Genomic DNA, 140502 nt, shown 5'->3' with positions numbered 1-140502 from the left:
AAAAATCAAAAACAAAGAGGATATATGCGTTGAAGGAATTCCTTATGTGATAAAAGTGTGAAAATTCCTACATATGCACATTTTTGCAAGAGACAAAAAAGATTAACTAACTCCTTCCAAATACTTCTAAAATTAAATGACAATGTTCATGATGAAAAAAATACTATAGATGTGATGGAGGGACAGTGTTGTATCTACAGAGAATGAGAGCTGGACAGCAGATGGAGAGAGAGGTGGAGGCTGAGGGCAATGAAAATCATGTGAAGAGCAGTGACAACAGTCATGGGCCCACAATCACCCCCCCTCCCCCTCTTACACCTTTCATAGTGACTGCTGTCAGACACAGACAGTGTCCGGAGGGTTCTGTCCAACTGCAGCCGAGTTCAGACTGACAGACTGACAGAATGGTCCGGCAGCAGGATGATGACGATGGAGCGCGGTGGTGAAATGGTACCGGAGGTTTCAAATGCATCACAGCTGTCTGCCCAAAGACTTCACAGGAAATAGTCGGCTACTGGCTTCTTAGAGGGAATGCCCCTGGTCTCTTGTGGCGCTGCTTCAAATATGATGAACTCGCGCTGTAGATGCTCGTCCAGCTCCAAGATGGCTGCCACGTTACCACATCTGTGCAGAGAAGAGACAAAACAAGACATTTAAGGATTGAAGTGGCTGTGTCTTCTCACCACCATGTCATGACAACAGGACGTCAGTGACAACACAATCTCAACAATGACTGAACATGCCACACTACTTTCATGAGTGCAATATAATATGAGTGCAGGTGCATTTTGACGCAACACCACATTTTCTAATGTAATAATTCCCATGTAATTGTCCATTGAACCCCAAGTCACATTATCAAATATGTAATTTTTACAGCTATATTGTTCTTGCCAATAAAGATGTTATTTTTACGGATTCAACTGAAAATTCGGCGGCTTTTATCACCGAAACAAAACCACGGAATAATGTGCAGACGCATGCAAAAACTGCGGCCAGCACACGCCTGTCTATTCCCGCTTTGAGTCCATGCAAGATCAGTTTGGAACACCAATAAAGATGTGAGGACACGGTGGAACAGCACCAATGAAATGCTGGAAAGTCTCTTTGCGCAAAAGCAGATTATGAACTCCCCGCGACATTCACTTCACACCAGAGAACATTCTCTCATCTTTGAGCAGCAAACTAAAGAGATCAGCTCATCTGATGCATCTGTTATTCCCTTAATTTCAGCACTAAAGCATCTTCTACACAAAGACGTTGAGACGGAGCACAGAGTGAAAACAAAAAGAGTCTGTAAACACGTTTTTACTAAGATCTACTCGGATCCCCTGCACTTCACCGCGACTGTACTTGATCTTTCTCATATTACCCATTAGCCCTTTCCCATTTCAATCTTAATTTCTTTTTTTAACTTGTGTGCTCTTTTCTGGGAAGTTTGATATGCAACAACTGTAACAAAACAATTTCCTTCGGGATAATAAAAGTATTCTGATGATTCTGATTATTATTTGGATGTGGGGATAAAGCTGTGCGTCGAGAAATGATACTCAAATTTTCAAAAACCCCAAAACACCCCTGTGCACCGTCCAGGCCAAGTGACACATCTTTGCTTTGTCAACCAAGCCAGTGTGTATAAACACCATCACACACTGGACTCCAACAGGAGCTGTTTTGAGTCACATCTACCTGTAGCAGTAGTTGGGTGCCGACCACACGGTGAGCACCGTTTCGTTAAAGTGCCACTTGTAGCCCTCCATGACAAGCTGGTGCGCTCGGCAGATCATGTGGATGTCGTTGGCGGCGTTAAACTGGGCCACGACGTCGCTTCCAAACAGATACCCGGCACCTCTGGGACTCACACCCCACCCTGTGGTGTCTGAGAGCAGAGAGGAGAACGTCAGTCAGGGGAAGCTTTGATTTGATCTTCAGGATCAGATGGTAAATGACATCATCCAGGTTTTGCATCAAACTACAACTCCACCACTGCTGCCAGTCTGACCCTCATTTATATAATGTTTTTGTTTTTTTCAACAAACAGTTTGTAGTTTTCCAGTTTACCTTCAGGGTCCGACCACAAGAGGTCACACATGGGTCCATCGTGAGGAACCTCCTGTTTCCTGTCAATGGTCCTGATCTGGTCCAGAGTCTGGATGGAGGGAGACAAGCCACCATGCACACAGAAGATCTGAGGACAGAGAGAGGGACGTGTCAAATCATCATAATGTCTAACACATGTTATGGTTCAGTATCAATGTCTCTACTTTTATATCAAAGGAATAGTAATGAAATTAAGTTTAAACACAATGAATTGAAGAAATTATTATTCATATAAAAACTTCATATGATTTTACTTTAAGGAAAGACAGATGGATTCATTTAAAGACCATTTGTCATATACAAAGGTAGATTCAAGCTGCTGTGCAGAAACATGTAAGAAATCATGACAAAGGTTAAGATTTCTTTGACCGTTACATCAGTATAAGTTAGTTTAAATTATTAAAACAACTTAATAAAAACAATTTCAGCTCTTATTTTCATTAAATACCTGTCCAAGTTCACCTTTCTTACTTTGCTCTCATCAGTTTATTCTTCGTTCCCTTGTCTCTCCCTGGAGTGTGTGTGTCCCTCACTCACTGACCATTCCAATCACACTTCTGAACTCACTGATTTAATTGGCTGAGTGGCGTCGCATGATGATTTACAGTGCATGCAACAGGTCTGCATTTCCTTGACGTCTGGGTACCGCGAAGGCTAGAAAGGCTGTGCCGATTAACATACAAGAGCTCTGTCAAAACATGGCAGTCATCAGTGATTTATGGAAACCAGTCCACATAGGACAGAGTCTAGGTCCAGATCTGGACGGCAGTCAGCCCATCAGTGACCTCTGCTCTAGCATGTTTTAAAGCATCGACATTGAAGAAAACTACATGCATGTCAGTGAATTTGGTGCATCCACCTCCGTTTTCAAAAAAGGTCACGAGTGGCACCGGAAAAGCAGCTCACCTTGCCGTCAATAATAGCAGACAGGGACAGGTAGTCGAAGATCTCAGTGCAGTATCGCCACACTGTGACTGAGCCGTACTTGCGGAGGCACTCGTCGTAGAAGCCGTAGACCTGGGTGATTTGCCGGGACTCGTGGTTTCCCCGGATCAAGGTTATCCTGTCTGGATAACGCACCTGAGGCACAAAACACAAGCAAAAGGTTGAGAAAGAGTTGTAAATCCCCTTAAAAACAAAAACACCCCTGACAGCAGCTTTGTGAAGTCAAGAATAAAGCCTATTCTGGCAGCACACGTTGTCCTGTGTCAAGAGTTCACAGTTATAGTTCACACTTGACTGTTCTCCAAACCACTTACTATAATCGCACTTCTTTCATTTACACTGGTGCAGACACGGTAATTGTACCTTAAGAGCTAAGAGAAGCAGGAAAGTCTCAACACTGTAGAATCCTCTGTCCACGAAGTCACCCATGAAGAGATAATTTGTCTCTGGGACATCACCACCAACCTGTAAAGTGTAAAATTATCAAACAACTATATTAACAGTCTGTATATAAGCACAGTTATAAATACCATCACCACCATTGCTTTTAAGGGGGACTGGACGTGTATCCAGCTTGACCAAAAGCTGATGAAACCTCTACAAATGACATCAAAACTTAAGAAAAAGAAAAAATACACCTAGACAAAGGAGACATACAGCACACAGTGACATAATGATATGCCAGTCACCGAAACTATCATGGGTTGTGTTTGGGTTGTTTGTTTTTGCACTAATGGCTGCTAAATGAATAAAACACTTTTAGGCATCAAGCATGACAATGTGTCATTAGAATATAACAAGGGAAAAAAACAGATACTTACTCTAAAAAGCTCTTTCAAGTCATAGAACTGACCATGTATATCTCCACACACCTACAAAGACAATTCAAGGAAACACAGTTAACATTTATGCAGCTTCAAATTTAGAGCTCACAAATTCAGAAGAAAGTGTGACTTACTGTAACAGGAGAGTCTACTCTCTGGACATTACTTTCTTCCACCAGAATCTCTCTGAAAATATGAACAGATATTCAAATTGAATTTAATGTCATTTGTTTTTATTTTGCTCATCTTCTGTTGATAATTGCCTTGTGTTGTGGAGCAGTGCCCTCTAGTGGACCATCTCTTAAACAAGTTTTGTTTGTTTGTTTTTAGACTTCAAATTTTAAGTCCAGTTTTGGTGATACCATTTCTATATATGAAATATTATACTGATGTTTTTTGTGTATAGAAATAAAGAAAAAATATATTGTTTACAATACATCAGAATGAGCACTTTACAGGTAGCTTCCCCTGCATGTTACAGATACTCAGCTGCTTAATCATATACAGTGTACATTTAAAATGTCTGCGCCGTCTTTTGCATTTCTGTGCAGCTCCGTGAAACTTAAGATGGTGAAGTTCCAAACACCAGTTTGACTGACATCAGTCTGCCATCTAATGACTGATTAACTAATTCCAATCCACTCCACTTTATTTATAACCCACTTTAAAAAACAACAGCTGAAACAAAGTGCTGTACAACAGATTACTCAACTATTGTGACAAACGTTTAGTTACAATTAGAGATAGTTAAATACCTCTTTAAGTCCGACACCACTCGTAGCCTTGAGTATCTACCAATATCAGACCATTACAATCCTTTATTACTTCACAAAATTCCATTAATCTATTGTGCTATATTTTTGTTTAATCTTAACATGAGTCCACATAGCTCAAATAATCACTGCATCTCTCACGCACATTCCAGTCATAAGACACTGTACATCTCTCTTCACAGCCTCTGCTTAATTAACTATTTCTATGATATTTGGGATTTTATGTGTAACAGATTATACCTTTTTTCAATAAATAATATCCAATTCAGTGATTTAAATCAATACCAACACTGAATGTTGTATCATCTGTATCAAGTTACAACAGAAACAAGTTTGCGGATGTTTGTGTCTTGAATGTGAATATTTCCCATTTTCTGTATGGCTGTGACACACTGATTGATATTTTTCACCAAACAGCTTATTGATTGCTCATGAACATAATCAACCGCTTATTTGGTGATAAAACGTGTATAATTTGAGTGTGAATGGTGGGGAATTCAGACTAATTACCTGGCTTTGGCACACAGTGCTTTGACTTCATTCTCCTTGATGAGCTCGCAGCGTCTGAGCTGCTCTATCTGTCGGTCCAGGTCACTGATGTCCCCCATTGTCACACACATAGGGAGAGCTGCTTTCACACAGTGCTTACACTCTCACACAGTCCGGGGTCACCAAAAGAACTAACTCTGCCGACTGTCGTAGTCGCAGATGTGCAGGGATCTTTAGCTGTTATGTGTCAGACACTTTCTTGAGCGATGTTCAGAAAGACCAACTGTGAAAGAAAAACAGGTAGCGTTTTACTACACGTTTGCTTTCCTGCATAAACCTGCGCATAATAAATTGGTTATTGACATAACACGTGGGACCCATAGCGCAATAACAAACGACCACGACGCTGTTTGTGAATTTACACAGAAAACCATTAAAAGTGGCGTTATTCGTCAAAGAATGTGGGGCCTATGGGCGTAGATTAACAGTAAGCTAACCATTAGCACGTTAGCTTACATCACCGCTAACGACGTCAGCGAACTACTCATTGTTGAGAACTTAGCCGACCCTTTTGTTAGAGAATATTCCCTGAATATAAAAGTTAGTGTTTGTCAAATGCACAACTGCGAACTAAAACGCACAATACAAGCGCCAAAAACGAAGAAGAATATTTAGGTCACGGTGTGAAACGCTGTGTGTTAGCGAGCTAACTAACTTCAACAGACGGCGTAGCGCTACTCGGCTAATTTCTCGAGCGAGCACGCTAATGCTAGCGAGGTACATCAACCGTGATTCTAACGTCGACGAAACAAAGGCGAGAGTCTTTACCGTCAATAGAGTGAACGGTGATGTTTGAGAAGAAGCGCACACCAGTACGTTTCATTCCGCGGATTGCGTGCTTTTTCGCCGCCTGCCGGCTCCTCTTACCCCGGTCTTTGCCGGTTCACTCGCTCCAGCAGTGCTCGTGAACGCCGCCGACTCGACTGGGACTTCCGGTGTAAGGAGGCGCGCGCAGTGCACGGGAAACACGGGAAGAACGAGATTAAAGGCAAATGTAGATTAAAGGTCAAGTGAAGAATTAACTTCAATTACAACATACAACAATTATACACTCGAATCACTGAAGAAATAAGTTAACAATACCTAATATTTATACTTTATAGTTAATCATTACTTATGACAGGGCATGGAGTAAAATATATTTAAGAGAGAAGTAGCGTGTTGTAACTTTTAATCATCATATATCCATTACTGTATATATTATAATCATTTTTGTCATATTCAAGCAAAAACTGCCATTTCCAAATTTATGTTGCCACATTTTCAGTGAGCAGTCTGAAGAAAGAGGTGTATGAGATTAAAATGCATATATATTTTATGTGCAGTGGCACAATCATCATATATATATATATATATATATATATATATATATATATATATATACATATATATATATAACAAGTTTCAGTTGTTAGAGCTCCAATGAAACTGTATATTATATTTATAGCCATATCTATTCTGCAGGCAGATAACATGTTGGATTTAAGTGACTCACTAAACAACATGATCAAAAATGATGATTCATGGCATTGTAACACCTCATTTTCTATTTACATTTTTTATTTTATAATACAATTAAATGTTTTCCTCGCTTTCTGCTGATGTTTTTAGAAAAATCAATAATGCAGCAGTAAACTTCAAAACATTTTAATTACGTTACAAATACATACACCAATATAATCAAAAAACAGAATTATAATTCAACAGCAGCAGCATTAGATGAACGTCTGTAGGTAAGAGGGTCAACAGGAATGTTCGACATGTGTTAAACTCGCATTACTTTGAGGAAGCAGCAACAACAAACATTAGAAAAAGTGCACAACAAAGGCAACACGCTCCAAAACTCGTTAACTTCTGTTTAAAACATATTCTCACTCAGTTCATTTAGTTTAATAAATCAAACTCGGGACATTTCCAGACTGTTACAGTGTGTATGAGCAAACAGTAGAAAGTCACAGTAAAAGCCATTTTTGTTTTATTAGAACCAGTGACTGTAGTACAACAAGGCAACAAAGGTAAGTGAACCTGATTAAAACTTGTATCCATTTAAAGCAGGTCTGTCCTTGTTATTTCAAATGTTTTCAAGCTGAAAATAAAAGACAGCTTTGAACCGTGGGGCCCTTTTGTGTCTCAGATTGTAGGACACAGAATCAACATGATATAAAACAGAGATGAAACATCTCCCACAATCAATATAACGTCAGTTCTGGAAGTCAGCTGTAACACTTTTAACGTGCCATTTAAAAAAAAAAGGTCAGTTCTTGTTCTATACGTTGGTGTTTGGTCAGTTCACATTTCATTTGAACTGAGGTTCTCCAAACTATCAAACAAGACACATATACTGCATTCCAGTGACGGGCCACTGCATTTGCCGTGCCCCGTCATTTACAGGCGTCATCTGTGAAACTCATTGTCAAAATTAAATGGAATGTAAAATTGGCAAGATTTTTGGGGTAGAAGCTTTTTAATGGTTTACATTACAAATTTGACCAATTGTGTTTGAGTAAACTCTTAATGTAAAATACTGTGTTAGCAACATTCACTGGTGAAGTCACAGCTGAATATCCCTCACCTCAGCCTTCAGTTAGCATAGAAATGATTATTAAATATTTAGTTTGTCCATTGTGGGCCTCTGTAGAGCTGACACAGCTCCTGACATAAGCACATTTGTCCAAATATTCTCCTTACAATCCCTCTGCGATTGACCCTAGCGATTCATATGTTACCAGAAAATCATTTTGGAGATTGCTTTGTCACAGAACCACGGGAACAGAGATTAGTGCATAACTAATATTGGTCAGCAGTGACTCACAGTGGCAGCACAGAGAGGAAGGAAGATACGGACTCATTTTTGTCTAAACTTCACTTGGAAATGTTCCTTATCTTGCTAACATGTTGGATTTATATTCAGTGATGCATTATTGAAGCAGAATGAACAAACAAACTGCTGCCCCATGATTTATTACATTTAAAAAGACATCTCAATTTGATGTATGTACTGTATATGCATTAATTATCATCTGCATCATATCCCTCTGAATCAAATTAAGTGGTTCAAAGAATTGCACTCTTAGGAAAAAAAGCTTTAAATAACTGAAACATTTCTCTCATTAAACCTAAACTCCCCAAACCGTACATAAGCTTTAAAGAACTCTTGTATGGAACCCACCCACATCTCACTTCTTCTTCCTGGTGGTCAGCATGTGGGCGGGGTCACAGGGAGCAGAAGTATCTGTGGACAGGGAACGCAGCGAGTCCAGCCAGAGCTATGCCCAGACTGTCTCCTACGCTGGCAGCAGCCATGGCAAACTCCCTGTGTCTGTCTTCACTCTGTGGGACAACAGACGAGACGTGAGTGAGGACAAACACACAAACACACACACACACACACACTGAGAAGCAAAACAAGTACAACTCTGCTTATATGTACACACAAATCCTTTTTGACTCCATGAGTCAAGTAAACCTGCAACTTCTGTTGCTAAAACACTGCGAGGGACCCTTGTAAATTTACGAGATTAAAGTCATAAATTTACGACTTTATTCTTGTAAATTTATGACTTTAATCTTGTTACTTTACGACTTTAATCTCTTTAATTTACGACTTTAATTTACCAGCGTAGCCGTTATGCTTCCGACTTCTGTCCATCAGTCGTGATGTGAAATGCGTGAGAGCGTCGTATGACCGTGTATGAACACATTAGCCACGGAGACCACAAATAATAAACCGTGTGACTGAGCGTTGAGCCCACCTCTTTGCTGATGAAGTAGAAGGTGTTGACGTACGCGGCTCCTCCCAGAAGACCCTCATAGAGGACAATAACAAACACCAGCCAGGCACTGGGCAGGAACAGGTAACGCACTGCAAACAGCAGCAGCACCGCATTCACCACCTGTGGAGGTCAGAGAGCAGCGAAGCAGGGGAAGAAACACAGGAATCAGCTTCATACAAATCTCTTTCATACAAGACAGAAAAAAACAGCCGAGTCAGCAGTCACAGTGGCAGTGTGACACCTTATCACTTTCAGCTGTTTGACAAATCATCGTCAATAAACAATCTGGGTCATGGAGATGTGGCTATTTTAAGCTGATTTGCAATGCTGTTCTCATCACTATTATGTATAACCAGGAGCAAAACAATGCACAGGCACTCATTCACATATTTATAATCTTTATATCTGTGTTTACGTTGATATTTTTATATGGTGCAGTGCAATGCACACTGTATGAACGTAGTCCGTCCCCTCCTCAGCTAACTCTGACGTGCTTTTTCACACTCAACTCAAAGTATTTTCTTTATGCTTTTCAGGACCCATACATTGAGTTAAAATTGACACAGATCAGTACGATTCTTTTTCTCTCCACAAATACAGAAAGACTCACACAGGGACACTGCCTGCACACACGTCTGCACAATCATGACGTTGACTATAGATGTGTTTGCTCCCAGTTGAGTGTGACCCAGACCGAGAGTGAAGCTGGTTATATTAATATTTACTGGTGAATAAAGTTGTGAATAAGACGGTTAATGGCCATTTTCTATGGCTTAGTTAAGAATGGAACAGAAGGTCCAGGTCGTATCACCGAGGACAGCTGTAAATAATGGGTCTGAATGAGGCCTGATCCAGGTTTAGAGAGAGGGTAAAATGATGCTGAACACTCTGATAAATACTCTCCTGGTCTTTTAACCGACAGCTTGGTGATAGTGATATATGTTTGGTTCCACAGAGACAAAATAGAGACCGATAAGAGATTCAGCAGAATGAAGAAGGCATGAGAAACATTACAGTTTAAAAGCACACTGTCCATCTCTCACCTGTAACAACGACAGGGTCCACAGTTTCCTGATCTTCACGCAGCACAGTGAGGACCGAGACACCAGAACACCTACCTGGTACAGTGTCTGGTACCTGAACACACACACACACACACACACACACACACACACACACACACACACACACACATCATATTATGTGATGTCACGCAGTCAGAATAACACTACAGTGATGTTCACTTACCAGCGATACTGCTCTGCATGGGACAGGAAAAAGTTTGGGAAATACAGGAGTTCCATCTGGAGAAGGAAATATTATATAAATGAACGAGAAAAAAGCCGTAAATGTACGTCTCATAAATTAACAACTTTATTCTTGTAAATTTATGACTTTAATCATGTAAACTGCACCATATAAAAACTCATAAATTAACAATATTGAAGTCGTAAAATTTACAAGAAAAAAGTAAATTTACGACTTTATTCTTGTTAATTTATGACTTTATTCTTGTAAATTTATGACTTTATTCTTGTAAATTTATGACTTTATTCTTGTAAATTTACGACTTTATTCTGGAAGTCTGAAATTTTTTTTTCTCAATGTGGCCCTAATCCTCGTCGCAGTCGTAGTAACTCAAAGAACACCAGAAAATATTCATATTTAAGAAGCTGACAACTCACCAAGCCCTGGTTGATGAAGTACTCAGCAAAGTAGACCAATCCCAAAGGAAGCACAAACTTCAGCAAGCCCTGTTCAGCAAGAGGAATAACGTTGAAAGCACTCATTGATTGTGACGACACACAGTGACGAGACTGAGAGCTGCACTTACTCTGATAACGTGCAGTTTCTCTGTGAAGGTGAGAGGCCCAGTGTTCATGTCCTCTGTCACTTTGAGAGGGAAGACAACACAGTCTGTGTGGATATATTCAACAGCAACACTTCAGTCACACACACACACACACACACACAATGTGTGAAGCCACGGCAGAGGAAATGAGCCAACGTCTTTAAAGTACAAGACACAAACGTGTGGCAGGGACACAGCAATTTAACGTTTACTACACCAGGGCTCTTTGGAGCTTTTTCCAACACTTCAACTAAATTGTAATTCTGTCTAGAGCTGAAACCGATTATTAATCGATGACTAAATTACCGTAATTTAGGGGGTGGAGTGGCTCAGTGGTTAAGACCCTGCCTTGTGTACCAAAGACATCATGATCGATTCCACCCCTGGCTAATTGTACTTGATTCCTTTGTAAGTCGCTTTGGATAAAAGCGTCTGCTAAATGACATGTAATGTAATGTAATGTAATAATTGATTAATCGGTTAAAAGCTTTTTTCATGATTAAAACAAGATTTCTGATTGTTTAAGCTTCTTAAATGTGAACATTTTCTTTGTTTCTTTGCTCTGAACAAAAAAGAAATCATTAAAAGTGAATCATTTTGGTTTGTGGATAAAACAAGGCATTTGATGAGAAAATCATTATTTACAGGTTTTAACGATTAATTTATGTGAATTGTCCATACGACTTTATTCACATAAATGTACGACTTTATTCTTGTTAATTTGCGACTTTTTTTGTAATGCAAGTTGGTGACTTGTACCTGGGATTGATTTATCCTCCTCCTGTAACTCGTCCATCAGCCGCCGTCTATCCTCCGAGGTCACAGCCAGATACCCCGGCTCCCTGCTTTTCCACTGAGGGAATGATGGCGGAGGAACCATGAGGAAGAAATAGCTGGAGGTGGATTGTGAGACAAAGAATTAACAACCAAAAGTGGCAAAACCTCTGGATTGTTTATCTACTCATCTGGATTCAGGATTATGAAGTCATTTAAGGTGTGGTAAAAAAAATCAGTCCAGATTAAGGCTACGCTTTCATTTCATTTTCTGAATCCAACATCAGAAGTAATCTGTGTCCATACTAATACAACTACAAACATACAAACTCCACTGCAGTTATTTGCTTGGTTTCAGAGAGTTTTACTCACAAGAAACAGAGTACAGATATTTATTCGACGTGACCAACGAGGTGAAACTGAACGTTAGCGGGACAGAGTTTTTCGTTCGCAGATAACAACCAAACAGGAAGTAAATGTGGGGGAAACTGCTTTATTGTTTGCAAAGGTCAGCGTTTTTTGAAAATGCAGTCCCAGAGTTTTCAAACTAAAACAAGCACATGCGGAGCAGAATTTACAAATCCATTTTTTTATCTTTGTGCTTCCACTCCACTTCCACTTACTTTATCAACATAGCAACTGGGACCACCAGCATGATGAGCAGCGCAATCTGGGGCGTGAGGCCGACCTGGGTGAGGCCCGAGTAGAGGAAGGCTCCAGCGACACCAGCACCTCCAGTGCCCGAGCCCCAGCCTCCCAGTACGTCCCTGATACAGACACAAAACCAGTCAAAGTTATGCGATGAGATACTGAGTCACAAACTACTGAACATGTGCAATAACAACCCCACACTTCCTCACTCTATTTCAGTCTTGTATAAAGTACTTGAAAGCGATTTTATTTTTACTTGGTGTGGGACTGTCAGCGGCTGATGTGTTTTTTAAGTCCACTTGGCACTTGAGCGGCTAACAGCTGAGCGGCTAACAGCTGGTGTCGCTAAAAACAACTTAACAGGGATCACGTCACCGACTCACCTGTTATTTTGTAGTAACGAGTAACAAAGATGGTTAAGGGAAATGTATCGGAGAAAAAGTACACTTTTTATTTAGGAAATGTTGTGGAGTAAAAGTAAAAGTTGTCAGAAATATAAATAACAGTAAGTAAAGTACAGATATGTACTGTATTCTACTTAAGTACAGTAACAAAGTATTTGCACTTTGTTACATTACAACACTGCTCTATTTATAATGTCATGTATGGTGTATTTTTTGTGTCACATGACCCTCAGATTAATGTGCAATACTCTTAACTGTGCAATACCTGCAATTCCACTTGCCCTTTACCCTTTTTTAGTACTTAAAACTGTGTACATATCCAACCTCTCTGTATAATGTTTTATATTTTATACCTCTTGTACTTTTTCTTATTATAATAATATTGTTTTACTTTTTTTCTTCTATTCTTTCCCTTTAAATGTTGAATCAGAGAACTGGACTGTAAGTTTATGCACAAATGGCAAATAAAAAACCTTGAACCTTGAAGGTGCTTTGACAACTGGACAGAATAAAAATAAGGACGACAGGTGGTATGTATTATTAAAAATTTCCTTTTTTTCTGGCAGAAATAGGCTGCCATGACGATGCAATGTCGAAATGAAATGGAAAAACAGCGCTTTGTGATGCAGAGATATGGGCGAAACATTGATTCCCCAGCTGCTACTTACAGAAAAACATCATTTAGGCACAGCTGCAAGTGTATTTAAGTGTGGTTAAGTAAGTGTTTACCTCGAGAAGAAAACGGTGAGAGAGAGGAAGGAGAGTTCTCCCAGTCCACAGCTGACACTGGCAAAAATCACACCTGAAAACACAGACAGGAAATCAGAGAGATACTCACGAAGTACAGAACACTTGAATCATTAATCATTAGAGTTCAGGGGCAGTGATTTAAACCTGTGCTCTCCTTAATGACAAACCACCATGTGTAAGTGATGCTGAGGCTCGAAACTGCTCCAGTGCAGGTTTGTACGTTTAACATTGTATAATCTGCGTCCATAGTTACGCCCTGCAACACTGGGCAACACTGGACTGTATGTACTGGTGAAAACAGGACCATTTTCTCCTCTACAGTTGTTCCTAGTGGATCTTACTGACATGGTCATGGTCACTGAGACCAGCAGGGTCTGTGTGCCACAGCATTTGAGATATGATGAAAATACTTCCTGTAGATGTGGAGATGTTTACAACTCTGTCATCTAACGAGCAGAGATGGACGTCAGGATGAAGACGCTTCGTTTCCAACATGATAAACTACAATCACCACCCTGCAGTTGTATGCCTCAACTCACCAAAAAGCCACAAACAGGATTTGTGTAGCCGCAGACACAGAAAACGTTAAGAAATGATTGATTCGCTGATTCCTGATATTGACACAAATGCAAAAAAAAAGAAAGAAAAGTGTTCTGTGAGGTCGCAGAAACTTTGACCTTTGACCACCAAAATCAGTTCATCGATCAGTCCAACATTCTGGAAACATAACGCCTCCAATCACAGGCAGAAGTACACTCGGTCCTATGACTGCATCATGCTTCCTAACTAATCTGATTACCATCCTTCTCTTTAGCTCTGTTCATACATCGACCATTAAGAGGTCACTTCAACCACAGCAGCAGCCTTTGTGAGGAAAGGACAGGAAATGACAGTGAGGCTTCAGAGCTAAAGCTAAAGTGCATCAATCGTCTTAATTCTTAAAGGGATAATTCAGGTTTTTATTTGAAGTGTGGTTGTATGAGGCAGTGCAGTCGGCACAACCGGGGTAACGAACCTGCAGCCTTCTTGTTGCAAAGGCAAGAGCGCTAACCACTACACAACCGTGTAGCCCTCAGACTAACATGTTTACCAGTCCAATTTTAGTCTAGGCTAGCACGCTAAGTCCGTTTTTGCAATCACGTAAACGTAGCGCAGTGTGCCGGTCGTGAACACCGACAATGTCTCAGCACCTCACACACCAATGACACCATGATGGCTTTACCTAGGATGCTCATCCAAACACCCGTCGATAACGACACCAGGAGGAAGCTTGCCGTTGCCATGACGACACAGAACAACACGCGGAAACTGAAATTGAAAAACAGACATTAGGAATTAGTATGAAATATTAAATCATTGTGTTTTTATATGGCATCATTAATAAGTTACTGTCTAAGTATTTACAATGAATCATTGTGCGTATAACACACAGTACAACCATTCCCTGTGCACCCCTAGATTCATTAACGTCAGTTTTTTATCACATTTAACTGTACGTCAATTTTACTCCTGCATTTGTGAAGACATTTAAAAATACTGATGTTGGTGCACAGTGTGACACAAACAAAATACAAAATTAACATTTTATTTTTCCTCTCAAATGTTTTTCTTTGCTCTCGCTTAGAGCGACAGTATGAACTTTTCCATATCGTGCCAATATTTCTGTATATTCTGTCTCCAAAAAACTTTTCCAACTTAATAATTGAGTTAGTTTAGTTGAACTAATCCAGCAGCATTTCATTAGAACCCGTGTTTTTAACCATACACAATGAAACAAGACTTTCATAGACTAAGTCATGTGGAAGGTGGATGGATTTTACCTGCAGTGTATTGACAAAAAAATGACTCAGTTTAGTGAAAACAAATATGCAGCCATTAATATTTGCTTTACTACTTTTATCAGTGTGGTGTGAAGGCGTAATGATCGTGATCTTACCCATAAGGCAGTTTGTGGATTACAAAAGGAGCAAAGAGTTTGAGGACGAGCGTTGGGAGGATGTCGGCCAGCAGCACAGCCTGACGAGAAACACGTCAGAACTGTTACTCACAACTCAAACAGAAGTTGATGACTTTTCAGGGCCGAGTCATACTTGTGCAGACATGCCCGAGGTTCCATTCACACAGCGTTTTAATGAGGGTCCTCATAAGGCTAATATTACACACATGTACTCTATCACATATTCTGTTTAAGTAATTCTGTCTAGGAAATCGCCCTCGTTTGTGTTTCCTTGTTTTGGTTTTGTGCTTACCAACAGAATCCCCTCATATAACCTCAAGAAAATGACCATAACTGTCTTCTTCGCTGTGTCTTGGCCAAAGTAAAAGTTTATCACTAACTGGACTGAAAAGTGCAGTCAGTGAGCATGTATGGTCTACAGGGATTTGTCTGCACAGGGGCCATGTGGAACAACGCAGAAGTGGGTGGATGTCTGCACACACACTCAAGAAAAAGTATGACCTCAACACATGACGAGATAAACACTGAGCTGAAACTTTCTTTCCTTCGTTCAGCTAGTTCATGTAGAAACTGGCATAAATGGTAAAAAGTATATATTTTTATAATAATGCATTTAGTTATATCTATCACATTATTAAATATCAATTTCATTGAACATTAAATCATACATAAGCTTGTTCAGTGCTTTAACTACCCTTAACTCCACATTGTTATTTATTTATATATACTGTATATATAAGATATATATATATATATATATATACATATATACACACATATATATATATATCTAAACTCATTTAATTTTAGGCTCTATTTTCTGTCTTTTTTGTTACATATATACAGTTTACTGTATATTCAATTTGCCTCATAAATATGTTCTATATCTATATATTTCTATTATTCCATGTCAACAAACATTTTTTGAAATGCTGTGAAATGTCATCATGAAGATTGCTGTTGAGATATCATGACAATACATTTTAAGCTCTCCCCCAAAACTGTTCCCCTCTTTACCAGACTAGAAATTAATTGACCCCCAGGTCAATGAGAATTCTGAAGTATTGAGAGAACTGGAAAAAAGGCTGATCCAGTACTAGTGCCTGAACTTTGTTCATTGTATACTTTACTTTTTCTTATAAGTATTAAAACAGAGTGAGAATTATAAATAAAGGAATCCAGGCACATTTTTATTTTTAGTGTCCAGCGTTCAAACTACGCCATGAGAAACGTTTAATCCCCCTGATCCCCCAAGATCAGACCAACTGAGATTATTTAGTGTGTTGTGTGATGAATTGCCATTTATTTACCGCAGTGGAGACAGGGTTGCAGTCATAGCGGCTGCTGTTGCTACTGTTTCCGCCTTGCAAATGAAGGTCCAGTGTTGCTGATGTCTAGAATTAAGACAAAAATTAGTGGGCGAAAAGTGGATCGTTTGCTTTACAGCGGTATAACCATACAGACTTAGTATCTTAACAATCTGAGGAACACAAATGTGCCTTCTTACAGATGCCGTGGCGTTTTCGGACTCCTGTTTTTTGAGAATGTCGTGGGCAGCGCTCAACATGACCACATAGGCAAAGTTGTTGCACAATCCCAGGATCCTGAAGAGATAATCAGGGGAAGAAAAAAGTGCAGACTCAAATGCATCAATAACCCACTACTATTCAACAGGCTGAAGAAAGGACAAAATCTGCAGATCTGAATCTGCTGCTACATTTGTTTTTCAACCATACACTCAGACCCAACACTGCAGATGTTTAACACACAGAAGAGCATTCAACAGAAAAGCTAATTCCATTGTAGTTTTTCTGACTGCACCAGTTATTTTTTCTTTTCCAACAAACATACAATGACATGCAAGTGAAAAAAGTTTCTATACATCGTTACATTAATCACCAATTATTTTGGTGAATTCGGTCTATAAATAACAAGTTCTGTGATTTCAGCTTCTTAAATATGAATCAGCTCTGGTTTCTTTGCTCCCCTGACAGTAAACTGAGATCTTTCTGAATACACTGACGTTACAGTTTGGGAAATAAAGTCAACTGCAGCCAATGCCTGAATTTGAAACATGCCAAAATGTGGACTGAGAGCTAAGTGAGGGAGAGGAGGTGGGTAAAAGGGTTAGGGGATATAATGATTTTATGTATAATTCATTACATTACATGTCATTTAGCAGACGCTTCTATCCAAAGCACCTTACAATGGAATTGAGTACAATCAGCCAGGGGTGGAGTTGAACTTGCAACTATGATGTCTTTCGCACACAGGACACCGGTCTTAACCACTGAGCCACTCCACCCCAATTCCAATGAATTACACTAAACTGTAAATAACATTACTAGTTACCCACATACACAGGTGTCAGGCTTCAGTTAAACTTAAAGATCAACCTTTCTAACTATCTACCTTCTATTTGATGGACAAAAATAAATGAATAAATAATGATTATTTTCATAATGGATTAAACCTTTATTTATTCATTTATTTTTTTTATCATTTATCATTTTTTATTCATTTATTTTTTTTATCTTCTGATGATCACGTGTTTTATGCTAGGAACAGCACTACATAACTGAAGTTATCATTGACAGTTTGGATGTTTTTCTGATACATCATTTTTCACTATTATTTGACAAAATTGTTTCCCAGCATTCAAAATGACGCCGTCCTCAAAAGCTTTGGTCGTTCCGCAAACAAGAACATATGAAGTAGCTCAAATCACATACAAGACCTTTACATTTAAAGAGCTCTATTTTAATGTACTTTCAAGTTCCAGGTCCTAACTTTTCAGCCTTCAGTTTCAGACGCTGTGAACACTCACCAGAATCCAGACCAGTTGCGCCATTGTGTGCAACGACCTGTGGACAACAGATAAATAAACAGCACCTTAATGCAGTCGCCCAACATAGTTAGTAATGTGGTCTTTATTCATTTTAATTTAGACATAAATGGAAATCACCGTCAGGGCGCTGAGCAGGATCTGCGTTGACGCTGCCTCTCTGCTCCATGTTTGTATCCGTCCTCGGGCGGAGCGAAATCAAACCGTTTACCCGGGTTAACAGTTAGCACGAACCCGTACATAAAAACAGAAACATGGTTCTCTGGATGCTAAGAGGCTGTATGACGTTCATCAAAGGAAGCAGAAGTTGCGCTTTCAATGGTTCTCGAATGTTGACAACAGTTCGACGTCACTGTCACCCAGCGTATTCAAATCATTTCCGGGTTGCGCGGGCCACGGAGCATGCGCAGTAGTGCTACTCCGCGCCGCCCGCGCTCTCTGCTTTCTCGGCGCGTCCACGAACAGCGACTTTCTCCAGCGACTTTGTTTACAAAGTCACAAAAACTCCAATGTTTTACCATTTTCTTTTCCCCCATATGAAGCACCGTCAGAAACAGTTCGCATTTCAATCTGCTGAGGAATTTCATTTCTGTGGCACCACATTTTGTCTCTCAGCTTCCTTTAAAAACAACAAATAAAAGAATCAAAAATCAAAGCCTTAAATTTTTTTCTCTTTTAGTTAAAAAAAGCACTCAATATTTCTGCCACAAACTTTTCTGGCTGTAAGATGAAAAAAAGATTTTTTTTTTACAGGCAGATCGTGGAGTCGTCACTGAACACCAGGTGGTGCGTTCATGTCTGAATAGGCAGTGGTATTTCTCATTTAAAAAGGCACATTAATGCATTACAGGCTAAGATAAAAAATAAATAGTTTCTCACCACATTTGTGACCCAGTCTCTTCCATCAGTCTAACAGTTACCGAGTCTTTCAACTTTGGTGGCTCAGTAACAACTTTGGCCAAAATAAAGTTCAAAACTTATCCACTTACAATCTTTGTCTTAAAAATAATAAAAATGATAATAAAATGACAGAATTAGTGAAGTCATTTGTTTTCACGAGGACTTTCCAAATATAATAATCACCCTGGAAATTCAAATTAAATAAAAACATGTGTTTTCTTTATGTTTCTGAGCTGAGCTGCTGAGCAACATCTGCATTTCACTGTCAGTCAGTGAGGTCATTTAGCAGCTGTGTGTGTGTGTCTAACACTGGCTAACTCTACATGCACACACTGACCAGTCCTTTTCTACCCGAGAGCAACACAAATGCGTTCCCAGCATGTGTTTCATCACAAGCAAAATAAAATACAGCCCCCTCTACTGATGTTTAATGTGACGAACATTTGAACCAAATAATCTTAACCGGGTTAATCCGACCTCTGCTGCTTTGACAGCTCAGGACAGGATTATGAGGAGGGTTCTTTGTGCGTGTAGAAACAGTCATAGTCCAGATCATAGCAGCAGTGAAGCCTCTGACTGCTCCTGCAGCTCTGGCTGTGGCGAGATGCTGCTGCTCTTCTCCGTCTCTGTCGCCGAGACCTCCTTCCCGTTTTCCTCGTCAGCTTTCCGTTTCTCTGCCTTGGTCTTGAACCTCAGTCCATGACCTGTCAATCACAGGGAATCATAGTTAGTTTATTAGGAGAAATTGAATTTACTAAGTAAGTGTATAATCACTTTGAAATAATCGCTTGGTCTTCCTACTGTATATGTGTAATCATGTATGTACTGACTTGGACAGTCTGCCACCTCCTTGAAGGCCTTTTTCTTGCAGCAGCCTCGACACAAGTTGAAGACACACTTATTTCCCTGGAGAGGAAAATTAATTATAAACATTATCAACAACAACAAAACCCCAACAACCGTCTTTTCACAGGTCAAAATACACAATGAATCACAGCATTTCATTCACAGAACAAGACTTCAAAGGAAATCCTTTCCATTTAAATCCAAATTTAATAACAAACCATTATCTCAAACATCATCATCGACTGTGCCACTCACTCAAAACACAGACAGTAAACGTCTTACCTTTGGGTTCCAACACTGTTCACATTTGATGTACTTGGCTTGTGGAGAGAAAGAAGAGAGTCACGGTCAGACGTTTTGTTGTAGTTGAGGGAGAAGGAAGTTTTGACTGAGACTCACGTTTCTGCTCGGGACAGAAGTTCTTGTTGGGGTTGCGGGATCTTTTCTTCTGCTTGTTTTTGGAGAGCGTGTCCGTGGATCCATCAGAGTCCTCCAGTGCCCTCTTCTGACACACGGCCTTCTTCACCTCTGAACTCCGGCCGTTACCATTGGCAACTGGCTCCTTTGGCCTGTAGAGTGCAGTCAGTCATCATTCCTGTCACTATAGACTCTTTCATGCTGAAATGTGTGGGTACACCTGGGTTTGTGAAGCCTTGTGAACCCACACAAAAATTAAAAAATACCTTTCCTATTGTCACTAATGTGGTGGTGTTTATTTTTCTCAACCCAATAATTGAGCATCACACGTGTGTGTGAACGCTGCCAAATGTTCCAGGACTGTAAAAGGTAAGATTTGTTACAAACATTTATGGCTAACAGCTAAGCTAATGGTCGGAAGATGAACGTTGCGTGGGAAATTACGCCACAGTTTGCATCTCTGCCAAAAATGAATAAGACAAAGAAGAAGGGTTCCCACTAATGCTGACAAAACATGAACGTATTGGAGGATAGCACTTGGTAACGACATGAAGGTAAAGCAGTGACTCACACTGGTCTGACGTACGGCTGGCAGATCCAGTGAGGGAGGGGCAGGCCGCTGCCCTCCTTCTCTTCCACATCCTTTCCTTTGGCGATCTCCTCCTACACAAACACAAGTTGACTGTTTTCTCTGAGGTTTCTCCAAGTTTTAGCAAATGCAAATGCTTTTTATTTCACCGTATAATATTATCATGGTTACCTGGCAACGCAGTCTCAGTTTGTTGCTGACATCGGCCAAACCTTGCAGGTTCTTCACCTTGGCCAACTCCTCCCTCAGGTCCTGGTGTATCTGAAGCCTACACACACACACACACACACATCAGGTATACATTATGAAAGATGATAGGCAAGACATTGTAGCAAATCTATGTTACATTATAAAATATGCAACTTGACATCTCTCTCTCACTCTGTCTCCTCTCCTATTGTTTTTTTTTTCCCTTTGGCTCAACAGTTGTTTCAAATGTGCGTCATAAATAAACATGACTCTTACTCTCTTCAGCTGTACAACACAAACAACCACAGGACACTAGAGAGCCAGAGGGTTGTTTGATTCGACGTGACTCTGACCAGGTGTACACAGTGATGGAAGACGTGGTGCTATTCTCTCTGTGAAGTAATGCAAGGGGCAGTAACTAGCTAATGTTAACTAGGTAATATGCCATGCTGTGTGCCTTGGTGGCAAGCCTATAGTCAGTATCTCAAGTAATGCCTCCTCTGGCAGCTAATCTCCACCCATGCATCAACAGAATGCCACCAGACTGATTAAGAGTTGGGCTGGTCAGTAAAATCCAAGTACGAACAAAGACACACACACACACACACACACAGACACACACAGACACACACAGACACACACAGACACACACAGACGGGGGCAGACAGACATACGTGTGGTGCCAGAGCTTGAAGAGGTGGGCTCGTACATAGGACAGAGTGCAGGGAGGATACTGCTTCACCAGCTCCAGGTACTCCTCAGCCATCTCCCACACTGGGGGGCTGCAACCGTCGAACAGTGCGGGGTTGTGAAGATTCCCCTCTAAAATGTTGCCAAAAAAGACACAGTATTATAATCTACAAATATAGCATTCATTAAAAATATGCCACAAACAAAAACCCTGCAACACACCTGCACTCATAACACCCTGAACGCCTGTCTCCTGAATGCATCGCTCCACATCACTCAGGTGCTGAATGTTGCCGTTAGCAAACACTGGAATATTAAGAGACTTCCTGGAAGAAAAAGCACATCAAATTGCACCAGGAGGACAGAGATGACGTCCAGCACTGTGAGAAAATATGAAAAATATGGAATGATGTGGCATAGAATGAATGAGTTGAAACTATAGGAAACATCTACAAACATTGGGAGTAAATACAAAGTGGTGGTAGCTCACTGCACTGCCTTGATGTGCTCCCAGCTGGCGATACCAGTCATCGCCCCTTTCTGATCTTTGGTTCTGCCGTGCACTGTCAGCAGCTGGGAACGAAAAGGGTCAAACTTTCCACATTTTCCTGAAACTGCATTTATAGCAAACTTTTCACTGAGAATAGATGCACTGATGTCCCTGGCTGTGCAATATATTTTAAAATTATTTAATGGTATTTGATGGTGCATTTTTAGATCTTTTTTTATGTTTTATACCCATCTTCTTTTATTCATTTATTTATTGCTGTGTTTGATGTGATTGCTTTGTGTGGAAAATACTTGAATTATTTTTATTATCTATAAATAAACACTCAGAAAAAACACAGAATAAAACCATATGAAAGGTATTTCTTTTTATCATTACCATGCCTAATAAATAGAGTTAAAGAATAAAAAGCAAAGGTTTACACAACAAAACTCAAAACAGGTGATGCAGTATCATCATAAACAAATACCATTGTAAGGTGTGTGGGGGGGGTGAATCATAAGAGAAAATGGGTAGAAAAGAGTGTTAAAGGAGGTGATTTTTACCTGACATCCAGCTTTCTCCAGCATCTGGGCATAGGACACCGTCTTGTCAATCTCCTTGAACACACGGATCTTGCATGTGATGGGCACTGAGAGCTTTTCGTTGGCTAACTTGACTACAAAACAAAAGCAGCAGTTTAAGACGGGACAACAGAATAGAATAATACATCAACAGAGAGAAAACTGCAGTGTGAGGACAACAGTTATGAATTTGAGGGTCTTTGATTAAATTTCCGTCATATTTACTTAACCTAAACATCAGAGGACTTACCCATTTTCTCCAGCAGCTCCCATTCATCTTGTAAGAAGACGCCATAGTGTCCTTGTAAACAAGCATCAGACCTGGTTAGTTCTCTGACATATACAAAGCTGCTGACAGCTCTTTCTTTCCTGATACAGAGTTAAACGTTTGATTGCTTTCTGTTACGAGTGTTTTTACCTCTCTTGGCTATCATCTGAGGACAGCCTAGGTTGAGGTCGATGGCGTCACAGTAGTCCTGCGCCAGCAGCGCCGCCTTGAGGAACACCTCTGGATCATTGGCACAAAACTGACACACAGCAAAAGGGGAACACTGGTTTACACCCAACGTTACACGAGGGAAAGAATAATACATGAGCAACAGGGCTGCAACAATTGCGTAGAATTCCTGAATGAAATGTTGATACTTTATTAATTAGTTTCATTTTTCTAAATGTGACTTTTTTTTCTGGTTTCTTTGCTCGTCATTAACAAAAAACTGAACATCTTTGGTGAGTGAAAGAAACATTTGAGGTTTGTGGAACATGTCACTGACTGATATTGTACACTATTGCATTGGTAAAACAACCATTCAAAACAATTATTGACAGATTCATTGATCTGCAGCCGCAGTGTAAATGATCAAATTCCATGGGATTATTCTAAATGAAAAATATGCTGGACTATACTTGTAAACAATGAAATAGAACACACCTGGGCAACACAACACACCTGTCAGTCACATGTTCCAATACTTTTGCTCACATGAAAAATGGGTGGGTTCAAACAAAAGGTACTATCTTCTATGTTATGTATCAGATGTAAATACCTGGAAGTAAAAGCTGAAATGTTCATCTTATGTCTCATACTCAGCTTTTCCCGTCAGACCCAAATGTTATCAGTCTATGGCAAAAATAAAGGAATTGGCCTCACTGTTCCAATAATATAGGAGGGCACTGTATAATGTGTATAGAGGACAAACTCTTTGGCTTACACCCACGTTCACAAACTGTGAAACATCTTGCCAGTGGTGGTGTAGAGTCTCACCTGCGTGATGAGAGGTCTGTCCTCCTCACAAACCTCATTGTAGAGGTTCTCCCTCCTGTAGTTGGCATCACGGACAAACACCTGAGCATGCAGCATGGGAGTGTAACAGAGCTGAGCACCATGTCGGCGGCTTAGCAGGCGCCAGGCCAGCTCACTCTGGTCCACCATGGGTGCAACCACGAACCGGGCCTCTTTCAGCGTCTTCCTCCAGAACTCAAAGCCCTGGAGCTTTGCCATCACTGCACAAGAAACCACAAGATTAATGGTTATACAAAAAATATGGTTTCCAGCAAGACAACACAAGAAAAGATGGACAGATTAAGGGAAAGAGTGCCATCATTTTTCTAATTTTGTTTTTTAAAATCCAACCGAATTACAAGACATGACCTGAAAGGAGATCTAGAGCAGCAAGGAATATTATGAGGATTTGAAAATGTGTTTGTCGTTTATTCTCTCATTCATAGTTCACCCACTACAAACCACACTGAGCTCATTCTACAGGCATCGCTCAGCTTTTTACTCAGTGCTCACTGTCATGAATCATATGTGCAAATATAAGACCTTTTCCCTCCAGTTTTTTTATATGACTGACATTTTAGTAGTATCATCAGGACAGGAGACAACATTTAGTAAAATATAGTTTCATGAATAAAGTATTATATAATCCTGTGCGTGCATATGTTTGTGTAGTTTGTGTATAGTTTATATGTCCATCTAATAATCAATCATATAATCATTTTTCAGAAGACCATCAAAAATTTCAGTTATTTTAGCAGTCGTCACAAAACACATCACAATTTCTTGTTTTTCCAATTAGTTCTCTGAGAATGAAGAAAATCTGGGTCATGATAGTTTTGTATATGATGTGACTCAGGCCTGAGAGCAAACTAAAATATTCCTTTATACTTATAAAACAAGTCAATGACATAGCATAAGAGGAACTTAGCACAATGTTGTATTTGTGTAAAGGGGCTTTGTGTGAATGTTCTTAATTAGAGGTTATATCATCACATCTCAACCAGTGTGTTAGTCTCAAGCCAGCATTGATGCATGAACTCAACCAAAATGTCTGAAGTGACTACTGGTTTATATGTTGTCATGTAAGTAAATGTTACTGTATTGGGAGCAAAATACCAAAATATAGCAACGTCAAAAATGTAATTAGGCAAAACATTTCGTGAGTCTAGTGTGTTTGGAACGTTAAACGTTTGCACGTTTCTTCTTTTCTGCCGCAGTACATGTTAGCATTTACCCGGTGTGTTGCATCTCGGCTGTGCTGTTAGCCAGCCAGCTAGCTAGCTAGCTAGCAAACACATCAAAGCACGTGATGGAGCACCGCAGCACAACTGTAACGAGTTTGACAGAAAATGTGTCACATGTTCGCTCCTCTGACGACAGTGTCCGCGCAGCTCATGCACGAACTGCTGTTACTGCCCAGAAATGCACAAATAAACTCGTAGTTTCACCTGTAGTCACAGTGTGAGATGTGGAGAGAACCGCGCGCGGAGTCCTGTCGCGATGCCGTTGAGCGCAGTCTCGGTAAATCTGAAACACATTAAGCCCACGAGGAAACTCACGTGGATTTAGAGTCCAGCACGCAGTGTGTACAGTTTACACGCAGAACTGCCGGTGCGCCAGATTCTCTACTCGGAAAATTACCCATAATCCATAGCTATAGTCTTCTTTCTCCTCTGTATACATTTGCGGTAGACTACACTAAGCTAAGGCGTATTGCTGCCCCCCACAGGCCACTTGTGGAATGCCTTTTAACTAAAAATCTTTATGGCAGAGCTTCATAATCTACAAATATACGTCTAGATTTATACATGATCGTAAATCTAGAATATAATTGAAGTTTAATTTTTAACATTTAATTCGAAAATATTTGACCTCATAAGTGCTGAACAATTCGGGTAAAATATCTAATTGCAATTTTGCCTGACATATATCACAATTTGATTTAATTTTTAAGCTTCAATTCAACATTTACTATATTCTAGCTTTAGAATAAGATGAAGTGTAACCACATGGGATTCTGCCAAAAAAAAAATTTAATTAACCAATGCAACGATGAGATATGCATTGTTGTTTTTATGTATTGCATTCATTTTAAACAAATAAACAAACTGTCCTTTCATATGGTTTTATTCAAACATACACATATTAAGTACAGACAATAAAAAGCCTTTAAGCAACATGAATTTGGAGATACTTTATACTGGCCGCGCCTAATAATCTGTAAATAACAGTTTATGTGAGACACAGTCACATGTTCATGGCAACAAAGCAACATTTCAACCAGCGCTGCCTTGTGTTATTGAACTGCAGTGGAACAGATAACAGCGTCCTCTCCCTCTATACCATAATGAAACCATGGCCACATAAGGCAGTGATTGTTACGACCACGTCACACCAGCATTAAATGACAATATCTGACAATTGTATCACAGTGAACTGCTGAGGTGAATGTTTTGGTTTTGCTGAACTCTGGGACATGAGCATGTGCTGTTTTGCTGAGCTCAGCGTTCACAGCAGATTACTGACAATGTCGGATCATCCAGTTTAATTAAAAGCAGGCAGCAGACAGGATCACATGTTGAGTTTAATCCTTAGGTTATTAAAAATCAGAGCAAGACATGAGCAAACGAAGTGGATGAACCCCCCACACACACACACACACACACACACACATTTTAACATTTTTAAGAACTCTTGATATCTTCAGATATCTTTAGATATATAAATAGTTTTGAACTTAGTTCAAAACTAGTTTTCAACCATTTCCTTTTTACAGTGTATAAACATACAGTATTTAAATGCTCTGAGTGATAAAATACAATATATCTCCTTTATGACTTTGTTTCTTCTTTCATGTAACCTTGATAAACTCATTATTATTATTTTTATTATTATTATTGTTATTATTATTATGAGTACAAGGGCCTTTCTGCATGGAGTTTGCATGTTCTCCCCGTGTGTGCGTGGGTTCTCTCCGGGTTCTCCGGCTTCCTCCCACAGTCCAAAAACATGCAATGTGGGGAATAGGTAAATTGGACACACTAAATTGACCATAGGAGTGAGTGTGAGAGTGAATGGTTGTTTGTCTCTAGTTGTGTGTGGCCCTGCGATGGACTGGCGAACTGTCCAGGGTGTACCCCGCCTATCGCCCGATGTAGCTGAGATTGGCACAGCACCCCCCGCAACCCTCTGGTGGAGGATAAAGCGGTTAGATGATGACTGACTGACTTTTGTACTTTCTTTGTAAGAACAATGCGTAATGTAATACTATTATTGCACCAAATATAGCTCAAAGCTAATTTCTCCTTGAAACCAAGAAAACAGGATATTGGTCACCTTTATTTGCCATTGGCTACATCAAAATTCACCTATTGAATTGTAACATTAACTACAGTATATACACAAGACTATGAAGCACCACAATATAAAACATACATTCTTGTTTATGTGGCAGTGATGCTGTTGGAATATACTTTTTTAAAAACCTTGTCTGCTCACAGGCATGTTTCAGGACTGGTGACAACATCACCATTCTGTTGTGACTCTTTCAGGAAGTTTTCTACTTTCTGTGAGTTCACTGTAACACTGTCTGGCCTGACCTCACCTACTTTCTCTTCCTGCTTTTCCCTTTTCATCTCCTTCTCCTTCTCCCCTCTCGCTCGTTTCTCCTCCTGGTCGCTGGGTTCTGCAGCTTTGCCCGACGCCTCTGTCTCGGCGTCGCTCGTCATCGTGCCATCCTCGAGGCCGTCCACCAGCACTGAAGACTTCTTTGAGATACAGATGAAGTTGCAAGTGGCCAGAACCACGGCTGAGATGACAACCTCGGTTCCCGCCAGCAGGAAGACAAACATGTAGTTGCCGGTGGCGTCGAGAAGCCGACCTGAGACGGAAGAAAGAGACAGAAACAGAATCCAAGAAAAAATGGTTATAATAGAGGCTGTAAATGCTAATTTAAAGAGACGCTGAGAGGATTATATTATATTTTCTGCTACAGCCATGCAAAGGTTATGTACTGAAACTTTTCTCTGATGCATTCATGAAAAAAGCCCCAGTAACCAGGTACAATCCCTAATGGCAAAGCAAAAATTGAGCCAAGCCAAGCCGTGCTAGAACTGTACAATGTAATGTTGTAGTTGTGACGCGAACTAACCTGCACAAGGCGGCCCCACCAGCACAGCTATGGCCTCCATGAGCAGGACCAGGCCGATGGCACTGGAGAACTTCTTTGTCCCAACTATTTCCATGAGAACTTCAAACTGCAGCGCTCCTACCATCCCATAGGAGATGCCAAAGAAGATTGCGTATACCACCAGGGATGCGTAGTCCTTGGCCTGGGACAAATTAAATCGTGATGGAACCCACAGGATTTTAAACAAACATTTTCTTTCCTGTTCATTAGGAGCAAGATTTCACAAACCTGAGACCCGATCAGGTCAGTGACTCCATTGAAGATCATAGCAAAGCTGAAAAGGTACACGCAGCGAGGCCGAACCCATTTCAGTCCGGCAATCACACCACACGTAGGCCGGGCAAAAATGTCAACAAAGCCCAGGATCGTGAGCAGCAGAGCTGACTTGGTGTCCTCGTTCCCCAGCTCCTTAGCGTAGCTCACAAAAAACACTGGAGGCACAAACAGCCCCAGCACCATGATGGACGCTGCGACAGTGTAGATGACAAAACCCCGGTCTTTGAAGACGGAGAAGTCCAGCAGTTTGGCCTTGGGCTTCTTCTTCTCCTCTGCTCCCTCTTCCTTCTTCTGTTCCACATCATTGGCCTGATGGGTTTTGGGGGCGACTAGCGGCTTCATCAAGGCCCCACATACACAGCAGTTTAGTAAAATGCCACCCAAGATGAGGAAGCCCCCCCTCCATCCATAATGGTACTGGAGGACCTGACCCAGTGGAGATAAGCAGCAAAGTGCCACAGGACTTCCTGCTGCTGACAGCCCATTAGCCAATGGACGCTTCTCACTGAAGTAGCGATTGAGCATAATCAGCGATGGCTGAAAGTTCAGGGCTAACCCAAGACCTGCATCAGAGAAACATTTGTTTTACATTGCTTTACATTTACATTTAATCCTATACCACCAATGCTTCAAAATGTGAAATAATGTATCATGCTCTAGCTGCTGTAGAAACATGATGGCACAAGATGGCGTTTTCTGTAAAGCAACACTGAAATGTTAGCTAATGCTAGGCTACTGGTTTCTGTAAAGCAACACTGAGATGTTCGCTAACACTAGGCTACTGTTTTCTGTAAAGCAACACTGAGATGTTAGCTAATGCTAGGCCACTGGTTTCTGTAAAGCAACACTGAGATGTTAGCTAACACTAGGCAACTGTTTTCTGTAAAGCAACACTGAGATGTTAGCTAATGCTAGGCTACTGGTTTCTGTAAAGCAACACTGAGATGTTAGCTAACACTAAGCTACTGTTTTCTGTAAAGCAACACTGAGATGTTAGCTAACACTAGGCTACTGGTTTCTGTAAAGCAACACTGAGATGTTAGCTAACACTAGGCTACTGTTTTGTAAAGCAACACTGAGATGTTAGCTAACACTAGGCTACTGGTTTCTGTAAAAGCAACACTGAGATGTTAGCTAACACTAGGCTACTGTTTTGTAAAGCAACACTGAGATGTTAGCTAACACTAGGCTACTATTTTCTGTAAAGAAACACTGAGATGTTAGCTAACACTAGGCTACTGTTTTTTGTAAAGCAACACTGAGATGGTAGCTAACACTAGGCTACTGGTTTCTGTAAAGCAACACTGAGATGTTAGCTAATGCTAGGCTACTGGTTTCTGTAAAGCAACACTGAGATGTTAGCTAATGCTAGGCTACTGTTTTTTAGTCAAAATTAGACATAAAATAACAAAGAACAGCTAGAATAAAACATAAAATGATCAGGTAAGATTGTGAATAGCCACACAGTTGGTGCAGATTTAGCGCTGTTGCCGACCAGGGGTCACAATCCGTGTTTGTCTCTGTGTGGCCCTGTGATGGACTGTGCACTCTTTCTATCACAATATAGTGAACAGTGTGAAACGTTTTAACACACAATGCTTGGTCATTCATTAGAACACCTGTGGAGTGTTGATCTTGTCACATGAGATGCAGCCTTGTGAGCGATGCTGTGATTTCACATGAGGATAAGTCAGAAGTACTCTGACAGTCTGACCTGTAATAACCCCAGTCGAGAGGTAGATGTGGATGATGCTGGTGGAGAAGGAGGCAAGGATCATTCCCAGAGAGGCAAAGAGGCCTCCCACCATCATCACTGGACGACAGCCGAAACGGTTCACCAGCACGCTGCACACAGGACCTGGTCAGGGTGCAATGACCTGGGTCAGCTGTGTGTGTGTGTGTGTGTCTTTGTGACGGGATAAAGTGTTTCTCTATGGAGCTATTTAAAGGGAAACTTCAGGTGTGTACAAGGTTTTTAGCCACTTAACAAAAGAAAAATCTCCCACACCAAAGTCCATAGAGAAAATGAGTGATTTTAGCTCGTGGGGAGACGGGAGCTGCTGGTCCTCTGCTGCCTCGTGTGGTCACTTTGTGTCACTGATGTAAATCAGAAGGGAGGATGTCAAATACGGAAGTCACAAAGTAACACATTTGAACTTAGTGATGGAGGCAGCAGTGGATCAACCACTCCTGTGTGCTGTGATGTAAAATCACTGATTTTCTCTATGGGGTTTGGTTTGGGAGAGTGAGTGATTTACAAACTTCACTTTCCTGTCTAACAGTGAGATAAAGACACGTAACATATTCTTAAGATATGGTAGACTTACAATGATGTAGATTTTATTGCTGAGTCTTTGGTTAAGTGGCTAAAATGCTCTAGAAGTTAAATTGAAATTAGAAAGGTAAAGTAAAAGAAATGAGCACAGAAGTATATGTGTTATACATATCGATCCATCCTTCCTCTTCACTGCTTCTGTTATTTATAATAGTTTAATACAAAGTTTTGGAATACTGTGATGTACCTGTGCCGTAGAGCATGGCCAGCAGTATGGAGGAGATCCAGGCCGTGTCGCTGTATCCCACCCCAAAATCCCGGATCAGGTCTTTGAAAAAGACACTGACTGCTTTTGGGAAAGCGTATGAGAAACCTGTGATGACAAAACAGCCGGCCAGCACCGCCCAGCCCCACCCGCCATCTGGTGCCTTCACCGCTCCTGCATCCAAGTCCAACGCCACGCCTCCCATGATGCCTCAGGAGACAGATAGAGAAGCTGGGGGAAGAGAAAAAGAAAATGACAACAGTTGTTTTTAGTTTCCCTCTAAATGCATCTAATTGAGTTAATGATTCAGTTTAGTCCAAAGAATATCCTTTAAGAGTGCAGAGTGCTTTAAATCAGGTATCATATGTCAGCACAGGATCTCACGTCACGGCTTTCCTGACCAAGATAATTGCGATGCATGAGTGTCTCTAAACCACATTGAAATGACTTTATCTTTTTTAAATAAACAATTGCCTCGTGGATAAAATACAAATGTTTTAGTGAACATTTCAATGTTAAGCCAAGCCTTCATTACCTTTAAGAAAAAAAAAACGCACTGGGGGGAATATTTTGAGAAAAAAAGTTGCAGATTCATGAGATTATAAGTGGCAAATCCACGGTACGTAATCTTTTTTTTTTCATACTTTTTTCATACATTTCGTGCTGGGTCAACATACATGGATGACGAGTCAGTGGAGAGAACCTCAGCCAAACACAGTTCTTTTATCCTGTTTAACAACAAGATTTATAAGTGCACGGAGGAGGAGGAGGAGCCGACCTAAAGAAGACGTGTGAGGTCAATACACGGATCCAGGAGACGCTGAGAAGCAGAGTGAGGCGTGTGAGTGTATTCTCAACAACTGCTAAACAAGGTTTATCTACTGCTTTATCCTCCACGGGGGGATAAAGCAGTATTTACACCCATTCAAACTTTCATACAACAACTCATTTCTCATCTTTCAGACACATTCACACGCTGCCTGCACACAGACAGGAGCAACGTGGTCACTTACCCCGGGACACCAGGAATCAAACCCACAACTTTTAACAGTGCTGATGAAAAACAGTGGAAAAGGACCTTCATAACTGAAGTGGCCTCATTAATAATCTGAAGAGAGAAGGAATCCTGTGGCGCCGAGCAATCATTTCTTGACACTTGACAGTTTTTTGGCATTTCTAAAGACACACTGGACCAGTGTGTGTGTGTGTGTGTGACCTGATAGCTGCTAATCCACAATCTCTCCAAACCCCAGTGAGACACTTGTGTGTAACAGCGGCCACAGATTCATAGGCATGAGCTTCAATAACGTGCTGACGAAGGCTCTGAGTGACCTCTACCATGTCTCTACAGTTCAGCGTATGAAGAGTGTAACGCTGCTCGGTGCTGGACGACACAGAAGATTCTTCTGCTGAACATAGAAACACACGAGTTAACGCTGGAGACAAACCTGCATGACCTTGACCTTCAAAACCGTCATTAAAATGTGGACCACATTCTGAAGGCTGGGGGTTTGGGTCCTTTCTGGTCAAAGTGGGAGGAGGGAGAGACTAACTGGAGGAAAACAAGGGGAAGACCATCCATCCATTAGAAACAGAAACACCCTTGTTCCAACCGGGGATCAAACCCGGGTCCTCTTGCTGCAAAGGCAAGAGTGCTACCCACTACACAACCGTGTGGCCGGGGAAAGACAAGAAGTACGCGATAAAAGAGCTGCAGACGTTTTCAGAGCCCAGAAAGACCCCATTCCCCCCGTGTGTGAGTGCACATCACATGATGATGATGCTATGAAAGCGTCTCGAGTCATCATCATCATCATCATCAGCCTGCTGCAGTTCGTCTGCTTTCTTCTCTTCTTTAAACAAACACACAAAAGTCTCTTAAGCTGATGAACAAACTTTTGTTTTCTTGCAGATTTGTGGCAGCAGGCGTGTGTCACATGTTTCATTTTCAATAATAATAAGAGGAGGAGTCACATTTTGTGAGATGAAACTATTGGATTCATCTTAGTGACGGAACCACAGCAAAATCTACACTGATGACGAGGTTTGGATAACGCAGACGTTTGTGAGAAAAGAAAAGTGATCCATAAATATTGATGTTTCTTTCAATAAATGTTATACTTGACACTTTGTTACAATTATGTCACCAACAGAAACATTTTCAGAACCTCTGGGTTAAGACAAAGGTCTCAAACTCTCTCACTCTTTGTGAGTGTGCGTTGTGTAACTGTGTGATTGCATGAACCACTTCACGGCTGAAGCCTCACAGTCTCTGAGTCCAGTCTGTATTTACCGGCCTGACGAGAACAACACGTGTGATTTACTGACGCACTGCTCTGTTACTCTGTCACTGGTGCTGCCAAGTCTCTGGAGACAAATGTGGCGTTTACAGGCAACACTGCAAAATGTAGTAATTTACGTTATGGGGACTTGCTTTTTGTCCCCACAAGGAAGAAAAGTCCCCATAATGTGACTGTGTAAACAGGTTTAGGTCCCCACAACATTAGTAATACCTGGACACACACACACACACACTTTTTATTTTTGGTTCATTCTTAACTTTGTTTGGACGATGAAGAAAATGCTTTAGGTTGATCCATCATTAACGATCTGTGTGGTGATGGTGCTCCAGTAACTCCTCGAGCCTAACATGAGAAGGACAAAGATGGGGACGGGGGTCCAGGGTCTGAACACACTGAAGGACTCTGGCTCCTTCAGCTCCGTCCAGTGCACTGAATGTGAGGTGCTGCAGCTTACGAGCCGTGCACAAATACATCAATCACTAGATGGTCGACCTACAACACAAGTCACAGTGGACGAGGTGGTTGCCTTGGCGACATGCTCTGTGCTGCCACTACCAGATTACCAGTTTAACAAGCTCTTCAAAGCTGTGGCAAGGTGTTCCTCTCCTGCGTACGATCAGCTGTCAAACCCCAGGATATTTACAGTATATATGTGTATGCAAGACTTGGGGTTGAGGACATCGCTTGAGTGCAGAGGTCGTGGTAGACCGAGGAAAACCTGGACGGAGTGAGTCAAGAGGGACATCAAAGTGTGCGTCCTCACCAGCGCGTGGAAACGCCCGTGGCAGGGACCTGCAGCTGTGTCATCTAATACCGGACACTACAGTAGTCTTCCAGTGTAGAAACAAACTCCCTTTGAAGAAGCCTCGAGAATCAGGACTTGAAAGAGAGTTCAGAGACGTCCCCTGCACCTGTTTGACACCAGCTGTCAATCACTCCGACACGTCTCACATCTATAAGATCATTTAAAAACGTGACATCATTTCCTCACGACGAAGACTCCCACAAAAGTGAAAAAGTTCACTCATGTCACGTGACTGATTATCTGATTATATTATAAAAGCTACGCAAATATTGACACTTCATTGACTGTTTTATTGTCCAACAACAGGAGTGGAGATGATGCTTCACTCTGTCTGTTTAATCTGCTCCTTAAACGCATTTCTTTTCTTCAACTGCACATTTTAATCCAATGGATTTTGAGTTTTTTGAGTTTTTTGGGCGTGTGCTCGCACCTGTCGTCCGTCTTATAAACCAATATGTGTATGCAGCTGATTCTGTGGAAATGAGAGCAGTGTTGTGAGGATAAATATGTTAAAAACAAAAGTCCATTACACCTGAGTTCACTTCTGTCACGCAGGTGCAATCCAGGACCATTATTCACTCCACTTTAAGGACAATTTGTTACAAATGGTTCTGGTTCTGGTTCTGCAGTTGGCACCAAGCTTAATTTGGGACGAGGACCGTCCTGTGTCTTGACAGACAGCCATTTGGATCCTCCGGCTCAGGGCTGGTGACATTTTTCTGGGTCTACCGCTTGACTTTTTTGTTTGCTCAGGATCTTTGAAGAAGTTTAAAATGACTGTCTAACTGCGAGAGGCCTTCATGATGCAGCTCAACAATCCGACCGCGTTCAAAGATTTTTGCATTTTGACAGTGCACAACTGGTCTTTTGATCAGGAGTGCATATACATGTACATATATTTACACACACACACATCAACTATTAAAGTAACTCTGTATGTATAACAAAAACTTTCTCCCTGCTTCACTTCACTCACTCTCACACACACACACACACACACGCACACACCTGCATGTGAAGTCGTTGTATAGAGCCTCTTACCGGATGATGAGGATGAAGATGATGATGATTGTGGTCCTGCTTCTTCAGCAGTGGAGCAGCTCTTCTCCCCACATGTCAGCCAGCAGCAGCTCATCACAGCAGAGAGGAGGAGGACGAGGACGAGGAGAGGCTTTTACATGCTCCTGGGTCCTAGTGCCTCATCATCCCTGTCCAGACTGTGCACAAATGTGCGGAAACACAGACAGACACAGACAGATAGACAGACAGAGACACAGAGCGATTAAAAACTAAAAACACTTGACAAAGTCTGTAAATAGTCTCTGAACAACTTCATTAGGTCAATAAGTATTGGAGATTGTTGTTGGGACGAAACCTTTTATCTCCATTTTTTAACTTTTTTCCCCAACATATTTCAACAGTTTTCATGAATTTACTTCATCGTGCTACAGGGGCCGGTGAACCACCGATAGGACCCGAAAGACAGCGAACTACTGTATGCCTGCATGGGCGGGGCAAAGCCAGAGGAAAACTGGTGGGGACAAAATTGTTGATCAGAAATAGTGCTGGGGAAAGGTCAGGCAAAGGTCAGGCAAAAAAAATAAAATAAAAAATCTGGCATAAGAAAAAAAAAAGTCAGGCAAAAAAAAAAAAAAAGTCAGGCAAAAAAAAAGAAAAAAAAAAAAAAAAGTCAGGCAAAAAAAAAAAAATCCAGCATAAGACAAAAAAAATAAATAAATCCGGCATAAGAAAAAAAAGTCAGGCGAAAAAAACAACTGCATCTGTCCCGTTCCAGCTATTTAATTTTGAATGAATGCAGCCACTCAAAGTTTGTATGGTTTATCCTCCTGAACACGTCCCACATCCACTCAAGAAAAGACACAACAAATACAAGTACTTATTAATTTATTTACACAATCTTAAAATACACAAATACAGTGGTATTACAAGTGAGGAGCAAAAGTCATAAAGTGGGAGTGGAAAGAAAGATTTCCCAATGATCCACAGTGAAGAGATGCTTTGAGGGACATGAAGCACCGTCTCCACTGCACAGGTAAAACAAATGTCACAGGTGGCGACAGAGAGAAGGAATAACTGAGTAATGCAGACCGACAAAGTAAACGACGAGCCCGTGAAATTTAACAAAGCCATCATCAGTGAGACAAATAAGTTAATCAATCAATCATTATCATTATCATTGTTTTGTTGTTTTTCAAGCCCACGGGTGAAAGTACATTTAAGAAACAGGAGTGAAGTATTATTAGCAGACGACCAGACCCATCGTACACCGTCGACATCAACATCGTCCCAAACTGCACAGGTGCTCGTTTGGCCATGGCAGACAGAGCGGGCACATCCTATACACAACAACAGAACATACATGTACAAAATAGCACTACAACCCATTTCCCCCTCAGCTACACTTTTTTATTATTATTATTATTATTTCTACCAGATCAAGAAAGTTCTACATAAAAATCTGCAGGATTGGTTGGTCGTGTTGGTCGACTGCTCACGTCACGTATCCTCCAGACGAGAAAGTCACCGAGTCGGCCGTGAACCTCCTTTGTTAAGACGACAGTCGGCCACACTCTTCACAGAACCTCCTTTAAACAGACGTCAAATCTTACCGACCCACTTTCAGTTTAATTCTACTGGTTACATCAAGCTAATACTAAAGTCCTCTGTCGCTCTCATAATTAGGGTTCTTACTATTCCAGCTGTGAAAATCCTCAATAAAACCTGAAAAGAGTTGAATTTCCTTTCAGAGCACAGTTACAGGGGAACTGTGCTTGTTTTTGTTATTGTAACCGCGAGGGTTCACCAATGATGTTCTGAAGCTCAGTCTGAGGGAATCTTTCTATAAAATTCTCAGATTGTCCTCTTTTAGTCTGCGATGACAGATCAAACGAACAACGGTCAAAATCGAGGAGAGCCAACGCTTGTACAGTTTGAGCTCCACAAACACGAGATGCTACATATTCCATAACGCAGGTTTTTAAGAGAAAGCAGCTCCAGAGAACGAGAAGACGACTTTTCATAGAACCGTGAAAGACGGCGCCTTCAGTTGTATTTGTTTTCAAGGACGCGTGACCTCAGCCTGACCTTTCTGAAGCTCCTGTAGTTCAGCTGTCGCATGAACTCACTTAGATCAGCGTGAGGTGAGAAGCATTGAACTCTCCGAGGATCACTCGGCTGTGTCTGAAAATAATCATGCAGATGATTCTAATGTGTACTACTTTTGTAAAGCTGGAAGCGGGTATCGTTACATTGGAAAAGACTATATATATGTATTTGTATACGCGTGTGTGTGTGTGTACACTCACCCCAAGCCCCACCCCTGAGCTCGCACAACCCTACGACAGAACCACACAAACACACACGAAAACCACGTCACTATGCACTAAAAACAACATGTCATCCGCTCAGCGTGGACAGATCCATGACACCGTTCCATTCACAGCTTTGTCGAGCAGCGGCGCGCTGTCGTCACGACCTGAGGAACATAAAAGGAAACGTGCTGCAATGGGACATCCTGCTTCACGACGCACCTGAGGACGACAAGCGCACTCGCACTCTGCCGTCAGCTGGGGGAAAACGCACATTAACGGGAGCTTTTGCCCCTTCTTAAAAACTGCCTTTAAAATGTAATCCTCAAACACCTAAGAAGACAAAAAAAAGAAAAGGAAAATGTTGACTTGTGATATTTAAAAGTGTCTTTCAGGACAAATGGAGCGTAGGCACTGTGCTTTAACACTGCCACGATGGATCATGCACCTTCTTTTTTAAAAAAATGTCCCACAATCAATTTTCAGTTAAGTAAGAGACTCGTTCTCCTTTTTCAAAACCTCGGAAAGTCTGACCAGTGGAGCGGGTGTGAGAGGAAGTTTAATCATAGAAGAATAAAAATGAGTAAAAACCTAAATTAAAAAACATAAACAAACATGACGCCAAATAAAAACGGATCCATGGCTTCAACAACAGCGAGGGCGAGGAGAGCGGAGAGTTCCCACAACTTCCACGGCGGCAGAAGAAGAAGGAGGAGAAAAAGAAGAAGAAGAAGTAGGGAGACAATGGCTGCGACTTTGCCAAGGTGGTTAAGGCAACCAGACTGACTCCACCCGCCCGTCTCTCTCCATCACACACACAAACACACCTGTGGTGGTGGTGGTGTTGTGACTGTCTAAACAAGAGTGCAGCCAGACTCTTGTGCATTGGTTGGTAGTCTTCTGCATCATTCAAGAGTCCAGTGTACATGTGAGTGTGTGTGTGTGTCTATGAAAGTGTGTGTCTGTGTGTGTGTGTGTGTGGCATGTTGAGGCCTCCATGGTGCAGTGGTGGGTGGGAGGACTTCACCGTGGAGCTGCAGACTGGAGGCCGCTGGGCGTGACTCGGGACAGAGCCTGAGGAGGAAACCATCAAACGCGTCAATACAAACCAAAACTCACCAGCATTTCTTTATGAGTGTTGTGTGAGATATTATCTATTCATACGTGTGTTCTGTGCACTTAAATTGACGTTTTTGTAAATCTACTTTGGTTTAGGAGAGTGAGCAGTTTATGGATGTGACCTATTGCTGCTAACACTTTTTATTTATAGAACATTTTCCTGGAAGTAGGACTGCAAAGTAAAACAAGTTCCCATCGCTTCTTAATGTGTGTATTTTCTGGTTTCTTTGCTCCATAGAACAAAATAAACAATTATTAACTGAATATTTTTGGTTTGTTAACAAAACATTACATTTTGAAATCATCGTTTCAACACTAATCGACATTTTATCTTCACTCGTTTACCAAACAACGACTCAATGAATCCAGAAAGTGATTGACAAAAAAACTTTAACATGTTGCAAATCTGAAAAGCTGTTTAATAAACATCTGCTTAAAGGCATTTAAACAACATATTTTCACTTTTACTGCAAATGAATATCGGCTCCAAATATCAGTTATCGGTCTCCATGACTACTAATAATCAATATCGGCCCTGAAAAAAACACTATCTCTAATTGACAGATCAATTGCTTATGAAAATAATCATTAGCAGCAGCAGCACTAACTGGAAGTAAGACTCTGAAGTCAACTTTGATTATTTAAAATGTCACATTGTCACATGACCTCTAACAATCACATGCCCTGTTTGGAAGCCTCGGGATTTGTGATTCCAGTACGTTACACCTGGGAAATCCTGCAACCAGGTCAACCACTCATATGTGCTGTACTTCTGTATTTGCTGTACATCTCATTTGCACTAGATTGACATTTCCTACACACAAAAACTTTCATCATTCATGTGATAATCCTGCTTGTTAATACATGCAAACCATGTGAATGATCACATCGAGGACCAGAGAGTGAGTGTCGGGCGCTTCAATCTAAAGTCACACACATTTCCCACTTCAATGATTCATGAGACAAATGAAAAAATATCCAACCAGAAACAGATGATTGTACAATTGTCTTGACATAAAGACTTTTGTACAGTTGCTGTTCTGCTGTTGACCTCTTGGGGGAGCTGTCAGTCAACAAGAACACTGTGTGCCTCCCTTACAGCAAAACATTTGAAGTGATCTCCCTAAAGAAACTTTTTAAGAGCCAAGTGCTGCTGGGAGCTTCCTTTTATTCATCTGTCAAAAATCCACAATTGTCGGAAGGAAGGAGAGGCATTTAAACTCATCGAGCTCAGCAGAACTGCCGTCATGTGGCCGCTTCCTGTCACAGGCTCACGTCAGATTGTAAAATGGTGGCACAAAGAGGAACAAACAAGTGAAAAGTCAAGTGCTTCATCCTGAAACGCTGTTCTTTCTTTTTGGCAGATGTGTATTTAAAGCTAATTCCTGCTAACACAACAGTGTGGCTTCATCAGTCAGACTCCTTGTCCATCGTGTGTGTGTTTGTTTGTGTGTTTGTTTGTTTGTTTGTTTGTTTGTGTGTGTGTGTTACCTGGGAGGTGGACATGCGGGATGTGTCCTGGCGCCCCGTCAGGTCTGAGGACGAGATGTTGACAGGTGCTCCACGATGAAGACGCATGCTCACTTTTCGCTCTTTCTCTAAACCTGAAAGACAAAAATGGAACAAAAAGGTCTCAAAACTCAAAACAGGTCGGTGGGAGGAGGATTTGTGTGTGTCAAGTGAAAACATTGATCTTCAAATACAGCTAATAACATGAATAGTTAAAATGTGATGCCACTGGTGACGGCTGCTACACGGTTACAAGGTTAGGTCGCTTTATTTTGGCCAATGTAACGACCTTCTCCAGACAACAGGACAAAAGGTTTGGAACCAGTGAAGAAAATGATCTTTGAGACGTGGTCACAGAACAAGACTTGAAAAACCACAGTTTTTCCACTGCAGATACATTTAAGCGCGGTTTTTGTTGATTTCTGTTACACAGTGGTGTCCTGACCTGTATGTGACGTGGGGTTCAGTGGGGAGGGTGCTGTGACGTCCTGAGTGGCCCTGGCTCTTCCTGAGGCTGATGCCATGCCTCTGGCTCCAGGATTCCTACTGTGCCTCATCCTCTCTTCCCGCTCCTGGCGTTCCCGCTCGGCGTCCTCTGCGGCTCTGTTGGCTCCCTGACGAAACACCAGAGACGTTAGAGAAAACATCTGCGACGCCAGACGTGACACAGACCCTGCTCATAATTGATATTTTCCTTATTTAGGCACAAACTAACATAAGCAGGACAACATGAAACAGGAAAGCGTTCTCGCCTTAAAAAACTTATTTTCACTTAAAAATACAAGAACAATGCATGTGATGGTAAATCAATGAATCGTGTTGTACGATGTCTGAAGACTAAAGACTCTGTCGGATTAAGATTGGTAAACTTAAATAGCCTTGCATCTCATTTAGACTTCGATGTTGATACAGTTTCTGTCACAGACCCATGTGATCACGTCGAGCTCAAGAGTTCAGAATTCAGAATTTTTTTGTTGTATGTATGAAAACAAAGTCAGAAACACGATGGGAGAGCGCGGCGCCTGATGAGTTTACTGAGGAAAGTGCAGTGGGAAGACAACTCGAATGTCTACAGCTGACTTGAGTATATGATCTCTACTGCGTCTGAAAACCAGCCGAGTGTCGACCTAAAAGCAAAACTCATCCACACACTGACTTCACGTGACAACATCCTCAAAGTCGGGAGCACAACTTACAAACTTGAGCATGTTCCAGTCAAAGACGTAGTCATAGGAGAAGCCCTGTCTGTGGAAGAGGTTCCTGAAGAGCTGGCGGAGATACGAGTAGTCGGGTTTGTCGTCGAAGCGCAGAGAGCGACAGAAGTTCAAGTAGGTGGCAAACTCGGCTGTGGAGAGGAAGAGGACGACAATGAGGACGAGAACGACAGAGCAGTGACGGCAGAGATTCGAATAAAAGAGTCCGTACATGGGTAGCCTTTGCAGAGGACCTCGATGGGCGTGGACATTTTCTTCTCACTGATGCGTTCGTACTTCTGCCTCTTGGTGGCTGCTTTGAGGCCTTGCCAGGGCAGAGAGCCCAGGTTGAAGTACATGAGGACGTAACCCAGCGACTCCAAGTCGTCCCGTCTGGACTGTTCTGTAGACAGATTAAGAGAGACGGCGTCACGTCATGGTGTCATGTGACCCGAGTGATTTATCCAACTCACGACTGTCTCACCAATGCCCAGGTGTGTGTTTATGGAGGCGTAGCGGGCCGTGCCGGTCAGGTTCTTGTTCTCTCGGTACGGGATGTGCTGGTGTGTGCGGGCGTCGCGGTACTTCTTGGCCAGGCCAAAGTCGATGATGTAAACCAGGTTGCCTTTCTTACCCAGACCCATGAGGAAGTTGTCGGGCTTCACGTCTCTGTGGATGAAGTTCTTGGAGTGGATGTATTCAATGCGGCTGATCTAGAAGGGAGAGGGAGAGATGACAGGATGAACTCAGGGGTTTACATTAGGAAAACTAAAAATATACACTCATTTAATTAAACAGATCATTTTCAGAATCTTATTCCGTGTCTTGCACACTCTGTGCAGTAAAGCTACAGCTGTGATTTAAACTTAGCATGAAGTTAAACCGTTACTGGTCCAGAGTGTAAGAGAGTATCGACATCTTATGGTGAGACTGCAGAGTGCAACTCCTACACTAACTCCTCCCTCTTCTAAACATGCATGGGGTGATTCTTCGTTTGCACAGTAAGCTTCTGTTTCAAAACAGGAAATTCACGCTCTGGCTGTTTTGTCAATTTGGGGCTGCTGTAGGACGGCAGCCTTTACATGAAAGTACATATGTGTAGTATATTCTATGTGTGCCGATAAACCCTCCACACACTGGACCTTTTACTTCAGAAAGATGGGATTTGTAAAGTTTTGCTAAAGGAGGTTTGAGTCTCACTATTACGATTGAACAACTCCTCCACAGTTTTGTCTTCACCTTTCTGATGCTCCAAATTCTTTAAACGGAGAAGTTTAATTTAACAGTATATCAGAGAGTTGCTGATGCTGTGACTCCCAGGTTATAAAACTGTGTCCCATCATGCATCATGTTCAAGGACATGAAAATAAGTCGATGTAAAGTGAAGACGGTCATGTTTACAGCCTTCACATCCCTCTCCTCCCTCTCTAACTCTCACCATCTGGTCAGCGAGCAGCAGGACTGTTTTGAGGCTGAACTTCCGTGAGCAGAAGTTGAACAGATCCTCCAGACTGGGCCCCAGCAGCTCCATCACCATCACGTTATAGTCACCCTCAGCTCCACACCACTTTATTGTTGGAATACCCACTGGAAGACAGAAGAAAATAAAGGAAATGTTTATATTGTACTGTGACATTTTTAAGCGGACCAAAAGACCAGGTGACACGTTTTTTTTTTTTTTACATCTGAGATCATTCGTTTATCTAAATAACAATTTACTTTATTTCTAGTAAATTGTTATTTATTGTTATCTATGAAAATACAGCATGTGTCTTTATATCCCAGGCGTTTGTGTACATAAACCATGTAAGACGCCGTTTTTAGAGCAGTTGTTACACTAATGAGTCACAATGTTTACGGTAAAAACAGCAGGAACAACACATTTCTTCTCAGTGTGATTCACTGGCTGACGACAGTGACTCCTCACAGACTACAACTATGTCTACCCACAATGCTGTGCCTGAAGCGAAGCACTGCAGCAGCCAAACCCATGAGATGAACTAATTAAGTTTAAGTGGATATGTCCAATGTCCATTTTGTGCAAATTAATATTAAATTTAGTGACTATTGGAACAGAAACACAATTATTTTGATTATAATATACATTTTTAAATCAATTTCAAAAGCACCAGGGAAAAAACAACATGACAAGAGCCATGTTTCTGACAAAGCTGTGACAGAAAACTCATTGTTATGAGAAGATTAGGGAAGTGACACTTTATTAGTTCTGATGGCAAACATTGAAACCGCTTGAACAATTAACAACAATTAATTGTTATTTAACTATTAATATATTAATTGGCTGAACAATTAATCGAAATCGCAATACAGTGTACTGCAATTTTCAAATGTTAAAGTCAAAATATAATTTTAGATGAATTACAGTCCGGATCTTTACACATCTTATTCTACACACTGAAGAGATCATATTTGTTTCTAACAGATCTGCACAAATATCACACAGTAATCATTTTAAATAAGTTTTTCAAATGAAAATGAGAATAATGATGTAAAAATGACAATTCCCTCTGATATCGTGAATCCTGTCAGAATAATTTATTAACAATCGTTGTTCATGCCATGCCACAGGACAGGCACTGAGGTCGAGGTCAGCTGGTTCAGTAGTAGCTGGTAATTAGCTGACGTTGGCCAAGAGGAGGAGGCCACATGGCCACATGTCCTTCTACAGGCAGACAGCCACAAAATGCTGCTGCTCAGCACCTCACACTTCACCAGCTATTTATATGCATACAAACTCAAATACATCCATCTGTCTGGGTCCACCCCCACACCCCAATAGGCCCTGCTGCACTGGTACAAAAATACAGGTAGGTGTAAGTGTGTGTGTGTGTGTGCGCGCACACATGTTCATACAAAGACAAAGCACCTCTTCAATAGCACACTCAACCAAGTAGACGGTCTCACGTTGTGTGACAATTTGTGGACAGACCTTTCACTGCTCCTCCCTCTTGAATGAGTCAAGTGTTAAAACGACAAGGTTCTGAAGATGTGGAGGAGCCAGTATGCACACAACAACAACAACAACAAGCGTGTCAAAGGACTGTCATGGGACACAGAATGTAGGCCAAACTCTCAGCGCGTGCTCCAGCATCAATGTCAATCCATTACTTTCCAATTTACACTCGTGCAGATATGCAACAGTGTATCCAAATGTGCGCGTGACTGTGAGTGAGGCTGACGCAGTGTCTGTCATTGCTAACGTTGTAGCCAAAGTCGCTAGTGTTTAGGCTTTGTAGTAGTGGTGACCCAGCAAAGCTTAACTAAGGTACACGGGAAATACACTTCTCCATCAAATACACACACACCACAACCATCATCTGCCTCAACTGCCACCTCTCTCCAAGCTCGTGTCCTGAACAGAGTGATTACTCGGGCTAAACAATTTAGGGATATTATGCATTTGTACTTTCTCTGACAGATATTGTGATTTGATTTAGGGCTGCAACAACTTTGGTTAATCGATAATTCATCTATTACTAAATTTATCTCCAACTATTTTGACAGTCCATGAAAAAGTGAGTGTTTTCTTTAAGGAAAACAAAACAAAAAACACGTAGAAAATATTCACATTTAAGAAGCCGACAAAGGATAGAATTAAAATTCTGGTTTGTGGATAAAACAAGACATTTGACATAATTTTTCAACATTTTTCACTAAATGATTCATCAGGAAATAATCAACAATTGAATTCATTAAAATAATGAGTTGCAGTTGTATTTTTAAGTCAAGCTTTTGCTGCATTATTGATTTAAAATATTTCTTAATTGTATTAATAATCAAACACCTTTGTTGGCAGCAGCTTAATCATTTCAAATTCTTTACTCTGAAATTCTACAACCGCTTGGAGGCAATGTGACAATTTTAACAGGCTTGAACATGCTCAGTGTACGTGAACAGTTATGTAATATGTGTTTTCATTGTAGGCAGTATGGATAAAGATCGTTCCTGATCTGGAGATAGAATAGCTTTAAAAACAAATCATTGTGACTGGATGATAAATCAAGACCTGGCATGTGAATGACAGACACAGAAGACAAATTCTGCTCATCAACCAAGCACAGTCAAAATTAAGTTGTTTTTTTGGAGGGTAGGAAAAAGCCGAACATAACAATGTTATAGATAGAATAGAATATCAGTTCTATCTATAACAGAAATCAACATGGCAAGGTGTGTGTGTGTGTGTATATGATCAATTACAGTATACAGTACCTCCACCCTGCATCATCTTGTAGATTTTGCTCTCTATGTGGAGCTGTGGGTGTTTGGTCTTCACACATTCCAGTTTGATGGCGACCTCCTCTCCAACTGAGATATCAGTGCCTAGAAAGAGAGATAAGACAGACAGATGTTAGCTGAAAGCTAAACACACAGCACGGTAACATGACCCTCAAAATGTTTACAACAGCATTAACTCATCAACTGTATCACTTGGATGTGATGTTCCGGATATTCCCCATGTATGCACACACAAATGCAACATTATTGATTAATAACCTTGCTGCTAGCTGCCCGTCTGTGACGCCTTGCTCTGGCTGAGCTAACAGCTAAGCTAACGAATGCTTTGCTTAGCTTTTTTTCTCCATTTGCAACATCATTGCCTGATTGGCCAAGAGGACACAGCGCCCTCTCCTGGAAAAAGCCATTCATACTTAAGACAGTCAGGTGCACTTCTAGACTATACATCTAATGGGTTTTTAATGATTGAGTTTGAACTCCCCACAGTTAAGTCTAAAGAGGTATCCAAATGTTGGATAAAAAGCAAAATATTCTGGAGCAGAACAACCCGACAGTAACGCTGGCTGCACAGTATCTTCTTAATTTCTTGACAAATAAAAATGTTCTGAGTCAACAGTTTGTAAAATGCTGAAGCTACAAAACACAAATCACTCAGGTGATGATTTCAGTGGAATTGGGTTCCCAAGAAAATATAGGGGAGCCAAAATGGAAGGTGTGCACTGCACGTACCCTGCTCTTCTTACATGTATCAACTTGCATGTACAGCCCAAATTCCGCACAGCTATCATTACATTTTCATCTCACTGCAACAGAGAGGTGGATTTAGGGGGGAATGAGACCAGTCTGTGCTGGTGGCTCTGTGTGATCTAACAAATCTGTGCTTCAGCTGGTTCCGTCCTAAATATGGTCATGGGGTTCAGTTCCCTCCACATAAACACAGCAACTGAACACCAGCTTATGTAATCCTGTTTTCAAGCACATGCACACAAGCACGCACTCGTACGAGCAGTTTCGCAGCAGCAGCACCAACGGAGCATCATTGATTTCTCGGTATGAGGTCATCGTGGCTGGCTGAGCTGCACTCACTGGGGTGGGGCACACAATCAGGGACACGACTCACTGTTTCAACATCTGCCCTCAAACTCTAACCCTTTAAGCGCTCCAGCAGAAATGGCACGCCACAGCCTTTATTGGGATTTTTGTTAACAGTGATGTCATTGTTCCATGCTCCAGAACTATAAAATATGTATAAAACACATTTTTACTCCATGTAACAAAAACTCAGAGCCTTCATCTCAAGGTTGAATGTTATGGAGTGGAAGCCTTAGCTTTCTGGAGAGAGAATACATTCTGTAATCTATCATGGCTTTGATTTTGGACTGACTTTAGACTGTTCTGTTTGTAGGAGGGATGGGGATGAAGAATCCATTATCCATTTGGTAATAAAATGTAGATGAATGAACGTGACATTAAAAAGACACATTATGGTCACATGGTGGAGCTTTGCTTTGAGTCTTGGTCTGAGTGCTACAAGATGTATAGAGTCATTTAAGGTTTACATTTTTATTTACTTAAGATCTTGTGTTGTAGAGCCAGGAGGAGGATTCTCCCAAAGCTCACGTTTGCATTAAATCACAGTAAGATGTTCCCACAATAGTGGTGCTTCAGAACAGCAGTTATCAGGTTCAAGATATTTCACCCTGGTTTTTATGTTTAAGTCAGTCCACACTAAGTTTTTTTGTTTACTTTCAAAATACACCACACAAGAAAGACACTCTGTGATAGACACGTGGATGTCAACATACAATTAATTTAATACCAATAACAAAATAAGTAAAGGAATAATGAGTTTGAATCAACTGATTCAACTAATCTAATAAAAAAGTCAGTTTGGACTACAGTTTTAACAGTCATATAACAAATCGTCAGCATCACACACCAACACAAATCAAGGTTTTTGTAAATGTGTTTAAATATACACACTTTTATATTGTGTTGGGCAGCCTTTACCTTGATTACAGCACGTATTTGCTGTGGCATCATTTCAATAAGCTTATGTAATGTCCCATGATTTATTTAAATCCACAGTTCAATTCTTTGCCAAGATGTTGTATTAATAATGTTGGATAGCTGTGTTCAATTGTGTTTTTGTGTCTGGACTGTGTGGTGGACAATCCATGTGCTAAAATAACTCCTGACACAGTCACATTTGATTTTCCCTGAAAAAAACTGGCCATTCAGGATATTTAGGTAGTCCGCTGACCTTATTCTTCGGCTGAACCTGGAATTGACCAACTCAATCAACCACAAAATATAACACTGCCCCCACAGGCTTGTACAGTAAGCACCAAGGCAAATATTAGAGTGGTGCTTTTTTGGCCGGACAGTGTATACAAGTACGCCACTAAATAACACCACAAAAATAACAAGTGGTTTTAGTTACAAGTGTGAAAGACACAGTCGATTACCAATTTAAGTCTGCAAAGACTAATATTTCATTTTGTTGTCAACTGTCTTGCAACAAAGGACTGGGATTTGTCAGGACAGGTGTTTGTTATCAAGAGAATGTAGCCCCAAACTTTATGCACATGCTGTGTGTTACAATGTGTACATTTGTGTTTTCATCTGGTGCTGCTGGCTCGACATGTTCAGACACATCCCTGCACACAGGTTCACAAAGGCAACACAGGCACAACTAGAAAGTGCCAACTCTGAACTATGCATACACTGTACTATAAGCAATTTAATTCATTGCTAACCAGCCAACATCACACTGAAGGCCCTCTTCGCTCAACTTTGATATGATAACACACACTGAAATGACACAGCTCTAACTAACTAAGACATCACAGAAATTCACATGACAGGAGCAGGCTACCTGATAAGACAGACGTGAGGCAAGTTAGACTAAGCAGAGAACAGAATGCTAACAATTATTCCCCTTCCAAATACTACAGCAGCAGCAGGCTGGGAGAGGTGTGAGCGAGCACATGCAAAGTTTAGGTGTCGGAACTGAACTGTAGGACCAAAGTTTCAGGGAACAAACCGCGCTAAAAATCAGCTGACCGAGATGACAACACCCCAACCTTTTCACACGATCAAACCAGGAAACCAAGAAGCTCCACAAGTGGAATAAATGTGTCATCAGTTTGAGAACTGAGTCACCACCAGCATTAGTCTGAGCAGGTTTTAAGCGTGTTGCTATTGGAACAGCCCTAAAACAACTTCACTGTTAGCTTTACGAATAGAAGTGGACCCATCCCTTTTAGCATGCACAGCAGTTTGCTGTGCATGCTAAACTACGAGTATTATTAATACACACTACGAGTATTAGGATTCATCAAATATCATACAATAAAATAATGGCAGTTACAATTAGATGTTCAGTCTCTGTGTTGCCGGTGCAAAAAGGTTCTTTCAATTTTGATGTAAACCTGTGGCAAACACTGAGCCACGTTATGACTGTTTATTCACCCGAGCCTTCAGTGTTTACACAGCCACAGTGCAATTATAGTCATCTGACTGACATTAAGGACACATGAGGAAGAAGCAACTGACAAAATAACTTCAAAGAGTATCACAAGAAAGTCGTTTTTGAAGGAATATAGCCCTACTGATTATAGCTGAGGCAAAGCTTGGCACTTGAGTTTAGTCCTGACACTGGATGCAGTCAGTCTTTACTTCACTGTACCCCGTGAGGGAGGTGGAGCCTGATTTGAGACACAGCTGAAGGAATACTACCAGATTATGTCCTAGTACAAAATGTCCTGAAACACCATATATACATGTTTACATTCTCACAGCTCTAATGGAAGCAGATTGAATGAGTTCATCTGTGAACATTATATGTTGTTTTCGTTATCTTTGGTTAACTAATCAAAAGAAAAAGCTGTAGGCTGCATTTCTCTTTCCTTAATTAGGCTGTGGTAGCCTGCCATCGTCTATTTTGTCCTTTCACCGTTTCATAATTCTTTTTTTTACACTTTATAGTTATTTTGTAAAATTTGGTGCAGTTTTTAATGACGTCACCGTGCTCTCTACTAAACTGGTGTGGGCATTTCCCCCTTTTTTGATAATTCATTAACCCAACATCTCATCAAGAAAGGTTTGAAATCAATGATACTGTATCTTCCTATTCAACTGTAAATGACACATAACAAATAAGTTGCTTGTTGTGTGATCAAACGCATTCACAGGAACATGTTAGAAACATTTTAACACTTGGTAAGTCAATAAATTTCACCCGATGTTCATAAGTCTCCAAGTGTCCAAATTAAATCCAATTTCTCCAAGCCAGACTAACAAACCCAGATGATGCGATTGGAAGTCGAGCTACTACTACATTTACACCTTCAGTCAGAGAGTCTGACTCGAGCTGGCCTGGATGCCCTGCACATATGCCAAAGTCCCCAGCAAATACCCAAAATATAACAAATAAGCTAATACACATAAAAATAAGATAATCACATCTTTAAAAAATTGGATATTTTTCTGTGAATAGATTGTAGGGAGACCCTGCATGGCTAGATGTATGCTAGAGAGCCAATACTAACAAGCTGAAAGAGAGCATTTCAACACCACTAGTAGAGCAGAGGTGGACTCAATTCATTCAGTAATACCCCACTAGTAGAAAATCTGTTCAACAGCATAATCACGTTACAAGTGTAGTTCCACTCGACTGTGGAGGGAAACACGACGACTCTTTCAACAGACAACTCAGTGATATGAATTTGAATTACACAAGTCCTGCGAACAACCCAGTTGAGGAAGTTCTAACATTGACAAGCATTGACATCTGGATTTAGGTGGCTTAGTTTCAACATCGAGCAAATGAGCCCATCAGCCACCAACTCCGACCAGATGAAGCAACAGACGAAAACCTTGTGGAGGCACATCATGACTCACTCACTTGACAAAACCGCATACGAACACTTGAGTGTTGGTCATGACAGTTGCGTCAAAACCCCAGATAGATTATTAGCTATTCTACCAGTTCTAGTGGACCCAGTGACAGCAGATGGACAGAGCACAGAGGATTCAGTCCAAGGACTGACCTCATCTCTTCCTGCTGCCAGTAACAGACAGCCTCCCATACTAATATAAGCTGAACCCACCACACACACACACACACACACACACTGTCAGCATTACTAAAACATGCTGTGCTCACATGCAGTGTGGGAGTATTAATACAAGGATTAGGGGTGAAACAGAATTGTAAATGATATCGGTCAAACTTTCATTTTCTCTTAACATTTTATTAACTCTGTCTTATTTGAGACTGTCCTTGATTTAAATATCCTTTGTACATTAAATGCATAGAACACAGTACACCAACAGCACTGTAATCAGACTTCAGAGCCCTGTGCAACAGGGTGGGTCAGGCACTTGAATAAAAAAAAAAACCCTCTGGCTTGTTAACAGTGTTACGTAACATTGGTCCCTGACTGATCAGCGGGGAGAGGACTCAGAGTAACGACAAAAACAAAAAGAGATTATGAAAGCAGCAAGCATCTGTCGTCATGAGGAAGAAAGACAGGATACAAGCCAAGCATTAATCAACTTTCCCTCTCCTGTTGTGGTGTTTAAAGGGATCAGAACAACATAATACTATGCAAAACTGCTTACATAGACACATGTAAGCTGTTACGCACTGTGGCAGGAGCTATGGCGGTGCAGGGCTTATTCAAGGAAATTATCTAGTTACAGTATCTACTTCTAAATTACTTTTATCTATCTGATTAACAACACAGAAACTCACTATCAGTGTAACCCCAGCTCTGTTTAGAGCAAAATATACTGCATGTTCAAAGTCTGGTCTTGATCAGACGACATCAGGAACCAAACTTGTTAACTGACCAAAAGTATTTTAAACACTTCCTCTCGTGTTTCAGGGAACTGAAGTCTGACCAAATCACTGAACAGACTGACAGCTTAATCTACAACTGAGGGTAAAACAAGACCTTTCTGTATAAACTGCTGTGTAACAACTATTGTAATTAAAGATCATTTTCTTGATTAGCATACACAATAATGTCAGAAACCTCAAAATGATGACACTCTCAAACATCTATCTTAGTCAACAAACCTAAAATATTGAGTATACTGCCATTGCAGCAAACAAAACAAAACAAACCAGGTGGCTTTTACTTAGTTTCAAGATAGCTTAGTAGTCAATCATCGGATTAAATTGTGGCAGTGCTCTTTGTGTGTTCAGCTCTTTACTGTCAATGCTTCACACTTATCCACAACATTCTCAAAAACATGACATAAACTTCAATCCTCCTGACTTATCCAAGCTTTTACTTGTCTCCAGTACGACTTGAATGTTATAAAATTCAATCCGCTTACCCCAGTAACTTGCAAGTGTCTTCATTGCTGACATGTCAGGGTTTCTTGTGGTGGTGATCAACCTCATATCCGCACCATCATATAAACATTGGGTGCTTTAGATTGCTTTGCTAAACAGAACATTGACCATGAGGGAAGATCTCTTAATATATGCAGTACATCTTGCATTAAATGCAATTATTCTGGATCATTTTATCTTTAGGTAATCGTTTTTATTATACATTCTGACACAGCTCAGCATACAATACACCACATTTATAATGTGTTTGAGTCCCAACAGCCTGAGAAGAGTATTGTTCTCTACAAGTTGATTAGAGGCCAGTGATGAAGTGATCAGTCCTCCAACAGCATCTCATGAATTAACAATGTCTCCTCTATTGTTGTTCAGATGACCAAGGCTTAAGCTCAGAAATGTGATCAGCTGTTCTCAGTCACTGTTGCCAAGAGCTGTGGACGTCCAATGTGGCCATTACACAGGATGCAACTGAGTCAGGAAAACATCTCACTGATTGATACATGCAGTGGATAATAATTCTCATTAGCTATAAGAGTTTGTTCTTAACATGCATGTACCTTAACACCTTACATGAAAAGAGCTCAGTAAATGTGTTGTCACTAACTATATACATCTCAAAGTTTAAAAAATCACTTATGCTGTCACTGAAGGACAGCATAACCAATTAACTGAGATGAAACTGTTAAATGAAAAGGGTCGGTCTTTGTCACACTGTAGATTACGCAAATGTCTGTGGGAACTTGCACATTAACCTTTAATAGAACTCCACAGGGACATGGACTGTATTTGATGTGTGAGCTCGGAGAAATTGAGAATGAGATTCATTTATGTGTGTTTTCCTATTAATGTAGTGTTGGCATAATGTCCCTCATTAGCACAAATACCTAAATACATATATTGCAAATGCAAATTGACTTGCAATATAAGTCAATTCCCAGTCAAATATTTACTGTGTTATAGATTTTAAACATACTACAGTGGGAAATATATGAATCATTATCATTTACATTTTCTCTTTTTTAAAAATTGGTATAGTACACAAGGCAATGAATAATAGCACACTATACCTCAACAGAATTTGCGACTTTAATAAAAGAAATAACATATTGGATGAACATCTGCAGCTGCAATTTTAGTAAAAACCATGGGGGGTTGGGCAAATCCATGACACTTCAATAATCAGTCAGTGATGAACAGGTCTGTGTTCAGGTCAACACAGCAGGCATTCGGACGCCTTTAACAACATGTCACAAAATGCTTCGACGCTGAAATAAACCCGTGTTATTAGCACGAAACCTCACAAGGAAATGTAGTGTTTTTTGGAACCACTGATGTTCCTCTAACTAGAAACACGATGGGAACTACAACTCTTGTATTTAGAGCAGGCTGCTCGACATTAGTGTCATTTAACACTTGAGGCAATCAACACTAAATCCCGCTGCCAGTCATTCTGTCCCCGGGCTGCTGCTGTTGCTGCTGCCTCATGATAAATAAAGGCGGAGATGAAAGTCAAATATTAGCTAGTAAAAAGGCTACGAGAAAGGGTTTGAGTTACTCAGCAGCTGCCAGGCTCTTCAGCACGGTTTATTTGGACACTTGCTTTTAATAATGTGTCCTGCACTTTAAACAAATACGCATTTAATAGTAATTCCACAGAATAAAACAAAGAATTGTTACTGCTAACTAGCTGCTTAGCTTAAACAGGCTAGCTGCTAGTTTGGCTGGTGGACACCAAACAGCGAACAGCTGATCGAGCAGCAGCAGCAGCAGCAGCAGCTCTTTTTAGAAAGCCAGGAAAGGACTGACACTCGTATAAATAGAACACAAATAGAAACACAATATCAGATTTCCTTGAATACACAACTCACCCAAGTAGATGTCTCCAAATGATCCACTTCCAATTTTCCTGCCCAGTCTGTATCGGTTTCCCACTCTTAACTCCATTTCTGACCAGCTGTGGTTGGCTAGCAAGCGCACTCGCTAGCTCCAAAATGTTTCAAAAATGTTCGGTGTAAAAGTTCAAGAGTGTTTAAAGGCAGAACACGAAAAACATCGAACACAGAGCGCTGTCCTGACGCGAGAAACTGTCTTCTGTGTCCTCTCTGGGTCGCGTCAGCTCCAGGAATCTTTCGCCACTTGTTTTTAAACGATATAAACCTCACACGGATGTAATAATGTGCTCGATAGAAAGCCTCAAGTGCGTACTTTATGCTCTCGCTGGTTTCGATGCGGGTAAACTTGAAACGTCCAAGGATGAATACAGATTTACGGAGCTGAGGTCCGGGATTTGTTAGCGATAGTCTCCCTGTTTGTTGCTGCTTCTCCTCTATGTGAAGCTCCTGATCATCCGCTCACTCTCTGACGTCACGTCCTGTGCTGGCTGGCACACAACCAGAGAGCGTTTCAGTGTAGAGTCAACAACACTTACCACTGACAGTAACACACACACACGAATGATCTCTCAAATATGTTTATTATTTAGTTTATCTAGTGCAGTAGCACCACATTTTAATGGGAATTCATCTACAGTACATTCATTCAAATGAACATAGGCAGCATAGTGATGATGAGAATGTGTTTCTTTGTCAAAAAAAAGTTTTATGAACCTTTGAATAAAGATTATTTACGGAAGAGGCAAACAGGCAAACAAATATTTAAATTCTGAGTTTAAAGTCAGAATTCTGAGAATAAATTCAGAAATTCGGAGAATAAATTCAAAATTCTGAGTTTAAATTCAGAAATTCTGAGAATAGAGTAAGAATTTTGAATTTAAAGTCAGAATTTTGAGTTTAGAATCAGAAATTCTGAGAATAAAGTAAGAATTCAGAACTCAAATATCCTTTCTGTAATTATTTGATTTCAATACACAGTAATTTGCAAATCAATATCTTAGCTTTGCTCTGGAAAACAGGAACCAAAAGACGAAGAAATATAAATACGCAAATCAACCAGGTTAATATGCGAATAGCATACAATTTGTGCAAATTTTGACGTTATCCACATTTCTTTGCTATATTTGAGAGCCATACTGCTGCAGGAGAAAGCCGCCATCTTTACCTTCCGTGTTGTTGTTCCATGCTTTTCTGCTGGGGGCTAATCTCTGAAAAGTAAAAGTCTCTGGTTGTGCACAACAACAAAAGAGTGATCCCTTTGTCCAGCTGGCCTTAGTCCATTCTGTCGCGTAGTTTGTCTGCATGCATTCTGTCAAATAAAAAAAACAAAAATAAACAAACTCACTAACAACTAAGCTTTATTTCAGCCATCGGTTATTTCCGATCATTTACTAATTAATTAGTATTTTGACGGTCACAAAATAAAGCGAAACCTAACAGGGGTATTGAACTGTTATTTTATCAAGTTCTGCTTTTACTTTTTTTTAATGTTTTATTGTTGTTTTGCTTTATATACTGTATATAAAAAAATGCGCTTTTGTTTTGAAGGAATAAAGACGGAAGTAATTTCCTGCCGTTCCGTTGCCGGTGTACGTTACCTTTCTATTTCCTTGTTGGTCTTGACAGTTGAGTGGAAATGGCACTGAAGTTGGATGGAAAAAAACTGCCATTGCGAAGGACACGAGAGGATGGAAAGAATGATGACGATGATGTCGCCGGGAAGAAGAATAGAACTGAAGTCAGACGGTACTGGAGGCTACTTAACTTAGTGCTGAATCAGCACGACGCTTTATCTGACTTTATCTGACTTACTTCGATACCTCACATCCTTAGACGACGCTGAAGTTAGCCTCCGATTCGGCAATTAAGGGGAAAGTTAAGGGGAAATCAACTGAACGTGCAGTGCGACTGTTGTCGCTGATTGTCTGTTTTTGTGACACCTCGTTTTGGGTAAGATATAAACTTTGCCTGACACCCACTATTGTATTTAGGAAACCTTTATTCTATTTGTGAAAATGCAATCAAGGAATATGCAGTAGACCACTTTGGACCAGGTCCAGATCAAAAAACATTGTACCTAGTCTTCTCATTTAATTCAGACACAGTTTTTGATTTGTGAAACCTTTATTCTATTTGTGAAAATGCAATAAAGGCATATTTCACTGTATTTTCAGCATATAGACCACTTTGGACCAGGTCCAGATCAAACACCGTTATACCTAGACCTCTCAAATCTGGGCTGGATTAATCTACAGACCCTGGAGATTCATAAAAACAGTCTCTGATTTGTGAAACCTTTATTCTATTTGTGAAAATGCAATAAAGGCATATTTCACTGTATTTTCAGCATATAGACCACTTTGGACCAGGTCCAGATCAAACACCGTTATACCTAGACCTCTCAAATCTGGGCTGGATTAATCTACAGACCCTGGAGATTCATAAAAACAGTCTCTGATTTGTGAAACCTTTATTCTGTTTGTGAAAATGCAGTATTTTTCAGCATATAGACCATTTTGGACCAGATCCAGATCCAAAACCACTGTACCTAGACTAATCAAATCTAGTGATGAGTAAGTTAGAAACTTGAACTTTCAACAACACAACATTTAAGAGGCTGTTGGTTGTTTTTTTTGTACAGTGGTATTTGTTATGAGTCTTATAGGCTTTTCTCATGCTAGACATGCACAAGTACAGTAGGACAGTCACAGCTTTAAATAATCAAATGAATGAAGGCTGAGTTCCATTTAGCTTCCTCATTGTCAGGAACCATGCTGGCCCGCTGTCAGTAAGTGGAATCATCAGTATTGTTAAGTTGTTTTGGACATGTCGCAGGCACAGGTATAAACACCAACATGAATGATTGAAATCCGTTTAGCTGACTTTATCAGGCTGATTTGTACAAATTACATTATAAAGCGGATAATATTACATTTAATGAGAAAACCATCACTTCCATATTTGATCAATGAAACAAATGTGTTTGCGTGTTCTTTAAAATATATCGTCTTTAAAGCTTTAGTAACAGGCTAAAGGTAAATATTCTGCAGTTACCCACAAAAGAATTCACCTGCCACCCACTTGTGGTTGTCTTTGGGAACGATAGATATGTGATGTGTCATAAAAAAGTGAATCAGTGTTCAGTGTTTCTATATGGTCAAAACAAATGAGTCAGTATTAAACATACCACCTGTTATTTTCCCCAGGGTGGAGTCTTGTTTGGATCAACCCATGGATTCAGACAGTATCCATGAAGTGGTCACGTATACGCCGTCACTGCTACCAGGTTAGTGTTATATAATATATCACAACACTTAATCTTTAGGTAAAATGTGCGGCAAACCTTTTTCTTCTTCTTCTTCTCCTACATGTTATTTCCTCTTCTCCACCAGCCAGTCACTACGATAGAGACACCACTGAACCAATCAGCTGTGGTCTTCAGACTCTAGATGAACTGTTGTCATGGAAACGCAGTGAGGCAAACCCCTTTAACGTGACAGTGGTCCCTCTGGCACCTCGGGAGCCCCCCCTGGCCGACAGTGCACGTAGGACATTGGTGTCTCATGACATGATGGGTGGCTACCTCGACGACAGGTACGAGATATATCGCTCGTAGTGGTTGATTCTCAGTTTTTCCTAATGGACCGCTTGGTTATTTGGTTAAGTAGTGTGATATCATGTCATGGTCATGCCTCTGTTATTAAGGTTTCTCCAGGGGACAACTTCAGATGCTCCGTACGCCTTCTACCACTGGCACTACATTGATATTTTCAACTACTTTACACACGTCATGGTGACTATTCCTCCTGCTGTGTGGACCAGTGCTGCACACAAACATGGAGTTGTCGTTATAGGTGAGGAAAAGACCTCAGAATAACAGTCGAGTAATCCTTATATTAGATTATATAACCACCTGCTGTGATCGTCCCACTTTCCAGGGACTTTTATCACAGAGTGGACTGATGGAGCCGCGGCGTGCGAGTCGTTCCTGAAAGACGAGGAGTCGTATCGCGCTGTCGCTGATAAACTCGTCCAGATCAGCCATTATTATGGCTTTGATGGCTGGCTCATTAACATCGAGAATAAACTCAGTGTAAGTAAATGGCTTCTACGCCAATGCTCCCCCCACTACACTGCAAAAAATGCCTCTAAAAAAAACAAGAAAATAAATAACCACTATTAGGGGAAAATTACTTGTTTCAAGCAAAATGACCTGCCAGTGCAACAAGAACAAAAGACAAAAAAAGGCAAATTATCTTCAGTAACTTCAGCCTTATTAAGTAAATAAGTCCAAAAAATTGTGTGATTAGATAAAAACACTGAGTTCAAGTCAATTACAATAGTACATATTTTCATTTTTTGCAGTGTATGCTTTTTGTAATAGGTACTAATATATACGTATATATATGTGTATATATATATGTGTATATATATACATATGTATATATATATATATATATATATATATATATATATATATATATATATATATATATATATATATATACATACAGACCAGGGGAGGGGGGTAATAATTTGAAAAAAAAGTCACAGATTTATGAGATTAAAAGTGGCTTTTAATCTCATAAATCTGCACACTTTCCGCCCTCATACGCCTCTTCTGACTGTGCGTAATGCTCACCACAGCTACTCCATCACCATAATATCATTATTTCTTTACATACTGTCCTGGAGTAAAATCAGAGTGCATGTGCTCTCTTCTGCGTGCAGGAGGTCGCGGTGAAGAACACGCCGTTGTTCCTGCGCTATCTGAGCGACCAGATGCACGAGCGAGTGCCCGGCAGCCTGGTCGTGTGGTACGACAGCGTGGTCGAAAACGGACATCTGAACTGGCAGAACGAACTCAACCAGTCCAACAGGTAGAGACGTCTCTCCCATGTGTTTTAACAACCACATTTAAGTACCACAGTGGAAAATAGTGAATAAAATATGACATATTTCTGCTGTTGTTATGAAGTTTAAAGAAAACAGAGCAGAATTATTGTTTTAGAACAGACACATGCAATGAGAGGATTATTACAATAGTTGTGACAGTGCTAAACATAATTGGTAACGTTCCATCAACCATTGCAACTAGTAGGAATTTGTCTGTTCATTAGCAACTTAACATTTGGACCTTTTCCTAGGCTGTTTTTTGACGCCTGTGATGGTTTTTTCACCAACTACAACTGGACAGAGGAACACCTGGAGAGGATAAAAGACTACAGTGGACTCGGAGGCCGCGGTGCTGACGTCTACGTCGGGGTAGACGTGTTCGCTCGTGGCAACGTGGTGGGAGGAATGCTGGAAACCAATAAGGTAATGAGGTCGTCTTTTTTATGAATAAGCCTTCATTGTTAGGAGATCGCTGACTGTATGTGTCGTCTTCAGTCTCTGGCCGTCATTCGGAAGCACAACTTCTCTGTGGCCATCTTTGCTCCAGGCTGGGTGTACGAGAGCCACGACGATAAGACTGAATTCCGCAAGAATCAGGACACGTGAGAGCGACATGAAATTTACTCTTCTTCTTCTTCTTCTTCTTCTTCTTCTTTTTAAATGTAGAGTTTGTGATTTCTGCTGCTGAGCGCGTCTCAATCGAAAACAATGACAGAGGTTCTAGTTTGATGATGTCGCTGAGCACCATGGACTCATGGGAACTGCTGGACAGAACAAATACCTGTCCATCAGTGAACAGTGCACACTATAAAACACTGGCTAACTAGTAGTAACAAATAGTTCCTTTCCCCTCCCAAGGGAAGGGTAAGGAAAAGCATTTGACTACAGCAGAGGCTCTTAAAGTGGACGACCAACATTAGAGGGTCTGTTAGCTTGAATACAAAAATTGTGTTTTATGGATTTAAAGAGTGTTTTTTCTTTTTTTTTTGATATTTCTAATGTTTAAGATTCAAGATATTTATTGTCATATGTTCAGTTAAAACAGACAGTCACACTGCACAATGAAATTCTTCATTTGCACGTTCCCCATAATCACTACAACAAAGAATATATACATTTGTATAAATAAATATAATATTAATTAAAAAAAAAGAAAAGAAACAGTATCAGAAAAATATAACTTAAAAAAACTAGAATAAAACTTAAGCTAAATGTACAGACTAAAAATATAAACCTATTTAAACTGCAATTGCTTAAGATACTGGACGTTCATATAGTGAAATAAGGTGAATGGATGGAGATAAGGATGTTCCTTAACTTCCTGCAGGTTCTGGGCTCTTCTCTCAGACTTCCTGTACGTCCACCGTCCAACGTCAGCTCTTCCCTTCATTTCCTCCTTCTGCCAAGGCTTTGGGAAGAGCCTGTACTGGAGAGGACAGGTAATGAACAACATTACAGCTTGTGGAGTTACATTCATTATTGGATTGGTCATTCGTGTCAGGACTGTCACCTTTAATGTCCAGAGTGTTCAGGAGTGAAGCACGTTGCTTTTGCTTCTACTGTTTATTTTTAAACAGAAGTTTAAAGTCTTCTTAGTTTTTACCCTAACTGCTTATTTTAATCCGCAGCTGCTGTTGCTCCCAGCACATTTGTGTTGTTGCGTTACAGGAGTTTCACTCGTGTGTTTGATTATCGCCGTCTCCTTTAATGTGTCTGCAGCAGGAGACGGAGAGAAGCTGGTTCAACCTGTCTGCTCAGGAGATTCAGCCCATGTATTACCACACAGAGCTGGAGGGCCCGGGATGGCTGAGGAGCCGCGGCTGCCCGGAGGACGCCTGGAACGGAGGCTGCTCGCTGCTGCTCGAAGGCCTCATCCCCGTCTCTCTCACGTCTCAAGTTTCCGCCAAGTGTGTGTTTTCTTTGTTTTTCACGTGGACGGTTGAAAGTGAACCAACTTTCCTCAACACAGTCGCTCATGCAGTCTCCATGTTGTCTTTGTCTCTCAGGATCTTCTCCCTCCACGTTCCCCTGCCGCCCAAGATCCTGGTGAGCCTCATCTATAAGCCATCTGACGGGATCAGTGTCTCTCTGGAGCTCAAGACTACAGACGCCAGTCTCTGCACAAATACAGACAGGAAGCAAGGAAGCAAGGAATTTAAACGTGAGTTTCTCACGCTCACACATTAATCACAGTAATCACTTTCTAAAAATGACTACAATTTTAACTATTTCAAACACACGTTGTTCACAAGAAGTTCAGTCTACAGTTTATATAGTCCTGGAATATCTCGTAGATTCTTAGACTTGATACACACTGTATGTTTATTTTGAACTATTGCCAAACATTCACTGTTAAATGTTTGTCACAGTTGACAGTGTGTATCCGAAGGTTTTGGATCATGGACACCAGCTGGCCAGTCAGTTCTCTCAGCTTTGTGGCAGCTTGAATCCAGATGGCTGGACTGTCAGGTAAAACACGGCAAACTTCAGGGTTCAAATGAGCAGATTAGACTGTGACGTAGAGTCTCTCTCTCTCTCTCTCTCTCTCTCTTCATGTCACCGGAACAGGTGTTTGCAGCTGGAGCTTCGAGGCTGTACTCTGAGAGAAGTCTGTGTCAGCATCCAGAGGAAGGGAGAGGCTCGGGACACGGCTTTCACCTGCAGGGTGGGAGAGATCATGGTGAGACAGTGGCTCATTCTCCTTCTTAACCTGTCATGTATCTCTCTTTGACCATAAACTACTCTAAAGTGATTTATAGCCACATCCACATCACTCCATTTTTATTAAAAGGAGTAAAATTACATAAATTCTGCTTTGAATACACCTGCCATCCACATTAGTCAGGAACTGAGACCTTTGATGATGTCACATCAGCTCAGTTTTACCTTCACCTTGGCATCTGTCTCAATAACGATAATAATAATAATAATAATAATAATAATAATAATAACAATAATGGTTTATCAGTCTCTTCTCAGAATTTAACCTGTCCTCTACTAGAAACCTTCCTAGAATTAGCAGCAGTGGGCGGGCAGCCAGCCCCGTGGCCACGTGGAAAGGGAACTTGGCTTGTAAACGGAGGGTTGCAAGCCTCCGGATACTGAGACCAAGCAAAAGAGGAGAGAGTCAGATTCCCTTTTAAAGTGACACACACATGCCCAGTTTACTGTGTTTTAAGCCTTGTTAATCATCTGGATGCAGAATGGTTCACTGAAAATTACATTTGTGCTTCTTTCTTGTTACATACAAGTCATTTCTGTCTGTCTGTGTCTTGTTTTCTCATCAAGCTCCTGGATGCAGCCACTCTGCATGTTCCCTCTGACGTGGTTAAGGGCTTGTGTATTTATGACGTGGTTTGGCTGCGCGGTGCCGCTTCCTCCACCTCGTCCACCTCGTCCAGCCTGCACCTCACCGCCACTCTGCGCTGGGATTATCCCACTGAGCAGGTGCGATACTTCAGGGTGTACTGGCGACGGTTGAGAGGACCCAATCCACGAGTCCCTCCAGGTCAGCTGGTTCTGCTGGGACGGGCGTATTCTAATCTGTACAGGGTCGCAGGGCTGGCGGTGCCAGAGCCGGCTGGTGTACTGGAGCTGGTGGTGGAGCCAGTGAACAGGAAGGGCTTCCTGGTCCCAGAGAGCCAGTGGGGACGAAGAAGCTTCAGCTACACGGGGGACGTCACAGAATGACTTTACAGAAATGTGATCACATGGTGCTTCACCTGCTCACGTATGTTCCTGCTAACATAACGTGACAAAAATTGTTAATTGGGAATGCTGAGTCAGGTTGTTGTTTTAGTTTGTATTAATGTGCATGTGAGAACCCAATATTCCTGGTCCCCTGAACCCAGATTTCCAATTCAGAAACTCGGAGCAACATCACACCCTGAGATATAATATGATGACTATTAACCATCAGTTCCACAGTAAATCTGTGGTACACAGGGTATTAATTGTGATCTATGGACATGTTAATATGCTGTTTGTGTGAGAAAACTACCATGTAGAGGTTGTTATCGGCTGCTATTGCTAACAATGACTAGCCTGAGATATGTTTGCATCTATGGTTTTTTCCAACTCCAACTATCGGTCTACAAACTTTCAGGGACGAAACATAAACTACTGGTCCACAGATCAGTGTCTTGGTTGTCTCAGGACTCAGCATTCCCAACTGCATTTTTTTTGGGAAACACACACATCCTCGCCTGTTTCTAACACAAAAGAACTGTGTTTGCATCCGAAAACCTATCAAACCCCAAATAATTATAACACGTTTGTCTGTGTGACACGTGCGCATTCATTCTAACTACATCAACCAAACAAGCCTCTCCAGTATATTGTATAACCAGGTTTGACATTTACATTGACAACACTGTATCTGTCTCTGATATTTATATTTGCATGTAACACTCACTTTTGTATGTAGGAAATATAATTATCCACAACATTAGAACTGTTAACTGCTTCCAATGCTGTGGCAGATTAAAGTATATGAAGCTTGTTTTGATAAAATAATAATAAAAAATCATAAATACTATAACGTAAATCTTATTGTTGTTACAATTATTCTCATGGTTTGAACAAGTCCTTCATTAGAACTTTATGTTTCCAATTCCCATACAGTAGCTGCACCTCTGCTGGGCGATGACGCCAAAAGGTTTCTAATTATTTAAATACATTTCTGATAAATAGGTTAGTTTTCTCCTGGTAAAGTTCTTTTCAACACACAGGTGCCAGCTGTCGGCCTTATTTCTGACTAATAACTGAAGATATGAACACATTATTACCTCAAACAGTGACCCGGATCTTTATTTACCTCAACTGTGAGATAATTTACCATGTTTACATCAGGAAGAACGAATTCCTTCATATTCACATGTTTAATAAACCAAATTATTGCGTTTAACCAATGTCTATGATGAATTATTTTAAAATCTCTCTTAAAAGATTCATGGGTGCTTTAAAAAGCACTTTCTGAGCAAAAAACAAACAAACACCCTCTCATTTGAGCACATGAGCTTTCGATCTCCATGTTATAAAAACATGAAATGGAACATCTGTGCTGCTAAACTGCACTGTTTTCATCTAAAAAGCTGCACAGTATCTCTAAAAACACTGCCCCTGTTGGTCAGAGGGAGGAAAAACAATTACAAATGATGATACATTTGTATTTATTTATTTCAAAAAGAAGCATGAGAAGTGACTGAAGATCATGTTGTAACTGTGGTGTCATCAGGGTCATAATCACTGAGCTGACGACAAACTTTAACTTTTAAACATTATAGTATGAAAGTGACTAACATGTGGTATGAATATTTTCTTATTCTAGAAAAGTTTAAATAAAACACAACAGCAGCCATTTAAACAAGTCAGAGCAGTGATATTGTTTCCAGGATTTCATAGATGTTAATCTTATAACAGAAAAAACACAACAATGTGTAAATACACAATGTAAAACCATATCTGTTGTGTTTTATAGTAAAACTGATATAGATACACAGCAGGAAACCGCTCTTAAGTTATTAAGTTATGTTTTACTATGAAATTACTACTGTAAAATAACACCAAAAAACTGTAAAGTTACAGTAATTTACTATAAAGTAATTCAACTGTAATTTACTGTAAATATGTAACCTGGTTATACTTTAACCCTTGACCTTACATGTAAATATGATCATATAAACTCAAAGGTCTGGGATCACCACACTGAATACATTTTAAAAAGAAGAACATGCAGTGTCCTAGTTTGAGGTTTAAAATAGCGTGAACTACATCACTGATATATCTTTAGCTATGGAAAGTGATTGACTTCACACACAGTTGGACTTTCTTTTGCTATCAAATTATTATCTAACAAAATGTAAAGAACAATGAAAAATGTTTCCCCAACCAAAATAATAAAATAAAATAAAAATATTCTGGCCTGAAATAAATATAATTTGCTGCAACTATGGGCCCATTAATTTAATTGTGCACAGTTAGTGCTGAGCTCAAAACACCAAAAAACTTACAAAACAGACAAATGCAACGATTAATGTATGCATGGCCAGGATATAAAGTCTAAGTATTAAATATTACAACTAAAAGTAGCCTCCTGACTAAAAGGACTATGCAACGATGACATTGTATTTACAGCAACTATGGAAATGTGACAAGTGTAAGGACAAGAAATAATAAGAGAATAAGCTACACACCCCTCCTATATATTTTTCAAGTATTGTTCTGTGTAGCTCACAAAATAGTGTCTGTGATGACAAGTAGCACATACAGAGAGCTGTGCTTTCTCCTTTTGGCCACAAGGTGGAGTATCTACTAAAGTGAGCACTGCTCGGGTGTAAACAAGCACATGTGTATGAGCACGGTTTCCTCCCGGTTCCAAAGCTATAGCAGCGCGCCGGAGAAATTGATATTATACATTTTTTCAGTGTGAGAAATACAATGTTTGACGGAAGTGCGTGAAAAAAGACCGAAAAGCGTGACTTTCACGCTCAGTGGTGGTTTTACATTGTGAATTAGCACATTGTTGTAAACAACAGCCACGCTTCTATGCGATAAGCTAGCTAGCTGCTAACTAGCCAGTACGAGCACATCACAAAGTGCCAAAAAGAACATTATATATATATATATACACATACATATATATATATATTAAACTCCATAACAAGTTAACAGACACAAGGTATACAGACGTACCTAATGTGAAAAGGTGACTGTGAGACATTTCCACTCTCATACATGAAGCTAACTTACGCGACGCTTCTCCAGCGGTCAGATCAAAAGGGGCGCGCGACACACTCACGTGCATACCTGATGCCGCCTGGTGGACTTGACCGCAAACTGCCTGAAACTGCTGCAAACTGATGGAAACCATAACAAAACAGTGAACTCTAATATATTGGTCCCTGATACCAGTTTAAATAGAAATATATAATTCATCTCTAGTGTTTTACTATTTTAAGTACTTGTTTAATACTACAGCTAGCTTAAGTAGACGCTTTAGATATAAAATTATGATGATATCTTAAACACATCATCCCAAAACAAAAATAATACAGTAATTCTCAGTAAATGTGGCTTACAAATACACACAGTCATTTGTTCTAAAACAGTTATTTTACATTACAGGTGTTTGACTCAAATAATATTTTTTGTTTGATGTTGTCTAAATATTATTTATTTATTTATTAAATTTTTTTCTGAACCTGGTCAAATGCACATGTATGTAAATGCACATTTAATAAGTATTAAATGAGAGAGACTGTGATTTACAGTGAGCAGTACATTCTCCTTGCATGTTGATGCTGATATATAGGTTTTATTCAAATGATACAAATCAAATATAAAAATAAAGTATAAGAGTATATAGCGTGTATACTGAATTTTATATTAATAATATGAAGTCTGAGTCGAGAATTTGATTGACAGGTTTGATCCATGCAGTGACGACGTGCAGTGACGTCATTGTCAGAGACAAGTGCGAGTTTTGATTTAAATATCAACACCGACTTTTACTTTTTCCCTGAGATTTTCAACGCAAACACCAAATTCAACAACTTTTGTAAATGACAAGCGACAAAGAAGAACAACTACTTTCAACATGAGACCGGTGAGTTTTGTTGTTTTATTTTCCTCTGACAAGAAATTTTAATGTTTGTGAGCAGCATATGCTATATATGCTATATATAGCATTCATTAAATAGTAGATTTTGGGGTACATTTTCTGTGAATTAATTTATTAATGAAGGCTTTCTTTATTGTGGCCCTAAAAATACCCAAATACATGATCTTATTTCAAAGTTACTATTAAAATAATTTTTGACTTGCTTTGAAAATAATGATTTGACATTTTGTCTGAATGTTATTTTCTGTAATAGTTTATGAGAAGGCATTTTTGAAAGCAAAAGGTCAAATCAAGTGACTAACAAAGTGTGGGCCTTGTTCCCCTGGTGGTCTATGCAGGTACTGCAGGTGGGGTCATCAAAATAAACTGAATGATTTTCAGTTATCAGATTTGTAATGAAGCTTCCAAGAAGTGTACAAATATTTGATTAATTATTAAAGTTACAAAAAAACTTATAAAATTAAGTTAATCCGATTATATCCTGCACTCAACAAGCACACACAAAGTAAATGTAAAGTTATACTTACTTACATTTTTAAAGGCAGTTTCCAAGATATTTTTTAAACTTTATCAATTTTAGGGATCTTTTTTTATATAGATATGTAGATTCCTGCTTCAAAGAACAAATATTAGCCAGTCATTGTTTTGTGGGCTGCGATCGGTCGACTACAACATGTTAAGTGTATAAAATCTTAACTTGGTGTCGTCCTGTTATTCACTTTGTGCATGACTCTTTAAACATACTTTTAATGTCAGGACTTATTTTCCTGGGCTCAGCAATTTATCATCAAGTAAAGAGATGAATAAGATGAAAGTCTGTTTTTATAATATTCAAAGAATTCAGAGATTTCTTCATGATTCAAAGAAAAGGATTTCAAAATAAGAGGTGACAAAAAAAAGACCACAACACAGTTACCAGCTGACTGAGAAATCACCTTTATTTGGATTGATTAGATCAGACAGTACAAAAAAAGATGCAAAAAAAGGAGGCTTATTACTAAAAACTGTCCAATTCAAGTAAGAAAATAGTCCTTTAAATACTGAAGTGACTGAGGTTACATTTGATGAGGATCACCTGTGACCATTTCTCTGCTCTCTGCGATGCAGGATCATGTCGTCCAAAGAAGTAATGTTCTAAAAAAAATATAACCAAGCCTCACGGTCGTACATCGATGTGATAAATACGAGACAAAGATTCAGATTTTAAAATGAAATGTGGCTGAAAAGCACATCATTTGGGTTTTTATGTTTATTCCGCACAAAATGGGATTTTTTCCCGTGTTTAAATTTCAAATTGAACAGTTTCCCTTGGACTTCAGTTACTGTTCAGACACACAGGACAAACTGAAGGTTGCCGTTTAGTAGAATTATGCAGAGTAAGGGTGCACAAATAATTACAAATGTTGCTTCCTCCAAAACACCTGTAATGGCATCGGATTCAATGTGTACACATTTATATACAAAAGCTGAATAATGTTCCAAAAGAGTCTGAAAAAAAAGAAACACACAAAGTAGAACTACCAGTAGTTGTTTAGCAAATCAAAGTAAAAAAAGAATTAAAGGTGGGGTCTTTTCATGCAGTGTCGTCTTTCATCAGCAGAGAAGTCAAACTCACAAGGTGAAATATTACTGAGGAAAAACCATCGTGATCTCGTTTCAGCCACAAACACGGACTGATTTAAAGGTTTATACACCAGGACTGAGGAATATACACGTGTGTGTGTGTGTGTGTGTTTTGTTTTTAAAAACAACCACCATGCCGTCTCCCTACGACTAATCACTTCACCCCGGTCTCTGTCATGCGCATCACGGACGAGTAACAACAAATGCACACGAGCCGCCGCCTCCTCACAGTAGCACGCACAGGTCGAATCAGGACTTATCCATGAATGGTGATGTTCACTTCTCGCCTCTTTGACGGGAAAACGTAAAGATTCTCTGCCTTTTCTTCTGTCACACATGTCAGTTTTGAGACGTTATTTGATTTTAGTTTAGAGTGGCGATGCGGCGTGAGCGTCAGAAATATGTTGCGGCTGTGGAACTAAAAACTGTTTTCCTTGTCGCCGCCCTTGAGCATAATGTGGCAGTTTCATAAAGCATGATTAAACATCAATAATAATTTCAATAATGAAAATAAAGGTCAGTTACAGCAGACGGTGACAAAATGGCCTCTGAGTTTAACGTGAGTTTTACTACTGACGCTGAGAATGTGACATTTGTGGATTCGTGACGCAGAATAAGGTGTTATTGCTGACTGTCTGCAGGTGTTTTAAGCTAAAAAATATGAATGGTACAATATCAAATGTCACTCGCTGATCATTTCTGGTCAAACTACCTCAAAAGGAGACGTATACAGTTTAAGTGAAATCCTCCATTCCCCTCGGTTGGTCCAGACACAGGAAGCTAGATACAGTAATTCAAATGAAATGTACGTTAACTTATTTGTTGACCTTTACTAACAGACTCAAACACCCGCTGCTGCTGCTGCAGCTGCTCCCTCTGAGGCCCAGTTCAGACGTGGCATTAAACATCTCCAGGGATAAAATCACAAGTGGTCACCAATCGACACGTGGCATCGCAGTCCAAAAAGTGCGAGTCCGACCAAAACCAGACTTTTACAATGCACGCAAACATGCTAGTTGGAGTCAAAATTTCAGTCAGACCAACACACCCAGATAAAGTGGTTGGTACTATAAACTATAGGTGCTCTACCTATGGTCCACAGTGACTGGGGCTGTGACAGGGAAACAGAAAAGAAGCCAGTATTCAAAAGATAACAGTAAGAAAACACGGCTAAACCCTGGAGGTGTGGATTTAATACTTAATGAAATATTTTAAAGTTAAAGTACAGTACAAAAACAGCAATTGATGCTTGAAATGACACCAGCGAGTCACCAGCTGAAACTCTTTTGGTCTGTGACAGAAAATGTCTGATACTAACAAGCTGCAAGGGACCATATCGCCACCTAGTGGAGTGGAGTCAGACATAAATTCATTACCCACGTTAGCGCATCTGTCATAGCTGGAGTCGCTGAGCTGAAAGCGTAGCTCGACTGATCTGTACATGGAAACGCACAGACGTGTGTTCAGCGACGACCCTGCTCTATGTGCACGTACAAACACGTCATTTTCTGTTCCCAGAGTTTTCTGTTGGTCTAACGATGACACATCATGTCAACGACTTCCTGTTTCTACAGCTTGTGATGGTTTCACCAGAGACGGCTGTGAACACCAGGTCTGAACTGGACTTCACTCTCACTGTTTCTGCACCTGCTGCTCCATCCAGAGACGACTTCTTACATGTCATACTGTTGGCTGCTTTGGTTTGAGGGCAGTAGTGGTGGTGGAGGAGGGGCTGGTTCTTCTGAGGCAGGCGGAGGAGGAGGCGGTGCTGTGGACCCGTTAGAGTTAGCAGCACTGGGGTTAGCTTCCTGTGCCGCTGGAGGCTCTGGGGCAGCAACTGCGGGGCTGCTGTCGGCGGGCGGAGGCGGCATGCTGTTGCTGTTGTCGTCACTGGGGATGCTGCTGCCGCTGCTGCTGCTGGGAGTGCTGCTCTCCCTGGGAGGCTCGGGGGGAGGGGTTGCTTTATCAGAGGCAGACGAGGGAGGTTCAGACGGAGGAGGTGGAGTGGGATGAGTTTCGGATGAGGGTTCGGCAGGCGCTGCTTTATCTGAAGAAAGAGTGAGAAAGAGGGTTCTATTTCTTACATTTTTCAAAGGCAATGACTACATTTCTAGTAGAGACGTTTTGCTTTAATGTTTTTCCTCCACAAACATAATGAACAACCAACATGGTGGAAATGAGAAAAAAACAAAGATAACTGTGGAGACCAGTGACAACATTATACCAAATTTAGAGCAAAGGTCCATTAACTTCAACTGCTGTTCACACAGAAAGCCTTCTATGCTTAAGTGGTGACCACAGGTTGCGTGTTCAAATCCCGTCAGTGTCACAATTCTTAGGCCTGGTGAGTGTGTCTATCACAAATTCTCAGACTCAGTAAAAGTGCAGACTCAGTGGGAGTGAAGTAAATATCTTCATTTTGAGGTTTAATAAACACCATCAATAGCATTTTTTCTTTTTTTTGATCAAAACAATTTATTCACCAAGAAAATAATCCATTAGTTGCGGCCATGGTTATTACAGCTAATCAATAACAATCTCTCAGTGACTCATTCACAAACATACATCAACTTCACTCATAATCACCTTCTTTCACTCTGGGCTTCAAAATAAGAGCGACAATAACTTCCTATATAAAGGGTATTCACTTTGGTTTACAATACAAGTCGAATAAAAGCGTTGTTTTTTTTAGATTTCGTTTATTTTTGTCTGTTATAGTTATAATTCATCTTGTTATAATTGTTTACTGCATATTACGCTTTTATTTGTTGTAATACCGTCATCGCAATATTCAGCAGCATTATTGCATATTGCATGATTTCTTATTCATGAATTATCATCACACAGTACCTGTTGCTCCAGGTGGGGGCATGTCCTCCTCCTTGGTCCCTGAGGTGGGGTTAGCCGTGTTTGTAGCATTAGCATTCTGCTCTGCAGCTTTGTTAGCAGCAGCAGCTTCCTCATCCTGCTGCTGTTGTTGTTGTTGTTGTTGTTGTTGCTGCTGCTGCTGCTGCGCCTGCTGAGCGGCTTTCTCCGCCTGCTCTGCTGCCTCACGCTCCCTCTCCTCTGCCCGGCGTCTGGCCGCCTCCTCAGCAGCAGCCATCTCCGCGGCGAGCTTCTCCATGTCCACCTCAACTTTCTGGCTGCACAGCTGGAGACACAAACACACAGCCTTTTGAAAAGAGAATCAAGGTTTTTCTCGAGGGTTGACAAATGTATTGATTCCTACTGCTGCGTTTCCATCATTTTACGGTTTGGTTTGGTACAGTATGGAATGGTTAAGCCCTGGGTCAGGCTTGCATTTTGACTGAGAACAATACCATTACTTGGTAGGCGGAGTGTGGGCTGTGATACACAACTTGACGCTGTACAGGTGCAATGACAGAGAATGCAACAACAACATTGGTGGGCCTTGAAGAAACACTGACTGCAAGAAAGTGACATTAATCTGTTGCCCAATCAGCTGACAACCTGACCTTACTGTACTATTTTACTCTGGTACCCTGAGGGAAGGATGCCAAGAAAGGAACTGTAGGGGCCGATTATTTTGGTACCATTCCTGATGGAAAAACAACCTGCTACTCTACGTTATTCTCTTTTATGTTTAATGGCTATTATAATGTGAAAAAGTCCTACCCGTTTTAATTCAGAGTTGAAGGAGTCCGTTGTCTCCAGGAAACGCCTTTTCTTGTCTTGGTGGCGATCCTCGATCTGCAGAAGCTCAGCCTCCAGCTTCCTCTGAAATTGACAACAAATGCAAGGTGATGCACAGTCACATCAACATGAAGGCTCCTTTCAGCTCACAGATCAAAACAGAGACCTACCTGGTGAACCATAAGAGATTGGACCTGCCTCTTGAGGACCTGCATGCGGGCTGTGGTGACCACTGAGCGGACATCGGGCACCACAAACTCACTGAGGATGTCGCTGATGAGCCGGTGGTTCCTCTGGAAGCGAGCGGCTGCTGTGTGCTTCACTGAAAAACCATCATCGTAGTCTGGACAGAGGAGGGTGAGAGTTAACTTCATTCCCTCATGGTTGTCAGGTAAATGTTACTTATACATGCTCTAAAATGCGTTTGAGCTCTTTGACTTGTCTAAAAAAAACTCACCATCGGGGTCTTCAGCAGGCTGAATGCTCATATATGGGTCGCCTTTGTCTAAACGGCTCTGCCTCTGCCTGCTCTCCTCCTCCATGGCGGCTTCAGCCCGGTTCTTTGCGTTGACGTAAGCCAGGTAGGCTGGAGAGTTATGGTAGGCCTTCAGAGAGTCATTATACTCAATCTGAGAGAAGAGAGAAAAAGAAAACAAGCTGAGCAATATGACTTATGGTGCTAGGACTCTTAGAATATGTGGTGAGATCCACTAAAAACCATATTAAGAAGTTCTATTCTAGCAATTAGAGATTAACCCAAAAAGGTCTAATTATGAAATCTGTTACACCTACAACTCACCTTCTCTGCTTCGTACTCGTTCAGGTAGTCCTGCTTCTCTTCGTCAGTCAGGTCCCTCCACATCCCTCCGATAATTTTGCCAATCTCCCACAGCTTCAGGTCTGGGTTGGAGGCCTTCACCTGGTCCCATACCTTTGCACGTTGCACACAAACGCAAGACGCAACCATGTGCACAAGCAGAGGCGTTGCCCGCCCAACACACACACACACACACACACACACACGCACACACACACACACACAAAATACATGGTCATTGCAGGCCAAGTGCAGTGAATACAGTTACTACAAGGTAACTACAAGACGGTGAAGGAAATGAAGGTGGGGAAAAGGTGAAATAATGTATATAATTGATATCTCTACTGGACAGAATCATTAACTAGCACAATCTTAACCCTTGCAAAAGCAGGAATGTAGAGAATGAAAGATTTCTAAAGAGTTTTTATGTCAGAATGAATGTTAAGAGTAGCTTTTATGTTGAAGCAGAATTATGGGTGCAACAGTAGCGAAGCTTGGAAGACAGGGAGGAAAATAAAGGTGCAGGAGCAGATCATGCTTGCACATGCTTGTTATTTCTTTTTTTAGTGCTGACAAACAGTGGAGGCTACTGTAAGATATCGGGACAACAGAGTGGAAAGTCTCCACTAGATGGCTGAGGTGGTGGTGAGGCGTCATGGCTTGGCTGTCTCCCACCCTCAAACCGCTGCACCTTTTCAGGGAATGGGAGGACAAGCAGTAAAAGCAGACACCGTGGATGGGTGTCTTACCTTCCTGCTTACCTTCCGGCTGTACCGCATGTACGGCATCAGTGGCTTGTCTGGTGGCTTGGGAGGTTTTGGAACTGTGATGCCTGTGGAGTTCTGTATGAGGGGGGAGAGAAAGGGGGAACAAAAGGGGAGAAGTGTGAGTGTGGAGCTGGAGAGAGACAAATAAAAGGCAGTTTCACATAGATAAATGTAAATCAAACTGTCAACACCGACTGGATAAACATCTGATCATGGCATACATGTAAACATGACGATTCACTACATGCAAGTTGCCCTGAATGTTTACCTAAAACCAGATAAAAGCATTAATCATGCACGTCAACCCATTTACATGCATGTTTACATGAATCAATTTCAGCAACCAAAACTCAAATGGCTTGAACTCAGGCTGGGTGATAAAATTACCTGCAAAAACTATTATAAACAACAAAAACCAACCAAAAACGTTTGGTGAGAATGTGAAGATGAGCGGCCATGAGGGGAGTCAAACAGCTGCACAACATGAGGACACTTTGGCAAAGAGATGTCACAACATCTGCAACCGGGATATAGCGTTTATAGAAGGAAACTCACTGGAATGATAATAATCACAAAATTTCCTGACAAATGTAAGACACACGTCAACATTACCATGATCACACCATCACACTATGAAGGGCCCTAACTTTGATAGCATGCACACACGCCCCCCCATGTGGTAGTTAGAATGTCAAATGTGAAAAAAGATTCAAAAAATGCCAGGGACTAAAAGCAATATGTTGATTTAAAAAAACAAACTATTGTCTGTGATGAAAGCCCTGTGGAATTTTGTAATCCTTAAACAATGAAGGTTACACATTGTGTGTTTATCATGTAACAGGTAATAATGTCCTCAAACAACAGCCATTCATTGAAACTGAAAAATATTGATGAACATGATAACCATACTTTCTGCAATATCACTCAGCCAGAGCTTGTGGGATTTTTTTGTTTTTTTTTTAAAAGTTACAGGCATGACGACAACAGCCATTTCGGTTTTATGGCCATGAACTTGAGAAACACCACAAAATGAAGACTGTCGGTTTTTCCACAGCACTTGAACAATGGGGAAATAATGGTGTATGTTTTAACTGCACCTAATAACTGTCGTATAAATCCTTATTTAAGCTTTAGGTTCTCAAAACTCCCCTTTCAATGTAATCTCTTACTTGCCACTGTCATTACCCCTGTAATCTACAATAATACTAATCCTACTCTGATTCCATTGATAAGAACTATAAAATAACCTCCACAAATATGAGACTTTACAAACACTGATGACTTTCCAGGTTTTCCTCATACCTGTGTATTTAGTCCACAACATTTTCTTTCCCACCCTCCCTCTCACCCTAAAACCCCACACCCTTTTCCCTCCCTCCATCAATTCATTACCCTGCCGGAGCCTCCGGTGCTCCCTCCCAGGCGGAGGTTGTTGTAGGCCAGATGGCTGTAAGGGTTGTAGCCCACAAACCCAGGGGTGGAAGGCAATTGCTGATGAAAGACAAATGAGACAAAACACGAATGAGAAATGGCTCACAAACAGGGGAAGAGGGATTAACAGAAATAAGTGAAAAGGGAGGGGAAACGTGAAAATATATGTTGGATTTTCTTTCGCTTGTTTGTTTCCATGAGATCTTCATGCAAGCCAAAAAAAGAAAGAAAAACAACTGTGCAGCAGACTATTATTCTGAATGAGTGCACAACATGTGAATGTTGCGTGTAAACCAGGACCTTGAAAACTGCTCCAGTTGTATTATTTAATTATATTAATGTACAGGTGCACCTTACACCATAATGTGCCCCACTGCTGAATGTAAGGAAATGAAACCTAGAAACCAATCATGCCGATTCCTTTTCTGCATGCAAGTGTACTCATATTCAAAGCGCTAAAATTTATCATAATACGCCATACTCCATTTGTGGAACTTGTCTGTCCTTCAGAGAAACAAACCAAATAACTATAAATAAGTGGGTAAAGAGTGAAAGAAAGCAACGATAAAGACAAAAAATTCATTATTATAAGGATAATGAAAAAAGGTCCAAAAAGAGTTCATTAAAATTAACTAATGTGGGCCATGGCCACAAACTCAAACACTGGAAATTAGCTCTTCATACTTACTGCTGTTGGGGCTGGGGGAGGGGGAGGGGCATAGGATGGCCGTTCTGCACAAGAAAGAAAAAATTTAAGTATAAGTCGGCTATTACATCAATCTTATGCTAATTTCCTTTTTTTGCGGCTGTGATCTGGTTTTTTCACCTAATAGTTTAACTTCATAAAACAATACTAAGGGAAAACGGAACCATTACCATAACAGCCTTATTTAAAAATAAAAATACAAAAAAAAAGTTTACAAAAGGTTTGCAAGCCTCCTTTTCACAGTTTACAGGTAATATCTGATAAATTAGATTGACAAAAACAGATTGGCAATGCTCCATTTGAACACTGAATACTGATGTATATTTTTGCATTTATTTATTTGTCTATCACTTGGTATGATAAATGTGCTGCCGCATGATTTGCACCTCTTGAATTTTTCAATGTTAACATTCAGGTTATACAAATAATGATAGAAATTGGTCTTTTCTTCTATGGCCTCACTCAGGTTAGAGCTTTGAATGAACGTATGGGATAATACGTTTAAAATTCACCTACACAAATATAGCCAATGCATTATTACATCTCCCACCAATTAATGAGTAAGTTGAAGCATTTTATGTTCACCACAGTTAAAAAGAGTGTACTTACTTGACATCGTGGCTGCAGACTCGTGAAGAGCGGATCAATCTATTCTCATATTGGTTTACCTAAACACAAACCATATGCATTTATATTAATAAATCAGCCACAAATAAACAAGTTAGTACAAAGTAAGGAAAATTAACACAGTAAAAGACCCAGAAATGAACTGAATATTCATCAGTGACAACAACGGAAGACGGGGCCTAAAACTAGCTTACCAGGCCTGGTCTATTAGCCAAACCTGTTAACACAAAAGAACGTTAAGCCCACAATAATGTTGTTACAACATTTTCGTAAAATGCTTTCTATTACTTTACTTTTAGAAAAACAGTGCATTTGGACACAGCACGAGTTCGAACATACGCATGTAAAGTGTTTGAATTAACCTCGCTGTTCAAGCTACACTAAACGGACAAGGACCAGTTCAAGCTAGCTTCATGTAACATGAATTTAGCGACCCATACGAGCTACATGTATTAAAGGAAAACATTTAAGTGATTTAACGCCAAATTCTAAACGATTCCAAATAAAGTTTTTATTGAAATTATCATGAAATCAATGTAAAAGTACTCACTCTACAGTCCTTTGTTCCCGGTGTTGGGGCCGCTTCATCCGCCTTTCTTGCGCAGACCGGAAGCGTTGGCTTTTTTCCGGCGGAAGTGACACTTTCACATAAAAAGCATAAAAAATGTATAAAAATATAAAATTAATAAATATATTTAAGAGGGAGTTCCAGTTTATATAAATAGATAAACAATGTCAAAACATTTGCAAGATGACACACACTTTTTCTAGAGATTGATTATCATTATAATAGCACCTCATTTTAAAGTCCTTCTTTAAAAGTGGCCTAAAAATCTATGCAGCAGTCTGTTCCTGGACATCAGTCAGACATCTTATACAGACACTTTATGTACTGAAACATAGCACAAGGTAAAATACATGATTAAAGCCATTCCTCACAGCTGTGATATTCATTTGTCTAATTTCTTTTACTGTGTTTTCCCCATGTCTTACTTTTCCCATTGAGGATATTGTGGTCAGGGAAAAAGTGCCAGTCAGCAGGTTTTATTTCCTCCCTCGTCATGTAAAGGATTTATGAAACATCTTACTGCAACTGCAAATCTAAAAGAAGGGTAAGAAAGCGGTCAGACTTACTTCCTTTTTTCTTGTTTTAACATGTTTGAAATGAATTATTGTATAAAAACAACAACATTTCAACACAGCTCTTACGTCATCACCTTGCTTCAAAAAAGGTGTGTGAGAAGAAAATGCTTTGCAAATAATAGGAAGTTCGTTTTTGTAGTTTCCGCAGTTTGATTGAATCATAGTCCTGTAATTATTGTTACCATGAGTCACACAATTGTGCAGAGAAAGATGGAAGGAAAATGACTAACGTTTCCAGTTTGTGGATTATCTGACTTCAGATAAAAAGAGCTCTATTAATTAGTATCTCTGTTAAAAGTTAAAAGGCAACAGATTTAGCAAAAAACAATCATGTATTTTGATAAATCTCTTTAACTGGGGTATGCAACCTATTTAAGTGCAATAACTGGCTTTAATTTGAATGTAAATGACATGACAGAGTCCTCACAAAAATGTAAAAACCCATTGTTAAGAGCTGTCAAAAGCACGTCAAACTAACATGTTATAAACGTACATGTTCAGCTTTGTCAGGTGATTTTAAGACAGGTATACACTAAATGTCGCTGCTTGTTCTCGTAGACAAACAACAAGGCACAGGAAGGAAAATAGAATCCTTTCTTTGGACAGATAACTAAATCGCAATTCCTCGACATCACACTGGAATACAAAGTTAACCAGGACAAGTTCGTTCAAATACCATTGGTGCCAAAATGGCCTCCGGTTTGGTGCGCAATCCAAGATGGCGGCCTTCCTGTATGATTCACAGGAAAGTCGTCATTGACTTTTTTGATCGTCCAAACCTAATGAACGTGTGTAATAAGTATTATAATAATAATAATAATAAGAAGAAATAAATATAAAAATATAAAATAAATAAAACATGTGCAAACATTGACACAAGCATAAAGGAAAGGCAATATTGTGGCTGATAGGAACCAATGAGGATGTGAATGTGGATGTTTGTGTCGTCATTTACAAAGATCTCTGTTTTGGTTTGATCATACTCATTAACACTGAAACCCAGCAAAAAAAAACCATGATTACTATACAGTTATATATACATTATATATACATTTATACATTATAAAGTGCAGCATCTCCGCATCTATCTGTATGTGTAAGTGTAAGTGAGGAGAGGGGGAGGGTAGCAGAGAATTAACAAAGCCAAAATGTACACAATAACAACAATAATCTTCATTTATTGTATTAACAAATGAAAAGCCTAACAGTCCAATCAAGCCTCACAAGTCATCTTGCCTGGAAAGACAAGAAAAGAAGACCACGCTCTATCTATCATGAAAATCACAGGTGTTTACTTGTTTTCCTCAAAGGCCTTTCTTGTAACAAGTAAGTAGTTTAAACTTCTGTAATACTGTATTAGGTTGTGAAATCCAAAGTATTGGGAATTTCCCAATGAGTTAAGTCTCATGTAATTAAAGGCAACAGACGTCCACATGCTTACAACAACAACATACTGCAGACACTGTAACACGCCAGTGTGTGTGATATCCAGTGCCCAATATGAAACATATTTTGCATGTTATTACATGTGATTTGTATTTATAATGCATGTATGTGTGTGTGTGTGTGTGTGTGTGTACACAATTACTGTAAAGTGACATCCAACTTGTTTGGAAAGAGTTTCCTGGAGGAACAGGTTTGACCATGGATTTGGTCCCAATAAATAAGACGGCACGCATCAAGTCTGTCACTGAGTGTTTTCGGCTGTGCCTCAGAGGTGTGAGTCCCACGTGAAAGCAACAAGGTAGGTCATCACTCGTCCGGACGACGAGCTTCACTTGAGAGCATAATCTGCAGCATGTGGAGAAACGTCGGACGTCGCAGTGATATTTTCGTCTGTGTTTGAACAGGTCGAGTTGGACATGGACATCGTGGATGTGGCGTTTGCCATTGCTGACACTGTGATGTCAGTCGGGGGCATGATAGCTAAAGCTGTGCCAACACATCGCCAGTGCAACATTGAGATTGAAAATAACTCTCGCAACTACACTCTTCAAAACCCCAGGTAACGCTTTCTCTCCTTTTTGTGTTAACGTTATTTAAGTTGTAATAAAATGCTCACCTTATCAAATCTACTGACGCCACTTCAGTCGACAATAGCTTAAGAATATGTTTGTTTTGTTTGTCCAAATCAAAAAGTTTAAATGAGTTCAGATTCAAGATTCAAGATTCAAAGTGTTTATTGTCATATGCACAGTAAGAAACACGTTTCCCTGTACAATGAAATTCTTACTTTGCTGTCCACTCAAAAACACCAGCATAAAGTAAAAAGTAAAAAAGAGATGCTTTTGTAAAAAAAAGTATAAATATACATAAGAAAAATATAAATATTACAAAGAGACTAAAATAACATATATGCATAAAATAAGTGTAAAAAATAGGAACTGTACATAAAGTGAACACAGATTTAAAGTGGCATGTTTCAGGTTTTAAAGTGACAGTAACAGATTAAAGTGACAGTGTAACCAGGTGACAGGATTATTGTAGTCCCGTTCAGCTGTTGAGGATTCTGATGGCAGTGGGGTAAAAAGAGAGATTGACCTCAGTGATATTAACCAGCAGATCCTGTGAACTCATGCTGAGCTAAAAATCATGCTTTTCTCTATAGACTTCAGAGCAGTTTACAGAGTTCAGACTCTCAGAAGTTAAAATCTTCACATTTCAAATTCTCACATGTGTGTTTTCTGCCTTATATGAAGGATGTACACGCGGCGTGGACGCTGCAGCAAACCTTTGCCCCCCACGATCGGACAGTCCTCATCCGGAGAGGTGGAATTCAAGAAGACTCCGAACATGGCGTGTGGATCCATCGGCATCTTCACCTATGACCTCGTTGATAACGACACAACGGCAGCCAGCGAGCAGATAGCCGTCCTGTTCAAGGTGCCGTTTGACCACAACAGGAAGTCAAACAAGTACGCAGTGGGAGTTTTTGACATGGGCAAAACCTGTCGTGACCTCTTTCAGGACATGTCAAAGAAAATGGACACAGTGTTTGTCAGAGGCAAAGCAAAGGACAATGGTCTTTCTTACAGAGGTGAACACGTGACAATCATAGCCACGATGTCAGACTGTCACACTCCTGTCATAAAGGTGGAAGTGAGGGACACTGATGCGAACATGTGAAAATATGTCTTATTTCCTGCATGAATGTGTAGATTATGTTGTACTATAATATATATATATAATAACATAATATACTATGTTGTATGTAGTAATCAGCAAAACCAGTATCTGTTTGAAAAGTCGCAACTTTTTATTCTGTATTTATTGTCTTTTTTATTTCATCCACCCATTTTCACTTGTTGTTTATACTGAGCACAACAGAACAGACGTGTCTGTCCTGCTGAAACGGTTTTAATAAAATCTGAGTTCAATAAAGTCTCAACACACTCAAAGCCATCGTCTGTGTGTATTTAGTCCTCGTTACTTTTAATCAGTTCATGAATAATGTTTTAACGTGTGATTATTGCATTTCAGTGACAACAACACTGAGACTTTGAATGTAAATGTAAAAACACAGTCCTTGACTATTCCATAGCACATAAAAGAGTTGAAAGAGAAGAATTATTTAATATATAAGCAGTAAACAATCTATAAAATGCAATATAAATGGTTTTCCAAGGTTTTCTTGGGAAGAAAAAAAAGATAAGTTGTGTGGAGCTTTTTTCTAACCTGTGTCTCATTTTCAAAAAATCCTTTCAAATCCATGTCACAAAAATGTAATTGTTTGGTTCAATGTCACATTGTTTCACTCTCTGAAGTCGGTCTATGTTCATTTTAATCTGAGGTTCTCAAGTTATTATGGAATTATTGACCAAATCCCACCTACTGTACCTTTAAATGTTCACCTGCGTCTTTACGTGCTTTGACGTTACACTATGTTTTATTTAGGTCTTTCATTTGCTGTCTTTACTGTGTGTGGTGTAAATTCATTAATTAAGTTCCATGAAGCCTCTTTGTGAAAACTGCTATTCAAACAACATGAGTTGTGAGTTGTGTGTTATCATGGGTCACACTAGCCCTAGCCTGGGTAAATGTTACCGGTGTAAAAATCACTGCTAAATCAAACATGCAGATCACCAGCTGTGGTGAGCTCTAAAGCGGGAGAAGCCAAAAGAAAGTGGTACTAGAAAATATTATTATATACTGTACAAACCGCACAGTTACTAAGGATTATAAGAGAAAGTGAAAGTGCAGCGAGTCACTTCTGATAAGGAAATAACGTGCATGATTCCGCTAATGCATTCCCTCTCCTCTTTGCTATAACGCCACACCTTTAACTACAAAGGAAAGGAACAAACCCCAGCAACATCTGAACAGTTAAATAAACAGACTGTTTCACGTCCTGGCTGCCACAGTGTCACAGAGCCTGCGGCGCTTTGCAGCAAAAGTGAACAAAAAGAATGTTTAATTAAGTAAACTGATGAAAAAAGTCAAATAGTAAATTACAAACAGAAAAACAGAGGCCCCAGAATGGAACCTTGTGGTCTACCCATTCTGGTTTGTGGATGAACATCATGATTAATGTGTCAAAACCCTTTTTTTCAGATCTAAAAAAACTGCTTCAACCTACATTACCAATGTCTGAGGCACTCTTTATCTTTCCAGTTAGGTTACAATTGGTCATTTCTATTGGGAATGCTGAACTGAATCCTAATGGTTTAGGATAGAACACGCCATTGCTTTTCAGATGGTCCACCATCCATCCATCCATCCTTCCATTTTCTACCACTTTATCCTCCTCAGGAGGGTCACAGGTTACTTTTTTCCCCAGGATGTTTGAGATGACAGCTAAAAGTATTACTTGGCTGATCTGTTCAGTCTTGAAAACAGACAGACAAATATTTAGGGCAACAGGTGTAACTGGATTCAAAGCTGAGTAAAAAAATAAGAATGCTTAGATGTTCAGTTTTGGCAAAGCAAGCAAAATGAAAGCAGTCAAACAGCCAATCACAATAACCACATTTTCCACTGACTAATCATTCAAGCATTTTGTTGCTGTGTTTAATGACATGACATTTTATTATTGACACAAAATTGGCATTTTTCCATTAAAAACCCATCTGAGTGACAGCCTGTGGTCAAGTGGAAAGGAATCGGGCTTGTAACTGGAGGGTTGCTGGTTCAGTTGCTAAGTGCTGCTCCTGCTCCCAGATGATCTCCATTACACTCTGCTTTGAGAATAAGTAACACGTAATACAGATTGCAGGAGGACTCGTCCATTGAAACACTCGCCAGTCTTCCTCCTCTTGGATTATGCATTGGGTTAATATGGGTGGAGTGTTGTTCTCTGTGAGCTTCAAAACTTCATTCAAGCTGTCGGCAGCCTCTGTAAAGCAAGTCTCTGTATGTAAAATACTTATTCTAAGGAAGCGGAGACCAATGCATACATACAATGCATCTAACTCAAACTAAACATAATATATATGTAACTTTTCCATCTATATAAATAATAATAAATGGTAGAGAAAAGCGATGCAGTTGATTCTCAGAGCTATCTGTCGTTCAGTTCACACACACGATGAATGCCAGTCACAGTCAGTTTCCACCATTTAATGACAGTTTGAACCAAATCACTTGATTTCCATTTCTCTTTTCACACCATCTCCATTTCTAATCAACAAATGTTGGTACTTTCTTCCCTCAGAAGCTGATTTAAAAGCAGTCGTTAGTTCTAGTTTGGTTTTCTTAGGTTTATATTATAATTCTTCACCAATGTTTTCTGGTCTTTGGTCATTTCATCATGTTTCTCCATCTTTAAATCACGTTCTCCACACTTTCACACGTTCATTTTCTCCCTGACTCAGAGCCGGTCCCTGCCCTGAAGACAGTTGCTGTATTCACACCTCACACAGTAATCAGTGGAACTTCACTCAGCTGGAGTGAGAGTCCTTTTTCATGTAAGATTGTTGATACTTTTGTCCATTTGAAGTGTGTCATGCATGTGTCCACCTTTGTGAAGTTCCCCCAAAATACTCACCCTACCCTCACTTTGTCTATATTTTTATATTCTCCTAAAGCACAGTCATACTTAGTGAAACAATAATCTTTAATAAACTACACCTGTCATACTAAAAATCAAGATCCTAATTTGTTTGAGGAATCATTTCAGCCTGAATTAATTTGTCAATCATTTTAAATTCTAATAGATTTATTTGCTCCATGAGAGCGGCTTCAGCTAGTGTCTGGATGGCTGACTTTACAGTGCATGAAAGATGGTGGGTTACACGCACACGCACACGTACACGCACACGCACAGCAGCCGCGTCGCTGCTAGAACAGCTTATCATTGGTGTGTTGGCGCTTCAGCTGGTTCTTCATGGCCAGGAGGTCGATGTACAGGATCTGATTGAGGACAGCAGAAGCGCAGAGCAGTCCTCCATGCACGGCTCCAGCCAGGCCGTTACAGAACACATCCTGACCTACAGACACAACATGGAGCAGGCGTGTCAGTCTCTGTACGATCTGGACAACGTCGAAGCTGTTTTGTCAACGGCGTTACCTGTGAGGTACAATCCGTCGACCGGTGTCTGCGCTCGCGTCTTGGCAACCGTTTCTGGGGTGAAGCGCTCCAGGTTATGCTCGGCGCCGTACATCTCGCCTCTTGGAGCTCCCAAATAGTGGACATTTGTCAGAGGGGTGGCAGCGTCCACCATCACCACCTTAACACGGGCAAACAAACACAGAAACAAGTCAACGCGAGAACAACATGCTATTATTTTTGTTGATCTTAATGCGGAACACGTGCACAGACTGTGACAGGGTCACACCTTGTCTCGAAGTTGTGGGAAAATGGTTAGTGCCCAGTCCAGCAGCTCCTGGGCCATGCTGTTTTTCATGTCCAGGTAGTCCTGTCCCCTTCTGCCAAGCTTCGTCCCCTCCCATTCCTCAAACCACTCATAGCGAGCCATGGTTAGTAAAGTCATACAAGATTTACCTGCACAAAGATTGGAGGAACAATTCAATTCATTTTGTATTTGTATCGCGTCAACATAGACAACATCACAGAGAGCAGAGAAACCCAGCAGTTCACACAGTGAGCAAACACTAGGCACTAGAACCAGAACCTTTCATAGAATCCATTACATTTGGTACAAACATACACTAAAATGACTCAAATGAATTCAGTAGATTTGGTTTGTGAAAGTGTTGGATTGTGACTGTGGCCAAAAGCCAATAAAGTCAATAAAACCGTTAGTGTACTACTACAATAATGTTATAATAGTATCATAATACTACTACAATGGGAATCTTGACTTCTTAACTGAGTCACGTATCTGTATTTTACTTTGTTTGATTGTTGCTATTATGGTCTGTATTTATATATATATATATATATATATATATATATATATATATATATATATATATATATATATATATATATATACATATATATATATATATATATATATGTAGAGAGCTTTTCTAGTCTTGATGAGCTGCTCTACTCATTCACACTTTTACTTATACTTCTAAAACTACAGTACAGTAAATGTCACATACTTTAAAGCCCACATAGACCGGAAGCTCCAATTAACGCTGCGTTTGTGTGTGTGTATCTGCGTCATTACCTCGTTTATGAAACCCTAAAGTTTCAGAACAAACAGTTCAGCCACTGCTGAGAAAATAGTGTTGTATTGTTTTCCTGGGCTCTGCGAAGCGGATCGGCACTTCCTTAATTTGATGTCGTCATCAGAAATCCTCACCACTCCTCTCACCACCGTAGCGCCTCCTGGTGCGGGCACTAGTCCGGGCACATCCGGTTGCGTACATTCAACCGCAGAAGAAGAAGAACTACTCTCGTTGTAGCTGCTGAGATGCAGAGCATCCACCGTACCAGAGGGGGAGCTGTGTATCTGAGAGCTGGCCTATCTATTACGTCACTTCCAGGTACCTGGCCAATCACAGGACAGTGGGAAAGCTCTCGTTGGCTGGCCAATCACAACACAGTCCACATTCTGGGGGTGTGGTTTTGGTCTGAAACAGCGCGGCTGACGAGAGCGTCAGTGAGGAGATACTTTGATCGGCTCGTTTGCAGCGATTAGGAGGTTTTTAACCATGAAAACAAGTTAATATATGTAAGTAGACCTCCATAACTAACATATAGGTGTGATACAAGCATTCTATGTCACCTTTAAGACTTTTACTGAAGTAACATTATAAACAGTGACTTTTCTTCTCGGATACAAGACTGAAAATGTCACGTGTCACCAAATGTTAAATGTCAGTAAGGAGAGATTGAATGTTGAATGTGTCACCTGGGTGTCTGATGTTGGCTGTGGGATCTTTAGCAGATGGAAAGGTGATGAACATCATGGGAATGTTCCCTAAGACCTGATCTCTGGTCAAGGAAGAGTATCGCTCCATCCTTCACACACAAACACAGGAATACATCCATGAAAATTCGTCATACAATAGAAGAGAGACAATATGACACAATCAGTAAAAACCTACAGTGAATCCAGGTCATTGTCTTTATACATCCAGAAGTTGGTGGAGACGATGCCAAGCTCCTCTTTGGTTCCATCCAGACCCACAAAGACCAAGAAGGAACCCATACCGTGACGTACCCTCCCCAACAGTGACTGCATCTCTGCACACAAACACACGTTATAGGAACCATGTATAAAGACAGCAGAAGAGAGAAGAGTCCAACGTTCCAATCATTACCTGGTTTTTCTTGCACATGCTGAGGAAGAAACTTCTGGTAGGTGTTGAAGATGCCAGCGTTGGAGATGACAACAGGGGCACGGACCTCGATCTCTTCTTGGCCTTTTAACACGGTCACACCTGACACACAAACGCACACAAGGTTCTTCTTACTATTCGCTGAACTGTACATGTTGCTGTTATGGACTTTGTGTTGTTCTTAGAACTTTGGACTAATTTCAGCTTTGCTTGAAAGGCAGAAGGTCTCGGACTGTTTCGCTGTGCACACTTGATGGAAAAGGCAGCTGAATCACAGATTTGTACTGGTCTCACCGTAGGTCTTCCCTTGCTGGTTGAGCAGGATGCGTTGTACTGGCGCTCGGACCAGCACTGCACCCCCTGCTTGCTGTATGACGGGGATGATGTGGAAGGCAATCTCACTGGCGCCCCCTCTTGGGTAATATGCCCCACGTTTGTAGTGGTGAAGGAGGAGAGCGTTGATGAGGAAGCTGGACTCTTTAGGAGGGACACCTGGAGGAACATGACACCAGAGCATTGAAGGGGGTTTAGTGTGTTTCTGAGATGTGTGTGTGTGTGTGTGTGTGCGTCCAGCACCATAGAACAGGTAGGCAGACAGCGCCTGCAGGTCCTTGTTCTGCGTGAGGCGGGACATTAATTCTGAATGACTGGTTGTCGCCAGGCGGAACACTGATGAGATGTGTGCTAACAGGCCTGTACGGACCAAGAAGATAACCAGCCAGTAGGGAATCATCTTCAAAATGGCGATAAGTGCTGTCCTCTGTGAAGCTAGCTGCAAAATGAGAGCACACAAATGAATCAAACAGGATATTATAGATCAAACATCAAATATCAGACAGCAGTTGCCTCCATTTCTGTCTCCATTGTTTTCAAATGTAGTCGCCACTCATGATGTGGTAACAACATGCAGAGGGTGAATGTAACACTGTATCAAACAGACAGATCAATGAAGATAACGACAGTGTTATAATTCATCCAACTTTCCAAACATGTTCACATGTGTATGAAGTAGTGACATTTAATGCTATTAATAATGAAAAACAGAGACTGCAAACACTCAAATACATAGCAGTGAAAACCCATATTGACACAAAGTCAGCGGACCTGGGTTTGAGCCTTGAGGAACTCCACAAGTTCTGTCTGTGAAATAAAGTTTTTTTTTCTCTCTCATTACAATAGGATTGTAAATGTCTGCATCTCTTCTTACCTTCATTAATCTCATGAACTCATCAATGGCCTTCTCCTCTCCTGGAAACTGCTTCTTTAAGCTCGCTGCCATCTCTGTCTTCCCTGCGTGGATGTGATACTCCCTGGGAAATGACAGTGAAAAAAGGTAGTACAACAGATTAAAGATTGCTCGAGCAAATACAAAAATACCCACACAAAGAAGTAATAGACCATGTCTGACCTGCGCTGGTCAGCCTGACCCAGGATCAGCGTGTCAAAGTGTTTCCCCAGTCGTGCAAACTGCAGCTGTCCATCTGTGATCTGATCCAGAGTGATCCTGAGCAGACTGTTCTCATGAAGCTGGCCCAGGTAATGGATACCTGGTGGTGGTGGTTCAAAAGTGTGTATTTAATGGTATAACATGGAAAAGTACTGCATCTTGAAATGTGAATGAGAAGAAATCAGACTCAAGACTACATTCTTAGCACTACTTTTTCACTCGTTCTGCAAACGTGCATCAGTAGTTACTTCTAATAACAACTGAATGAAGGTCGTGCTACAAATATGGATCATTTAATGGCATCTGCATAGTCCTTAGAGTAGTAGTTTGGAGCTCATAATCAGTGAGTGCCCTAATCCTTGTGTTTTTACTCATAGATACTTTGGCATCTTACCCACGTCAAACTCAAATCCCTTATTCTGGAAGGTGTGCGTGCAGCCTCCAGCCTGATCATGTTGCTCCAGAACTAAAACCTTCTTTCCAGCTTTGGCCAAAAGCGCCGCTGCCGTCAAACCTCCCACACCACTGCCAATCACCACGGCATCCAGAGCCGGGGGAACGCGGTCTGAACGGAAACCTGTGAGGAGACACAGTCAACCCTTAAATGTACAGTGAACTGTAAACGATGGACAGCAAAGCTTTCAGAGACAGACTTCGGTCAAACAAAGCACTTTTAAAAATACATTTTAGGGTTAAATGTACCACGTTTCCAGTGTATTTGGTCCTTAGTCACAATTATTGTTAAATGGAGTAGTTTAGTGATACTTGATACTGTGTAAAGTCCATATTCCACTGCTGTGAAACCAGCACTTTTATACTTAGCCTGTTATAAACAGTGCACACAGAATCTCTGGGTTAGTGTTAGTAAGATAGTTATTTATTATTTTTGTATTATTTCACTCACACAATAAAAGCCAATAGTCTAAGTCAATATTGAGTTTCATTTGTGTAAACATGTTTATACTAACATCTGTTCTATGGTCCGACGACCTGCTCTGAAGCCAACAGATCCAAGGACTATACGCTGTCATCATACAACTTTCTCTGTTTTTTTATTCTCTGGGAAAAGAGGAAAAGTCCAGGAATTCACTTCCTGATTTACTGCAAACTTCACCGACCTTCGAGAAAGCCACTAAAACCCTGCTTTAATGTATTCCTTATTTGATACCTTTTTATTTATTTAAATTTAAATGTAATCATGTTTATCTTTTATGACTTAAGTTCTTCTAAAGATGGCTGATTCAAATGATCATGTGACATAAACACATGTACACCACTGTAGGTGCAAATAAAGACCTTACATTCATTCATTCATTCAATGAAATCAGATATAAAACTGCATTTATTTACCTTTCTTCAGCCGCTCATCCCTCTGTTTGCTGTCGATGACCAAGGGCCCCGGAGGCCGCAGGCACCGCTCGCTAAATACCTTGTAACGTCGACTGGTCAGGAAGAAGACGACGGCCACCAGCAGCACGCAGCTCAACAAACCCAGCAGCCACCACATAGCAGAGGAGAGCATTGCACTAACTATACAACAGTGAGAAGAGAGAGAGAAGAAGGAGATAAGACAAGAAGGAAGAAAGCTGTCCTCCAGACAGAGCAGCGAGGAAGAGTGATTGAAAAGGAGAATACAGTTTGAAGGTTAGACACTGACGTCCAACACATGACCATTCAGCGTTTGTGATTTCCCAAAGATTGGAGCAGTAAACGCATTCTCCACGCCAAGGTCATGAGACTGGCAGAGACCAACAGAGACCTGGTCTCATTAGACTCTCATTTTCCAACGCCTGTTATTGAATTGCCCTCAGGATGAGATTTTGATCAGAACTATTTTATCAGATCTGAAGTCACCATGGTTCCACTGCATCACAGCCAACAAAGATGCTGTTGACGACATGGACCAGGCTCCGCTACAGTCTGTGGGCTTCATGGCTTCATGGCTCCATGGCTCCATGGCTTTGGGATGTGAAAACTTCCCAGCTGGAGTTTCTGAGAGTGACTCAGTGAGTGTGTCACACTGGGAGAAGGTGATGAAGAGGAAAAGCAGATAATCTGCGATAATCCGCCATATTATTGTTGACGATGACGCAAGGTTCCATTCTCAAGTCTCACTTCTGAAGGGAAGAGGTTTAAAAAGCAGACAGCAGAGACAAGAAGTTAAACAAATATAAATAAAAAGTACAACGTGATTAAGTATAATGTAATATAAGAAGAATACTTTATATGAAATATGATGTGTTACACTGTTCAAATAACGAAACAATGTAAACACAGACACATTTATGGACTAAAATAGCTTTCAGCAAAACATTCTAAACTATAAATGCTTCTATTCAAATTATTTCTAAATCAATTATCTTATTAGCATGAGACACCAACACTTAAGGAAGTTGTAGCTAATTTAAAATTCTCAGAACTCTGATAAACACACAGGGCTTTATAGATTAAGTTTTTCCAATAAATTGAATTTATATCAAACTCTTCCTCACTAACTAACTAATCCTAACTAACCCTAACCCAAACGCTATATATATATACACACACATGTATATATATATATACGTATATGTATATATATACGTATATAGAAGTGCTGTCTTTGACTTTTAAAACTGTGAAGTTCTTCTGCACTTTGTGTGGTCGCTGTTTTTTGTGTCTCCCTTCACTGAGTCGTCCCTGATTAACCACACCTGTCACTAATTGTTTTCACCTGTGTCTCATTAGCTCACCTGCTTTAAGTACTGAGTCTCAGTCTGTCTCACTCTCTCAGCCTGTCTCACTCTCTCGCCGTGTCAGTGTTCCAGTTTTGTGTTTTCTTTGCGCTTTTGTCTTTGGGAAGAGTTTGACCTTTAGCCTTTAGCTCGCCTCCTGTTCCCACTGCACAGACACTGATCCTGACTGTGAGACTTTGCTGCATTTAGTCTTCAGTTTTTGTTCATTAAGAAACGTTGTTTGCAGAATAATATCAGGAAACATCCTAATCTTTTCATCAAATCAGTGATTTATTCGTTAGCATCTGACTCTACAACAAAACACATGGTTCAACGTTGTGCTTCTGTGTGTCTTTCTGTTCTTTTTGATCAGCCAGTTATTGTCAACGTCCTAAACATGACATGTTTACAGTGGTGGACACGTGTGAAGGTGCAACACTTCAACAATTGATTCGTATTTCTAAAGAAGCATAGTGGGAATCAAACCCTGCGCTCATTGTTGTATATGAATTGAGAGAACAAACAGTCATTGAACCCAGTAAACATACAGTGACAGAATGATTTTATTGCATTCGTAAGGCTCGATAGAAAAAAAGAACACAATGAGGGTTTGGGATTATTTCAGAGAGAAGCAGAACACTTCACACTCCACAGACCTAAACACAGCTGCCAGAATAAAAGCACAAGTGTCACAAAAATCCCTGCGCTGAGCTTCACTTATTAGTCATTGAGCCAAATTCTCGCCAGGTTTCTCTCGACAATTCGTTGTACATAAAAGAAGAAATCTTCAGTAGCTGCCACAATAAAAGATCTGAGTACAAAGAGCTGCTCGAGGAGCATGAACAGTGTCACATGTACGGTGGCCCAGCAGGACAAGTTCACTGACTGTTCACTGGACACTCAAAGGCCGTCGTATACGTGTTCTTTACGTTACCACAACAGTGTGTGAATACAAGGCAACAATCTCAGTATCTAACACAATGTCATTTAAATGATACCACAAAATAAAAAAGCCTATGAAATACAGAGTGTACAACGCCGTGTGAACAGCTGATCTCTGTCGTCACTCTCACAATCTAATTATTGTGTTAGTCTGACTAAAAGACAGAAATACTAATGCATGTTTACACTGAACTGGACCCAAACTGCACATGCAGCACACTTCCTGCCCCTGACCTTTGACCTGCCGGTACACAGAAGAAGACAACGGTGACACAAACCTTTTGGACTTTGTGTTGTTGTCTGTAAATATTTGGAGTTTAACAAACGTTAGAACAGGGTCTCTGCAGGAATCCTGAAGTTAACTTTTGTACCTTTTGTAAGACTTTTTCAAGACTTCAAGCTGTAATCAGCAACATATTTTTTGTTTTAGTTGGAAATGAAATCTATAGCACACAACCATACAAAGGAACAAGGCAGGTTAGAATAAATGAAGGCAGAAGTCGCTGCCGTGTTGTTGTCGCTGGTGGAGCACAGCTGCTTCTGCGACTGATAACAGCGCTGATACGCGTCTCATCTTTCTGCAATATATACAAAAAGCCTCCCAGGAGTCTGCAAACTTACATTCTCCCATGTCTGACGATTTTGGATATTATTTCGCAGCAGGAGGAGGAGGAGGAGCTTGTATGCGCGCGGCCCAGAGACGATGTTGCACGGCGAGCGTGCCCGCGCATCGTTGTTTCTAACAAATAAATACATTCATGCATACTTTCTGCAGTCAAACTCTATGGACAACATTTAATACCTCATGAAATTAAGACTTTTGAACACTTTTTTTTAAGGGCCAAAATTGATTGATCAACTTTTACAGACACCGTGTAGAAAGACGTAAATTCAACTGCTGCCTTAAGAGCGAGAGTAAAACCACAGATTAGCTTTGCAGTAAAAATAGTGACAGTTCATGACATTTAGATGAAATTTCACAGCTCGTTCTCTCACGTTTAAGTAAATGAAATGAATAGGTTACAGCGAGTTAGCAGTTAGCGCTTCTGTGGTCAATTATATCAGCGACGTCATGAAATCCACACGCATATGGAGACAAATAAACAAGCTGACAACACTGATATGATATGATGTGATGTGATCAAGTAAGTCAGTCAAAGAACTGAGAATTGATAAATGAAATAATAAATAAGTAGACTTTGTAGCTGTAAACACTGACGGTCTGCTGATGAACATCAGGAATGGCACAAATGATTTAAAACACACACACACACACATTCATCTGACGTGTCCAGGTAAATTCTGTCCTGAATGATTCAGGACGTCGTTCGTCGTCCTCCATCTTTTCCTCTTTCTTGTTCTGAAAAATATAAAGCCGTGTGTCTACGGACGTCCTGTTTTACACACGCTCAAGAACATAATCTGTGCTCCAAACATGATGTGTGATCTCTGTATGGAAAGACGTGAAACTCTGGATGACATCCGTTATTTACCCACAGCCTCCGTCTAGAACACCCACGTGACGGGAACCCACTGTGGGTTCTTGGACACGGTTTCCAGAGCGGCCTTCACGGTGCGGTACGTCTCGTCCAGGTTGTCGTTCACGATGCTCAGGTCAAAGTAGTGACCGTACGCTGCCTGGATCTTGGCGCTGTCGCTGCACGTCCTCTGCAGCTCTTCATCCTGAGGCAGAAAATCAACACGTTAACTCACCGGGTTCCAAGTTCTGCACTGTTGTGTCGGCTCTTTTTATCTCTTTTTATTTATCTCTTTATTATCTAGAGTGTTAACCTGTGTTTATCCTTTTATCTCACTGCTTTCTTCTTTTCTGTGTATTTTTATTATGTATGCAAAAGCACTTTGTAAGTTGTTGTTTTTAAAGGTGCTATGCAAATAAAGCTTTACTTACTTACACACACACACAGGCAACATAAGGTTCCAGTACCAGATGTGGCCCACAGACCGGCTGTATCTGGCCTCACACAAACAAAAATGACTCCTCAAAAATAAATCAATAATAAGTTGTAATGTGGACATGTGGACATGTGATGCTCAGTCAAGCTGATGTTTTAAGAATGTTCCTAAGAAAACTGCATCAGATTCATGATGTGTTTTTTTTTTTATTTGTCTAATAATGAAAATCATTAAAAATGACTTTTGTGGCACTAAAACAATATCTCACAGCAACAGAAAAACGAGTTGTCATAATTCAGGATGTGGTCTTTGTTGTGACCCTGTGGTGTGTGAGTCTACAGTAAGTGTCGTACCGTCAGTGTCTGCGTGACGACCCCGGCCTCCACAGCAGAGTGATTCATCACCTTCAGCACCTCGAACTCTGGAGCCTGGAGGAAGACCACGTAGGGCAGGAACTCGGACGTCCTCAGCACTTTAAGAGTCTAGAATTGGGACGGGAACACGCCGCAGTGTTAAAACGCTCTGAGGTTTGGGTCAGCGTCACTGACAAGAGTGAGACGTCAGCTGATGTCAGACACGCCCTCGAGCCAAACACATGATGACACCACACTCACTGAATGAGACACTTTAATGTGATGTAATCTCACAGAGTTGAACTGTTCGTGCACTACAGTGACACAATCATAATGTACTCCAACTACACACTAAAACTCTCTTTTTTCAGACTCGTATGTTGACTAAAAATGAATTATATTTCATTTCTGGGCTCAGACCTCTTACTGTACACTTACTGTACATCGATGGCATAAAAGAAACAGGATGTGAAGGAAATAACAGCAAAACATGGATTTATTTGTATTTTTATGCATCATATTCTTATCATATCTTATTTCCAAAATCAAATGAGTGTTGATTTCATTTTTGATTTTGTAAGGGTTAGAACAGCCTTTTTCAAACTGTGGGGCGGGCCCCCCTGGGAGGGCGTGGAGACTCTCCAGGGGGGGCGCGAGTTCTGTTTTTTTTTCTAACTAAAGTTTAGCAGGCGGAACTTTTGGTCTCGCTGTAAGACGGACTCATTTAAGTGACGTACCACAACAAAATCTACACTGATGACAAGGTTTGGATAATAGAGATGTTTCTGAGGGGCAAAAAGAAAACTAACGACAAGCCAACGTCAGTCGAACGGAACAATGATTCACGACGACCAAAACCCAAGACCAGAAAACGCCACCAAAGACCTCTCTGTGTGTTGTGTCGGGACAGCTTTTGTATTGTTAAAACAAAAAAAATTATATTTGCACAGTAAATGACTGATATTGCTAAAGTATTCTTTGTTATCCAAATGTATTTATTGTTTCTAAAATGACGCTATCGTAGTTTTATTTGAAAATTGCTTTCTCACAAATCAATATTGAGGTTATTTGTATCGCTAAAGCAAAAATAACAGGAAACGATGTGAGCTTGTGTGAGTGTGAGTGTGTGTGTGTGTGTGTTTACGTGAGGGTTGGCGTCCAGGATGCAGATGCGTCCGGCCTCCACCACCTCATGGATGGAGTCCATCTTGATCCCATAAAGGTTGCCGTTGTACTCTCCGTGTTCGAGGAAGCGCCCGTTCTTGATGTCAGTGTCCATTTTGCTGCGGCTGGTGAAGGCGTACATGCGACTGTCCTGTTCCGCCTTTTTGGGCTTTCTCGAGGTGTCTGTGCAGACACAACACACACACACACACAGCGTTACACATGATCTTCTGTAGTTGCTCGTGCCACCTTCCGCACAATTCAAACCAAAGATTGTCATACATGGAATGGTGGTGCCGAAGAGTTGAGGATCCATGAGTAAAAGCTTGTTCTTCAGTCTCCGCCTCCCCACACCCTGGGCACCAATCAGAATCAGAGTTTTCCTCTTGAAAGGCGGGACTTTGGCCACCTCCTCGTACAGCAAGATCTCATGTCTGTCAAACTCTGAGGGGAAATTAAAGGATTTAAAAAAGAAGAAAAAGCAAAGGAATGCGAGCATGATGTGGAAGAACGAGGTTTACCTGCATTTTTGGTGGTCACATACATCATTTTCTTCTTCTTCTTTACGCCAACACCGGTACAAAGATTTCCTGTCACAGAGAAGCATCTTCAGTCCATTGTTTCATGATGGACATGATCTTTATCTGCAAGCCTGGACTTTTACCAGCAGATGGCAGTGAACAACAGGACAAAGTCTTTTTCATTTGATTTATTTGCATCTTTTGTCCCGTTTACCTGCCGGAGCCAGTTCCACATCTATCTTGACGAATGCTTTCCTTTTCTCCTCCAGCATCTGACTGGGAATCAAACCAGTGCTCCCACCCTCTACGTGACGAGCCTGTGCAACACACGCACACACAAAGCTACATTTAAGTAAAGAAATCTAAAGAAATACACGTATAATCAGACAAGAGACACAAATATCAGAGAATGTGCGCACACATGCATTAAAAGTGTGGTGTTCACAATCAATATAAACATGGCTCCCAGTGAGAAAACAAACATAAACAAAGTTCAGCCACTTAAGAAGACTCACCTCATAAAACCTGAGGTGACTTATTATTATAAAACATGAAGAAAATGAAGTTTGTGTTGCTTTTGTAAGCTGTGCGCTCAACTGTTGTGTTGTTATGTGATTTCACTATTTGAAAATCCTCGGTTCATTTTGACCTGAGTGACACAAACTAACTCAATGAGGCAGCAGTAGATTATCGACAGCCCCTGAATCCACACAAGCTAAAATCCACGCCCGTCTCACTTCAGACAAACATGAACACGCCCTTTGTGTAGCGTAGACTTATATATCAAAAATATACGCTTTGTCATCGGTGACCACAAGAGGGCAGCGTCCACACTTGTGGTTTCTGTTCTCTACCTGCCACCAGTTGACATCATCCTGGTTGACGATCTGCAGGATGTCTCCTGTCTCGAACCGTAGACCCGCCTCCTTACAGGGAATGAGGTTGTCGTTGGCAGGGTCGTAGTCATAGTGACACTTAAAGAACACCTGGAAAAACACAGCGGGGACATTCGTTTAGAAAGTGTCTTCAGTGATGTTTTAACTGGAGTATGAACGTGTGTGACCTGTCTCGGTGGTATGGCCTCATGGTAGCTGGGTAGAATCTTCAGAAGCACACTCCCGCTGGCAGCTTGCAGCTCCTCCTGGAGAACCCTGGCGTCCCGGCCCACCTCTCGTCCGTTCACCTGCCGGAACAAGAGGAAACTTCTGCATTAACATGGAAATAGATACTTAATAACTTCACATTTAATGGTTACTGAGGTGTCAAAGTAAAGAAGGAGAAAGAAAAGATTTCAAGAAAGGAGAAGACGGAAAACTAAAGACTCAGGGACAGAACCCTGAGGTACTCCACAACAGATATCTGCTCAATGCAAAGCTACAGCTCGCAGGAAGTTAGGAGCTTAGACTCTCAGTAGACTTGCTTGTTGCCTGGTAACCTTGATGTCAAGGTTAAAGTAAAAAAGAAAAACCTCCAAGATAATATGTATTATTCAGGTGGTAACCCCTTTTCTAGTTTTCTAAGGAAAAACAGGGTTAGAAACAAAGGAAAGAGTCACTGAAGTTCATACCGGGTGACCGTACCTCTTTGATGATATCGCCGACATGCAGCAGTCCTTGCTGGTCTATCATGCCACCATGGAGTATGCGGGCTATCACCAGCTCACCAGCTTCCACCTTAAATGTCACTCCCTGAAACACAAGACGTACGCATACAATTGTTGTATTTTAGGTAATAAAAAAAACATAAAATAAAATCAGCATCTAGAGTCAAAACTCGTTTTTCGGCGGCTCAGTTTGGACTGCGTTGATGTGTTTACCGTTACCTACCAAATGCTCCCCCGCCACTTTCCGTATGCCCACCATGCGGATGGCGTCAGGGGGCGGGTGCAGGTTGTGCGCGTGGTCGTCCTCCGCTTCATGATCCACTACATCACCGGGGCTCGGGGGCGGGCTATCACACGCCTGCGACGCCACCGAGTCGTGAGTTTCCAACAGAGACTGAGAGAAAGAGAGTTCACAGAGAACGTCAACAACAAGACATGAAGCTGACAAGTGTGCATGTGAGTATTAGTTGTGTGTCTCCCCCACCTGGAAGTGAGGCTGGGTGAGGATGGCGCTGAGCTCAGCCACGGTGTCCGACTGCTGTGTGAAGGGGTCCAGGTCTTTGAGGATCTCCTGCAGGAGCTCCACGTTGTTCTCCCTCACCGGCGACGGCCGCACCTCCTTCTGATGCTCCTCTGGCTCCTATCACACGTTAGTTATATAAAGAGACACAATAACAACACACACGGACAAAACAGTGCGATAGAGTGTGAGCACACAGCAGTGTCTCTAGATGAACTAATATTTAAATGTATTACCTACAGTATGTCTGGTGTTTTCATCACAGTGTCCACATTTATTTCTCTGTTTTTGATATTAACAGATTTATTATTTAAGTAAACATTGTTCCACGTCAAAACGAGCACTTTTACTTTGAACTTCTGTGAAATATCATCATGAATATCAGGACATCTTATCATTTTAAGCTCATATTGCTACGGAACAGTCGTTTTTTTCCCCCTCTTGACCAAACTAGACGTTGATTAGCTCGCAGGATCGTTTGAGTTTGACACCACTGACACAGAGACTGTGTGTTGTTATTGTTGTCGTGTGTGTGCACCACACCAGAGGGCTCTCCATGATGCCTTTGAGGTAGATGAGGTCCAGGTCATTGGCTGTGGTGGAGCTGGTCGTACTGTCACTCATGTCCAACACCTGCAGTGCTGTAACAAACACACACACACACACATGCAGAAGAAGGTCAGGGGAGCGATACATAAAAGTAAATAAAGAGACAGTAGCAGCAGCAGGACGGCTGTCACTTGCTTTGTTCATGTCCTTCTGGACACAATCTGGACTAAAGCGACAGTGGGTGGTGATAACTGTTCAGTGTGAGATGTAGTAAAGGACTATTTTGCGAACGTTCAGTAGTTTTGCTTTGACATTTCACTTCTCTCACTCTCTCATACACATAAACACATCACACACGGGTGAGTGTTTATCATAATGTGAGTTTTTGTAGTGGGAAAAGAGCCTGGACTTAAATGTCGATGATGATTCTAGTCCAGTAACAGACGTGCATCTCAATACATTAGAGAAAAGTTCATTTATTTCAGTAATTCAACTAGAGCTCAAATGATTAAACGATGAATCAATAATGAAGCTTTTTTCATGATTGAAACAGGATTTCCGATTGTCTGAGCTTCTTAAATGTGAGTATTTTTTCTCATTTCTTCACTACGGATAACAAAGAAATCATTAAAAGTGAATATTTTTGGTTTGTGGACAAAACAAGACTTGAGAACATCATCATTTTGACGAACACCGATCATATTTTTTAAGGTTTTCTGATATTTTATGGACCAAACGATTCATCGAGAAAATAATCGACAGATTAATCGCTTATGAAAATAATCGTTAGTTTTAGCTCTGAATTCAACTCAAATAGTGAAACTCGTGTATTATATAAATTCAATACACACACACACACTGAAGTAGTTTACATCTTTGGTTCTTTGTGTTCTTTGTCATATTTAACAAGAACCCAAAATTCAGTATCTATTATATAATTGAATCGTTGGCCTTCAGGAAAGTATGTTGATTTACATGTGCTCAATACTTGGTTGGGGCTCCTCTTGCTTGAATTACTGCCTCACTTGGGCGTGGCATGGATGTGATCAGTCTGTGGCACTGCTGAGGTGGTACGGAAGCCCAGTGGCCTTCAGCTCATCTGCATTTTTTGGTCTCTGGTTTTTCATCTTCAAAAGGCTCGTCAGCAGAAGGAAGCATGAAGTGCTCTAAGATTTCTTGGTAAACGGACGCAGTGACTTTGCTTTTAAACAGCGGACCAACACCTGCACGTGACATTGATTTGTATTAAATTCATATATTTCACTATATGGAGTTGATTTACTGAAATAAATGAACTTTTTCCACAATATTCTGATTTATTGAGATGCACCTGTAGTGTATGTCTTATTAATGGTCACATCAGCTCAGAGAGTCATTTTTGTTGGGCAGAGAGGTCACATGAGGAGGAGAGTGTTGGGTCTCACCAGGCTCTGTCCTGGTGGAGGCCACAGGCATGGTAGAGCCTCAGTCAATCTGAGAGAGACAGAGAGAGAGAGAGAATGAAGTGTGGAGAAAAGCATGCATGGTTACTGTAATTATTAAAGAAGTTAAAGGGATAGTTCATTCTAGGGGTCTTGCTGGACCCTGTACTGTTGTTTTAGAGCAGTACAGTCCAGCCATGTAGCCCCTACTCCTGCACACTGTCTGTAAGCAAGTTTTAAAGTAATCTTATGTAATCTTATGCAAACACACACACTTGTTTTTATATTCTATCACTTCTTAAAACTCATTTTTAGAGACTTGTCTTTTGTTTTATTTCTTTTTGACTTCAGACTTTTCCTCTTCATTCCACCCTGTGTTGTGTTTCGTTGTTGTATTTGCTTTTTAAATGTTATTTTTCTTTTATTGTGACGCACTTTGAGCTGCAATCCTTGTATGAAAGGTGCTATACAAATAAACTTTGTTATATATTAACCTAAAGGGCTTAACCCTTAAAAAGCCCTAAAGATGTGGGGCCCAGACAAAGTCAAAATGTCCTCACAAAGACATAAACACATACACACACACACACACACACAGACAGCAGTCTCTCTCCATCTTCAGGGACGGAGCTTTGATAAACAAGAGACAGTGGAGAGTTATTATCGTGAATAAGGAGAAGTAAATAAAGACAGAGGAGGGTGGTGAATGTGTGTGTGTGTGGGGGGAACTAATCTGCATATCACCATGACAACAGACACAATGGAAATTTGGAAAGAGACAGAGTGGGAGAGAACAAAGAGACACCCCCCGTAACTATATACTATATAATGTCTTCACTACTTTTGCAGTTGTGTGAAGTGTGAAGTTACAACAAAGCTGCTGCCATGGAAACCTGCCTCCCTTCAGTTTTCCCTGCACACACACACACAGGTATTACACAACACATGACAGCAGAGAGAGAGAAAAGCTGCCGAGTGGAGCCGAGTCGTGCTAGAACTGAATCACGAAGAAGCGCCAGAGGAGTTAACGCACGTAACGTGTTTATCGTTTTGTGTTTGTCCTGCTATCACAGTCCAAGCATTTACATGAACAATATTCAATAAAAGAAGTGAAGGTGTAAGAGAATTCAGTGTTTCACGCTTGTATTCATAAATAAATCATTCATTACACTGAAAAGATTTGAAAAAATATATTTTAATATTATAAAAGGTCATGGAAATAACTGATGTATAACTGATGATGAATGTATACATAATACTCATTTTAAATTGTATACATATTAATGATTATTTTGATGATCTAATAATCTGTGGATAATTTTCTCCATAAAATGTTAAAAAATGTTGGTCAGTGTTTGTCAAACCTGGAAATGATTCAGTTTGAATGATTTCTTTGTTTTATATAGCAAAGAAAGCAGAAAATATTCACATGTAAGACGCTGAAAAATAAGAAAACTTGTTTCAATTCTTTAAAACCACTCAAACCGATTAATCTATTTTCAAAATAGTTGACGATTAATTTTGATCAAGTAATTGTATCAGCCCATATACGCATTTGTTTCTATTTATATTACTCTAATATAGGGCTTAAATAGCTATAATGTATATTTGAGTATACAATTCGATATTTATCCTCAGACTGTTTCAATGTATCTTTATTTATTTTTTAAATTTAAAACCATATTTAACTGGTTTCTACAGCTTTCCAAAAATTAGAAATACATTTTTTTTAATGATCTGACATTTATCGTGATAATCATTGAGAATGTTTCTGTCCTTAAATTTAGCATGCATACTGAATATTTTTCCTTAGTAAAGCATGTACATCATTCCTCCATGCTAATGCATGCTAACTAAGCTAAAAAACAAGTGTAGAGTTTACTTTCTGACACTGATCTTTAAACTAAAGCCAGAAACTGTAGCAGCGTCCGTCTCATGGACGACACCTGAGTCCACGCAGGTTCACACACAGCGACCTGAACCTGTCACATGATCTTAACCAGTTCTGACATCACGACTGGATGCAGTGGACTGATTTTACCCTGGACACAAATGTCAAAGTAGTGTTTGTGAATCAAAATGTCCCCGTGAAGGACACGAAAAAGACTGAGGGACAAAAAAGAAAAAGGAGAAGAAAACACATGACTTGTCTTCCAAATTGGGGGATCAGCCGTTGTTTAACAGTGCGACATAAGGCTAAAAACATTCAATAGATTTATTTACTAAGTAAATAAATCAATGTTTGGGTAGAAATATGAAGATATGTTTTTAAATCAGCTGACAGAGAGTAAATGATTTCTGTGCCGATGAAGGCTAAAAATAGACAACAAAAGCCTGCACAGCTGCTGTTCACCTGGTTAATAAAACTGCACATTCACCACACACACACACACACACACTAATTACACATCTCACGCTGCTACATTCCTTCCTCTTCATGTCTCCTTACTGTTCCCTTCTTTCCTCCACATTATTGAACTGCTATGATGCTTCATCCTTATGGTATTTTGACCAAAGCATGTCACTGACATGTTCATTAGGACACCAGGGAACTATTTTAATGGGGGAAATAGGGTATAATATGTCCCCTTTTAGCTCACTACTCACCCTGGGTCACAGTCTCACCCTCCCCTAATGACATCCTCCCCTCTGCACACCCCAACCCACCTCCCTCAAACCCAGAAACTCCTAAAGGCCCCACCTCCCTATAGTCTCCCACCATCATCCATCTGCTCACACACACACAAAAACATATGCTCACACACACACACACACACTCACAATGCATTCCCTAGCCTCCTGCCCTGTCCCTAGAACTATGTTTTAATCATAAATAATTGATTGATTAATAATTTAAGAGCAACATATGTTTTTTTTTATGTTAACATTGTACATTTTTAGATACCTTACACTTTAATGTTCATACACTGGACACTTTATAACGAGGCATTTTAATAGTGTGTAATAATTGTGCTCAGGTTTTTACTTTCTTTTCTTCATACTTAATTTTAATTTGTATTCTCTTGGTAGCAATAAAACTATCTTAATAATACAATAATATAATCCAGGAAAACAGAACATTAGCTTTGTGTCCCTATGTGTGTTTTAATGTGAGTGGGAGGAGGATTTCACCTAAAACACACACACACACACACCAAACAACAACCACGTGATATGTTTTGCTTTATTAGAATTAGCAATCTCACTATCCAATGTGTATGACCCCGTGGGCTGGGGTCAGAATGAGGGGTCACGTTTAACAAAGCTTCACACGCGCGCGCACGCACACACAGTGCATTTCCTAGAGAAAGACGCAGAGACAGACACAGAGAAAGACGCAGAGACAGAGACAGACACAGACACAGAGACAGAGAAAATGCTAACTGAAAAACACGAAGTAGCTAACATAACCAAACACGCTGTTATTTAAACAGAGCGCGCGCACACTGACGCAGACGCAAGCACGCGCCTTTGTCAACGTGGGAGGAGGGAGAGACGGAGACAGAAAGATGCTCAAACACCGACTGTTTACGCCTGTATCCTGTTAGCATGCTTTTAGCATGCTGTTAGCATAATGTGTCGTGAATAAAGAGAGCCGTTCACTTACCTTTGAGCACAATAACACGAGCTTCACGCTGCCGCCTCGTCCGCGTCGTGCACGTATTGTTATTGTCTGATTTCTTGCGACCGTCAAGTGTAGGCGCGAGCGTCAGAGCAGTAGCATACACACGACTTCCGGGAAAACTTTCAAAATAATTTAATTTCGTGTGTTACTTGGTGTTTCTCTCGTAATTTTTATTCGTGTATAGATGGATTATGTTTATTTTCCATATTTGAATACACAGTACGCTGTGTGCAATACAAACGATGTTTTCATTCTGACATATATAAATAAAAAGTTTTATTTTGAAAGCAAATTGAGAACATTTTTGCTTAATTTGTAAATAGTGCAGGTACATTGACAAGTGTAGATTGATTATTAATTTATTTTTAATCTATCTATTCAACATATCTCAAGCTAATGTTTTATTCATGTATGTTTGTGTATATATTGTATAATCATTATAAAATACAACTAATATGTAATTATTGCATAATTGTTATGCAATAATTACATATTAGTTGTTGTTGATCATAAACATATTGCTGAGTCAGTATTTCCAACTATTGTTTTTCAGGGAGACGCTCATGTTGGAGTTCTGCTAATAATTGTATAATTGCATGTAGCCTCTGTCTTACTACAGCACTAGTGTCTTCACTTTCTCCTCCAGCCTCGGAGCTGTTCATGCCTGAAGAGGCTAAATGTCCTGGAACAGATTTTTGCATCAGTCTTTCTCTTCACTGCTTTAACCCTCAGAGCAGTTTGGTGTGAAGAAAACGATGTCGTCTGTGTTTTAGGTGCTGGCAGATGTCTCCCCTGATGCAACCCAGTGGTCTAAAGAATGAGAAGCAGGTTCAATGGCCGTAGATTTAACCAGTTCTTTACAAACACTGGTGCACATGAAGATGAAATGTGATGATGGATTTGTAGGAAACAAGAATGTTGCTGATATTGTGTGCAGTGTAAAAATATTATCCAATTGTATCATCAAACAACCCACTTGGAGTTACATCCCCTCTGTCAATCCATTATCACATCTCACATATCACCTCTCTGTGGGGAAACATTATCCTATTTATTACAATAAAAACAGTTTACAAAGAGCTTTGACAAAGAAAAAAATGTCAAATATGTTGTTTTGTGACTTTGGTGTTTGAAATCTTTCATTCAGATTGAACACACAGTTTCCTCATCTTATATCCTAAACTCCATCCTGGGTGTGTGTGTGTGTGTTAGGTCACATATTCAGGCTTTAAAATATGTATTTCTTTTTGTCTTCTTATGTGTTGTTGAGTCAAAGTTATGATTCATTTTATATCACATTTTTAGTCGTGATATAAAGTAGCAAAATTGTGCAGAAGTCACAAATTTAGACTGTTTTTCTTTTCTTTTTGTTCATAAAAACGAGCCAAGTGAACTTTAAACTGTGACGTTTTTCCAAATGTCACAAATTTAATCTGATTTTAAAGTACTTTTTGCTCACGTGTATTTATATAGTTGGTGAAAAAATATTATTATTATTTTTTCTTTCATCAGATTGTGCTGAAAAAAAAGGGTCTAAGACGCTCTATGCTGCACATTCTTATAACCTCTGTACTGTAGGTTTTAACATAGTAATGGGAAAAGCAGCCAAATGCTCTGTGTTCTCAGTAGCGTCCAGTCAAGGGTTGCTACAGTTTTCACCTGATTAAGTGGATAAAGTGTGGGTTTTATTCTCAAACTCGAGACAACGTCACTGCATGAATTCCCAAAGAAAAGAAGAAATCAACACATCGTACTCACACAGAAGAGATTTATTCTGATGTCACGTTTTTACAGGAGCAACAGTAAAACAAGATTTCTTTTTCTTCTCTAAACAGCGACGGACACTATAGGAGACATTAACGCTCACACACAGACACAGTTCCACCTTCAGATTATTAACACAACCTCATATATTGTGTATATTCTTTTGCCTTGAATATTAAATGATGTGTAAATGTGTTGCAATATGTGAGATGTGAGACAGTGACAGGAACGACAGAGAGAGCTTGTATTCTGGTCAGTGATGGTCGTGAGTCAGGTTTGGATGGGGCGGGGTCGAGGGTAAAGAGGCACGCTTTGGCCCCTCCAGGTGCATCGTGGGACGCACTCAGAGGGAATGCCAGACCAGGAGGTAGGGGGCGGCGGAGTCACCACATGAAGGAGTCGTCGTATCTGTGCAAAGACACAAGAAAGAGGACGGACATTTGACCACCAGACAGCGCTTCAGTGTTTCCACGTGATCTTTTGTGATGTAAATCTCAGTCTTTACCTTGATCTCTGTTCTCTGTTGCTGTCGGCACCAAACAGGAGTTCTGCAACCACGTCCTCCTGAGTTGAACGCTTCCCGTACCTGACACACAGAGGACGACAGCTGACGTCACACCTTCACTAACCCCACACTGACATCATGGACCTGACGGACAATAATAATTATGTCCACTGCATTTCCACTACAACCTATGGACATGACTGGCTGTCAATCACACAATGGCCACGCCCCAATATCAGCTCATACTTCACAAAATAGGAGTCGTGGTGTACTGAAGACCTGAAACTGGTGATTGAGGCTATACAATGTTGAATATAATGTTTATTATTCCAGATTCTCCTCTGAATTGACCACAGGTGTGAGTGTGAATGGTTGATGGACTTGTGACCCGTCCAGCATGTAACCCCGCCTTTGGATGAATGAATGAATGAATATGTGCTTTCCAAACCTGAAGACTATATCCATGTTGTTCAGGTCATTGATGAGAAGAATGAAAGCATAACACACTGTGTCTGACTCTCGCAACACAACAGAGCACCGAGGTGATTTTCTGCAGAATAATACGAGGCCTCTTGTCTTTCTTTCACCTGTCTGTCTGTCTGCCTGCCTGCCTGCCTGTCTGTCTGTAAATTGCCTCGCTTGTTCCTAATGCTTTGCTCTCACAGTCAGATTGGGTCTTTGCATGTGTGAGAGTGTGTGTGTGTGTGAGCATAAAACCGTGATGCTCCACACAGCCCTGCGGTTCCTCAGTTTTCCCATCAACCACCTGTTCCACCTCCGCCTATGACTCCAGCATCCAATCTAATGCTCCGTTACACACACAGGAAGATGTGTGTGTGTGTGTGTGTGTGGTAAAGCAATCAAGTCACTCACACGCTGTGTCTCATGCAGCTGTCACACAGTGCGACACATCAGGATGTAAAATGTCTCCCCCTCTGGTAATGACCCGTCCTCCTCAGGCTCCTCCTCTTCTGCCTCAGACGGTTTCTGTTGGTCTCGTTTTGTGTCTTTTCACGTCTGCTTGTCTCTGACGTGTTCGTCTTAATTGTGTTAAATGTGCTCATTTACCAACACGTGTTGTTTAAATGTCTTTCTAGAATTCCTCACTCTTCTAACTTTTTGAATAGAAATGAAAAAGTAGAATAGAATAAATGTGCAAATTTTTTTTTTTTGAAGATTGCATTAGAAGTCTTTCCTTTTCCTGTGTAGAGGTGGTTAGAAGTTTGTCTCAACACCGTTTTCTCTACAACTACAGAGGCAGATTTCATTATTCTTCCTCTAAATAACAGGAAATTGTGCTTTCCAAATAAATCAATCGATGCAAATCAACCAGTTAAAGCCATTGTGGTCAGAGCTAAAGCCAAACTGTTGAAGTCTGAAACATCTCAAATCTTTAATGCTTCAGCTTCACAGCTTTTCATGCAATCTTTACTTATTTCCTAATAAAGTATTGAAATATTGGAGTGAAGGATCCCATGTAGCCTTGCTTACTAGTAGAATGATGTGAAAAGCACAGACTGAAGCCACAGCTCCTCCCTCATCACACTTCATCAGCCGACCGTCATCACATTACCCAGCATTTGATTTCATACAGTCAGTGTTTATAAGACCATTCCTCTCTGAAGCGCCGACTGAATACATTTGCAACTCTTCACTGAAACTTTCTTGTCGTTTCTTTAAGGCAGACACTGAAATATCAACAACCTATTTGACTTTCATGAGCCAGACTTACTCTGGATAATAAGAAAGAAAGAAAAATAAGCGTGGCTGGGTGACAGCTCCGCCCTCCGCACCTTCTACCCCGGAGCAGCAGGCTCGTCTAACTGGATTTGGGATTTCTTTCTTGGAGGCATCTGTACCAGTTTTATTGCTCTGGTCCTGTTGATTTGAGGCCTGGAGGTTTTGGAGAGTGGACAGTAATCGAATCTACGGAGCTGTCAGTGTCTGCTGGAGTCGGAGAGAGGACGCGTCGCACATCGACCGCGCTCAGTAGAAACTCAGAACTCTGTGATTCCAGTCACTGAATGTGGACTAAAGAGATTTTTACCGTTTAAACCGTGAAATCACCCAAATGCCCAGTGACCACACCCACAATCCTCCCAGCGCGTTATCATCTATTTCACTCTTAATTAGGAAACACAGGGAAACCTTTTGCAACCAATGGAGTTGCCCCCCGATGGCCATTCATGAGAATACAGGTCTCGCTCACTTCCACATTGGCTTCACTTTCCAGACTTGGATTTTCTTAAGCCGTATTTAAACTCCAGCCCAAATCAGATTTGTGAGCACATCTGATCAGAATCTGATCTTCCTGACCAACTGTTCACATTATGTATCGCAATCACATCTGATCTACATGTGTTCATGTTGACATCGTCTAGTCTCGTCTTCCACGTTTAACGCTCCTCTGATTAACTCCTGTCTCTCTGGATCTACATCATCATCATCGTCATCGTCGTTGTTGTTGTTGTTGTTGTTGTCGTTTGAGTCGTGCTGCGAGTGACACAGAAGACACTTTGAAATCCTGTGTGACCGACGGAGATTTTAAAGTCGACACACTGGAAACCACCTCCGTAAGTGGTTTGAGTGAGTGTCGGAAAAATCCCAAATCTGGGAGTTAAGGGTTTTTAGCAAAGGATAAAGGGATTTTATGTTTCCTTTTGAATAAATAGGGAGGTAATCCCGACTTTTTTTTTTAAAGCAAATTTAATTTTCCACACCCTTCTCATTGTCTTAAGAAAGACAAATGTCATTTTTCTTCTTTTAAATAATAAAAGAATAATAATTTACATGTTATGTAATATTATTCCATTTTGTAAAGTGAGATCTGGATAAAACATTTCATTTGTTTTTGATATGAGGTTAAGTGGAGGGTTCAAACAACAGGGTCAATTTGAGACTCCGCCCTCCATCAAAAGCCACTTTGGTGCAAATGTACGTAAACCTAAAGAGGAAGTGAGAGTATACTGCACCTCTGCCTTGTGATGAGATTGATGTAGTGTCTCAGGGCGGTGTAGTACTTGGCCAGCTCCTCAGGTGGAGCGTCTTCACCAGGATTCTCAGGTTTGGGAGGATAAGCGTCCGCCAGCGTCCCCAGACACACCAGCACGCACAGAGCGACGGCCACCAGCACCGTCCATGGCTTCAGCATCATGGTCATCTGACACAGGCAGGGAATCATGGGAAAAATCCGGGTTAAAAGTCGTATTCTCTACTCTCTGATTCGTCAAAAAGAATAAAGAAATAAAGACAGACCTCTCCTGAGGGGAGCGATTTCTTCCCCTATAAATGTCAGCCCTAAATATGTTAAATGGATAAATAAAGGAGTGTGGAGGAGCAATAAATATCATGTAAAAAAACAGCCTTCATTAGTTAGATCGAATTATATTCGGGCTCATGTGGCAGCGTGTTTGTTCCACTGGAGAAAACGAATGATTATGTCAACAGTTCCAACAATAAGCTTTTAATAATATGCTGCAGCAGCGGCAGCTTGGCTCCCTGTCATGAATCAGGTTGTTGTGTTTGTTGTTTTTTAGCTTCTGAAGCTGGTGTTGTGGTTATTATTATTATTATATATAAGAATACTTCACAATACTTTGATGAAGTTGATAAAAAAGGAAATTAGAAAAACGCATTTTTCAAATAAATTAAACCTTCTAATGAAAATAAAACCTGTCACTGAACAAAACAGAGTATGTATTCTAGACTATGTATGTAAATATGTGTTCAGCTGTGGACACGCCCCCAGAATCTCAGAGAATGTTGCTCAGTTTTACATGATTTCAAACCTGATTTTTAAACACTTAGCAACGTTTTAATCCTTCATATGTGAGCAGTTATAGTTAATAGCACATTTTCCTGTGTGGTGACAAAGTCAGAAGAGATTTTTTTTGTTTTTAATGGTTCGTTTTGTTGATGCAGGACAACAGGAAGCAGTGCACGGCCGTAACAGGTGCGAGTCACGCGCAGCATGAGGCTAAAAGAAAGGCTCATCCTAAAAGCTGTGACGTGGCCACAGAAGTAATCGTAATTCCTATTTTATCATCTTTTATTTTCTTCTATTTTGTATTTTATGTAATGACCATGAGCGTTAAATGAGAAATAAAATGTGACTAATTTTATCAAACATGTTACCTGGAAATGTTTGTTTTATTTCTTCCAAATAATATTAGATGTTCCAGAAATGGCAGTAGAAATGAGTTAGTTAGAAAGTTAAGATTATGCACAGATTTTATTTTGGTTAAGGTGATCACAATAAATGTGTGGTCTCTAAAGATAAGGGTCCACGTGCATAGATAACATCAGATATAGACATAGAAAATGACAAAATAGAAATAACAGCAAAGTTTCTTGAATTAACCATTCAATGTTTGGAAGGGAGAAGGATGAACGTCTCGTTTCTTTGCCTTTTTTCTGTCAAATCAAAGCTTCAGACTCGATAAGCTGCATCTTTAATCAGCTCATGTTTGCCTCGTTAAGTTTGAGGAACATCCTTGTCCGTGTGCATTTTTATTATTACATGAAATTTGAAAATATATCTATTTTTTAACTCTCTGTAACATCAGGAATAAATAAGGTGTTAAAATGAACTGTTTCAATGCAGTTTGACATCTGTTTCTGTCTTTAATGACTTTTTCTATCGACATCTGAAGTAAAACACAACTTATTTTACAAAACAAATCCCTAACAAGCGTGAAAGTGAGAGCAGTGTGAAGTGAAAGGACTTACTGTGAGGAGACTGTGGAGGTTACAGGTGTCGGTCGGAGCCACAGGTGGTTTCACAGCAGCAGCAGCAGCAGCAGCAGAGCAGGGATATTTTTTCTCTTGTGTCAGTTTTTACTCACTGCACATCGGTTTCAAACAGTGGTTTATATAGTTGAGCAGCAGCGGGGAGAGGAGGGGTTACACCACTGTGTGTATATGTGTGACAAGGGAAAGGGCGGGTGAGGAGGAGGCCACATGCGTCAGATGGTGATGGAGACATTACTAACGCAATCAGTCCCGTGTGTTTGATGGAGTTTATACACATGACATTTTGGGCCGTGACACTGAGACGCTGAAGGAAGAAAAAACAACAACGCTTACCATCGACTTGACTTCATACACAGAACCAGACACAGCATACGACTTCCACCTGTGGCATCAATCTGACCCTCACGTCAAGAAAGAGAGCTCAAGAAAAAGCTCCTTTAGAAATCAGGAAAACTCCACTTTACACATTGATTTCTGGTGAGAAGACATTATTACATACGTTTTGTTCAGAGATAGTTCAGCCACAGGTGCAGCATTGCAGCGCCGACACATAAATATGAACATTTCTATTTTAAATGACTTGTTTTAATGTTCGAAAATTGGATTAGTGTGATAAGTGGAGGCTTTTCACGCCGTGTATTTATGAACTCCCCAAGTCTACACATGAAGTCCTCACCTAATTACGTGGAGTTTACATTTATTTTATTTGTCACACTCCAGATGGTGCAGACAGATCAATTTGGCTCAGATAATTAGGTAAGAAGCTCATGCTGGTCCGGCTCCTGCCACAAGGTGGAGCTCCTGTCTGTGGGCAGTGATGGTGAGACAGACAGACAGAGAGAGAGACAGATTGACAAGGCAGTGTGGTGACGCATTGTCCCAGCTCGCCAAAGCTTTGACGCACAAACACATGTACCATGGTTTTACGCGTCACGTTGTTTCCGACTCACTCCTTCACCAATCACGTCTTCTCCTCTGTGACTTTCCCCTCTGATATAATGACGTCAGAGTATTGCTACAGGTGTGTGTGTGTGTGTGTGTGTGTGAGTAAAACCCACATTTAGTCTATTTGTCAAAGTCAGATCATGAAGGCAAATCAGTAAAGTTTCCATTTCACTCACTTTATGAAACATTCCACTGAAACATCATCAGATTTTGAGACTTAAAGCTCTGAGAACAGAGGTCAAACCGGGGTCAAACACTGGCCAGCTTTCAAATTTGATACCATCCTCTTTCAGAAATGTCTCACACTGACCAAACATGCACACAAATGTACACTTATTTTTTCACTTTATTAACTAAATACAGAGTATGTGACAGAGGGTTTGTGATCAGATTTCTACGGAGACATAGAATTTCTTTTAAGGCGACTTAGTAAAGCTCGCTCGCAAGATAGTAAAGCACGCTTGTGAGATAGTAACGCATGCTCGTGAGATATTAAAGTGCGCTCACGAAACAGTAAAGCGTACTCGCGAGATAGTTAAGCGTGCTCATGAGATAATGAAGCGTGCTCACGAGATAGTAAAGTGTGCTCATGAGATAATAAAGCACGCTCACGAAACAGTAAAGCGTGCTCGCGAGATAGTTAAGCATGCTCGCGAAATAGTAAAGCGTGCTCATGAGACAATGAAGCGTGCTCGCGAGAGAGTAAAAGCGCTCGTGAGATATTAAAGTGCACTCACGAAACAGTAAAGCGTGCTCGCTAGATAGTTAAGCGTGCTCATGAGATAATGAAGCGTGCTCACGAGATAGTAAAGTGTGCTCATGAGATAATAAAGCACACTCGTGAGATAGTAAAGCGTCCTCGCGAGAGAGTAAAGCGCGCTCGCGAGATATTAAAGTGTGCTCACGAAACAGTAAAGCGTGCTCGTGAGATAGTTAAGCATGCTCGCGAAATAGTAAAGCGTGCTCATGAGATGATGAAGCGTGCTCACGAGATAGTAAAGTGTGCTCACAAAATAGTAAAATGTGCTCGCGAGATAGTAAAGCACGCTCATGAGATAATGAAGCGTGCTTGTGAGATATTAAAGTGCGCTCGCGAAACAGTAAAGCGTGTTTGCGAGATAGTTAAGCATGCTCGTGAAATAGTAAAGCGTGCTCATGAGATAGTAAAGTGTGCTCACGAAATAGTAAAATGTGCTCGCGAGATAGTAGTGTGCTCATGAGATAGTAAAGCACACTCACAATATCATAAAGTGCGCTTATGAGATAGTAAACCGTGCTCGCGAGATAGTAAACTCGCTCACGAGATAGTAAACTGCGCTCGCGAGATAGTAAAGTGTGCTCACGAAATAGCAAAATGTGTTCGCGAGATAGTAGTGCGCTCATGAGATAGTAAAGCACACTCACAATATAATAAAGCGCGCTCACAAGATAGTAAACTGCGCTCGCGAGATAGTAAAGCACACTCACAATATCATAAAGCACGCTCGAGAGATAGTAAAGCGTGCTCGCAAGATACTTATTATCTTATGTGGAGGATAAAGTGGTAGACAGTGAGTTCTGGTCAAAGAAACTCATTGTCGGTGGAGAGTGTCAGAGACAGAAACATGGCCTCGGGTCATCAGTTTCATATGAAATGTTAGTGTTTGAATGAAATGGGGATGAAACTCAACATTGAACTGTTGTTCCAGCTTTAACACATGACTAATACAAGTGTTGGTGATGTACATATGCAGAACACAGCTATTATACAGCGTCATATTATATCAGGATGCAAAGACACGGACGGAGACGTCGAGGGAATCATATATCACAATGAGCAATCGAGACCATCTCATCCGTTAATATGAAGGATAAAGCAGTCCAACACGCAGCAACCTTATTCATTAAATCCCATTTAATCTCTCTCTTAATCTCACTTCTCTGTGGTAATGTGCTAAAGCCTCATCAAACATCAGACACCCTGACTTTACTGTAACACAACACTGTTCCAATAGCAGCGAACAATCAAATCAGATATGGGCAAAGTGTGAGATCTAATCATGTAAATGTAATTGTGCGGCTGGAATATGACACTATGTTGGATTAGGATCAATCAATCAATCAATGAATAAAGGGGTATTTAGATATAGCTACTAATCTCATTTTCATGCAGTGTATGTGCAATAAAGTAAAATAGAAGCTTTCTGGAAAGGAAACGTTAACGTAGGCAGTCGCACTGTAACTGTGTGTACGGATCATTTTCCTCCATAAAACACTGTAAGTGACCTTGATATTCTTCTTCTTTTGTTTCATTCATTCACTGTCAGTCTTCTTCTTCTTCCTACAGTCATTTTGGAATCATGTTTGATTTGTTTAGATCTGAAACTTCCTGCAAACACGATTAAAAAGGAGACAAAGTCGGTGTATTACACTATATGTATATAAACGCTATGTAAACACTATCATCCAGCTTTATCTCTCTGTAGTCACGAATCACACACACACACACACACACACACACAGTCAGTAACAGCAGAACAAACATATCAGCGGTCTCTTCCCCGAGCAAACACAGGAGCCAGCTCTCCTACTGTGAGTGTGTGTGTGTGTGTTTAGAGAAGCCAGTACACCATAGTTCCTTCCACAAATACTTTTACCAATGATAATGTTTAGTTAAAAGGGCAATTACAGGTGTGTGTGTGTGTGTGTGTGCGTGTGATATTGTCTTCCATAGAATCTTTGTTTAAACAGCAATAAAAATCAACTTCATTGATGAAAGGAGCCAAAACAACAAAGTGAACAGAATAAAATTGACCATACGGTATAAACTGTGTTATATATGGTTTTATTATTATTATTGTTATTATTATTATTGTAATAAACAGAGAGGCACATTCTGATGCAAAGACATCAGAAAATATCTGCTCCTGAAATATCAGCACAATTGTGATTCGGATGGAAAAGAAATTGTTTAATCTTAACAGCAGATCACATGACTGCTGGTGAGTTTCTTCCTCACATAAGAAGCGTCATTTCTGAGGGTGTAACGTAGTAATGTATTTGTAATCAGCTGTTCTTGGGACTCTTGCTAGGAGTATTACAATTGGACTAAACTCAGACTGTCTTAACGGTTTTCTGACAGTGACTCATCATGTGATCGATTTAAATGCAACACAGCATCGCATGCCCACATGTTCTGCTCTTGCCCAAAGCTACAGACCACTGTTAGTCAGTCCAGACACCAGGTCTTTTAATTGTGTTATTCGCTGTTACACCTGACCATTTAGCATCGCTCTTCTCATGAACTTGGACTCCAAACACCCGACATTTCAGCCCACCCCTGAATATGAATATACCCATAGTGAGGTGAGGGCAAAACAATGAAAAACCACAGCAATGCACTCACTCTCTCAACCTTAAAATAACCAGATACTGTCTTCTTTAAAAGCCTCAGACAAAATGGATTATATCACACATCACACTGCCCATAGAATAAGTAGAGACTCATTTGTGATTCAATAAGAGCTTTAGTGTGTCAGTGTCTCTATGTCCCAGATAGAGGTGAGCCTGCACCACTCCAGGTCCATATTCTTACATACACACTGTTGTAACACTCTACATGACTTATGTGTCCGAGAATCAGGGTTGTTTCCTTAACCTAAAGTTGTCTTTGGATGTTCCTGTCACGTTAACACAGTTCACTGTTGTGTGAACCTGGCACTGGTTTCAATGTAACCACACACTACAGTTAGGGCCCTCCTTTAAAGACGTAGTATGTAACTTACGTTGTTACTTTGCAAAGTGTGGCAGATCATGTCGGTGCTTGTGTGTGCGTGCGTGTGTGTGTGTGCGTGCGTGTGTGTGTGTGTGTATCAACAGCAGTCTCATAAAGGTTAAAGTCACTGGAAGCGGTGAGGAAGAGTGGCAGGAAACATTTAACCAGCGCTGATAAAACACACAGTGCTGTCGCTGCATGTCACTCACCGTCGCCACACACACACACACACACACACACACACACACACACACACACACACAAACCTGTATCTTAATATGTAAAATATTCTATCTCTTGTTTCATAATGTGTATGTTAGGTCTGTAAAGTCCACGTTAAGACACATTAAATAAAATGTGTGTCTTGACACATTAGTAAGCATGGATTTGTGCTGCACACTCACTCACTCACACACTCACACACTCACTCACTCACTCAGTCACACCTGAATGCTTTTAAAGCTCATCTCCTGTCTTGCTGCCTGTTTGTTTAAGTCTGTGATCCTTCGATGTGTATCTGCTCTGTCAGGACACCATGACAGTCAGACTTCACTGATAAGCAGCTCTATCAGCGCCGACAACAAAACCTCTAATGGACCCAAATGTGAGCGTGTGTGTGTGCGTGTGTACTTGTATTTGTTACCTCGTTAGGACCGTACACCGCCACAAACACTGACCCTGTCAGGACCGCTCGTCCACTTGGAGACAGAAACCTGGTCCTAATGATGCAGAAGTTACTTTTGTCTTGTGGTTGGGGTTAGGCATTATCTGATGCTAGTTCAAGTTAGGAATAAGGCTTTGATAAGGCTGTTTAAGTGAATGCACTGTCCACAGAAGAGTAGCTGTGCAGACCTGTGTGTGTGTGAGTAGATCTCACTTTTTCTTTTATTATGTGGTTTTGTGTGTTTGTTTATACCTGCATTCTGTGCTCTGTTCCTGGTCTGCACAAGCTGAAAAACAGGCTTTACCTTAATCCCCTTATTAAATATAACTAGATATAATATAATAACAAAGATGAATGAGCTCCGGTTTCATAGCCGTGTTATTACACTTTTGTTTTTCTCCTCAGTTTCGGGCACTAAATGAAATTCTGCCCCGCCTCTAACTTCATTATCTGTTCCTGTTGATTTACAGTGTGATATCATCGTCCTCTTGTCATGTCAGCATCATCTCAGTAATTATTAACACATGCATTATAATTACTATGATACATTCGAAGGAAATAAAAGAGTTTCTGGTATCATTCTAACAAAGTGACTAATGTTCATGTGTCAGTCATTTCTGACGTCTTTCATGTGTTTCACTCACTGCTTTCCAATCCAACTTTATTTATAAAGCACACAACAACAGCGGAAACAAAGTGCTGTACATCACAGATAAAAAGATAAAAATGACCTAATAATAATAATACTAATACTACTAATGATAAATATAAAAGAATGATAATAGGAGATGTGCAGCATCTGCCTAGACTGGTTGGGGTGAAAGGAAAAATGGGGGATAGAGGAGAGGTGGGGGAGAGAAAGGAGGTAGAGACAGAAGAAAATAATAGCCTCGAACCTGGATCTGCATCTGGATCTGCGTGTCTCACATGTTGTGGAAGATTGTCAAAGGTTTGTACTTTCATTTTTATTAAGAATGTCCTGAGATGTCTTGTACTTCCTGTCAGGTTTCCACACCCACCAGTTGGATTACATGCCCCGCCCTCATTACTTTCACCTGTGCTCAGTTGGCCACACCTGCAGTGTATAGTCTTCCCTCGTCGGTCGGTCTCTGTCACTTCGTCTCGTCATTCTTCTCACAGTGTTCCAGCATTTTTCCCCGTTGTTCACACAGTGATGTTGTGTGTTCTGACGTACCAAACCTTTCTGCTTCACGAATCCACTAATCTATTTTATTGTTTGTGTCACAGTTTTACATTTGATCTGATATGCAGCACTTTGTTTCAGCTGTTTTTAAAGTGCTTTATAAATAAAAGTTGGATTGGTTTAGACTTTATTAAAAAAGTACAAATAAAAAAATAAAGTTTGTACACAGCGCACATGCCGTACATGCATGTGTGGCAACAGCGCCACATACAGGCCTGGCACATGTACAGCACCGCAGGCTTTACAGTCGTTTGTCATCATGTTTGTCATCAACTTTTTCAAAAGCGACAAAGAAAAAGATTGTTTCCGTTCCGTTATGTTTCCATGTTGGAACGTGGCGAAGTCGAGGCGAGGACATTTTGATTTGCAACATCATCTCCGTACAAACACACCAGAATGTTCTAAAAACACCACAACAAATCAAAAATGATTGGACTCCACCTGGCAGAGGTTGGATTATTATTATTATGCCTTCATGAACACGTGGGACACTTTATTTTGATAGTCCATTATGTGGAGTAATCAGCAGGTATTCAGTATCATGTAAAAACAGATCTGCCAGTAGACTAGAAGTTGTGCTTCAGCGGTTTCTAAACCTAAAGTCACACTAAAGTGAGAAGTGCCTGTTGACTGTAAATACTGTTTCTGCAGCGTTGTCAACCATCATTTCATCACTTCTTTATTGTGTCAGCATCTGATGAGTCTGTCACGTGAAGGTCAACAGGATCACGCCAACGTGTGATCGCAAGTATGATCGAGTCCTCGTAAACAAGTAAACATCGGATTCATGGACAATTAGTTGCTTATCTGTTGACAGTCGAGTCTCCTAGAGTTGATTGTTAGCAAGAAACATCTGTAAATGTGTCACAACCATTTATTTAAAGTGAAAAACAGTTGAGAACAATAGATATTTACCTATTTACATAGTTACCTTACAGACAGACAAACAGCACTGTTTGACTCTGTAATGTTCATATTACAAATGGTGTACCTCAAGGATCAACCCTTGGACCTGTTCTATTCTCCTTGTATATTAATGACATTGTAACTGACACTATTTTGTATTGTATTTGTGACTCTGTAACTTCTGCAGCTGAATCTCTTCAGTGCTGTTTCAACGACTTACAGGTTCCTCTCAATAACAATAACAAGTGGGTTCTTAATGCAGGTGAAGCCAAATTCATGCTCTTCACTTAATTTAAAGAAATATCACTTGATCTCCACTAATAATGTTCCAACTATTGAAAGAGTCTCTGAATACAACTATCTTGGATGTAACCTGGTCACTAAACTAAGACACAGAATAGGCTTTTCTTTACAGAAACAGTCAATTTTAGATTATGGAGACATTTTATACAGACATGCATCAGCTACAACTCTACACCCACTTGACACCACATACCATTCAGCCCTGAGATTTATTACAGCTACAACACTCAACATTGTGCTAGCGCTGTCTAACATGTGATATAGACACTGGATATTATTTATTTTGAAGCTTTCACTGATTTTGAGGACAATTTAAAGTCCACTTCCATTGTATTTTTCAAAGGTTTTGGGATTTTTGGACTATCAAAAAGAAGTGATACCCAACTATGAACTGTGGACACGTTAGAGATGTTGATATGATACACGGAGAGCATTCTGTTCAATTGTTACATATGATTTCATCAGATTTATATTTTATTCAACTTTAATACTGTATGTAACATGTTTTTTTCCCAGGAGAGCAGGCTGCAGATGCAGGGCATGGTGTTTCCCGTAGGCTTTAGACTCTGCTCCAAACATAATACAGGCTGCTCCTTATATTTATGACATGTCAGAAATGGCTTTATCGCTGTCTTACGCCCGGCGTCCTGCTCTAACCCCTGCGACTCGACGCTAGTGAGTGTGTTTGCAAAAGACGCGATCAGACAAAAGAGATGGATTTGTCCATCTATAGAAATATGCAGAAAAAAACACACATTAAATGGACTCGATATAGACATTGAGTTCAAATCAGAGAGCAAGTAATGAAGTGGGCAAGGAGCCTCGGGGCTTGTTTGTTTGATAGCCTCCCTCGATCAATAAAGCCCATTTGAACCATTGATTTTCTCACATCTAACACACACACACACACACACACACACACACACACACACAGCAGCAGAGAGAAGTTGAAATAGTTAGTAAAAGCATCGTGGAGGTTAATTTGATTGCTGACCAATGTCACGCTGAGACTCGGGGTAAAAGAGAAGAAAATTACAAAATGACTAAATGAGTTTTAGATTCATCATGTTTCCATGAAAAGGAACAGCACGGTGAAAGCAAACCTTACGACATCGTAATTACAACTTTTATAGACCCATGGTTCCCAACCTGAGGTCCCAACCCCCCTCAGGGGGCACCAGAGATCACTCAGGGGAAGCAGAGCTTTGTGTGAGGTTGTGAGTTTATCAATACTATCACACACTCTATAAGATCATCAGAACTCAGTATATTTTGTCCACCTTTACATTTATTAAGCTGTTTATTAGCAACACCTCTGTGACCTCTGTGACCTCTGTGACCTCTGACCTTCTCTGACCTGCGTAAGGTACGACAACATATCATGTCTGAGAAACAAGAACGTGAATGATCTGTGTTTATGTAGCAGCACTTCTCAAAGCTGCTGTATGCTACAGCTTTGTCATTCACTCATTCACTCATTCACTCACACTTTCATATAGCACGTTGAGTCACATACTACAGCTTTAAGCCTCATTTATTATGTTTTATTTTATTTTTCCTGTATAAATAAAGCAGCATTATATATACTCACACATGTTTCAACATTTCTTTTTCTTCTCATGATTCAGAGTTGACTGTAATGTGCTATATTTGTTACCCTGCCCCGGTGTCGTAAATCCAGTTCTGCTTCGTGGACATTTTGATCCCCGGTGACTCACAATAGCTGACAAAATCCAATCCACTTTCAGCACAGGTGACCCAGTGGGAATCAAACAGCTCACTCGGGCTGGGATGGAGAGTTTTAACGCGAGTTATCTTTCATGGAATCTGTCAGAACTAAGATCAGTGATGGATGTGTCGCACCTGTGGACGATGGAGAGGAGTGAAAGTTTCACCTGTTCACGTCAGAGATTTTGTTGAATGGTTATAATTTATGCAGTTATTAATGACACACCGAAAGGGTGGAGCTAAAAACACTGCAGTCTGTTGATTGGTTGATAAGGAATAATCACTTCTGGGCATGAATGGGAACGGAACATGTGGATTCAAGGCAGTGTCACAATCCTCTTCTTTGCTGAACTTTCCCGGGATTTAAACCAACAACCTTCTTGTTAGGAACTCGTTAGCGATACAGCTGTTTTCCATCCGGTCGACACAAACTACGTAGATCAAGGTTTACCAGTGAAAATGGAACCATGGTGAGATGAACTGCTTGGAAATATATGGAAAATTGAACTATTCTGTTTACTTTTTCAGATTATTTACTTCCTGTTCTGCCCCCACTGAACAATCCAATGCTCCAGAGTTGTTGTTTCTTGGACAGATTTCATTATACTCAAATATATATACTCAAATACCTGTAAAGCTAAGTCTCCTTGAAATAGGTGGAAAATGACCATAACAATATTAAGTCACGTTTTCTTGTCTGAGACACAGTCACACATATAAACACATAAACAAATAGCTTCCTGCTATAGAAGCTGTTCATCTTTCCCAATGAAACCACATACAATACTGTACATGCATGTAGTATTTTGTTGCATTAAAACATAATTAAATATGTTTGTTCTCCTCACACAGTCGCACGCTCACAGGGTGCAGGGCGTGGCCACAGCACTCGCTCTGAGGAGCAGAATTAGTCTCTGTGAAGTTGTTTTGCAGTGATGTATCTCATGCTGCCTTACCTCCAGGTCACATGCACTGATATGTTTATTTATGCCATCCATCACACACACACACACGCACACTGATGTGAGAGTGATGAGCTGCTGGTCTAATTGTGATACCTGCAGACAGAGGATAATGAAACCTGCAGGATGGATTACTCACAGCTGCGTGTTCTTGTTGTGTTGATGGTCAGCTGGGATACAGTTGTGCAGTAAAACGTTGCAGCCCAGAGCTACAAAGAAGCCGCTCATGTTAAAGCTCCGCTGACGCCAAAACACTGCTCGTGTCACCACCATAAATTATAGCACAATATTACAGGGTTTTGTGTTTTTGAAGACCACAACAGAAGCAGGATTAACAGCAACAATAACCAGAAGCTACATACTGCATGTTATACGTCTCTTATTTTGACTGATGTGGATGTATAGATTCAAAACACTGCTCATGAGAGGAGTGGATTCATAGAGACAAGCTCAGTCACAGACACATTAGAGACGCACTGTTTTCACCAAATTCTGGCCAATTTTCAAGCGATTAAGTCGCGAACGTCGGGAACAATGAATGAAGGTGTTTGTGCAACATCATTCTAACAGAAAATCGGTGTCTGGGACGTGACATCCTGCGACACCCTGACGAGGAGTGGAGAAGTTTAGACGTGTGCTCTGACGCAATCATGGTGAAGAGGAAGATGCTGCTGCTGCTGCTGCTGATGATGATGATGACGATTGAGGTGTTTGGCAACGGTGACACCAACTCTCTGTCTCCACTACAGCAACAATGTCCACAGGCATCACCCACATCACAGCAGCCATGATTGACAACTCCTTACCCGGCCTCCCCAATGACCTATGAACTATGATTGGTTAGCATTACACGTTAACCTTCTGCAACACACCTGATTCAGATGAACTGCTCGTTATCAGGTCTCTGCAGAGCTCTGCGGGTCCACAGGACCAGGATTGAGAAACTGTGCATTAGTGCTTGTCCAACTCCACTTTAGTGTATTCTAGACACAAACGTTGTATTGTAGTATTTAGTGTGTTGTTATCTGCAGGTGTGTTTTTGGGTGAAGCCAATCAGAGGGTGACTTGTAAATTCCCTTGAAAAGCTCCAGATCATCCTGTGGTTGAAGGACAGGTATGAAGTCTCTTGGCGGGGGATCCTGATGGACTACACAAGGTAAGGAATTGCACCAACATTCAACCTGTATTTAACTAATGAGGAAGAGGAGGAGCAAGAGTATGTGGATTGTGAATCTAAATAATAGGATACAGTTCTATTGGCGTTTTGTTTTTGGTCACAGTGGTTTTTCTTTTGCCTCAAGATAGTACTTCACCATGATGCTCTCACCTCATTTTAAGAGCAGCACTGATGGATGCGAGTGTTTCTCGCGCCACAGTGTGGCCACTGGGCGGGAAAATAGCAATAGCGTCCGTCGGACATTAGCGACGACACATGGACTGAGCATGAGGGCGATGGGGGGGCCATAGATGATCGAGTCACATGTCTCAGATGTCCATTCGTCCTGTGGTTGATGCGGTGGTGAATCAGCCTCTGAGGGGCTCAGACTGGAGGACACACAGGCGCTAATGTGATTATTTAGAATGAGACTTTTTGTATGTTTAGAGGGAACTCGCTGCCAGTGAGGACGACTGTCTCCTGGAGACACAGAGTTTGCCACCTCACGAGGCGCGAAGATCCATCATCATTATGACTCCATAACTGTCGCCATGGAAAATATGCAGTCGTTTTCCACAAAAGTCTCACTGTGTGTGTGTGTCTCTCACTGTGTGTGTGTGTGTCTCTCACTGTGTGTGTGTTCTTGTATTTGTTTCCTCTTTTTCTGGCATAACCACTCATGTTGTCACCACTAATCCTCAAACCTTGGTTAAGCTGAGGACTGAGGGATAAGGCTTTGATTACGTTGTGTCCAAATGAATGGAACTCACTGCAGTTCCTTAGAAGGAGAAAGCTGTGTGTTGAAGTGCTGGGACAGGCGGAATCATCACTGCATTGTCAGGGGATGCATGCTTTAGTCTACACCTGTGTGCACACACACACACACACACACACACACTTGCATGTGCAACATTCATCATCCAGACCGCGGGCAGCAGGAAGCCTTGAACCTCGGTGATGTCACGCTAAGCCCTTACGAGTTTGGAGATGTGAGAACTCGCGCACATGTGCTCGCAGTCATACACACACACACACACACACACCTACACACAGCAAACTCCAGCGGAGCCCGTGAAGACATTTCATTCTAGGAGGACGATTACAGAGACAGTGAGGGGGCAGTGACAGCGCTGGCATTTGCACACGTTGTTATTATTAGAGAGGAAGCCTGTGGAAACAGCAGCACCTGGCTCTTCATTTAAAAGAATGAATCTCAGTGAAAATGAGTACAAACACAACAGGTTTCAACACTCTTACATTACACTGACACTGATTCTCTCTTATTCTTTGTATCTCCAGTATATTTGTCTTATTATTGAACCACATTCACTGAACATTACCTTGTGTCTTCGTGTCCTGACTGACATCTTCCCCTTGTTTTTATTTCTTCCCTCCTCTGCGATGGCGGCCTCAGGGCAGGACTCATAAAACATTTACCTGCTGCTATTGTTTGACACCTGCTCTGACAAATAGATTTCCCCCAAGAAACTCGCTGTCACTGGAACCTTATAAAGCTACTAAGTTACTCACCTGAGGGCAGTTTTAAAAAAACCAAAAAAACAAAAACACTATTTCACTATTCAAGGCTCTTCCCATCTTCTGCTTTTACTGTCCTGTGTGTAAATAAGCTCTTAGCACCATCTTGTGGTCACAAACGTCGATGACACTGATGTCATTTTCTGAAAATCAAACACTTTATTTCTCAAAACATGAATTACACATTAAAGAATTGAATTACAAAATAAATATTCTCTTCATTTAGTAAATGTAAACTTAATTCATAGACAGTCTTTAAGTGGAAGTGTGCGTGTGTGTCTAAGTGATTACATTCAAACAGTGAGTGCATGGAGGGGCGTGTCATGTGGGCATTAGTCTGTGTGCTCCGCCCCCGTCTTGTCCTTTTTAATGGGAAACTCCAGCGATGACCTGAAGCGGGCGGGCACCTCCTGTTCCTCCTCGCTGATTGGCAGCTTGGCCACGGGGGCGTGGATTCGCAGCTGTCCGTCATCCATCAGGGAGCAGGACAGGCCGGACAGATCCAGGTGAGCGGGCAGGTCGATCTTCTGAGCGAATCCCGCCTTAGACGAGGCAGCGGCGTGGAAGGCGGCGCACGAGGTGGAGGAGGAGCATGTCTCGCTTTCCTCTGCCCCGGCTTGTTTCATGGCCACCACCGCAAGGCTCCGCCCCTCCAGTTTGATGGTGATGTCACTGGGGGCGTAACCACGAGCGTCTAGGGTCACCAGGAGGTCGCCTTTCTTCTCGGCGTGATGCTGGACATTTTTCTGCAGCTCCATGTTTGAAGTCTCTTTCTGCTCTTTAGCGTCAATCAACCTGGAACCACAAACACAATCTGGATCAGATTTAAAGAGGACCCAAGACCAAGACCAAGACCATGAGTCAAGACCTAGGGAATGAGACTGCAGTTAGACCAAGACTATTAGGGACTTAGATTGCATCAAGACTAAGACTATGAGGGACTTAAACTGCATCACGACCAAGACTATTAGGGACTTAAACTGCATCAAGACCAAGACTATTAGGGACTTAAACTGCATCAAGACCAAGACTATTAGGGACTTAGACCAAGACATTTACAAACTGAGACTGATTGAAGAAACTAAGACCCTGATAAGAGTGTTCCCAAGAACATGACTTTTAGGGACTGAGACTGAGGTTAGACAAAGACTTGGTCCGGTCTTGTTAGTGGAGTTCTGAAAACAACAGGGAACAAGTTACATCCCACAAACCCTCCAGTCATGAAACACACAGTCAGATCCAGTTCATACCCGGTGAGCGTGGAGGACAGCAGGGGCAGAGGGCTCAGTTTGAGCAGCGGGTGCTCATCGTCCAGCTCCCTCAGGAGACTGTCGGCCAGGTTGGACCTGCGGTTGAAGAAGTCTTGCTGCAGCGACGAGAGGACGCCGTGATTCAGAGGCCACAGCAGCCGCTCCTGGCTGAAGAAAGGGTCGTCGGCGAACAGACTGGTGAAGGCAGCGCGCTGGGACATCATATTTCTCCTTCAAGTCAAACACTTGATTTAAAAAGCAAACTCTCTGTCTCTCAGTTGCTGATTGTCTCTGTCAGACTTCTTGAGGCTCCAGTGAAGACAGTAGTGAAGACGCTGTCCCGTGTCCCTGTCTCTTGTTACTCTGGGACATTTACACACGACTCTCTCGTTTATATACCCCCCCCTTGACTGCTCTGCTCCAACCCTCCCACTGTGTTATTTACACCCCATGAGCTCACTGCTGTTTGTTAGCATGTGCCATAGAGGTCAGGAATACCCTGCAACTCATCAAATGGCTAAAGACAGCTCATGGTCACATCTTCTATGAGTGTGTGTGTGGACACTGCAGACAGAAGGAAGCTCCTGTTTCTTGTTCTTCGCTGCTAACCAGGCGTCTCCCTAAAAGCTAAACTTACATTAGGGGACCATGATGTCATGATTCCATTTAGGAAGATGATTATCTTAAAATGAAGGAAAATCTGCAACGTCAAGTATTTGAAATTCAACTCCTAAAAGCACAGATCTTTACGACATCGCCGTAAACGTCCATCCATTGTCTTCCACTGTCTTTGAATGAAGCCGGCGAACACAAGCCGTGGAGCCATGTTCCTGCCAGTCGGCATCCATTTTCCATGCCATTTGAAAAAAGCTGGTTCAAGTTTTTTTGTCGTCTTCACTTCTTCCGGCGTCAGTTTTCTCTGCTTCTTCAGCGCCGTGAAGTCATTTGAGTTTCTCGATGTCCAGATTGTGAGGACTCCGGGTCGGCGGCCCTGGCTGGTTTTAAAACTGATCAATTAGGGTGAAAATCCTGCAAAGTTCTGCTTTAAATGCCTGAATAAAGACGGTCAAATATTAGAGAACGAGACTTCTGAAGGTTTTTATCAATCACAGGACAGTTCAGGGAGAGTCTAAGACATTTTGATAGTTGTAGTTCACAGGAAACTGAGCCAAAATGGACGAAATTGTCACTGACAGATGACACACTTTAGCATGTTAGCGTGGTTGTTTGTGTTCGTGGCTCGTGGTTGGAATCGCAGCGAGCCACAGACGTGCCATCATGTCTGTGTGCGTCTTTCTTGGGTGGACATTCATCGTCGTCCACATGAGGATCAGACTCAAGCAGCTGTCCAGGACTGGACACGTTGACCGGCAGTGTAAACACACTCTCGTCTCAGGTTTCAGCTTCATCACGGCTTCTTCCAGGGATGATCTCAGAGGGCAAACGTGTCTATGTGTGTGTGAAGCCAGCGCACTGACATTACAAGGAGCCTGTGTCATATCTATTTGCAGCAGTGGAGGAATGACAATGTAAACCTGCTTTTTTTCATCATTGGCTCAAACTAAGAAGTGACTCACACGTGATTGGCTGAAAACAGCTGCGTCACTGTGGTTTTTCTGCCGACAACAGCGTACAAATCAAACTTTATCTTCATACTTTTATGGTTTTGTGTCAGTGGTGTCACTATCAGCTCATATCAGGTTCAGATACTGCTGACAAAGTAACACAGACATATTTTTCAGCTTTGTAAATTTCTTGCTGTGTGTTTGAGGACGTAGAGTTTAATAGTTTCAACCAGGGGAAAAATAATCTCTGATTCTCACAGGAGTCAGATTTATTCCCTATAAGATACGTTGCTCTCTCATCATCGTCCTCTTCCTCACATATACTTCACACACTCATATAGTGACATTAGATTGATAGATAAGGCGACTTCATTCATTACATTACATTACATTACATGTCATTTAGCAGACGCTTTTATCCAAAGCGACTTACAATGGAATCAAGTACAATTAGCCAGGGGTGGAATCGAACTTGCGACCATGATGTCTTTGGTACACAAGGTAGGGTCTTAACCACTGAGCCACTCCACCCCATTCATTCATTCATATGTTATTTGTTTAATTTTCTACACACTCTGCTCAGAATTCCTCCGTACCACCAGAGGAAGCTTGCGTACCCCTGGTGGTACACGTACCACAGTTTGAGAACCGCGAGTTGAAGACATCGTCAGCCTGACCGTCATTTTGGAGTCATGGGAAGGAGGGGAGCCCAGTGCAAAAATAAAAAGTGTGTCATTGACAAGGAGACCGAATTAGAGAGGAAGATTCACGACGGCTGCCGCTCCCTCAGCTGTAAATCACCGGGTTATTATTACACCGCCCATTATTTACGGTCGTGGCCTTTAAGACCGTCCAACGTTACTAACGCCACAGTTATGTGCGTGTGATTGTGCAGAAACTACACATTTTTGTGTGGTTTAATCCTTGTTAACAACAATTGAACACACTGATTACTGGATTATTAGAACGACGTAGAGAAGCTGAGACAAAGACTCAACAACATAAAACAGCACAGAAACTACAGCAGAGACGCGAGGGATGACAGGAAACCTGGTCATGATACGTGTCATTTCTCACACTTTATTTTCTCAACACGTGCACAAGCAACACAAATGCAAGCATACATGTGTTTGGCTAACAAAGACTTTAAAAAGTGTAAATGTGATCTATAACCTGTGGAGGCATCTCCTCACAATACACATGGGTTTGAATGCAAGCGCGGCCATTTCTTTTTCACCACTTTGATCCATCTTCGTGTTTACGTACAATACATACATTTTTACAAGGATATCAAGGACGTTTGTAGAAACCTGTGTCATGTGCGGCTGCTTCAACAGCGGTGATGCAACTCAACTGTGGAAAAAACCCGACAGTGAACTAAAAAAGTCTTTAAAGTTCCCTGGGCGATGTTTCTGTATCACTTTACACTCCAAGATGTTTGCAAGCCTTTACATTACGGTCCAGTGTGTGCTGATGTTAGGGAGCAGTTCAGGAAACTACAGCGGCCTTTGCATAGTTGTGGGGACAAAGTTGTTGACCATAAATACTGCTGGGGACATGTCCCAGGTGTCCCTGGGTGTCGCCTGAAAAACACAGAAGCATGCATGGATGCCGACCAGCATGGACATGGCTACACAGCTTGTGTTTGCCGGCTCTGTTGAAAAGAGGGGAGAGTCAGTGGTTTACAACAGTGAGAATGAAGTGGTAGACAATGGATGTTTATGTTGTTGTCATAAAAATATGTACTCAAACTGTAGGGGGCGCTCCATAGAGAAAAAGGGCAAATAAAGCAACCAGACATGCAAAATGCACACTGGCCGGTTTCTAGAAACAGGGCGGCGCAAGATAGTGGCCTCCATAAAGCAAGGTGTATCATAAAGTACATATAAAAGAATAGTGAAAACATATAAACACATCATTATTGGTTGTATATTAAATGTTACACCCTAGACCTTTAGTTTATTGAAAATTGGTGGGTAAAGAAGCTGGATTAGCTCTGAGATCATCACATTTCTTCACGTTGTCACTGTGAGTCACACAGATAAGTGTGTTTATGTCAAACACCAGCATCCAGGACACTATAGACAGTTGTCTTTCAGTCCCACATTGTTTGACTCCTGTCTCTCAACAGATGTCCAGTCTGTTAAAATGATATGTAGGGATTCTCTTCTTCCTCATCTTTTCTGTGACTCTCTGGGACGTTTGAATGTCTGCCCACGTCGTCATAGTAATGATCTTCATCTGGCTGCTCGTAAACGTCCGTCTCCTTCTCTTCCACGCCGCCGTCTCGCTCTCTCAGCTCCTTGTTGATGCTCCTTTGATGAAGGTTCACATAGTTGTGGTCCTTGTCATCTTTCTTTGCTGCGGCAGACACTGAAATGCATCACAAGGGAAAAGGAGGCAAATTGTGAGAATGTTGAATTCTAAAAATAGCAGAATTACTGTGAGTTCTGGTGGGGACAGACGTTGACTTAAGATGAGACCACCAGACTGTGTGGTTCTTCTTTTCCTCCTGTAGACCAGCAGAATCACGGCCAGCAGCAGCAGCAGCAGCAGCAGCGGCAGGATCGCAGCAGAGATCCTGAGGACGAGCAAAGAGGCACCGGGAGACGCCACTGACGAAACCGCTGGGAGAAAACACATTTAACTCAATATTTTAACCAGTAGTTACAGTTACTAGTTACTTTTCACACAAAAAATAACCCCCGAACCTTAGCAGCAGCAGCACAGGCACATTTACAGCTGCAGTGCATAACTTTGAACTATAAACTAATGCTTCATTGCAGATGGAAGAAGGACACAGCGCTAGTACAACTTCATACTATGGCTTAAAACACCCAAGAGTTCCAGGCGTGGATTCTACTGTTAAAAATCTGGACGTCGTACTTGGCGGCTCACAGATATTCTTCTCACAGACATTGAAAACGCTTACTGTGCCAATGGAATGAAAAGAAAGTCAAGCGCTCCCCAAACAACTGCCCGACTACTGTATGTGCATTTGCCAATCACAGCTGCTGCTGTTACCTTCACCACGCAGCTCCAAGATTCCTGGATGGAGCCTGGATAAGGAACGTTACGTTAAAAGACACGTTAAAAGTGTGTGTGTGTGTGTGAAAATCTGCTGCAGCAAAAACTGAAATTGCATGGAATAATTATTGATAATGATCATATACATGTTTTTCCCTTCTTTTCTTACCAGAGACCAGTGACAGCGTAACGAAAGCGCTCGGAGTGGAGAGAGACGTTCTTAGCTTATACACACACTGGTACCGTCCCTCATCATCAGCCGTCACCTTGGCTATCCTGAATGTGGTCGAGTTGGATGTTGATATTTCTTGCTGGAAGACTGATTCTGATGACTTCACCATAATGAAGACTCCACCCAGCAGTCTAATGTGTGTTGCAATGGCACAAGTGATGTTAACTTCCTGTCCCAATGTGATGTTACTAGCAGGGTGCATAGAAATGTCAGGACTGGGGAAGAGCCCTGCAAAAGTAACATGGTAACATAGCATTAAAAGGACATTTTTTGTAGTGTAGTCACAACAATGGCGCTTTTCCATTATACAGTTCTAGCACAACCCGGCTCTACTCGGTTCTACTCGGCTCTACTTTACTCACACCATGTCCAGACCAAAACGGCGCGGCGCGTAAACAATCTTTTTCCTTTGTTGTTTTCAAAAAGTTTCCCCCTAAAGACGGCATCAGGAAATATCTCCGTGCACACGGAACCCCCTGAAATGACTCCAAACGCTGTAGATCATATGACAGGACTGTAAGTGGCACTGTGACGTTACACAAAACAACAGAGAAGAAGACGTTGTAAACTGTTTGTTTACGTTTTCCATGTGCATATGTAGCGACTTTACAAATTTGTAACGTAGTTACACTAACACTCTTAGTTTTGCTTTTCTTTTTCATTTGTGTCCATGTCTTGTCACTAATTCTCCTGTCATTTCAGATCCCGCCTTTCCTCCATGGCATGCAATCAACTCATTTCCCTCACCTGGTTTTCCCCGCCCATCTCCTCACCTGCAGTCCATGTGCTCATTAGTCCCTCTGTGTATATATACTAGTCCATTTTCATTTGACCCCTGCCAGGTTGTCTTGTGTGCTAGTTTTCCTGCCAAGTGTGCCAGCATTTTCTAGATTGCCTTTTGTTCTGACCCAAAAGTTTGCCTGTCTTGGACATCGGATTACTGCCCGTCCCTTGTCGGATTTGTTTGCCTGTTTTTGGACTGATTTCCACTCATGACTCTTCCAGTGACGACACTGTCTGATGTTTTAATATCAGCTCAGCTCACTTGGAACTTCACCAGAGCAGGTACTAAAACAAGCACCATGTACCAGGTACTGTCACTGATGGAAAAGCAAAAACCAAACAAACAAGTAGAGATGAGTCAAGTCAAGCCGAGCAGTGGTAGAACTGTACTGTATAATGTCATTGGGCAAGGTACCAGTGTGGCAAGGTACCCATCCCCCCAACGCTACTCAGTGTGGCAGCCCACTGCTACTAATTCTAGGATGGGTCAAATGCAGAGGAATACTTTCCCTAAGGGGATTAATAAAATAAGATTCTAATTCTAATGGAGAAGCCAGTAGGGGGTGGAGTGGCTCAGTGGTTAAGACCGGTACCCTATGTGCGAAAAACATCATGGTCGCAATGGTTGCAAGTTCGATTCCACCCCTCGCTGATTGTACTTAATTCCATTGTAAGTCGCTTTGGATAAAAGTGTCTGCTAAATGACATGTAATGTAATGTAATGTAAAAGAAGCGACATAAGCTGTGCATACCCCCCCTGCTGGCCCCTCTGTGAAATGAATTCCATGTGTTTGCCACTTCATCTCACTTTTGTGTCTCTTTGTAAACTCTCCACACCAAATTGTATCGAGAAAAACAAGGATTTTACACCCAGTATGTATTATGTTGTGACTCCAGTAGTAAACAAATGAACCATGACCATAAAAATGACCATGGCAGGCAGCAATAAACCAGCGGCTTGTCGCAATCCTTATTTCAAAGGTTTTGATTTGTTTGGATTGTAGTTACTGGTGTGTTTCTGTCCTTGTTTTTATTTCTGTTTCAGATTTTCTCGATGAATTCTTTATAAACGTCAAACCTGTTGATAAATTGGCAAACATACTTTAAGGAGGTGTAGATTTTATTGGTTGAACCTTAAGTGAAGTGGATAAAATCCCTTTCTCCATCAGTGCTGACACCAGATTTCTTATTAGTTTGCAAAACCTGTAAATACAGTATTTAGACATGCGATGATAACATTTTCTTACCAGTCACAGAGAGTCTGACAGGGTCACTTGGGAGGGTGGTGAAAGTTTGATTTGAAAGGGTTATTTCATAGTGACACTGATACGATCCGTCATCATCGAAGCCCACATCAGGGATGATGAACGTGCTGGAGCTGGAAGATAATATTTCTGTGACGTTGTGTAAACGAGTCTTCTTCAGGAAAAATGTTCCACCTGAAAGAACAGCTGAGTCTGAACAGCTGATGCTGACAGTCTGTCCCAAGTAGACCGGATTACTCGGATCAACAGAGATGCTGGACTTTGGGAGGCTATCTGAAGAAGAAGAAACACAACACAAAAGACAATAATCTGTCTGAGATGCAGGTTTCAGGGATTATTTTCAAATGTTCCCACCATTAGAACAATCACTTGTGTATGTAGTCAAGTCTTAGATGTAGCCTATTGAATGGAAACACATTTTGAATTATGAACAAATGTGAATATATTGTCTTTTGGTATTGACTTATTTTGCTTTTCATAACTTAGTTCATTGTATTGATTTCCATCTTGTAGTTTAATGTCCTACCCGTGTGTTCACCTTGATTCTCCTCTACCTTTGTCTGATTTACTTGCTTTAGGGCAGATTGACTCTTACGAGGTGGAGATATCAACTGAAATACTCCTCATTCACAGCTTCAGGTGTTGTTGAACTGCATTGTGGGTCATTTGTTTTGCTTGCATGCACCAGAAGTTGGCAAATGTTCAGCTTTTGAAGCAGCAGTGGCAGCTTCAGCCAATCAGAACATGTTACCAACACTGGCACCAGCCAATCAAGTCGGATGGATGATGGAGGGATGGATGGGTGGGTGGATGGATGGGATGGATGGTGGGGTGGATGGATGGATGGATGGGTGGATGGATGGATGGATGGATGGGTGGGTGGATGGATGTATGTATGGATGGGATGGGTGGTTGGAGGGTGGATGGATGGGTGGTTGGATGGACGGGTGGTTGGATGGATGTGTGCATGGATGGATGGTTGGGTGGATGGATGGGTGGGTGGATGGATGGATGGATGGGTGGATGGATGGATGTGTGGATGATGGATGGATGGATGATGATGGATGGGTGGATGGGTGGATGGATGGGGGTGGATGGATAGATGGATGTGATGGATGGATGGTTGGATGGATGGATGTGGATGGTTGGATGTGGATGGACGGATGGTTGGGTGGATGGATGGATGGGTGGATGGATGGATGGATGGATTGATGAACAGTACCCAACAATGTCTGATATGGTCAACATCCCATCGTCATCACTATAGCAACATTAGTAACTCTAGCACTGTAGTTTTCCTCCAGTTTATCACTTTGTACGTTACCTTCATTACATTACATGTCATTTAGCAGACGCTTTTATCCAAAGCGACTTACAAAAGTGAGTCATACATGAACTTATTCACTTATGTATTTGAACATATTTTGTATCATTCACTTTTCACTCACAGTGTCTATGTGAACGTTATATAACGCCAATGACTCTAACTTTAAACTATCAGATACAGGAAGGTTTCTCCTCACCTGAGCAGACGACTCCAGCGTCTTCTCTGCTTGAACAGTCGTGGACCCTAAACCCGTTGTGCCGACACGATGTGATGTCATTTTCATTTCCTGAGCAGTTGACTTCATCGAGCCAGATGACCCGGTCTCCCTCGCCAAACAGGGCCGAGTGAGCGGCGCCCCTGGCTATTCCACAGCCCAGCTGTCTGCACACCACCATGGCGTCGCTTAAGTCCCAGCGGTCGTCACAGACTGTTCCCCACAAGTCTCTGTGAAAGACCTCAACTCTTCCAGAGCATCTAGTGGAGCCAATTAATCTGATAGCTAGAAACAGAACAAATACAGGTTTTCCCCATTTGTCATGAGTTCAACAGTTATTGGTTAAATGTGAAGATACTTAAGATGCAGTCTGCATCACTTTGCATGATTTTTACTCTGTAAAAAAACAATGTGATGGTTAAATGATTTGTTGTCCACAAATCAACATGTTTGGTCACTACCTGAAGGTCCAGTGTGTAATAATTAGCCATGCATTTATGTGTTGAGCAGACATGTTTGTTTGCGGTGGATTCCCGGTCTTCCATTGGTTCTGCTTGTAGAGTGATCACATATCCTGTTTCCTCTAAACTGCCAACCTGGAATCTGGACGCCAACTTTAGTGTTGTTACAGACTCCAAAGCTGAATAACTTAAATACTATGTTTAGTTAACATGTGGAAGTTTAACAGGAAGTTGACGATTTACTGCTGCAGCTATGGATGTTTCTATACAGTATTGTCAGAATCAGTATCAGTATCAGTAAATCCCTCGTCCTGATGCGATGCAAGTGATACAGAGGGATCTCAGAATGTACTTTGTGTGGATTTCACTGTTAAAAATGTAAACTGTCTTACACGCACAGACGACGCCAGCGTCCTTGCTGTGTTTGCAGTTATGTTTTCCAAACTGCTTGTGCTTACAGTCGTCCAGCGACTTTTCACGTCCTGAACATTTGACGTCGTCGAGCCAGATCGGACCAGTCCCGAGACCAAAGCGGGCGGCTTTAGTGGCCCTCACAGCTGCACCACAGGCCAGCTGCCTGCACACCACCCTCGCATCCTTTATGTCCCAGCCATCGTCACACACGGTTCCCCACGAATTGTTGTAAAAGATTTCCAGTCTTCCCGAGCACCGAGTGGCTCCAAAACCAGCCAATCTCAGGTCTAAACCTGTCGCACACGACACACCAAAAACACTTTGAAAAACAAATTGTATTTGTGTTTATAATATGAATGAGAATGGACTGACCTGCAGTGGGTGGAGATGAGGTCAACAGATAGGAAACTGTGAGGGGAAGGAGGGGGTAATTAATAATTACATGCAAGATGAAAAGTGTGTATCTGTAAAAATAAAGGACAGAAATTAAAATTCTGTCTTACCGAGCGTCAAAAAGCCACCGATTCTCTGCTGTCTGCTGTTCATTGTTCAGAGAGAAACGCTGCTGCTGCTGCTGCTGCTGCTGCTGCTGCTGCTGCTGCTGCTCGTCCTTTATCAACGACTCCACAGTAGACTGAGCTTTTCCTCCGTCACGTCGCACTTTTCCCTCTTTTCCGTTCTAAATGAAGAACCTTATCTCTTACATATTCTGTCTTATAAGGGGAAAGGGCAGTAAGAAAACAAACGGTGGACGTCGTCTCCAGAACATTTCCCTCTCACAAACTTTCTGCTGCACGTGGCATATTTCTGTGAACAGTAATCCATGTTCATATGGAGTTAGTCTTTTTTAAGAAGCAAAGAAAACATTACATACAGTATTTGATCATTTTGCATTTCTTACCCGTCAGGTTGAAGCCTTTCAACCTGTTGGACAGTTACGCGATTAACAGTGTAAGAGACATACAGGCTGAAGATGAGCAGCACGGTGTGTTAGAGTGTGTGTGTGTTGCAGAGGGCGTGGTTCACCTGGGAGTGGGCGTGTGCACGGTGCGGAAGTGTGTGTGCGTAAAGGTGGGCACTCACCGGTGACGCAGAGAGAGAGAGAGAGTCAGGGTTGGGAGTAGCCGTAATTTTTGTTGACTGCTACCGCTACTCATTCATTCATTTATCACCCTTTTTTCCTGTTTAATCCGCCAGTCTCATTTTTATGTTTATCCATCCTTGCTGCGCTGTTTTGTTACAATAAATGCACCTAAGCATATTTGGATCTCAGCTATCTTTATCATAATCTACTATAGCGCGTCACAAATCTACGTACCTGAGGACCCAAACCTCATATACTCTCAGCGGCTAAAAGGTTTGTGTTTGGAAGCCGCAACAACAGATTAAGGCAGACTAGGAGGAATTCTAATTTTAATTCCAGTGAAAATGCTTGTGTGACAGTTTTTTTTTTTTAATTTAATCCAACCATAGTTTCTCATAAGTAATATTCTTGTGAATATGATGTTTTTATGCTTATCACTCACGGCCATGAGCCTCTTATCAGCTGTGGGCTTCCTCTTTCTTTAGCCAGTTGATTGTAAATAGTGCACAGCAGCATTTAATCCCATTCTATACTCTGCACATCTCTCCAGATGAATAGAACATTCACGAAGCTTGTAGCATGAGTTACATGATGACATGATGTTTGTCTCATGTCTTGGACATAAATGATTCCACATACGTGCAGTTCTTAATACCAGAGGCGGAACGAGTACTGAGATATACACGATAACATGTTACTGAAGTACAAGTAAAAGTACTGGTCTAAGTAAAAAGTAGCTTGTTTAAAATGTACTCAGAGTAAAAATGACTTAGTATTATTTATGATTGTATTTCACATCATTTGAAAATAAGTGTTTGTTTTAATATGGAACGATAAATGTTCACAAAATAATGTGTTTATGATGCAAAAGGAATTTATTCATTTAAAAAAACACGCAATAAATATCTTATTATAACTTGATATTAAGGGGATGATGCATGTGACACACAGGTTGTGATTCAGTATCTTACGACTGCACATTCCCTGAGCTGAGAGGCGACTGGTGGTGAAAGCAAGTGTTGTAAAAAACACTCTGGCCTAACTCTATTATTATTGTTATTATTATTATTATTATTATTATCATCATTGCACTCAGGAGTTATTGCTCCTCTGTTGCCTCCATCAGCAAGTCTACATTTGTAATTTTGTGACTTATAGTGTTTGCAATCCTTCACATGGATTCACCTCATTCACACAAACTGACACACACCAGTCTGTGTGTTTGAGATTTAATCCTTTTAATTGAATTTAATTCATTTAATGTATGATCAGCTGTATGGACAAGGTTTTTATATACCGACTAAAGGTTACACAGGGTTTCCAACACACTTGACCTTTAACTGATGACTCATTGGCAGTGAAGGATGAAAAGATCCAGGTGGAGCTTCAGCCTCATTGTTTTTATTTTTGCATTACAAGCTTCCTGTGAGGCTCGTGATTCACTTACACTTTTCATTGTTTTGATTAAGACGCCCAGATGTGCTCTCCTGTTAACCCTCACAGGAGAATACTCTCTTTGTTCTCAGGGTCTGAAACCATCGGCCCAACTTTAAACTTCCTCTTTTTAACAAAAAAAAATCACCAGAATTTTCTTTTCTATTAAATATAAAAATAGAGGATTGTTAGTGAACAGTGTGGGTACTGTACTTATGTGATGCAGTATCCAGCACCGCCCACTAGAGGTCACCATAGGTTGATTTTGTAGTTGTTTTTAAGGCAAAGCTCACTTTTCACACAGAGGTTGCATAATTATTTATGGACTTATTTTTGTCACATTTATGTCTTGTACAGTATGTTTATGTTATATATAATTAATCATCAGTGACACTTTCTTTGTTGGTGCATCTCACACACACACACACACACACACACATGCACACACGTGCACACACACACACACACACGAGTGAGCCTCATAGCGTGCCATGGCTGAGGAAGTGACTGGTGTGACGAGAACACTGCAGCCACCGCAGCTCTGTGGCAGCTCGGCCTGTGGTGATTCTCCACTCGCCCCTCACTCCTGTCAACCACCACACGCCAACCTGGTTTTGATTTCCACTGAACTGTGTCTCAGTTCCGAGCTCACGTAAGCGATGTGAACAACATGTACATGACGTGTTCATATCGTTGAATTACGAGTTAAATGGCATAAATCATGTCTCTTATACAGTTGGCTCAGCTTTTGTGTGAAAACAAATGTGGCAACATTGTAAAATTCACCTGCTTTATTGACATTATTTAACAGGATTTACTGTCATTTGCATGGAAAGCATCACGTCTACACTGTAGTTCTGGAGTTCTAAAACTCTTCTTTATGCCTTCATGATAAAGTCTATTTATCTATTTTTTTATGTTTGTTTTCATTAAACCCTAAAACCAGGTCTCTGGTCTTAGGTTTGAATATTTTTTTGGACCTCACAAAGATATAAATCTAAGCATGTACACACACAGACACAGACACACACAGAGTAACCACAACTAACCTAACCCTAACCTCATCCTACCCATACAACATGTGTTCATCTTAAATCTAAACATTTACATCATGGGGACTTGATTTTGTCCCTCAAAGGAGGACAAGTCCCCATAATGTGAGTGTGTGAGCAACGTTAGCTGGTCCCCACTACATCAGTAAAACCTGGACCGACCACACACACACACACACACACACACACACACACACACACAAAGTGCAGGAGGCACCCCATAAAGGTTATGATGGGTCATGTGTGAGCAACAGAAGTGAAAACAGGAAAAAGATTTGAGGTGTAAGAGCGGCACTGAAGCATGTCTGTGTGTGTCTGTGTGTGTCTGCGTGTGTCTGCGTGTGTGTGTGTTAGTGTGTGTCTGCGTGTGTGTGTGTTAGTGTGTGTCTGTGTGTTTAGCTGCATGGATGAAGCATTAGAGTGGGTTTAGGGGGTAGAAAGTGTGTGGTTAATGTGCAGAGAACCCACGAGACACAGATGGGAATTGTGTGTGTGTGTGTGTGTGCGCGTGTGTGCGTGTGTGTGTGTGTTGTAGAGGTGATTAAGAGGCAGTAGTGACAGTAGGCAAAGACTGAGATCCCCTCATTTTGTTTTATGGCATTTGGGGCTGTGTTTCTGCACACACACACATTCATTCACTCTCTCTCACACACACACACACACACACACACACACAGAGTGCCCAACATGTGAATGTAATGTGGACTGACAGCTAGCCTTCACGCTCTGACGCACCTCTTTTCCTAAAATGGACACAGGAGGACCACACACACACACACACACACACACACACACACACACAGAGAGTCTAAATGGGCTTTCTGTCCATTGCAGCTGAAAAACCCAAAACTTAAAGTGGTAGAGGAGAAGGAGGGGCTGAATAGTTTGGGTGACCACAGTATAAGAGAGTGCACTTAGCCCACAGCTCATAAACTGTATATAAAAGGTGGCTGTTAGCCACCAGGGGGCGATACTGCTGGAAAAACATGAGCTCAGTAAATGTTTTTCTGCAGAGTTCATCGTCTCAGTGTAGTTTCTTTTTAGTACCTGAGCTGAGCCCATGCTAAAATGTGACATCATCAGCCTGCCAGCCACTGATTGGTCGGAGAGTGTCGTGTGACGTCCTGCAGGCGTGGCGGAGGGGAAACGAGCACAGCGTTAACGTGAAGTTGAACCCCCTTCTCTGAAATCAGCAGCGTTTGAACGATGTTGTGCGCGTGGAGCAAAACTCAGGACGTCTCCACATGGATCATCAGGACGTAACGAAAACAACTCTTCTCTTCTCACAAGTCAGAATTCAAACGATTTTTCACACCATATGTAAAATAAAAATAAAAATTCAAAATGAAACAGCATAAATTCTGAGATTTAAGTCAGAGTTCTAACTTTTTTTCCTTTCTTTTATTTATTTGTTATTTTTTCTACATACTTTTCCGCACCAGGAGACGTAATGTCATGTTTGGACAGAGACGGAGCAGTTACTGTGCTTCTGTAATTGTGTACTTTCCCCTCACATGAAGTCATATGTCAGCGATACTAAAATTAAAACTTAGAAGTCATGGATTATTATTATAAGTTTGACAAAAGGTTAATGCATGACAATTCAGCAGTTCACAGAAGAGTGGATGTGTTTGTAGCATCAGTCATGTGACCTTATTCAGTGGTGGAAAACCCTGGATTTAAATGTGAGGTCAGAGGTCAGGACCGTTTTCATGTCTTCATTAGTTCATGTTGGTCCTTCTCGTCTCTTTATGTGGAGTTAAAGTTAGAGTCATGCTCATCTGTTCCCTCTGTTTTCAGACTTCCTCCCTTTGTGTGATTTTCCCTCCGTTGAGATTGCTGACCCCGCCCCTCATTGGTTTCACCTGTGTTGCTCTACCTCCTGTATAAATAGTCCTCGTCTCCCTCGTCTTTGTCTGTCTTCTTTCACAGTCCTTTCGTCCAAGAACCTCGTCGTCGAGTTTAAGTTAAGTAGAGATTTTGATCCTTGTTCAGAGCTGAATTGATGATTCCAATTGACTGGTTATTGTTGCATTTATGTTGTTAATGAATTAGGGCCCGGCCCCACGGTTGGTGTAGTGGTTAGCATTCTCGCCTTTGCAGCAAGAAGACCAGGGTTCGAGCCCTCGTTTGAATGAGGATCTTGAATGTTCACCCTGTGTGTGTGTGGGTTTTCTCCAGGTTCTCCACTTTCCTCCCACAAAAACAAAAATATGCAAAATTGATGTGCATCAATGGTTGAATAGTGGTTTGCCACCGCCCACACACACACACGGCCCTGTGGAGGATGGAGAAATAATGGAATAAGGCCTCAGTGTGTTACATTGCAAACAAATGAAGGACATTATATCAGTCATGACACCACGTAGACAATCGACATGGTCATTGTTTGTCTCGTCTTCAGTTCATTCTGGATGCAGCGCCTCCTCAGGCGAGGAGGGGAACGCGTTATTCAAAAGCTTCGGTTCGTTTCACTAAAGTGTGAAAGTGTGAAAGCAAACTTGTGCAACACCCAAACGTGCCGAGTCTAGCGGAGAAAATGACCTTTGTATGGGCAGTTGATTAACCCATGATTAACCCGTGATTAACCCGTGATTAACCAGTGATTAACCAGGACAGTAAACTCAACGACAACACAAGTAACCATTGATGGTACTTTTACACATTCATAGCACAGACACGTCTGACACCAAAGCTCCGCCCTTGTCATTGAAGTGTCTTTCAGAGCTCTCGCGTCCTCTGCTTCATGTTGTTGTCATCGCGAAACTCTTAAGAAAGTGCTTATGATACACAGGAGAAGAACAGGAGGCCGCGACGTGGAGGAGAAGAGGATAACAGCGGGCCGAGTGATTTAAGGAGCAGTTGACGTGTGTAATAGAGACAGTGAGGTGTGATTTAAGGGCGAGAGAGTGCAGAAGTGGGGGTGAGTTCTTGGCAAAGACTGAGTGTCATTTAATACGCGAGTGAGAGGAGGAATTATTGCATGGCTGTTACACTAGCTGACTATAGATGTGACACATCGCTCATAAGGCTGCTATCCCAGCTGAATGGGAATTACCCCATTAACGCGAGCTGAATGCTAACTGCTCGAGCACATATCGGCTGGCAGCAAAGAGCTGAGCTGGCTAATGACTGTATGTCAATGTAATGGCGTGTCTCTATCAAGCGGCGGTGCCTCTGTGGGAGGCGCAGCTCTTCATCGCTGGAGTCTTCCTCCGTTCTGCTGCAGGATGACCTTCCATCAAGAACTTGGGGTAGAAAAGTCATTTCAGCAGATTTCTTCATCTCAGTAGATTGTTATTGTGCCATTGACATGGACAGAGTTTGACTGAGATGCTTCTGAAAGTAAACGTGTCAATATTCCAATGTTCCACACATGCAGAGCACAATTTAATCCAGCCCTCAGTCTCCATCTGGATTGGAGACACTGGCACTAGGATTATGTGTGAAACTCAGAATTATCAGTCGTGTTAGTGGTGAAATAGTGAAAACCACAGAAATAC

General features: G+C 41.1%; 13 protein-coding genes across 23 annotated transcripts in view; 2 read left to right on the top strand and 11 right to left on the bottom strand.

Moving 5' to 3' along the window:
* LOC122785708 (serine/threonine-protein phosphatase 4 catalytic subunit B) overlaps positions 1-6127 on the bottom strand; it is a 6391-nt gene extending 264 nt beyond the window's left edge. Inside the window, exons 1-9 of one of the 2 annotated variants that reach the window (XM_044051623.1) lie at positions 6059-6127; positions 5153-5414; positions 4004-4055; positions 3867-3917; positions 3409-3510; positions 3007-3180; positions 2062-2188; positions 1690-1879; positions 1-624 (exon numbers count right to left, since the gene is read on the bottom strand). The exon at positions 1-624 is cut by the window's left edge and continues 264 nt beyond it. In XM_044051623.1, coding sequence (XP_043907558.1) covers positions 495-624; positions 1690-1879; positions 2062-2188; positions 3007-3180; positions 3409-3510; positions 3867-3917; positions 4004-4055; positions 5153-5262 — 936 coding nt within the window. In that variant the 5' untranslated portion in view covers positions 5263-5414; positions 6059-6127 and the 3' untranslated portion in view covers positions 1-494. Of the gene's footprint in view, positions 625-1689; positions 1880-2061; positions 2189-3006; positions 3181-3408; positions 3511-3866; positions 3918-4003; positions 4056-5152; positions 5415-5959 lie in introns of both variants that reach the window. The other variant, XM_044051622.1, reaches the window with a different exon arrangement.
* A 695-nt stretch (positions 6128-6822) lies between these two features.
* cln3 (CLN3 lysosomal/endosomal transmembrane protein, battenin) lies at positions 6823-18784 on the bottom strand. 2 transcript variants are annotated; one of them, XM_044050883.1, is made up of 15 exons: positions 18318-18784; positions 18180-18216; positions 16860-16956; positions 16663-16746; positions 15332-15411; positions 14618-14703; positions 13375-13447; positions 12214-12357; positions 11576-11709; positions 10799-10881; positions 10650-10718; positions 10213-10268; positions 10008-10101; positions 8944-9084; positions 6823-8521 (listed from the first exon to the last, which is right to left on the bottom strand). In XM_044050883.1, the coding sequence occupies exons 1-15, from the start codon at positions 18364-18366 to the stop codon at positions 8405-8407; spliced, it is 1344 nt and encodes a 447-aa protein (XP_043906818.1). In that variant the 5' UTR covers positions 18367-18784; the 3' UTR covers positions 6823-8404. The 2 variants fall into 2 exon arrangements, with proteins under 2 accessions (XP_043906818.1, XP_043906819.1); XM_044050884.1 differs by having other exon boundaries at positions 10799-10857.
* A 71-nt stretch (positions 18785-18855) lies between these two features.
* On the bottom strand, positions 18856-25843 carry dus1l (dihydrouridine synthase 1-like (S. cerevisiae)). Of its 2 annotated transcripts, none has more exons than XM_044050881.1 (14): positions 25630-25843; positions 24164-24402; positions 23318-23426; positions 23150-23200; positions 22882-22994; positions 22319-22401; positions 22051-22154; positions 21813-21960; positions 21121-21217; positions 20932-21023; positions 20343-20512; positions 20226-20263; positions 19928-20003; positions 18856-19801 (listed from the first exon to the last, which is right to left on the bottom strand). In XM_044050881.1, the coding sequence occupies exons 2-14, from the start codon at positions 24398-24400 to the stop codon at positions 19650-19652; spliced, it is 1470 nt and encodes a 489-aa protein (XP_043906816.1). In that variant the 5' UTR covers positions 24401-24402; positions 25630-25843; the 3' UTR covers positions 18856-19649. The 2 variants fall into 2 exon arrangements, with proteins under 2 accessions (XP_043906816.1, XP_043906817.1); XM_044050882.1 differs by having other exon boundaries at positions 25741-25843.
* A 1520-nt stretch (positions 25844-27363) lies between these two features.
* slc16a3a (solute carrier family 16 member 3a) lies at positions 27364-35369 on the bottom strand. 2 transcript variants are annotated; one of them, XM_044050130.1, is made up of 6 exons: positions 35336-35369; positions 31169-31417; positions 30361-30504; positions 28599-29209; positions 28332-28512; positions 27364-28061 (listed from the first exon to the last, which is right to left on the bottom strand). In XM_044050130.1, the coding sequence occupies exons 2-6, from the start codon at positions 31389-31391 to the stop codon at positions 27676-27678; spliced, it is 1545 nt and encodes a 514-aa protein (XP_043906065.1). In that variant the 5' UTR covers positions 31392-31417; positions 35336-35369; the 3' UTR covers positions 27364-27675. The 2 variants fall into 2 exon arrangements, with proteins under 2 accessions (XP_043906065.1, XP_043906063.1); XM_044050128.1 differs by lacking the exon at positions 35336-35369 and having other exon boundaries at positions 31169-31458.
* Positions 35370-37887: 2518 nt separating this feature from the next.
* On the bottom strand, positions 37888-54417 carry csnk1da (casein kinase 1, delta a). Its single transcript, XM_044050945.1, has 9 exons — positions 53937-54417; positions 45675-45785; positions 42883-43031; positions 41929-42157; positions 41677-41847; positions 41448-41596; positions 40697-40865; positions 40234-40346; positions 37888-38697 (listed from the first exon to the last, which is right to left on the bottom strand). The coding sequence occupies exons 1-9, from the start codon at positions 54010-54012 to the stop codon at positions 38647-38649; spliced, it is 1218 nt and encodes a 405-aa protein (XP_043906880.1). The 5' UTR covers positions 54013-54417; the 3' UTR covers positions 37888-38646.
* Positions 54418-55542: 1125 nt separating this feature from the next.
* engase (endo-beta-N-acetylglucosaminidase) lies at positions 55543-63762 on the top strand. 3 transcript variants are annotated; one of them, XM_044051759.1, is made up of 14 exons: positions 55543-55706; positions 57167-57246; positions 57353-57554; positions 57666-57814; positions 57899-58053; positions 58692-58840; positions 59108-59279; positions 59352-59458; positions 60184-60295; positions 60579-60763; positions 60863-61017; positions 61226-61325; positions 61425-61536; positions 62145-63762. In XM_044051759.1, exons 1-14 carry the CDS (start codon positions 55597-55599, stop codon positions 62544-62546), a joined length of 2190 nt encoding a protein of 729 aa, XP_043907694.1. In that variant the 5' UTR covers positions 55543-55596; the 3' UTR covers positions 62547-63762. The 3 variants fall into 3 exon arrangements, with proteins under 3 accessions (XP_043907694.1, XP_043907693.1, XP_043907695.1); XM_044051758.1 differs by having other exon boundaries at positions 55544-55706; positions 60576-60763; XM_044051760.1 differs by having other exon boundaries at positions 55644-55910; positions 60576-60763.
* Positions 63763-67397: 3635 nt separating this feature from the next.
* Positions 67398-76715, bottom strand: LOC122785887 (SWI/SNF-related matrix-associated actin-dependent regulator of chromatin subfamily E member 1-like). Of its 2 annotated transcripts, none has more exons than XM_044051884.1 (11): positions 76653-76715; positions 76085-76143; positions 75458-75501; positions 74731-74829; positions 73321-73413; positions 72554-72685; positions 72212-72383; positions 71925-72097; positions 71737-71838; positions 70951-71251; positions 67398-70147 (listed from the first exon to the last, which is right to left on the bottom strand). In XM_044051884.1, exons 2-11 carry the CDS (start codon positions 76089-76091, stop codon positions 69774-69776), a joined length of 1497 nt encoding a protein of 498 aa, XP_043907819.1. In that variant the 5' UTR covers positions 76092-76143; positions 76653-76715; the 3' UTR covers positions 67398-69773. The 2 variants fall into 2 exon arrangements, with proteins under 2 accessions (XP_043907819.1, XP_043907820.1); XM_044051885.1 differs by having other exon boundaries at positions 73333-73413.
* A 1861-nt stretch (positions 76716-78576) lies between these two features.
* Positions 78577-80643, top strand: LOC122785886 (DELTA-actitoxin-Aas1a-like). Its single transcript, XM_044051883.1, has 3 exons — positions 78577-78989; positions 79096-79250; positions 79945-80643. Exons 2-3 carry the CDS (start codon positions 79108-79110, stop codon positions 80369-80371), a joined length of 570 nt encoding a protein of 189 aa, XP_043907818.1. The 5' UTR covers positions 78577-78989; positions 79096-79107; the 3' UTR covers positions 80372-80643.
* Positions 80644-82786: 2143 nt separating this feature from the next.
* Positions 82787-89359, bottom strand: LOC122785884 (inactive all-trans-retinol 13,14-reductase-like). The gene is made up of 12 exons (XM_044051882.1): positions 88737-89359; positions 87781-87963; positions 87348-87486; positions 87147-87249; positions 86516-86711; positions 86234-86431; positions 85922-86041; positions 85706-85844; positions 85510-85619; positions 84019-84185; positions 83751-83910; positions 82787-83670 (listed from the first exon to the last, which is right to left on the bottom strand). Exons 1-12 carry the CDS (start codon positions 88906-88908, stop codon positions 83522-83524), a joined length of 1836 nt encoding a protein of 611 aa, XP_043907817.1. The 5' UTR covers positions 88909-89359; the 3' UTR covers positions 82787-83521.
* Positions 89360-90645: 1286 nt separating this feature from the next.
* Positions 90646-102803, bottom strand: LOC122785883 (MAGUK p55 subfamily member 2-like). Of its 3 annotated transcripts, XM_044051880.1 has the most exons (15): positions 102695-102793; positions 99091-99139; positions 97661-97758; positions 97082-97237; positions 96821-96991; positions 96575-96682; positions 96058-96177; positions 95849-95980; positions 95209-95311; positions 94995-95063; positions 94756-94917; positions 94454-94656; positions 93310-93438; positions 92536-92725; positions 90646-92402 (listed from the first exon to the last, which is right to left on the bottom strand). In XM_044051880.1, exons 2-14 carry the CDS (start codon positions 99119-99121, stop codon positions 92549-92551), a joined length of 1659 nt encoding a protein of 552 aa, XP_043907815.1. In that variant the 5' UTR covers positions 99122-99139; positions 102695-102793; the 3' UTR covers positions 90646-92402; positions 92536-92548. The 3 variants fall into 3 exon arrangements, with proteins under 3 accessions (XP_043907815.1, XP_043907814.1, XP_043907816.1); XM_044051879.1 differs by having other exon boundaries at positions 90646-92725; XM_044051881.1 differs by lacking the exon at positions 99091-99139 and having other exon boundaries at positions 90646-92725; positions 102695-102803.
* Positions 102804-104463: 1660 nt separating this feature from the next.
* On the bottom strand, positions 104464-109837 carry pyya (peptide YYa). The gene is made up of 4 exons (XM_044051878.1): positions 109710-109837; positions 107954-108141; positions 104982-105062; positions 104464-104884 (listed from the first exon to the last, which is right to left on the bottom strand). Exons 2-4 carry the CDS (start codon positions 108139-108141, stop codon positions 104860-104862), a joined length of 294 nt encoding a protein of 97 aa, XP_043907813.1. The 5' UTR covers positions 109710-109837; the 3' UTR covers positions 104464-104859.
* A 13190-nt stretch (positions 109838-123027) lies between these two features.
* Positions 123028-124499, bottom strand: hspb9 (heat shock protein, alpha-crystallin-related, 9). The gene is made up of 2 exons (XM_044051370.1): positions 124142-124499; positions 123028-123686 (listed from the first exon to the last, which is right to left on the bottom strand). Exons 1-2 carry the CDS (start codon positions 124363-124365, stop codon positions 123224-123226), a joined length of 687 nt encoding a protein of 228 aa, XP_043907305.1. The 5' UTR covers positions 124366-124499; the 3' UTR covers positions 123028-123223.
* A 3100-nt stretch (positions 124500-127599) lies between these two features.
* LOC122784856 (deleted in malignant brain tumors 1 protein-like) lies at positions 127600-134288 on the bottom strand. 2 transcript variants are annotated; one of them, XM_044050248.1, is made up of 8 exons: positions 133933-134288; positions 133802-133837; positions 133408-133722; positions 132537-132839; positions 130996-131286; positions 128903-129193; positions 128172-128333; positions 127600-128079 (listed from the first exon to the last, which is right to left on the bottom strand). In XM_044050248.1, exons 1-8 carry the CDS (start codon positions 133973-133975, stop codon positions 127850-127852), a joined length of 1671 nt encoding a protein of 556 aa, XP_043906183.1. In that variant the 5' UTR covers positions 133976-134288; the 3' UTR covers positions 127600-127849. The 2 variants fall into 2 exon arrangements, with proteins under 2 accessions (XP_043906183.1, XP_043906184.1); XM_044050249.1 differs by having other exon boundaries at positions 133414-133722.
* Positions 134289-140502: the final 6214 nt, after the last annotated feature.

Source organism: Solea senegalensis, linkage group LG19 (genome assembly GCF_019176455.1).
Source record: "Solea senegalensis isolate Sse05_10M linkage group LG19, IFAPA_SoseM_1, whole genome shotgun sequence".
Classification (NCBI taxonomy): domain Eukaryota; kingdom Metazoa; phylum Chordata; class Actinopteri; order Pleuronectiformes; family Soleidae; genus Solea; species Solea senegalensis.
Note: the sequence above shows the minus strand (reverse complement) of the source record. Positions and strands in the feature narration are given on the sequence as shown.

Coding starts and splice junctions, on each gene's coding strand:
- dus1l (XM_044050881.1), bottom strand. CDS start 24,400: ATGGCAAAGCTCCAGGGCTTTGAGTTCTGGAGGAAGACGCTGAAAGAG. Junction 22,402..22,881: donor TGGAGAAAGCTGGATGTCAG/GTAAAAATCACC, acceptor TTTCGTTCCCAG/CTGCTGACAGTGCACGGCAG. Junction 20,004..20,225: donor AACAGTGTTGGAACCCAAAG/GTAAGACGTTTA, acceptor TTTCCTCTCCAG/GGAAATAAGTGTGTCTTCAA.
- LOC122785884 (XM_044051882.1), bottom strand. CDS start 88,908: ATGCTCTCCTCTGCTATGTGGTGGCTGCTGGGTTTGTTGAGCTGCGTG. Junction 87,250..87,347: donor GGTCAGGCTGACCAGCGCAG/GTCAGACATGGT, acceptor GTCATTTCCCAG/GGAGTATCACATCCACGCAG. Junction 84,186..85,509: donor AGCCAACATCAGACACCCAG/GTGACACATTCA, acceptor ATCTTTGTGCAG/GTAAATCTTGTATGACTTTA.
- engase (XM_044051758.1), top strand. CDS start 55,597: ATGGCACTGAAGTTGGATGGAAAAAAACTGCCATTGCGAAGGACACGA. Junction 60,296..60,575: donor GCCTGTACTGGAGAGGACAG/GTAATGAACAAC, acceptor ATGTGTCTGCAG/CAGGAGACGGAGAGAAGCTG. Junction 61,537..62,144: donor GCAGGGTGGGAGAGATCATG/GTGAGACAGTGG, acceptor TTTCTCATCAAG/CTCCTGGATGCAGCCACTCT.
- csnk1da (XM_044050945.1), bottom strand. CDS start 54,012: ATGGAGTTAAGAGTGGGAAACCGATACAGACTGGGCAGGAAAATTGGA. Junction 45,786..53,936: donor ATTTGGAGACATCTACTTGG/GTGAGTTGTGTA, acceptor CTCTCTTTCTAG/GCACTGATATCTCAGTTGGA. Junction 40,347..40,696: donor GAACCCCACGTCACATACAG/GTCAGGACACCA, acceptor TTTGTCTTTCAG/GTTTAGAGAAAGAGCGAAAA.
- LOC122784856 (XM_044050248.1), bottom strand. CDS start 133,975: ATGAACAGCAGACAGCAGAGAATCGGTGGCTTTTTGACGCTCG. Junction 132,840..133,407: donor CGCTGGCGTCGTCTGTGCGT/GTAAGACAGTTT, acceptor TTCTGTTTCTAG/CTATCAGATTAATTGGCTCC. Junction 128,334..128,902: donor TACGCTGTCACTGGTCTCTG/GTAAGAAAAGAA, acceptor GTTTTCTCCCAG/CGGTTTCGTCAGTGGCGTCT.
- LOC122785883 (XM_044051879.1), bottom strand. CDS start 99,121: ATGCCTGTGGCCTCCACCAGGACAGAGCCTG. Junction 96,683..96,820: donor AAGTGGCGGGGGAGCATTTG/GTAGGTAACGGT, acceptor CTTGTGTTTCAG/GGAGTGACATTTAAGGTGGA. Junction 95,312..95,848: donor ATGATGTCAACTGGTGGCAG/GTAGAGAACAGA, acceptor TGTGTTGCACAG/GCTCGTCACGTAGAGGGTGG.
- pyya (XM_044051878.1), bottom strand. CDS start 108,141: ATGACCATGATGCTGAAGCCATGGACGGTGCTGGTGGCCGTCGCTCTG. Junction 105,063..107,953: donor AATCTCATCACAAGGCAGAG/GTGCAGTATACT, acceptor TCTGTGTGTCAG/GTACGGGAAGCGTTCAACTC. Junction 104,885..104,981: donor AACAGAGAACAGAGATCAAG/GTAAAGACTGAG, acceptor GTCTTTGCACAG/ATACGACGACTCCTTCATGT.
- slc16a3a (XM_044050130.1), bottom strand. CDS start 31,391: ATGGGAGGCGTGGCGTTGGACTTGGATGCAGGAGCGGTGAAGGCACCA. Junction 30,505..31,168: donor GGCCATGCTCTACGGCACAG/GTACATCACAGT, acceptor CACCCTGACCAG/GTCCTGTGTGCAGCGTGCTG. Junction 28,513..28,598: donor CTGACCTGATCGGGTCTCAG/GTTTGTGAAATC, acceptor AATTTGTCCCAG/GCCAAGGACTACGCATCCCT.
- LOC122785887 (XM_044051884.1), bottom strand. Junction 74,830..75,457: donor CTCCCCCAGCCCCAACAGCA/GTAAGTATGAAG, acceptor GTCTTTCATCAG/CAATTGCCTTCCACCCCTGG. Junction 73,414..74,730: donor GCACCGGAGGCTCCGGCAGG/GTAATGAATTGA, acceptor CCCCTCATACAG/AACTCCACAGGCATCACAGT.
- cln3 (XM_044050883.1), bottom strand. CDS start 18,366: ATGGAGCAGAGAGGCAGCGTCAACGCAGATCCTGCTCAGCGCCCTGAC. Junction 18,217..18,317: donor TCCTGCTCAGCGCCCTGACG/GTGATTTCCATT, acceptor TGTTGTCCACAG/GTCGTTGCACACAATGGCGC. Junction 16,747..16,859: donor CCGAAAACGCCACGGCATCT/GTAAGAAGGCAC, acceptor TCTTAATTCTAG/ACATCAGCAACACTGGACCT.
- hspb9 (XM_044051370.1), bottom strand. CDS start 124,365: ATGATGTCCCAGCGCGCTGCCTTCACCAGTCTGTTCGCCGACGACCCT. Junction 123,687..124,141: donor CTGTCCTCCACGCTCACCGG/GTATGAACTGGA, acceptor TTGTGGTTCCAG/GTTGATTGACGCTAAAGAGC.
- LOC122785886 (XM_044051883.1), top strand. CDS start 79,108: ATGGACATCGTGGATGTGGCGTTTGCCATTGCTGACACTGTGATGTCA. Junction 79,251..79,944: donor TACACTCTTCAAAACCCCAG/GTAACGCTTTCT, acceptor CCTTATATGAAG/GATGTACACGCGGCGTGGAC.